Source organism: Pleuronectes platessa, chromosome 13, assembly GCF_947347685.1.
Source record: "Pleuronectes platessa chromosome 13, fPlePla1.1, whole genome shotgun sequence".
Taxonomy (NCBI): domain Eukaryota; kingdom Metazoa; phylum Chordata; class Actinopteri; order Pleuronectiformes; family Pleuronectidae; genus Pleuronectes; species Pleuronectes platessa.
Genome location: NC_070638.1, coordinates 6,558,314 through 6,665,211, shown reverse-complemented (window position 1 = coordinate 6,665,211; position 106,898 = coordinate 6,558,314). Strand labels below are relative to the sequence as shown.

General features: G+C 40.5%; 6 protein-coding genes across 7 annotated transcripts; 4 read left to right on the top strand and 2 right to left on the bottom strand.

The window, feature by feature from the left end:
* Positions 1 to 10,805: 10,805 nt before the first annotated feature.
* Positions 10,806 to 22,194, bottom strand: LOC128454168 (macrophage mannose receptor 1). Its single transcript, XM_053437446.1, has 31 exons — positions 22,003 to 22,194; positions 21,251 to 21,607; positions 20,698 to 20,868; positions 20,312 to 20,467; positions 19,849 to 19,959; positions 19,561 to 19,698; positions 19,262 to 19,438; positions 18,957 to 19,108; positions 18,615 to 18,728; positions 18,223 to 18,338; positions 17,992 to 18,140; positions 17,697 to 17,896; positions 17,445 to 17,560; positions 17,230 to 17,302; positions 16,963 to 17,116; positions 16,421 to 16,459; positions 15,887 to 16,050; positions 15,719 to 15,780; positions 15,413 to 15,513; positions 15,124 to 15,266; positions 14,898 to 15,000; positions 14,520 to 14,647; positions 14,196 to 14,240; positions 13,999 to 14,101; positions 13,470 to 13,702; positions 12,985 to 13,150; positions 12,574 to 12,735; positions 12,348 to 12,464; positions 11,945 to 12,100; positions 11,543 to 11,572; positions 10,806 to 11,438 (listed from the first exon to the last, which is right to left on the bottom strand). Exons 1-31 carry the CDS (start codon positions 22,103 to 22,105, stop codon positions 11,191 to 11,193), a joined length of 4,287 nt encoding a protein of 1,428 aa, XP_053293421.1. The 5' UTR covers positions 22,106 to 22,194; the 3' UTR covers positions 10,806 to 11,190.
* Positions 22,195 to 22,307: 113 nt separating this feature from the next.
* On the top strand, positions 22,308 to 27,090 carry LOC128454516 (apical endosomal glycoprotein). The gene is made up of 8 exons (XM_053437928.1): positions 22,308 to 22,395; positions 24,680 to 24,808; positions 25,389 to 25,508; positions 25,648 to 25,735; positions 25,835 to 26,000; positions 26,331 to 26,544; positions 26,825 to 26,953; positions 27,077 to 27,090. Coding segments are annotated over exons 1-8 (861 nt in total). The 5' UTR covers positions 22,308 to 22,394.
* A 1,148-nt stretch (positions 27,091 to 28,238) lies between these two features.
* On the top strand, positions 28,239 to 47,543 carry si:ch211-106h4.4 (MAM and LDL-receptor class A domain-containing protein 1). The gene is made up of 42 exons (XM_053437927.1): positions 28,239 to 28,494; positions 28,794 to 28,884; positions 28,984 to 29,124; positions 29,444 to 29,572; positions 30,060 to 30,193; positions 30,310 to 30,478; positions 31,048 to 31,167; positions 31,338 to 31,492; positions 31,593 to 31,688; positions 32,124 to 32,214; positions 32,302 to 32,421; positions 33,100 to 33,202; positions 33,298 to 33,448; positions 33,564 to 33,783; positions 34,266 to 34,389; positions 34,874 to 35,003; positions 35,093 to 35,171; positions 35,270 to 35,425; positions 35,924 to 36,049; positions 36,167 to 36,382; positions 36,471 to 36,590; positions 39,326 to 39,487; positions 39,605 to 39,696; positions 40,181 to 40,348; positions 40,637 to 40,834; positions 40,941 to 41,049; positions 41,773 to 41,895; positions 42,063 to 42,162; positions 42,320 to 42,479; positions 42,892 to 43,006; positions 43,137 to 43,280; positions 43,409 to 43,596; positions 43,886 to 44,051; positions 44,487 to 44,705; positions 44,906 to 45,084; positions 45,602 to 45,839; positions 45,999 to 46,158; positions 46,245 to 46,359; positions 46,601 to 46,721; positions 47,014 to 47,110; positions 47,193 to 47,235; positions 47,314 to 47,543. The coding sequence occupies exons 1-42, from the start codon at positions 28,279 to 28,281 to the stop codon at positions 47,398 to 47,400; spliced, it is 5,871 nt and encodes a 1,956-aa protein (XP_053293902.1). The 5' UTR covers positions 28,239 to 28,278; the 3' UTR covers positions 47,401 to 47,543.
* A 1,098-nt stretch (positions 47,544 to 48,641) lies between these two features.
* On the top strand, positions 48,642 to 51,477 carry LOC128454920 (peptidyl-prolyl cis-trans isomerase FKBP1A). Its single transcript, XM_053438517.1, has 4 exons — positions 48,642 to 48,760; positions 48,851 to 48,898; positions 49,965 to 50,077; positions 50,532 to 51,477. The coding sequence occupies exons 1-4, from the start codon at positions 48,724 to 48,726 to the stop codon at positions 50,661 to 50,663; spliced, it is 330 nt and encodes a 109-aa protein (XP_053294492.1). The 5' UTR covers positions 48,642 to 48,723; the 3' UTR covers positions 50,664 to 51,477.
* An 898-nt stretch (positions 51,478 to 52,375) lies between these two features.
* On the top strand, positions 52,376 to 59,690 carry LOC128454981 (plexin domain-containing protein 2). The gene is made up of 14 exons (XM_053438601.1): positions 52,376 to 52,472; positions 54,571 to 54,791; positions 55,167 to 55,310; positions 55,593 to 55,662; positions 56,056 to 56,178; positions 56,272 to 56,387; positions 56,468 to 56,567; positions 56,676 to 56,771; positions 56,964 to 57,045; positions 57,521 to 57,581; positions 57,687 to 57,921; positions 58,567 to 58,602; positions 59,154 to 59,311; positions 59,475 to 59,690. Exons 1-14 carry the CDS (start codon positions 52,376 to 52,378, stop codon positions 59,688 to 59,690), a joined length of 1,755 nt encoding a protein of 584 aa, XP_053294576.1.
* LOC128454980 (rab effector MyRIP) lies at positions 58,595 to 83,477 on the bottom strand. 2 transcript variants are annotated; one of them, XM_053438599.1, is made up of 16 exons: positions 83,182 to 83,477; positions 81,572 to 81,744; positions 75,538 to 75,759; positions 73,014 to 73,150; positions 69,886 to 69,966; positions 69,006 to 69,103; positions 67,610 to 67,690; positions 67,157 to 67,303; positions 66,676 to 66,811; positions 65,706 to 66,271; positions 63,250 to 65,160; positions 62,061 to 62,240; positions 61,751 to 61,912; positions 61,068 to 61,166; positions 60,912 to 60,972; positions 58,595 to 60,825 (listed from the first exon to the last, which is right to left on the bottom strand). In XM_053438599.1, exons 2-16 carry the CDS (start codon positions 81,679 to 81,681, stop codon positions 60,809 to 60,811), a joined length of 4,008 nt encoding a protein of 1,335 aa, XP_053294574.1. In that variant the 5' UTR covers positions 81,682 to 81,744; positions 83,182 to 83,477; the 3' UTR covers positions 58,595 to 60,808. The 2 variants fall into 2 exon arrangements, with proteins under 2 accessions (XP_053294574.1, XP_053294575.1); XM_053438600.1 differs by lacking the exons at positions 58,595 to 60,825; positions 60,912 to 60,972; positions 61,068 to 61,166; positions 61,751 to 61,912; positions 62,061 to 62,240 and adding an exon at positions 62,825 to 63,061.
* Positions 83,478 to 106,898: the final 23,421 nt, after the last annotated feature.

Here is a 106,898-nt window from a genome sequence, read left to right as displayed (position 1 = left end):
AAGTATTTATTAAAAAGGGGAAATAAAGTTAATGTTATTCAATGATTCATCATTTTAACAAGCTCCGATATTTCAAAGATAAACACAGCAGCAGCACAATTCAGACAATACATGTAAAACCGGCGTTCTACCTATGTATGTCTGTCTCGGTGTGTGTCTGTGTCAAAGTGTCTCTCTGTGTGTGTGTGTCTATGTGTATGCATGTGAAATAAAGTTAGTGTTATTTAATGATTCATCATTTTAACAAACTCCCATATTTCAAAGATAACAACAGCAGCAGCACTTATCACAATTCAGAAAATACATGTAAAACCGGCGGTCTACCTATGTATGTCTGTCTATGTGTATGTGTGTGTGTCTGTGTCAAAGTGTCTCTCTGTGTGTGTGTGTGTGTGAGAGAGAGCGAGAGAAAGAGAGAAAAGAAAGGGGCGTGGCGATGACGCAGTCACTTGGTGACGTCACATCTAAGATGGCGGCCGATCATGATTCGTGGAATCAAGGCCTAAAAACTCTCAAAATGGCGGATTGACTACAAAACAAGATGGCGGAGCCGTTATGAATTTAGAGCCAGAATGGGAGGAGAGGGAGAGAGGAGGCGTGGCAATAATAGACTCAAAATGGTGGGTTTAACTTGCGTTATTCAAAATGGAGTCTATGTTAATGACACCATGTGGCCGGAGCTCACACTGGTGGTCGTCACATGAATTACACCAAGGGATTTTCAGACAAAGAGAATTCTTTGTCTCTGCTTCGGCGTTCGGCCGCATGGCTTCCAGATGTGTCCAGCCTCTCTGAATATAGATTTAACTATGTTACATGAACTGTATTCTAAATACAGATCGGATGTATGTATAGGTCGGTTTAGAAGGAGAGAGAGAGAGAGAGAGAGAGAGAGAGAGCATACAAGGAGAGAGCAAAGCTCTTAAAAGCACCGTCAGAGACAAGTTACATTTACTTTAACACTCAGCACCCAAGTGGCGTTGTGTGCTGAGGTTTGACCGGTAAAGTCTCTTTAAAGTTGTTCAAACGGTCACAATGAGCTGGAGACGCTGCTCACGGCGCTTAAAAACTGTGGCACAAGGCCGTAACCGGAAACCGGAAGTGGCGAGTCGCCGCTAAACATTAGAGACTCGGCGGTCTCATACAAAACAAATACGTTCAAGTATTAAAACAATACGCTACGTATTAGATTAACATCTGCCCAGACAATAAAGCCTCTTACTGTACCACCCTCGCGGTGTGCGTGCGCGTCGGGCCAGTGAATCACGTGGTCTCTCAAGCGGTCTTCGGCCGCTGGACCGGACAAACAGCGGATTTGCTCGTGCTGCTTCGATGGGATGAACGTCGTCCTTCTTCTTCAGGGATGTGGAGCTCGTGCTCCTCAGCGGAATGAATCTCGCGCTTCTGCAGGGGATGAACAGCGGTAACGCCGCTGTGGATTTTGGAAAGAAAGTCTGTGATGCTCGACCGGCGAGCGAGTTCCTGTGCGCGGCCTCTTCAAGTTAAAATAACAAAAGTCCTTTTGAAAATAAAAACGTCGACTGAATAAAGAAATAAAAGAAATGAAAATAAAATAACTCTGGTTGATAAACTAAAGTTAAGGTTGCCCCCGTTAGCAACTGAATCAGCTGAGAGGCCCCGAAGGGGGCCTGGTGTTGTCTTCAGAGCAGGGTAAAAATGGCAGCGATTATTGGGGTCTCAGTGGTTTTGTTCTACCTGAGAGGTCCTCCTCCTTGAGGAGTTGGTCATAGGATGATGCTGGCTTTAAGCCAATTGAGTGTCAGAAATGGATCTGAGTGGGCGGGGCTTGGAACTGAGCGGGGGTTTCTGGGAAAACCCCAGGACATTTCTCCACCACCAGGGGGAGATTCTTGAGCCTGCAGGAGGATGTTTCCCGCCCAAAGTTTAACAACCCTTTGTTCCTCTCGGCTTCAGTGTCTGGTGGCCCCCCGCTGGGCTCTGGCCCAACAGTCCCCCTTTTGGTCTGGAGAGTGGGCTGTGACCCCGGTCTCCAGGGCAAACTATGGTCGAGAGTCCAGTGATAATCCATGAGAGGTAATCCTTGAGTGGAGTTGAAGCAGTGAAAGTTAGTTCATTATGAGGCAGAGGCATAAATGTCTTCGAGGCATGAGTCTAAACAGAGAGAGGTAATTGTCTGGGCAGACAGGCTAAATAACATATATTCTAAAACACGGCACACACTTTCAATTTCACATAATGCTTATCGGCAGTTATTGTTAAAATACCAATGAATTTCGGTGAAGAGTGAAATGTAAGAAAAGTGGAAACACGAACAGAAGAAAATGTTTGAGTAGGTGCTGGTGTTTTGAGGTAAACATGTGTGTTATCCTGTAAAACCAAAACATTAAGAACGGCGAGTCACGTTCTGTTGTTCGCTAATCTGTGAATTTATGATAAATCCTATTTCTAGGTTTTCCGATCTACAGATATTGGAATTTCACTGCCAAGACTGAATTGCCAAGTGTACCCGTGAGGGCTGCACAACCGTAGTGGCAACGACTTCAAAATCCTCAACGAGGTCTAAGGAGGTTCACTACCTGAACTACGTTATACAATTTACTGACAGATGGTCTAAAGCATGCAGCTATTGATGGAGTGAGTGGTTTGAGCGTTTTTTTTTGTTTTAAAGTTGGGATTTCTTCCCCCCCTTTTCAGATGTGGAGGTGAGAGGGGGTTTCTGGCAGCGCCTTGGTCCTTCCCCGTCATTGAAGTCATCTTTGGGAGTGGAGAAGGAGGGCGTCTGCTCCTAGTTTCGCCAACGGGGTTAAGTGTCTGGTCTCTCAGTGGAGCCTGGAGGAACACGTGGCACAATGTCTCTCATTGCTTCATCCACACATTTCCGTATTTACTCCTCTGTCCCAGGATGCATCCCATGTGTTGGATTTCGGTCACCACATCTATACTCCTGGTACTGATAGGGTTTCCGTCTGTTCCAGCCCCTACTCCTCTGTTGAGAGGGATTCAGGTGCTGAGGTCGAAACTGTTTGTGGGGCTGGTTGAAATCCTCACCCCCTTGGTTTTGTGGGGCGCCCTGTTGGAAGGGTCGCTGTTCCTGGTTCTCTTTGCTGGGGTTCATCTTGGCGTGGGGAAAGTTGTCATCTTTCAGCGCCGGGTCCACATTTAGTTGGATTTGAACTGCCAGAACCACGTTGTCGTCTTCGTTGAACCCTCGGTTGTCTGGGTCGAAGCGATAAATGTCTTTTTTAAGGGGCTCTAGCTGCCGGGTGCAGATTTCCTCTCTTTGAGGGGGTGCTGAGTCATCAGGGTCTTCTGAATTGTGTGTGCCACAGTATTCATCTTTGTGGCCACCATCTCTTGCACCGGGAGTGGAGGACCATCCAGGACGCGACCGTGAGTCATGGTGCGCCCCTGCCTGAGTGGCAGACTGGGAAATCTCCTTCAGCCCTCCAGGACGGATTCCTTCCGTCGTTGTGGTGTGGATCAGCATGGCTCCGTGCAGGATGTGTTCCTTCTGGCTGGAGTGGATGCTGTGTGTCCGCTGGAAAGGCATTTGGAGTGCCTCATAGCGGTCCCAGGTCACTGCACGTCTAGGGGTTGAGTCCGGCCCCCCCTTTGGTGTTGAGGGGGTTGGAGCGGTCGACTGCTGGGTGTGTCTGGCTCTCCAGAGCAAAGCTTCCTCTGCAAGAGGGTTGCGTAGCTGTGCTCGCAGCTTTTCTCCCAGTGTCTCTGTTCCGCTGGCTTCACCGGGAATGACGTCAGCTCCTGGCCGTCGTCAGGGATATCAGCTCGAGGGGGGGCAGCTCTGTTTGACTGTACCCCCCCTTTCTGCTGACCTTTGACCTTCCGTGCAGAGCTTCGTGCTCCTGCACCGCCTGGTCCTGTTCTGTGCGGGTCTCGATGATATGCCGCAGGTGGGAGTTTTTCTCCTGCTCCGCTCGACATGCTGCTGGCATGGCCTGGAGCTCCTTCGCATGTTCTTGGGCTTGCAGCTCGGCTCTCTGCTGGTAGAGGAGTGTCAGTTGACCCAGAGCATGGGGTATTTTTGGATGCGGGCCAGTGGGGTTGATCAGGTGAATGGACAGTTCTTTAATCTTACGATCGCAGGTACTTAAATCATACTCACTCAACTCACTCACTTCATCACTAGAAAAATTGATCAGACTGGCGACTGTCTCTGACAGGTCGTCTGGTCTTGAGGGAGCCCTGCCCCAGTGTGGTCCATGCTACTCATCTTCTGAGTGCGCAAACACCTGGTGGGCTGCTCAAGCTTGCTTAGATAAAAGCGGACAAAAACTCAATTATAGCATTTCTATAAAAATTGCTCAGACTGGCGACTGTCTCTGACAGGTCGTCTGGCCTTGAGGGAGCCCTTGCCCCAGGATGGTCCATGCTACTCATCTTCTGAGTGCGAAAAGAGCCTGGTGGGCCGCTCAAGCTTGCTTAGGTTAAAAGCGGATAAAAATTTAATAAACACTACACAAGATGCACAGGTGAGCTTCACTCTGTGTCTATATAGTAGCGCTATGTAGGATAGCTCGATGGCTCAATCCTTAAGACCTAGTTGGTTAACAAACAAGTCTCAACAAAACTAGTCTCTCAAATCTAGTTTGTTTCCTTAAAATTAAAAAGCATGCAGAAAATCTCCTATAAAAATATTACTAACCTACTGAAACGTAGTCAGCAACCAACCATAGCTATACACAACGCCTGCTTAGCAAAGGGAATTAAGAATAAAGAAAATTCAAAAAGAGAAATAAATTTCCAAAATTATTTTTCTCTTAAGAAAATTAATTATAATTATTGTGCATGGAGATGACACAACCACTAATATGCAATAAGAATCCAACCACGGATACACAAGGCAATAGTATACCTGTTTGGCACAGGTGCAAAGGGATTACAAATAAAAAATTCAAAGAGAAATAAATTTCCAAAATTATTTTTCTCTTTAAGAAATTAATCATAAATATTGTGCATCGCGAATACACAACCACCGATTGCACTCTGCAGCCAACCACAGATACGCAAGGCACGAGTATACCTGTGTTGCAAAGGTGCAGGGGAATTTAGAAATTAAAAAAAAAATTATTTGCAGAGAAATAACTTTCAAAATTATTTCTGGATCATTGTACACAGTATTATGATACAGCTGGAGTTAGATAGTCTCACGCAGGGGCACCATTTATGTTGCATGCGTGAAGCGTTCCGCCCTCACACGGGGATCCATTTATGTTGTGAGGGATAAAAAAAAAGTTTTGGAAGGAAAAAAAAAATTAATTATCTTTTTCTTCAAAAATTAATTTCTGGGGGAAAATGAATCTGGATTATTGTACAGTATTATGATACAGCTGGAGTTAGAATCCCTCACACGGGGCACCATTTATGTTGTGCAATAGTAGGAGTAGAATTGACGTTGGCTAATTATTAATAATCATGAAATATGATTATTAAAATAACAATTATTTCTTAAAAATAATCAAAAATGATAAAGCTATTAATTAAGAAATGTAACACATTTAATTAGAAATGATACGGTTATCCATTAATAATAGTTAAAATAATTAATGAAAACAATAAAATTATCAATTAAGAATAATACAAATCTGTAATCATTGCTTATTGTCGCGGGGCACCACCCTGGTTACAGGGACCAACGATACAATCTATAAATATCAGTCTCATAATGATAAATGTCAAATCAATAATCTCAATATTTAATATTAATAATTATTTAATTAACAGTGAAGGCTACTAAGTTCGAGCACAGGCAATCATAATCCAGCTGTATTCACATACACATGTACAAATAATCACAGAAATACAAATACTTTAATTACAAAAGTATTTATTAAAAAGGGGAAATAAAGTTAATGTTATTCAATGATTCATCATTTTAACAAGCTCCGATATTTCAAAGATAAACACAGCAGCAGCACAATTCAGACAATACATGTAAAACCGGCGTTCTACCTATGTATGTCTGTCTCGGTGTGTGTCTGTGTCAAAGTGTCTCTCTGTGTGTGTGTGTCTATGTGTATGCATGTGAAATAAAGTTAGTGTTATTTAATGATTCATCATTTTAACAAACTCCCATATTTCAAAGATAACAACAGCAGCAGCACTTATCACAATTCAGAAAATACATGTAAAACCGGCGGTCTACCTATGTATGTCTGTCTATGTGTATGTGTGTGTGTCTGTGTCAAAGTGTCTCTCTGTGTGTGTGTGTGTGTGAGAGAGAGCGAGAGAAAGAGAGAAAAGAAAGGGGCGTGGCGATGACGCAGTCACTTGGTGACGTCACATCTAAGATGGCGGCCGATCATGATTCGTGGAATCAAGGCCTAAAAACTCTCAAAATGGCGGATTGACTACAAAACAAGATGGCGGAGCCGTTATGAATTTAGAGCCAGAATGGGAGGAGAGGGAGAGAGGAGGCGTGGCAATAATAGACTCAAAATGGTGGGTTTAACTTGCGTTATTCAAAATGGAGTCTATGTTAATGACACCATGTGGCCGGAGCTCACACTGGTGGTCGTCACATGAATTACACCAAGGGATTTTCAGACAAAGAGAATTCTTTGTCTCTGCTTCGGCGTTCGGCCGCATGGCTTCCAGATGTGTCCAGCCTCTCTGAATATAGATTTAACTATGTTACATGAACTGTATTCTAAATACAGATCGGATGTATGTATAGGTCGGTTTAGAAGGAGAGAGAGAGAGAGAGAGAGAGAGAGAGCATACAAGGAGAGAGCAAAGCTCTTAAAAGCACCGTCAGAGACAAGTTACATTTACTTTAACACTCAGCACCCAAGTGGCGTTGTGTGCTGAGGTTTGACCGGTAAAGTCTCTTTAAAGTTGTTCAAACGGTCACAATGAGCTGGAGACGCTGCTCACGGCGCTTAAAAACTGTGGCACAAGGCCGTAACCGGAAACCGGAAGTGGCGAGTCGCCGCTAAACATTAGAGACTCGGCGGTCTCATACAAAACAAATACGTTCAAGTATTAAAACAATACGCTACGTATTAGATTAACATCTGCCCAGACAATAAAGCCTCTTACTGTACCACCCTCGCGGTGTGCGTGCGCGTCGGGCCAGTGAATCACGTGGTCTCTCAAGCGGTCTTCGGCCGCTGGACCGGACAAACAGCGGATTTGCTCGTGCTGCTTCGATGGGATGAACGTCGTCCTTCTTCTTCAGGGATGTGGAGCTCGTGCTCCTCAGCGGAATGAATCTCGCGCTTCTGCAGGGGATGAACAGCGGTAACGCCGCTGTGGATTTTGGAAAGAAAGTCTGTGATGCTCGACCGGCGAGCGAGTTCCTGTGCGCGGCCTCTTCAAGTTAAAATAACAAAAGTCCTTTTGAAAATAAAAACGTCGACTGAATAAAGAAATAAAAGAAATGAAAATAAAATAACTCTGGTTGATAAACTAAAGTTAAGGTTGCCCCCGTTAGCAACTGAATCAGCTGAGAGGCCCCGAAGGGGGCCTGGTGTTGTCTTCAGAGCAGGGTAAAAATGGCAGCGATTATTGGGGTCTCAGTGGTTTTGTTCTACCTGAGAGGTCCTCCTCCTTGAGGAGTTGGTCATAGGATGATGCTGGCTTTAAGCCAATTGAGTGTCAGAAATGGATCTGAGTGGGCGGGGCTTGGAACTGAGCGGGGGTTTCTGGGAAAACCCCAGGACATTTCTCCACCACCAGGGGGAGATTCTTGAGCCTGCAGGAGGATGTTTCCCGCCCAAAGTTTAACAACCCTTTGTTCCTCTCGGCTTCAGTGTCTGGTGGCCCCCCGCTGGGCTCTGGCCCAACATATAGTAATACTATTGTAGTGAATGTGACTTACATAATTCACCCTGGTTCTTAGTCTGGTTCTATACACTGTTGTTTCATGCAGTTATTTAATTAATGTGTTAGGCATAAGTATGACTGTGCCGGGATCGTGGTCCCTTTAAATATCCTATGTGTGTGATGACGTTGAGCCAAATGATTGCTGGGTAACGTGAGGACGTTGAGCCCAAGGCTTGCTGGGTAACGGGACAGCGCCAATTTGTTTTCAGTGTTTTGATATGTTAAAATAAATGGGACACAGACTTGTGTGCCCAACTTGATGAATTGCCTTTTGTGTTTAAATGCGATTTCCACACTGGTGACCCCGACGTTTGTTTGCTTGACGTATTCACAAACACGACTCGACCATGACCGCGAACGCTGTTACCCTCAATCTCCCCGAATTCTGGGAATCATCAGCGTCGGCATGGTTTGCCCAGACTGAAGCGCAGTTCGCATTGCGGGAGATAACCGCTGATACAACACGGTACTACTACGCTGTGTCAGCTCTCGGAAACTCAACAGCGTCCCGAGTGGTGAGTCTCCTTAAACACCCTCCAGCTACGGAGAAGTATGCAGCGCTCAAAGCCAACCTGTTAAAGACTTTTGAACTGTCCGAAGCTGAGAGAGCCAGCAGGCTTGTCTCCCTCTAAGGACTGGGTGATAGCAAACCGTCTGAGCTCATGGACCATATGCTGGATCTCCTGGGCGAGCACCGACCCGGTTTTCTTTTCATCCAATTTTTCCTGCGTCAGCTGCCTTCCGAAGTCAGAGCTGCGTTGGCCAACACCGCAATCACTGACTGTCGACAACTGGCTGAAGAGGCTGATAAATTACTATAATAATAAAAATGATTGCCTCAAATAGATTTTTTTTCGAGCACAAATGCTAAAGATTATAAAGTGTTTTAACTTTGTTTTAGGACTGTTGGTCCCACAAATCATGCAATGTGTACCGTTTCCGAATTTTTTGACATTTTCTATCATTTATATTATTATTATTAGTTTCAGCCCAGAAAAGGTCATCAATTAATTAAATCACATGACAAAGTTAAATCATTCAGTCTGTTCTTGGCTTCCGTACATTGATTTTATGATTTTTCTCTCTAGAAAGTCACATATGTGTGATCAACTTACGTGTGTATTTATTACCAGATGCATATCTTCAGAAGTGAATTGTTTATGTTAAACATTGGTACTGAAAGTCCAACTATTTTTCTACTTGATTCCAAAGGGAAGTCATTCTTTGCTTCGTACTTTTTAAATCATATTTATTGACTTGCATTTGCTCTGTCTGGAAGCATGAATAATCTTTTGGGGACACTGACTTGTGTTATATGCTGATTCCTCTATGCATCTAATTGTGATAAATTGTGATAAATAAAGTGCTTCAATTCAATCTCTATGCATTTGTACATACTTCATTATTGCCTTGTTAGGTAAATATAGGGAGAAGCAGAGAGCTGGCTGCACTGTCTGGTCTCAACTTGAGTTCATTTCAGTACAATGTTTTTGTTCTGTTTGTTTGTTTGTGTGTTTTGTACGGCATTCAGACCTTGATTTTGACAAATATGCATTCTGTTGGTGCAAATCATTAAATATGTTAAACGAAGAATGTGTTAAAGGGGACATATTATGAAAAATCCACTTTTGTATTGCTTGTACACGTTAATGTGAGTATCTGGCATGTCTACCGTCCCAAAAACTCTGGAAAAAAACAATTCCCGCGATTTGTTGTGGTTCCTCTATGTAAGAAAGAATAGAGTGTGTCGAATGGGAATACGACCAGAATTGACGTCACAGTCGGTCTACATGGCATATGTAGTGTGTGTGTGTGTGTGTGTGTGTGTGCGTGTGTGTGTGTGTCGGGGGCGGGGCAGTGAGAAGGGGGATGGGTTGTTGGTGAGAGGGGGGGCGGGGCGGTGAGAGGGGGGGGGCGGGCAGGGCACTCAAAACAGGTCAATCTGAGGAAGGCTGTTTTAGACAGGGTAAAAAGGGTGCTGTTTTAAATGATCCTTGTGGTTTTTTGACCAAAAAATGTTACAGACATTTCATTAAGACCCCAAGGAGCCATATCAACTGTGGTGAAATGGGCATAATATGTCCCCTTTAAGTTTTATTTTATTTTAAGATAAAAGCACCTGCAACAGTATACTCAGACCACACATTTTGATAAATAATAATAATAATAGGTTGGATTTACATCGCACCTGCCAACAAACCCACGCCTGCTTGGCAGAGTTAGAAAAATAAATAAGTATTAAAAGACAATGTGTTTAATGACATTTATTTGAAGATAATTGCACCTATTTCATTTATTATTCAGACCATAATGACATTTACTTGACGATAACAGCACCTACCTTGATTTATACTATTCACACCACAAATTTTGCAGTATAATAATAATCATAAAACAAACCAAGGACGGAAAACAATATTACTGCCCTTTCATGTAAACGGGTGACACAGCGCCCCCATGGTAATAAGTGCCCACAGCCAGCCTTTGTGGACAAAAACGGTACTGCACCTTTACCAACGACTGTCGATGGCCGAAGGAAACGCAGGTGACCTAAACCTAAACCTAAACCTAAACCTAGACCTAAACTTAAACTCTAAACTCTTCGATGGCCTCACAACAACGTTTAGAAAGTTAACAACTCACATTGGGCTAAATTACCGGATGAGTTAACATTAACTTAGCTCGCTGTGATGCTAATGATGGAGTCTGGTAGGAGATTTGTCAACAACACAGCTTGAATTACACCAGGAGCTTTTATGACAGGGAGGCCAAATGGAGGAAGGAAAGGATAGACTTTGACTTTAAATAACGTGAGTCAGATTTGGTTAATGGTTAATGTCTTTGAGTTGTATCTGTACACCTGAGCTAGCGGAGGTTTTATTGAAATGCTAGTAACTACCAGTCAGTAACCATTAGCCAAAGTGAATTCATTGGTTACCTGATAAGAAATGAGTAAGAAATAATGCAACAAGTGAAGATTTATTGTTTTTTGCCAAGTTTAATGTTAATTTTAACAGTGACAGGTCTAGAGATTTCAAATTAAAAGCAATGACCAGCATCTAGTGGGCATAAGCATAACGTGACATTCCTTTACATTCAGTCATACATCAAAAAAGAAAAAGTAAAATACTAATTATTCCCATTGAGACATCCTAGAGCCTAAATTCTGTTCCATGAGGTTAGACATCGCCAACTCAGCTGAAACTCACATTTAGTGACAAACTGTTAAATAACTGAATATAGACCGTATATAGTAAAAAAAAAGAAATTATAGCAAAACATAAAAGAAGCATCAATGTGTAATACATCAGTCGGGGATATACAGTACAGTGTATGTCCCACTAGATTATGCTACTTGATAAATCACAGAGCTATAATAGGCTCAGGGGTTTCCTCCTCTGCTTTCTCTATCAGTTTATTGGTGTCCACCACATCGGGCTGAGATCGTTCCCGGTTGAAGTACAGTGGATTGTCAAAGGTGGGTAACGAACCGGGGGACTTCTTGTAGATGAAAAATCCAACGGCCATCAGTGAAGACGCGATGGCAATGATCAGCACCACAATCAAGCTTGTGTGGACACGGCTGCGAGGATCTGGACCTTCATGTGGTTCTGCACAGATTCAGTCCAAAGTGATCAGTCCGAACATTCCAAGACAAAATTTTACTTTGAATTGATCTCACTACACAAATTAAGGGGAAACATGTGTAACTTACCAGGTTTTGTGCCTGGATCAGTGGGCATCACTGACGGGGAAGAGGATAGGAATGGTTACATAATGAATCTCTCACGGAATATTTGTAATTTTAATCTATTCCACCCCTACATCCAGGTCGATTTTTTCCATTAAGATGGGCAAAGCAGTGAGGCTCTGCACCTATAAATGCCGGGGTAACCTTGACACATCCCCTGTGCTCAGAAAGCAATATCTTCCAATATCGGCTAAAAACCAAATATCTCCTAAAAACTAAAATATGTTTTTTATTAGCTTTTTGCTAGTGTTTTCTATTGTTATTAGTATTGTTGAGTACTTAATGCTTCATGTACTAATTTCTAGAATAAGGTAATGTCATTATTAAAATATATTCTTTTAAACTGTGTGGGTGTGATGATCATACCTTTAGGAGTTTTACAGATGTATGGTCGATCATGCCATCTGCGACCTGATCGCCAAGTCCCATCTGAGGTTCCGATACTTCCAAAGTCCGAATCGGGCTCAGCTTCAGCCCAGTTGGTGTAGTCCATGATGGTTTTATCCAACCACATCCATGTCCCTGTGCGCAACACAAACATATCCATATCATTAAGCAACTGTATCTGCTAGCTACACAAGGCAACACAAGTAAAAGAGGTAAATTACGTTTTAGAAAATATTGTATTTGAGCTACAATTCAGTCAATTTGGTTTCTTCCTAGTTTAGCTCGCTTTGATCAGCAGAACGTTTTTCATGATTGGTTTGTCTAATTCATTTTTTCTAAACTAATTTTAGTTAGTAGAATCGTTTGAAATTATCTTTAATACCTTTATGAGTTTTATACAGGCCGGTCCAGAACGAGCTGTGGCTGTCTACAAATATTTCCACGTTGCTTTTGAGGAACTGTTGCTCAGAGGGATCTTCAATGCTAGCCAGGACTCCACCTTCACACAAAAAAGAGACAGATTCAAGCAATTAATGGGCAAATATTGCAGCTTTTTCTCAGTCTATACTAGTGAGAGTGACATTCTCTCTGAACTGAGTGTCTCTTACCATGCCGTACACAACTGCTGGCTGCATTTGCCCATTCACTCTCCTCTGTGACAAACAAATAACAGTAGCCCCTGAATGGCAGCCAGGAAAAGCTCTGGTGGTACTGTACACTCTCTTCCGGGCAAACTCCGGGGAATTTGGTTGATTCTGTTGGTGCCACATCTGTGAGGAACAGAGATGGTGATGACATTCGATAAAGAACTTCACATAGTGGAACTCTTGATCATTGTTATACAACAACATGTCTACAGTACCTCATGACAGTCACAGTTAATGGATAGGAGAAACAAGCAAACATCATTCTTACCTGTACAGTTTGTAAATCAAAATTTACAATGTAATCCTGCACAGTTTGAGTCTTCGAATGAATGATGGACTGTATCAATTAATGTTTGTCTGGTCAACACGTACCTGTAGACTGAATACACACACTATTCATGGTCCGATTGCAAAAAGCAGTCCTCCATTTTCCATCCAAGTCCAAGTACACACAAGGTTGGTCCCTTCTTGGTTCCTCGTCAGCCCAGTTGGCGAAGTTCAAGTGCCAGCCATCAATATACCTAAAATACCCCCCCGTCTGAAAGCAAGTGTGGATCACATTATTAAGAATGCTGCTAACATTCAACAACATTTGTATTGCTGTTTGAAATACACTTCTATAAGGCACTAGCAACAGGTTAAACAAATGTACAGTTTTATATTATTGTTGTAGCAGAATAGTCATATGTCTTGTGGAGGTTTTATGCCGACTGTCATGAAGCCAAAAATCTTGCTTAATCAAATCTGCAATGTAGCTCAAGTTATATTACTAGAAGATGTTTTTAAGGTATGATTTCACTGGAACTGAGAGTTTTTGTGCAATAGTACAGACATTTTAGACATTTGCAGCATTTTACCTGCTGCTTGTTCAGTCCAATCCAAAGAGGAGCTTTGAGATTCATAGCCAGCAGTTCAACATAGGCCTGTGTCCATTCATTTCGCAGGTTAACCAGGTTGGCTTTATCATCTTCACAATGTCTCTGAGCATCGTCCCAGGTCAGATTTTGAGTCACAGCCTTGATGCTGTCGTTTCCCAGAGCTACGTAGATGCTAGGAACCACTGGTTCTGGTTTAGACGGGCTATTTGGGTCTGTAGAGAGCAAGACAGAAATTAAGCGATTAGCTTATTCTTTCACATAAGAACTTTGCCAATTATTTACAAAACTTGTCTTTATATTACTGCTAACAATTTCCAAAACAATGTTTCTAAATCTTACTCTTAATACATGGGCTGCAACTAAAGTAAACCTTGACTTTTGGGGACGAAAGGGTCTGTATAGCATTTGCACTTGGGGCCTCAATGTAATATACTATTCTAAAACAAAATGTTGCATGATCAGCTTTTAGGACATAGTCACTTTCAAAACACAGACTGGATGAACTCACCAAGATTTCGATGACAGACAAAACGATTGGAGTCATTGCAAGATTTAATCAACCATTTCCCTGTGCCAATGGAAGGATTGTTGTTCATCACAACGCAGTTTTCCTGGTAGAGTACAGATGAGTTTTAAAAATGTCAATTTTATTTCACTCCAACATGAACATTTTAAGTTAGTGTTTTTTGGTACTTGAAATGTTACCTCATTCCATCTTTGATAAAAGGTCCCAGGACGACGTAGATGTTTCTACAGGAGAATTTTTTTTAAATTAATACATTAGCATGCTGTTAAAAACACTTAATTTGTCAAGTACATCAATACTAAACTTCAATCCCATCTCTGTTTAAAAATGGGCTTCTTGTTTCAATTGTTCACATTAAACACACAAAACTGTAAAGATGCAGTGACAAACCCTCAAGCCCATTTCTTCATCATTGCAGCAACATGAGAAGTTAAGCCACTGTAGTTAAGAGAGACATAGGATTTATAGCTGGTAATGTACATGACAGTTTTACATATACTTACAGCATATCCCCAGTTGGTGTATCGCCTTGGCTTTCCATCCGTCCAGTAAAATCCCTCCTGTCTTTTACTATTCAAACCTATCCACAGATCTGCAGATGCTATTGTAGCCATTGTAGTGATTAGAAATGCTGAAAGAAGAAAGATAGAAGTTAGGTAAGGTTTCTGTTTTCCAGTCAGAGTTAGATGCCAGGTTAGGGTTAGCTGACAATTGGGTAGGGTTAGCACTCCTAATAGAAGGGTACAATAAATTTTTTTTGCTGGAATATGATTAATTAACAGTACAAGTCAAGATCCTTTTTCTAGCATAGACTTGCTATTGTACACTTAATTGTATATGATTGTGATCATCACAAATACATAAACAGAAATTAACCAAACCTTGCACTCGTCTCGTAGGAATAGAGACCAAATTTCCTCCAATGGTTATGCAGTGTTTTCTTGCTTCTTCCCAGTTGATGCTCCGGCTATTGATGCTATAACACTGCAGACAACAAATGAAGACATTTTTGTCCCTCGACAACCAAGCGCTATGATTTTTTTGATTAAGCGTCTGCATTTTTTTTTCCACAATCAAACTCTATTAAGGCTGACAGTGATTTCTAACCTTCGAGTCAAATTTAATCCACCTAATGGGGCAGCCGCCTACAGGAGGAACCGTGGGGGCCACGGTAGTGTTGGCAGGCGCTGAGCCTCCTCGTTTACAAATGGACATGTGCTCTTGGCCACAATTGATGGAACGCCAGAAACCTGTGAGCACAGCAGAGATACAATGAGACACATTTCACCAGTAACATTTTACTCGTCATTTATTTATTTCATTCATATACTATGACACCTTAAATTTGACTTCCTTTTATTTGTTATTTGCTCTGAAGCTGTTTTGGTATACTCACCCGTATAATAAGTCATAGATACACAGTTCTCATCAAAGGCATCAGCAGTAGGTTGATTTTCATCCCATTGTTGCACTGACAGGGAAGTGCCATCCATCCACCTTTAAGCACACACAAAAATGTATTCTGTACTCATGTAAACAATCACCTGACACCAGATCTTTTTTAATCCATAAACCCCATTTATGTAAATATCACGTTACCTCACTGAAGCTAAGGATGCACATGCTTTAATGTTACTGTGACTTTAATCCTTGAAAATTACATGGAGGCCCAAGATTTTTGTCTTGGTTCATTAATACTCACCAAAATGACCCGTCAAGATCCACAGACATACCAATATAAAATTGCAAATAGCCTCTGGATATCTGTGAAAGCAAACACAGAAATACATGGAAGCTTTAATAAAAGAAAAAAATCTTGTTATTAAATGCCAAATTTGAGTGCTGTTTACCAAACAGACAAAATACTGACCTGTTTCCATAAGAAGATGTTTTCCTCTCTAGTGCTGATAGATACCAAGTCGCCATGCCTCTGCTTACAGTAGTGACGAGCCTCTTCCATGGGCATTGACAATTTGTTGAGGAAATACTGACTCCCTCTCCACAAAAGCCATCCATCTGAAGTGGTGTTGTAATCTGCAAGAAACATTGAACCTTTTTTTTTTGGCCTCCTCACTCTATAACAAATAATTAACCTTCCTACTGTATGTACACAACATAAAAATGCATATTTCTAATGTTATTAAAAACTAGAGACAGAATTTTTTTTCTGTCCAGCATCTAAATCGCCTGCTATTAACAGGAAACATTGCAGCAATTCAAAATGCAAGCCACGTACAGTATCGCTTTAAGTAATCTATATCTAAAAAGGTTTTATGAAAGAATACTTAGACCAGACTAACACCTACAGTCAACTGTAGGAATTGCTGTGCTACTAGCCAGAATTACTTAAAAAGTGTTCATGTGACATGTTTTGTGGATCTGTGGCTTTACGATGTCAACTTACCCACTGTGGTGGCGTTCGGAGGGGGTTTTGGAGTCACTCCTGCACAGACACAAACAGCTGTCAATGTCAATCACAATAAAGCTAAAACAAAGCTAACAAAGCAAACATTCCTACTACTAACAGCACTTATTAATATTCAATATGACACTTGCTGTGCGATCTCGCACTGTGGGGGAATGGAGCTCATGACAGCAGCATTAGCAGAAATTGGGGATTGGATTGTCACTTTGGTTCCCCATGGTTTGATCTGGTTTAGTATAGCAATAGTAAAAAATGTCTACATTCCAAACAGCTCTGCCATAAATTCTTTTTTTTACAAATATAATAATGTTTACTTTTGAACAACACTTGCCAGAGAGGTATTAGGTTAATTGTATGTTTATTTTTGGGGTTGTTGATTCCTTTCTTTAACATGTTTGAGTTCATGAAATATGTAGCATGGGGGAAGCTTATAGAATGGGCGAAGGCAAAAGTTTACGATTAATTTCTCTTCAGAAGAGACGAAGTATAAGCATTTAGTTCATATTCTTTCTCTACTGTACCTGCGCGGATCTGGCACAGCCAGTCATTGTAACTCTCACAGTTCACATCATTCCAGGACCCGGACTCATCCCAGTGTTGAATTACGAATTCAGCACATGATTCTGCATTATTAAAGTTGTTAGGCTCTCCTTCTTGCCAGTGCTGGAAGTTTAACTGTGAACAAAACAAAACAAAAAATAATATACTCATAGTAAATAAGAATAAAATACATGTACAGAAAAAATGCTGAGATATGTTTGAGTTATGAAATTAGTTGTAAAACTAACCGGAGATCCATCGCTCCATGTATAACCGGTGCTTGTGTCAGGAACATGAAGCCCAATCCAGGCCTTTCCATGGCTACAGTACGATTGAAAAAACACACATCAATAATCTGACCATCTAACATTTCACAAAGGCTGACATTCACTGCTGAAATAATGCTTTGGATATCAGGGTTGTGTTCATCATCGGGTTCGAATTGTATTTAGTCGACTCATACCGTGCCACTAGTAGCTCCGCTGTGCTGTGGATGCTGAGCAGATCTCCTCCAATGGCCCGACAGTAATCCTTGGCCTCAAACCATGTCTTCTCAAGTGCCCGGGGCCCTGTAAAAAACTTCAAGACAAGAGGTGTAGGTTTGAAATTAAGTCGGCCAGATAAGGACAGTAATATCGTGGAGGATTTGTAATTGTTGGATCCTCATTTGACTTCTCTAACGTAGCCTGAATTTTGTATTTGGCTGTTGATGTACCTTAGCGCAGACGTTTCTTGTGCCCACTCGTGTCCAACCTTCAGCACACTGAAGAGCAGTTTGAGTGGGAGGTGGGGCGGTTACAACTGCCCCCTCGGCCAGGTGTTTGCAGATGTATTTTTCCTGGTTGGTGCAGGGCAGCAGATCCCAGAGTCCAGCCAAAATCCCAGTTGTCATTGCAACACAACCCTGTCGGTAACCTTGAGTGTTTGATTGAAACATGATCTAATTATAAAATTATGGCGTTTGCCGCTCTTCTCTACTGACTTAAGATGGGTTTCATATTTGTTCATACCTGGCATCTCGGCGTTCCAGTGTGTAAACAACACAGAGTCTCTGTTGGTCCACACAAACTCATCAAGGTCCTTCTGGTTCGAGAGCCCAAGCCAGAAGTATTTCTCTGGTCTCAACCCCACCAAGCTCACAAGGAAGGCATTATCCACCCTGGAAATATTTACACGTTTATTGAATTGTTTGAAGCAAAAACACTTGATTGCACTAGCATCACATGAAGAAAATGTCCTACCCATTTGAAACATCAGCTAAGTAGGAGTCTGAGCTCTTGCAGCCATCTTTGGCTTCATCAAAGGTCTTGGTCTCAGCTCCGACAAAGTAGCAGTAGGAACCATGTCTTTTCCAACCCTGTTGGAAATCGAGCTTGGATCAAACTGTGTTCAAGGGCTGTATATCAATTCTGTTGTTAAAGACATTGATCTGCAGTCCAGGTGTTTTAATACATTCTTAAGTTGTTCAAAGGTTACTTTATTTTAATCGGCTATATTATCTGTAAATCTGTAAATTCTGCATACATATATATATATATATATATATAGATACTTTTTACATTTCAGTTTGAGTCTTAAACACACACCCTCTTTAGCCACATGCTTTTTCATGTAGCATGTAAACTTCACTCACCGCTTTGCAGCCTATGTCCAGATCTAGTTCTTTTCCAGTGGGCTCAGTTTCACTCTGCTTCATACAGATGAAGCCGTGTTTCTCATCACACGAGCGATCGGCCCAGTTCCCATTCTGAAAGAAGAAAGCACCACTAAAACATAAATACTTTTTAGATTTACTGGGTAGATAATATCCAAACGTTTAAGCCTCATACATAAATGTTTAGATTTTTTGGGTGCAAACCGGATAAGTAGAAATTATGATTTGAGCTGACACGTCCCCCATGTATGATGTGTTCATGAACACATTTATGAATACAAGGATTTATATGCAGCATTATACCCACATAATGCTTTTTACCTCCCCCTTGATGAGAACACAGTCCTCTGTCTCAGTAGACATCGGTTTCCCATACTCCCAGCTGGTAAAGCTGACTGCAGAGTGGTCGCTCCAGTCAAACAGCCCCTCTGTCGTCCTGTCATTCAGTCCAATCCAAAGCTCGTCGTCGGATGCTATAGACATGGACATCAAAGAGTTGTATATGCTTTTTACATCGTATTTGATTATTATTTGTTTAAATCATCCCACAGCAAAAAATAGACTCGCACAATCTTGATTGTTTGAGAACATTGGACTGTCTTCATACCCGTGGCCTCCTCACTTACCAAATCCAAGTTGAGAGATGACAAAGCTTTGGTCCTCCACGTTGCGGATGCTGACCAAGTCTCCTCGCTCTTTGCGGCACTCTCTCTGTGCATCTGACCACGTTTGTAAAGAGCGCTGAAGGAGGAAGCAGTGACCACTGTAGGGAATCCATGGGCTTGCACAAAATCCTTGCTCAACTGATGATAAAAAAGAACATAGATAGAATACAAATATGAGGGATTGAATGACTGATCTTGTACAGTGAGCTTGTCACAACAAAATGCCAGTAGCCAGAGGAGGGATGAATATTCTTGTGTACTTTGGGGGGGAGTGGGTGGGACCATGTCTTTGTAGCAGACATAGCCCAGTCTCTTCACACAGGATGAACTTTGCCACAAGTGCTGCCCGACAGTTTCAAGAAATCCACAGTTGTGTCCTGGATTATGAAGTGGGTTTCCTTCAGAAGGAAAAAAAGAGATGATGGTTTAACTTGAGGTTGCTTCTGCAGAGTAGTGGACATTCAGATACATTATATCAAATCACTGATGCTTTGCTTGTATCCTCACTGAAATATGTTATTAGATAACTGATTTCCTGCAAGACTTACCTTCACTCCATCTCAAGTAGCGGAAAGGCTTCCCATTGGACCACTGCCAGCCGTGCTCTGGGTCCAGAACCACCCCGATCCAGAGTTTATATTTCCCAGATCCTACCAGTGCTGTGTGTGGTAGAGAGGAACGACGGAAAGGAAATAGACAGGGTAAAGAAATTGTTCCTCTTTTTCACACGGTTCCTTTTTTTGTTGCGTAATAAAAAATTCACAAAAAGACAGAAATCAAACTCAAACCATCACAGGCCTGCGAACCGTGTCTCTTTTATCCGGTTGAATAATATCATTTTATTTGTTTCAGGCTTTAGAAATAAGTATTTCCAACACAATGTAATGATCAAGGGTTCTTTAATTTAACAGACATTTCTATTTACACCAGAATATGTGGTTTGCGTGTAAGCAGACAAACCCCTTAGTATCTGTTTCAGTAACAGTAAAAATCCACCAAGTGGCACCTTACCTGAGATAAAAGCCTGTTCATTGGGATCTGAGACACTGACCAGGGTGGCGCCCTGTTGTTTGCAGCTGACCTGAGCCTGCGGCCATGTTAGAGCTGACTGAGTGTTGAGCTGGTAATATGATCCTGTTACCAGGTTTTTCGCCCAGTTGTCCTTGACTGAGGATTGATACAGAAATATGGCAAACGACAAGCTATAGTTAGTCTAACATTTAAATGAATCATCCAAAAGCAACCAAAACATTTATGTAGAATTGGGTTAGGGGTCTAACAAAGTGGTGAGTTAAGAATAGTCTTCCTAAAGATGCATATAATGCTTACATATACAAGACTCATTCATTCCTTCCTACTCACTGTCGCAAGATTTGGGTCCTGAAAACAGTACTCACCGGAAGTCGGGCAGTATCCCCACTGCTCATGTTCATATTTAGTTTCAACTGAACACCAAAGTCGCTTTGTTGAGGAGTCGTACGTGGTGCAATCCCCAAACCACCGGTCCTTGTACAGGAAGGGAAACATGCAGACTTTGCCAAACGCATTTCCTTCAAGTGTATAAAGTTCTAAAAGAGAAAATTTGAGTTTTGGTCAAATAACATCTGCTTCAATTGCACAAATGTTTCAGCATGGGTGTATTGTTAAGCCATTATTTGAGGACATACTTAATTAATATGCTTGTTGCATTCACTGTTGATTTACTCCAGACATCCACAGACAAAGTTTAATGTCAAGGATCTTGATAAATTGTTGTGCTTGATTAAATCTAAACAGTTCTGTATGAATCAATACGTGTTGTGATTAGTTATTTGATAAGTCCAGTAATAATCTGCCCATGGGGGCCTATTGCAGCCAAACAGAATCATATGAGCAAATTTAAACCGTTGTCTTCACTGTCATGGCTATACAATACTAGTTCCCTCCAAAGCAGTGGTTTCCATACTATACCTCTGTATGTTCTTGAGCAGGCACCACTGGATGTCCCCTGGATTGTGAAGAGGTTATTAGGCCCAACCGTTTTGGAGAGAGCAATGGATTCGTCGGCTTTGACTTCAATGTAGAGCTCTTTGCCTTTCAGGGCGATCAGTGTGTTATTCTTGCATTCCCACTTCTGGAGGTCGGTTTTGTCGTCACAGTCGTAGAGGCTCACTTCGCTCCCCACACTTTTACCCTGCGCTCCCAGGCACTTTTTGGTCGTGGGAGCGAAAAGCCGATTACCGGTCGTCCAGCGGACATCAAGGCAACGGGTAAATTTTTTCAACAGGCAAAACCCAGTGGCCTTGTTGGTGAGGGCGAATGGGGCATCTGTGGAGAGTATACACTTATAAAGTTGAATAAAATCAGTTAAAATTATGCTCCACACCATCATATTTGGACCAGCATGCATCACATGCATAGGTTTATATGTTTTTTGTATTTCAAACTTGCCTTGTAATAAATCTAAAAGAATTTCTGAACACAGAAAGATAGATATTGAAGCTTCTCTCTTTAAAAACATGCTTCCTGTTAAACTTTGACAGACTACAGTTGTATTCACAGCCTCCTTGAAACAAACCAGTCTGTCACTGCAGTTTTAGCATCCTAAATACAAATTAAAACAAAGGTCTCATAGAAGATATCAATTTATCATCAACCCGATTTTGTTCTTGAATGTTTCCAACCAAAAATGCAGAATAATCAATATCGAGTTCATACTGTACCGTTTGTTGATGAACAGTGGGATGTTAGAACGAAGAGCACGAAGGCTCCTAGCGTTATCCTTGGGGTGAGCATTCTTCTGGTAAGTCTCACAGCAGCAGACATCGTCCACGCGTTGCAAGCAGAGGACTAATGAGGTTGACCATGAAAAGGAGGGAATCTTAATAGCACACCCTTTTCATTGAGTAAGTGTCATGTTTCTGATTGGCACATTTCAACATTTTGCTACTAGTGAAAAAAAAGGGGTGGAGGGTTGGGAGGGAAGTAGGGGCAACGTACACACATTCACTTGTTTTTTTCTCGCACAGATGTCACACTCCAGAAAGGACAACAAGTGGCCCCATTCACTTCCTGTCCAGTGGAGAAGGAAGAAAGACGTTTTGAAGAGATCCGTAGTAAGAATTGGCTTTAAGTGATACATGTCTGTACAGACTTTTATAACTTAAAGCTTTCGGCGAATACTACAACTGCATTGAATTGTTTCTCTTGGTCGTCTTGTCTCTTTGAATCTATCGTTGCATGATTATGAGCTCTAACCACAGTTGAGCCACACAGTCCGTGGAAATACACGTTTTCTACTCCTCGAAATTTATGCTGTAAAAGTAGGACAATCGAGAAATATCTGCAGAAGAAGACACAGTAGATGGCGGTAATGCACCTTGACGTTGGTGAACCTGCCTACAAACCGAACAAAGAAGAAGAATTTATTTTGTCAAGATCTCTTTTCTACTTTGTATTTTTGATTTTCATCACAAAACCCCTTTATTGCAAAGAACACATTTTCAGTTTTTGTTACCCTGTGTGCGTTTGTGTCCAGAATTCAATTATATTTCAAAACATGAATGAAACTGTCATACAAATGTGTTATTGAGGAGGAACTACAATCACATAAAGAGACAAAAAGTGTGAGTGATAACATATAAATGTTCTATTGTCGGTGTAAGCATTCACTGGTTAGTTGTGGGATTATGAGACTAGGTTAGTAGAGTGATATTTCATTGTTGCTGATTAGGAACATTTTGTCCATCCTGAGTGTAGCAACACAATATCCTGTTTTGGGGCAGAGGCTTTCAGATGTTGAGGTTTGTTCTCCAACTCTTCCTTAACATCTATCATAGCATTTTGTATTCTCACTTCCTCTTTGGTTATTCTCCTTTTTGCTTAAGAGGTCTGTGCCGAAATATAAAAATTAGCGACTGCAAAGACGGCTCTTATACAGGAAGAGAATACACTAGTACATAATAATAAAGCATTGTTGGTGTTGGTTTGCACTGTTGTCATGTTTGTGTGTGCTTGTGTTTGTGCGCGCATGTCTATCTGTAGTTATGAAGGCCAATTTTGGTTCAACACCAGTATTGTGAGGATATTTTGACTTTGTGAGAACATTTTGCAGAGTCCTCACAGATGCAATGGATTGTTTGAGGGTTAAGACTTAGTTTTATGGTCAGGGTTAGAATTGGGTTCAGTTTAGAGTTAGGGCCAAGCATTTTATTGTGATGGTTAAGGTTAGGGTGAGGGGTTAGGGATCGCTTTAAGCTAATGAGTGGCATCACAATTACAGAATCCAACGACGAGCTTTGGATTGGACTGAATGACAGGACGACAGAGGGGCTGCTTGACTGGAGCGACCACTCTGCAGTCAGCTTCACCAGCTGGGAGTATGGGAAGCCGATGTCTACTGAGGGGGGATGTAAAAAGTATTATGTGGGTATAATGGTGCATATAAATACTTCTATTCATAAATGTGCACATCCTCCATCTAGAGGACAGGTGGTGGATAGGATTGGTTATCCTTTATAATGAATGAGAGGTGAGATTGCTCTATTGCTCTGTTACACATAAAACACCGGCATGATTAGTTCAAAGTTTAAGTACCAACCTTTTGAACCCTGTGCCTGGAAAACATTTACACCACGAGCTGAGACTATGAAAATGGAATCTGAATTTTCCTGGTGCTTTTATACTGGAGCTGGAATGTCAGATAAGATGCAGTTAAGTGTGTATATGTGATACACAGACAGCTTTTGCACCTTTCATATTTCTGATGGACACACACCTAAATTACAATCTAAACTAACTCCCCCCTGTAAACCTCATTTCTCACTTAACCATCTCCCCACAGTTTTTACGTGCTTCTATTTACAACAGGAGACAATAAATTCTGGATTAGCTGAGTTTTTTTTTTACATTAGGTCATTCTTGTAATCTTAAGCGGTGCTTCGTTCAAGTAAAGCCATAAAGACAAGCAGCGGAAATGTGATGCAGTTCACACTGGACTTTAAGCTGATCTCTACCGATAATGACTCCTGGCTGTAGCTCAAATGTTGAAAGACTTTCACTCTCAATTACTGGGACAGAAACTGTTGATATAGGAGGGTAACCGGGATTAACGGTAATGCATTAAGGATTGCAGTTTTTCTTTGGACTTTGAATATGAAGCAGCTGTTTATTCTGTCAGGTAAGAGTCTTCAAATCTAAACAGCACACACATTTCTGTATCACTTTGTGTCTTATATCTAGTGTTCATCCTTTCATGTCCAGACTGGTCAAATGTTGTAACGGTGAGGAAGAAGTCACCAGAGCTTTTACTCATATAAACTATTATGTACAATGAAGATTATTGTCACATTCCTTCCCCAGGTTCTCTTCTTTTAATCTAAAGAAAAACTCTCTTCACAGTGTTCTTGGTCTCTGTGTCTTCTTGTCCTGATGGGGACTTCGACTGCACATCAGGAGAATGTCTTCCTCCGGAACTTGTCTGTGATTTTAAGGAGGATTGTAAAGACGGCTCTGATGAGGAATTTTGTGGTATGAAGTCTCAACTTTTCCTAAGCTTATGTTACCAAACCACACACATTCTGTTTTAAGAATACCAACATTTGATTTTGGTTCATCTGAGCAAAGTCTTTTAGCTATCACATTATGTATTTGTTTCCAGAACAGAACTCTAAATCCATTAAAAAAAAAGCATTAAGCTTCACAATCATATTAATCTAATTCTTCTGAGTTCAGTTACTTTAAAAATACAAAAGAATCATCTGTTCTATCTAAATCACTTTGGAAAACATTATGAGTTCAGGTTACTAGGGGCCAGGGGAGATGTCAGCTCCTAATGACTCTAGTTGTCTAGACTCTTGTTTTCCTCTAAATTTGTATTGTCTATGGACAAATATAAGACGCTGAGCCTATTCACCAATTGACAGCAGAATGGTTTATAGGAAGGTTTTTAATGTAATTAAAGAACGGAAAATACAAACACAATGCATTTATCAAATAACTACTGGGAAGCTCTCAGACTCACATTATCTTTGAATTTGAATACTCGTTGGCTCTAACAATCATAAAAACACTAAGAATTGTTTTCTCTGCTGCCCTCCTTTACCTTAAGGTTCGTGTGACTTTGAGCGTCACACCTGTGGCTGGAATGACACCTCCCAACATTGGAGATGGCAGATTGCAAACATGACTTCAATACCTGGACTGGACCACACCACAGGAACCCCTCTTGGTGATTATTAACTTCCTGTCAGGATCCATTTGTCCCATTACTTTGTGAATCAGTGCAGTGGCTAAGTGCTAATTGAAGTCACACAAGGTAGAAGTGCTTTATTGGTTTAAGAGATATAACCTTTGTCTGATAATTGCAGGACACGTCATGCATGCATGTACAGATTTTTTGATGGTGAGTTTGGAGTTTGCTGTTGTCAACGGGGCAGCCCTAGGATGCCAGATCAGGTACTGACAATAAATAAATATCCGTGATGTGGAAGTTGTCGTATACCCTCATTGCAGCAGTGGACTGATTTGTGCGATTGTTCTGTACATATTTTTCAGTTTCTGGTTCTACATTGTTAATGGCAAGCCTTCATCATCATCAGGCTTAAAAGTAAAAATGGTCCGAGGCGAAGCTGAGGTGGAGCTGCTGGAGCCTCCTATAAGGCAAACAGTCAGCTGGGAGAAGGCCACAGCTTTCATTGGTAATCAGCCAGGGGGATACAAGGTTAGTAAAACATCCTGTAGGATTTCAGGTTGTCAACAGACATAGTAATTTTAACACAATTTAAGGTCAGGCTAAACTATTTAAACTCATTTTAATACTTAAACAATTTATTTCCATTTATGATTTTTAGATTTATGGTGTTGTTCTTATGTTTTTATACCTCTGCGCTGGAGATAGCCAGTGGCTGCACGGAGCCATGATGTTTTCGGGGTTTTCTGTCCATAAGTTAAATGTCATTGCAAACCGTTATTCTCAAGAAAAAGTTTAGTGTTAAAAAAAACTAAATCCTTTTCAGAACAAATGGAGAGTAAAACACTTTTGTTTCTACAGCTGCTCTTTTCCTTCAAAGCGTCCATTATTGGGCCCAATGAAATTATGCTGGACGATGTCAGATTTGAAAACTGTGGCGAGGCCGATGTCCCCACTGGATCAGACCAGCTCTCATGTGATTTTGAAAATGACAGCTGCTCATGGTACCATGACAAGACTGCAAGCATTTCTTGGGAAAGGAAGAACAAGTTCTGGCTAGACCTTAATAGGGAGGGTGAGTGTTTCTAATTCTAGGAATTCAGTTTTTACTTTGTGGAAACAGTTATATTGGGGTAAGCATAATAAAAACAAATAAGAATAAAGGCTTTAAAACTCTATTTTAATTCTTAGTCACTCTATAAGACTCACAGTTATGTGGGTTCAGGGCAGTTACCAGTTGCAGCCCCTGCAGCATTTGCTGTGCATAATAAATAATCACCCATATTAGGATTCTGTGTTTATTCTTATTCCGTTAGCTTCTGCCTTAGTAGTTTCTTTTTATTTGTCTTCCACAGGCTACTACATGCTCATAAAAGCCAAATACAATCTAAACATCTCCTCAGCAGCCAGACTCGTCAGCCTCCCTCAACCTGCAGGTCAAATATGTGTGAGCTTCTGGTACCACATATTTGGCAACAGCATAGGTACGTGCCCTCATTGTCCATACAGCCCTTCCAGATCAAATTAAATGTACATGCAAAAAAAAAGCAAAAACAATATTTACTGCATTTTCTAAGATACGTATTTAATAGGTCTGTTTTTCTCAGCCTATTCCCCTTAATGGACAAGTTCTGTTTGTGTGTTCCTATTTTCAGGTACACTGAAGTTTATTGTTAAGCATCCTGGTGAACCAGAGACTCTTGTGTGGATGAGGAGTGGCACACAGGGAAACAAATGGCGATTTGCTGATCTTACCTTCAACAGTAACAAGACAATACAGGTCTTCTTATTGTTCTTTTTTTCTGTGTGTATGTCTTCTCCTGACAAGATTATTTTTACGAATGTTTTAAGAGCACCACTGAGAAGATAAAACATTTTATTTCCTGTGAAGAACAGGTACATTTAGATTTTTCAGAAGATAGGCAAGACCTCTGGTATCCTCATGTCAGAGTTTCTACACTTCCAACCACAAACACCGATCTTATTTCTGTGTCACTCTTGTTGTATATCCACAGTTCATATCACCGTAATCTTTTTCCTGTGTAACCATGTTTTAGCTTTAAGCATGTTCGAAAAAGTTGCGTCTTGGTGCCCTGTTCAGCTGTTTGACTTTGTAATCAAATAAATACTAATATTTAACTCTTATTCTCTTGAGCTCTGCTCTAAAATTGATTCAAAATGTTCTCCAGTTTATTATAGAGGCTGTGGTCGGTGGTACTCAGGGGAGCATAGCCTTCGATGACATAGCGGTGTCCCGCACGAATGGTTCCTGTCCGCCTGAGAGAGAGTGCACCTTCCAGGGTTCCCTCTGTGGTCTACGGCCTCAATCGTCTGCACCCTTCGAATGGAACCGGATCAGGGGGACGTCCCAACCACTTAATTCTTCAGGCCCTTCTGTAGATCACACTCTGGGGACAGAACAAGGTTTGCAGCTCCTTGAGAGTCTCACCTGGCTAATAGTACTGAAAAAAATAAATCAGAAAAAGCTATTTTATTTATCTTTTATTGCATTCAATGTTTTCACATTTGTAAACATTTTAATTCTTTGCAACAATTCATCTAGGGTGCGTCTGAAAACTGAATCTAATTTTCACAAATGTGCTTGTTGTTTGTGGTTAGCCTGATATGTTCCTTACCGGTATATGGTTTGAGTCATCATATATCATTTTGTGTGATCCTATGCTGAATAAAGCCACTTTTCTACAAACACTGTCAAGTAAAAAATAATAATAATAATAACCCCACCTTTCATGCAGGTTATTACCTGAGTGCCCAGTTGTGGAGTCACCCTGTGGGGTCCAGAGTAGCAATGATGACTGCTACGATGGAGCCCACCCCGCCAGATGGGGAATGTCTAATGTTCTGGTACTACATGGAGGGAAGTGGAGTGGGGAACCTCAGTGTGCACCTCCAGAGCCCTGACGGCCACAGGATATTAGAGAAGCTCTGGGACAGAAGTGGAGATCAGGGGAAGCACTGGAGACATGGGAGAGTGACGCTTTTCAGCCCAGATTCCAAGTATGAAGTAGGTTTACACAAACCAGGAGCACATTGATCAGATGAGTAGATTACATCAGAATCAGTTCACAAAACATGGCACTCTTGACTGCAAATATGTATAGTGCAGATGTAGATATTAGGTAATACTTCTCAATAGGGGAGGGGATCAGGGGACACTCATGCTTTTTTTATCATGTTTTAAAGTATATGTTGAGAAATTTCTGTAACTTCATACTTGTAAATGAAATATGTGGCAATAACTCCACTCATCTCATATGTAAAATTTTAATAAAAGTAATTTGTAATCGTATTTCTGAGTGACAGGTGATTTTTGAGGCGATAGCTGGGGACGGACCAAGGAGAGATATCGCTATTGACGACCTCATCGTCTTGAATGGTGCCTGTCCCCCGGCAGGTTAGTGACCAAGGAAATAGTGGGGGTGGGATGGGGGTGTTTGAGCAGGTTTATATGACTGCATGCTGTGTGTGTCTGTGCATCTCTTATTCCTTTCAGGTTTCTGTGACTTTGAGATGGACTTGTGCGGCTGGGTGAACAGCCCTCCAACAGAGTTCGGAGTGGACTGGGACTGGCTCTCGGGCAAAAGTGATGGTCGAATGATCCCAAGTAGGGACCACACCACAGATTCTTCTTTTGGTGAGTCACCACAAACACACAAAAACCAGCACCATATTCAGAGTTGTGTTTTTCAGTTTAAAAGAAATTGGTAGCCCAACAAGGATCCTCTGCTTGAGAAAAAAGTAAGACACTGCATACTTTATCTTCGAAGACTGGCAGAGTATATATCAGTGGATAATGTCACTTAATTGAGATTCTCCTTTTTATTCAGGGGGGTTTTATTTTTATTTTTCATGCAGCCATTATTAGAATTTGTAACTATGCATTTCCGTGCATGCACAGGTCACTGTTGGAAAACGACTCACCTTCATATTATGTCTTTTTTTTCTCTCTATAGGCCACTTTGCGTTCTTCCTGTTCCCTGATTCGAAAGTACAAGAAGTTGCTCGACTGGAGAGCGAGTCGATGGCAGCTGTGGACCGAGCTTGCCTGGAGCTCTGGCACTTCTCAACTGGGTGGTCATCAGGTACTGAGTACAATCTACAGTCTTATCTCTATCTTTTAAAATGAATTTATTTTGGGTCCTGGTCGCGATGTCACAACTGAATAGAATATAAGATGTAGATTATGACATTATAAACCAATTCAGAGTGATTATATGAAATAATGATATTATACTGTGTGTCATGATGATAATAATGTATTAAATATATTACTAAAATCTTAAAACACATAATAAGATTGATGATAAAGAGTATTTTACTCAATGTAAACACTACATAGCTTCAATAGAGTTTGACATGATGATAATTCTCCTATTGAGCTGCTTTGCAGGAAAATTATTCAGACATGTAAAGTTTCCATTTTTCACAGAAAAATGGAAATAAAAAAAGATGAAAAAGACAGCATGAGGTCTTACCAGTGAAAGAGCTTTTCTCATTGGTGCATTCAGATCTAATTTTCCTTCACAAATTATCAATGACATCTTTATATCCCATTTTTTCATCATCCAGGACTCTCGAAGATTACCCTGACAGTATTTGTGAAAGAGACAGCAGGAGTGCGCCCTGTGTGGAATACAAATGGATACTTGAATGAACCATGGATCCTGGACAGGGTGGATTACAATGCATCAGAGCCTCACCAGGTAGGGGTAACATTTAGAATTTGATGATCTACACTGAGGTAATTACTTGAGAAAATACTGTCGCTATAAATAAGAAATTAGAGCAAACTTTTAATCACCTTGAACCTTTATCACAGATTATTTTACAAGCCAGTTGTAACACATCGGATGTAAGCTTTGCCCTGGACGATGTCCACATCATCAGGGACAAGTCATGTGATGAGATGATCCCTACCACCACTTCGGCCCCTGCCACCATGACCACCCCTGCTCCTGCCTCTCCCATGGACTGCACCTTTGAACAAGGTGATGCTGGAAAAATTTGAGTTTCAGTAAAGTGTGTGATTAGTTAAAAAAATGCTTGAGTACAATCACAAAATGAAACCTCCACCAACCTGTTGAAGTGAATCAGTCAATTGCAGGCATGATTACTGTAAATGGCTCCTTGATAAACGTATAAGATCACGAAGACTCTTGCTAAAGACGCATACGATTTATTTTAAATAATCAAATAACTGACAGCGATGTTTGACTTTACAGATATTTAATCGATTTAAAGGCTCATACTAAACCACTGTTTTGTTTTGTGACCATCTGTGTGTTTGAAGTATCATAAATATACAGTTGCGTAATTTATACAACCGTCAAGATCAACATTTCAAAGCTTCAGAATTAATTCAGCAAAGACTCTTTTTTACTACAGTAGCATAATGTAGACACCATAACTGACTTAGAACTTAATTACATCCATAAATATTTGACTTTTGCTTGTGTGCAGATATAAAGAATTTGTATGCTGAATATTCAGGAGTTGTCCTATTACCTATATAACAAAAACCTTATTCTAAGATTTCTAAAATGATCTTGTATAACAGGTCTGTGTGATTGGGTCCAAGAGACCAGTGGTGATTTTAACTGGACTGTCAGCAGTGGACTTCAAGTGGGACAACCCTGGGATGGACCTCAGTATGATCATACTGTTGGAAATAATCAAGGTACAAAACCATTGACAGTCACAAATGTGCATCCACGGTGAGGCTGTGGTGACCATCAGACCTCTTTGTAACCACTGTATACAGTCATGAACATAGTTAGACATAGAATTCAGAATGGCATACAGAATGATTTTCATGTCATTATGAAAACCACTATTTCGTTTATCAAGGTTCCTTTTTGCTGTTGAATGGATCCAGTACCAAGAATGGAGAGAGAGCAGCCGTCTCTGTTCCTGTCGTCAGTCCTTCACCACATATCTGTGTTGGTTTCTGGTATTACATGCTTGGACCTTCTGTGTCCACCCTGGATCTGCTCGTTCGAAATGTATGTAGCCCAGTTAGTTCTTCAGCAAACCTTCTGCAGCAGGTTTCGCTTGCAGCGTCTTTACCAGAGAACTACAATGACAATAACTGGTTTGTTCTAGAAATCCTCTGAGCTGTTAGTCTGGACTCGCAGAGGGACCCAGAATCCAGAGTGGATGAGCGCACAAGTAACCATCAACCAGAACGACACAACACAGGTATATTGTATCCAGTTTGCACAGCCTGACCAAACACAGATTTTTTTTTAATCCTTGTGATAGTGATATTTTTATTTTCCAAATTCGATAAATGTATTTCTGTCTACATTTGTATACATATAATGAACCCTTATATCTGTTTTTAAATCAACCGTGACAGTATTTTTATGAAGCAGATCAGTTTTCTATTCTCTTGTATGGACACTGTCATTTTGGCCTCTCTGCTCTGCAATTTCTTGTTACTTATTTGCCTTTATATATATATGTTTAGTAATACACTGTACTTTGGCAAATATATCCATTATGCTATTATCAGCATCAAATTTGTTTTGATTTCATGTATTTTATTATTTGCATCCTATTAGTTTAGCATTTAAAAATAGATGCTAACTTAATACAGTCTTCACAGAGTCACAAAATATCCTTTGTCCACAGATGGTGTTTACTGGTCATAGAAACACAAGCAGCCGAGGCTTCATTGCTGTTGACGACGTCACAGTGAGGGAGGGGGCCTGCACCAATCAGAGTGTGTAACGCAGACCCAGCACTGTCTGATGTTAACAGGAAGTGACAACATACCTCAAACTTATTTAACTTTTCTTTTAAATTCTAGAAATGTGTGGGTTTGACGCCAACTTGTGTGGCTTTGAGGAAGATTTCAGTCATAATGGGCGATGGGTTCGCAAAAGGGGAACACAACATCACGTGGATCACACCTATGGAACTGAAAATGGTGAGCGGAAAAACTGTGGCACCAAGCAACACACTGCAAACATGTGACTCAAAGCATCACAGTCTCACCACAACAAGATGGAGGCTTTAATGAATTGTGTTGAGCACTGGTTCCCGACTTGGTAACCTGTGACTCCACAATAACAAGGGTCGTGTTGCAATATACGGTAAATCAGAGATTAGTCTTTGAATGTTCTATCAACTCATGACTTTGTGACATACTGATGTTGCTTCACTTCTGAGTGTCACAAGCACTTGGTTGGGAATCGCTCTTTTAGAGTATGTAGTGTAAACTGAAAGCTTTTAATCAAAAGTTAGCACTGCCAGTGACATCGCTCATCACCACTTTGGTCCAGACTGAATACTGAATTGTTTCCACAGTTTGAATCTTACTGACTTTGGTGATCATCTGTTTTTTTACCATGAGATATAACATTTATCTTTCCCAGTATTTTGGTTTATGACCATATACCTGGAAATCTAAAGACTTTCCCATGAGCCTCAGCTGTACTTTTATGTTCAGTGCTGTCTAGTATATGTGAGCAACAGCCTCATTAAAATCGTGAACCCAGTAAAGATATATGTACTGAATATCAGCCTGTTTATCTTTACGATATTTGCATTTAGCTCAACACGATGCTAACCTCAGAGACGAAGCATGACTGTAACTCTTTGCCAGGTTTCTATGTGACTGTGATGGAAACAAATGCCACACAACCTGAAGTTGCCCAGCTGCTCACACCCGAGTTCTCTTCAGCTACAGAGATGTGTGTGCGCTTCTGGTAGGTCTATTGCTGTCGCAGCACACATTTAGCACATCACACTTGTCATCTGATGATCTGATTTTAATGTTTGCGCATTTACTGTGTGTCCTCAGGTACTGGTTACCCACTGGTTCCTCCAACAGCCTGGCTGTGCATGTGGTGCAGAGCGGGCAGCTGAGTGATGCCCTTTGGCAACGGTCTGGAGAGACCTCTACAGGCTGGGAGGTGGCAGAGGTCACCGTGTCCTTCCCGGGGAAATACCGTGTATGCTGTCTTTACCTTTTTGCTCTCTGACAATCAAACCATGAACAAACTGCATTCTGTATTTATCTGTCATTCCTGTGAGATGCCACCTAAAACAGTTCATGTACCTCACCAGGTGGGGTTCAGGGCTTTCCGACAGTCAGACACTGTGTCTGCGCCAAAACTAGATGATATTTATGTGAGGGATGGAGCCTGCAGTCCTCCAGGCAGCTGTGACTTTGAGTCCGGGCAGTGCAGCTGGATCAACATCCCTAAAGAAGATGGACATGATTGGGTGATGGCCAATGGGGGCTTCCATGGTCCACCGACAGACCACACCACTCAGAGCCCACAGGGTATGACCTCAGATGTACTCCCGCCAAACGTATTATGTTTCTTTATCACCGCAGTGAGAAATAATATGCCTTTTATTTAAAATGTAGTCAGTGATTTTGGTTATTTTGGATTCATTCTGAGATTACATTTGTAAGTTTATTTAAGTGCAAGTTCTAACCTTGAAATGATCAACGTTATCAGCTGCTCATAGTCACAGTCTGTTACTCATTAAGTTCTTTTTTTAGCAATGACTTATTTCCTTTTAGTGAAATTACCTCCTCCTTTCTCAAGTAAAGATTTGTTACCTCCTTTCTCGAGAAAAAACTTGTTACCGAGAAATGTATTTGGAATTTCCTTTTCAACAGTGTAACCAGAAGAGGCATGTTTTTGTTCTTAAAATGAGACATGAGTTGATCCATCATCAAATATTTAACTTGTAGACCAATTAAAATACAATAATCTAGTGCTGCAAGAAGTTGTGTTTGTTTTCTTTTGCATGTAGGTTGGTTTTTGTTGAGCTCATCACTTCACCTAAACCACAGCAGTCGTGCACAGGTAGTGTCCGAATGGATCCAAGTGAGGGAAACTACCTCCTGTCTCACCTTATGGTACTATATGGAAAACAGGTGAGCAAATACAAAACATCCAAGATCCACCACCATTCTCCCATGCTACAGTATGTGACAATGCAGAGGATGCACTTCATCCTGTTTACTCTGTTTAGTTTCCTCATTGACTTCCTGAGGAAGTGTGGACAAATGCCATTTAGACATGAATCATCTGCTCCACTTTGTGCAAGAGTACGAATATTCTGTGGCAGAGTTCAGTCTTAAGACAAACCTAATAATCGTTTCAACCCAAAGACAGCCAAAAAATGTGTCAGCGTAAAAAAACAAATGTGTAATTGTGAACAGATGAAAACCTGCAGAAGAGAAATTGATCAAATGAGTTTAGCTTTTTGCAGTATTATAGAAGTGGAACTTCTCCGAGGATCAGGGACCAGAGTTAATTGTTTTTTTGAGTTTTATGAAGTGAACAATGGCTTTATTTTAGTTAAACAAACATAACTAAAGCAGCTTTCACATATGAAATATGTCTGTTGTCTGTCAGTGACTCAGGGACCCTGCGGGTGTACAAGCGATCCGGGCCATTAGAGGAGGACCTGATGTTCCACAGTAACAGCAGTGGCAGGAGATGGAGCAGGTTTTCCCAATCTGTAGAGAAGACCAAACCCTTCCAGGTACTCACACATACAACAGTAAAATAATGAAGAGAACAGTTGTTATTATCAATGAGATTCACCTACTCCCTCAACTACACCACACTCAGCTGTGGATTGAAGCAGAGGCTCACAATAGAGGATTCATTGCCATTGACGACATCACTTTAACATCAGGGCCTTGTCAAGGTACTGATTCCGTTTGTTCCTGTAGTTTTTTACCGAAATATGTGTAATGCTATTTGAATAGATGATTAATATGAATGTAACTTTTCTTTTTATTGTAGTGAATGAAACAGGTTGGGGATTTGTGGGTTGCTCATTTGAAAATGGCACATGCGATTGGGTGGACACCAGCATGGGCCAGTTTCAGTGGGTGAGAGGAAGGAATGCTACAGGAAACATTGGACCCACTGTGGACAACACACTGGGCACTGAACAGGGTAGGACCACACTCTAACCCAATCTTAAATTTGTTTTACTCTGACTTGGGTTTATACTTCTTATATTCCAATTAACAACTTAACTATAATGTTAAATCAATTGCTTTCACTCAAAACATTTAGTGCATTTATTAGTCCCAATTCAAATGAACTGGGTTCTAGAAAGGGAAAGCATCAATCCATGGTGCCTTCCCATAGATACAGTGAACGAATGAATAAATGCACTAGAAAATAAAAGAGCATCAATAAACATCTTATCATTGTCTGCATTGAATATTGCATATTTCCCACAGTTTTTCATCTTTGAAATGCAGAGCTGTTTGAGGAAGTCCTCTATCATCCCCATTCTCCCGTCACCCTGCTACAACCTCTTTTCACAACTTTCCACCCCATGTCAACTTGATGAATCAGCTCTGGCTCCGTATTTTCTGCAGTATTCTGCTGACTATGGATTGAAAAAAAAAACTGTTCTCCCTGGTTCTTATCTGACCCGTTCAGGTTGGTACATGGCGGTGGATTCGGACAGAGGCGACAAGATAAGCCCTGCTGCCCTGCAGAGTCCCACCATGAAACAGGCCAGTGCCACCTGCACGCTCCACTTCTACTACAACCTTTATGGAGAGGGTATGTTTGGCAGATGCACATCGTTCGTGTATAGCCATTCAAAAATCAATACAAATCATGCATGTCCTTTAAATCTCTATTTGCGCATGCAGCCTGGTGTTCTGTGCCCTGTTTCAGATGTAGAACGGCTGAACGTGTCACTGCTGGAGGGCCCCAGGCCCACGACGCTGTGGTGGTTATCAGGCAGCCATGGAAATCTGTGGCAACGTGGGGAGGTGACGGTTGGTAGAATCCCTCAGGACTTCACCATCCTGTTTCAAGCCTCCAGAACCTTCAACAGGCCCGGACATATTGCCATTGATGACATACACTTCACAAACTGCACCCTGCCTGGTAAACTTAAAACCTTTTGGTTATTTATTTACACCTAGCATTTTCTAATGCTGATTTTACATTCAATCAATATTGTTTTTCTTCGTAGAGCCCCAGCCCATGTGTCCGGAGAGCAAATTTCTCTGCAACAACAGTGTGTGTGTTGACAACAACCAAGTGTGTGACTTCAGCGATGACTGTGGGGACCGGTCTGATGAAAGCAACTGTGGTGAGATATCATCATGATGTGAATGGTAGATTGTGCACTCTTACCTTATATATGAGTATTCATATATAGTGTTTGTATATTATATTCAGTGGCGGACTCAGGGGGGGGGCAGGGGGGGCGACCGCCCCCCCTCGTGCCTCCTTGGTTGAAAAAGCGCGCTAAAGTGCCGTAAAGAGTGGCGAATTACGAGAGAAAATCCGATAACGTGCTCAATGAGTGCCCTTCTAATGCCCTTACAGTGCCTACATGGTTGAAAAATTGCTCTCTAGAGTGGTGAATATGAGAGAAAGTGCCTTATTGGCTGCCCTTTACATAGGAAAACAATTGTTGAGTGCCCTCTATGGTAACCCTTCATACAATGAATTATGATGATGTGCCCTCTAGAGCAAGAAAATCCGATCTAGAACAAGAAACTCCGATAACGTGCTCAATGAGTGCCCTTCTAATGTCCTTATAGTGCCTACATGGTTGTAAAAATGCCCTCTAGAGTGGTGAATACGAGAGAAAGTGCCTTATTGGCTGCCCTTTACATAGGACAAAAAGTATTGGGTGCCCTCTATGGTGCCCCTTCATACAATTAATTATGATGATGTGCCCTCTAGAGCAAGAATATGGCAAAACGAAAAAACATGTTGTGGTAAGATAATGAGGTGCAGACGTTCCACTCTTTGGTAGCTGACGAAAGGGGAATGAGAAAGAGGCGTTACTTTCATGTGGCGTGCGTCGCTATAACGAACTGTAACATCGAGTGGTCCTGAAATCTGCATTGGATAACAAGTTTGCGATGTGACGGGAACAACAGGAAAGGAATTGGAGAATGTTGTAATGACACTCCTTGAGGAGAATGGACTGAAGTTGGAAGATGTCAGGGGCCAAGGCTACGATGGAGCTGCAAATATGAGTGGAAGCTACAAGGGTCTGCAGTCACGAATTCAGAGCCATAATGACAAAGCTTTATACGTGCACTGCCATGCCCACTGTCTGAACCTGGTCTTGGTTGAGAGTGCCAAATCAAACCAGCATTTTGTTAGGTTTTTCAACTTAGTGGAAAGTCTATACACATTTTTTGCCGGATCTACAAAACGCCATGCTGCGCTTGTTAAAATGCAACAGTCCATGTACCCTGACCAAAGGGTCTCCGAATTGAAAAGGCTGTCTGACACAAGGTGGGCATGCAGAGAAGACGCTCTGAGGTCCCTGAAGAAGGTTCTTTCTGCCGTCGTTAAGCTGCTTCGGAACATGGCTGACAGTGATCCACCAGACGCTGCAGCAGGTGATGCCCGGATGCTCCTGCGTAGCATAGATTTTGAGTTCATTCTATGCATGGAGATTACCACACCCATTTTCAATGAGACTGCCATCGCATCTGCTTCACTGCAGAAGAAAGACCTTGACTTGACAACATCATACACCATTGTGGAGGGAGTTATACAGAGAGTAAAAGCAATGAGGAAGGATGAGGAGTTCAAGGTCCTTTTTTCAAAGGCAAAAGGGAACTCAGAGGCAGCAGGAATTGAGGTTCCAGATGAAATTCCTGGACAAGCGAGACGCAGAAAGGTACCCCAAAAGTACAAATACAGCACCAAATCTGCTACGGAGGACTACCAAGCCCAAGACCTGGAGGAGCACTACCGGGGAAAGGTTTTCTTTACCTTCCTTGATACACTCTCCCAGGAGCTACACCGGAGGTTCAAGGGGAAGGATGAGACACCAACTGGGTTAATTCTTTCAGGCCTTCACTGCCTTACCATCCCAAGTCACTGGAAAGGCATGACAAATGACAGAGTTGCTCGATCTGTCAAAGATGTATGCAGATTTTATGATGTGGAGGAAGAAAATGTTGTCACCGAGCTCAAGGTGTTCCACTCATCATATGCTCTTCCCCCCAGCAACGTGAAAGCTGTGTTAAAGTGCCTGAAAGACAATGATGTGCAATCAGTTTTCCCTGGTCTGACTTTGCTACTAAAAACATATGCAACAATCCCGGTGACAACTGCTTCAGTAGAGCGATCATTCTCTAAACTGAAGCTAATAAAAACCCAGCTCAGAAACCGATGTGGGGAAAGTAGGCTCTCGGATCTTCTGCTGCTTTCCATCGAAAGGGATATTCCAATTGACTATAACGAGGTCATTGACATCTACAAACACATGGCCAAAAGAAGAATTCTCCTATGACTCCACCACCCACCATCTCCGTCCCCTGACAACTAAGCTCCCAAATCATAGCTTTCATTGTCATTATCACATCTGTTTGTGAAATACATGTTTATAGTTCCCTCTGTGTTTTGCTGTGTTTGTTGAATAAATATTGTAAATGTTTTATAGTTTCCTGTGTGGTTTTATCATAGAGGTGTAGTTATAATTGTAATTGTCAGTACCACATCATTAATTACTTTTATCTAGATCTCCTTATAATTTAATGCTTATCTTAATCAAGGATGAGGACTATTTCATCATACATGATGCATCATAGCTTTTGCACGCTGGTGGGGGCCCGTGTTGGGCAGAATGTGCCCTTTTAATTTTTTCGCCCCTGCCCTTCAAACAGTCTGAGTCCGCCACTGATTATATTACATACAATATATACCGTAGAGGGGCTGTAAAATATGTGGTGCCATTCTTGACTTGCAATATGTGGATATGACAACGTATGTACAGTATTATGTGTTCACTGGTTCTTGAATACCAGTTTATAGTTTGTCTTCCTTTCACCCCCCCTTTATATGATGATGTAGAAGAACAGGGTTTGATGGAGCGCTGCAGCTTCGAACAGGGCTTGTGTTCCTGGGCAGAGAGTGACGTGGACACCCCTGGAGAGGAGTGGCTGCTTCGGAAAGGACAGGACGCCTGGCCCGACCATGGGCCTCACAGGGATCACACCCAAAACTCTGATGCAGGTATTAGACTCCCTGAGACTCCTGGCAAAGGGGTGACTCATATTAATATAGTATATTTAATCATTCTTGTATCAATTCATCTCTACTCATGGTTTCCGTTTTGTTGTTATCATACAGGCCACTATGTGATACCTGGGACTTACCTCAAGACAAAGGGACAGACATCAGAGATTCTTTCCAAAACGTTACTACCTGTCTCGAACTGTACTGTGAGTTTACCTTATGTCGATCAAATGGATTGTTTATGCCCTTGAGATGAACCAGTTTCTTTTTCAAAGGGTCCTCGCAAGTCATCTTAATTAATTTCTCATTATTGGGGAGTGTAACCAGAAACCAAAACAGGAAAGCAGTAAATAGCCCCACTATAAAAAGTTAAATAGAAAAAACTAAATAAATCTTCATAAACTATTCATATCATAAAGGAGAAAGGTTTTGGAACTTTCGAGAATGTCCAGGCCTTGTTTAACTGCTTTAAAGTGTGTTAGATGTGTGTATTGAATGTCCGTCAACACACATTTTCTCCTGTACTTACCAAGCACAGCTCTAATAACCTTTGAATGCATCTGATACTATTAGAGTAATACCTTGCTGCTTATGTGTGAATATTTTATGAGCTTTTATTATCCATCTCATGCTCCTTCTTTTCTATGTTCCTCTCACCTCATTGTTGCAATAACTTCCTTTTCAATGTAGATGAGGTTCTTCTACTTCAGCCTTGACAATTCTACAGCCACACTGACAGCCCAGTCCAGGACACGAGGGTCCGGTAGTGGCGACAGACTGTTGTGGCTCAGGGAAAACTCACAGAGCTACAGCTGGCAGAGAGCAGAGGTCACGTTCTCCTCATCAGCCAGCAGCAAGGTCAGCGAGCACACAATTCGATTGACAGCTGAACGCTTAAGACAACTGAAGCCTCATTTCCAACCGTGTTCACAGATTGTTGATCCTGTCCCATGAGCAAGAAATAAAAGTTGCAGCAATTAGCTTGAAATGTTTTTTAAACGTGTAGAACAATCAGACTTGAGAATGTGCAGGCCCTCAGGTAAAGTATCTGTAGATGAAAGCACTCTACTGATAGTTAACTGCGCAATACTTGGGAATAGTGGGAATAATACAAAGAAGTTGAGAGTATTTGATTTTATATCTCAGATCGTCTTCAGATATGAGCACGGTGATGGTCGCAGAGGGAAGGTTGCACTAGATGACGTATCTTTTTCCAAAGAGTGTGAATTTGACCCCGACAACAACGAGCTCCCTGACACGTCGCCCACCTCCCCCCCATCTCCAACCTTTAACACACCCACATCTCAAGGCTCAACCTCAACAGGATCAATCAGCCCCTGTCCGGTAGGCAACTTGACACATCGACAGTCAATTCTCTGAAGATTTAAAATATTCCATACAACAGGTCCTCTAACGTCATGATTTGTGTTCCCTGTCTTTGGTGCTGCAGGATAATACATTTTTCTGTTGGAGGTCGGCTGGAAAAGTTTGTGTTCCGTCCACCTCACTGTGTGACTATCAACTAGACTGTCCCCAGGGGGAGGACGAGGACGGCTGTGGTGAGAGCTGCATTTTGCATGGATCTTTAACAGGCCCGAGAGACCTGCAGTAAAATTGACAAGTGGTCATTAGTCAGCGACTTTCTCAATATTTTCAACTGAGGGAAAAAGACAAGTTAATAATAATAATAATTGTATTTTATATGTCACTGGTCATTAAAGAACAAAACGACATACGTTTCAGCAAGATTGGGTGCAGGTAAGTTGTAAAAGCAGGAACTGATTGGCCAAATCAACCAGTGTTTAAAAGCCTCCATGTGGAGACAGCTGACACAGCAGGGGATTGGAGGGAAATTCTTCAAAAGGGACAAACAATCACAAAGGTCAAAGCTAAAGAATCCATGCTAATTAACACAGAAATTAATTTAAAGGCAAAAGTAGTGAGGGCTTTTGTTGCAATATGATGCTTGAAAAAGAGACGTAAGTAATATGTCCCTGCATGCTGATACAACTTGTGGATATTGTGTCATTTAATTTGTTTCAACATCAGCCAGTGAGACATCAGCCTGCCGGACAACATGACCAAGTTCTTTCATAATTTACGATCAATTCAAGTATATGGACAACACACATGACCTTTATCATTGGACAAAAATAAATGTTCTCGGAAGCAAAATGTGTCACAAAACCAAATGAAATAAAAAAACGGTGAAACATTAACCAATGTTCTCCCCCCTCTTTTCCCAGCAGTATTACTCATGCTTTTTGTTATCGTCAATGTAGGTCCATGCTCATTTGAGAGGGATCAATGCAAATGGACTGACTCCAGTGAAGGACAGAGCCCGTGGCAGAGACAGAAAGCCAGCAACTCCACCGAGCCGCCCACTGATCACACCACAGACACAGGTGACTCTAGTGGATAAGTTACTGATTCATTGGTTGATTTTGTGGATCCACAGGAAGAGAAATCAATTGATAACATGCCTAATCTCTGAACTGATCCCAGTGCAGCAATTGAATCAACCTGTTAGGAGTAAATGTTGTCGATTCAGGATGTGCTCCCTTGTTCTCAGGCTTCTACATGAGGGTGAATTTCAGTCAGGGGTCAACACAGAACGAATCCCGGCTTCAGAGTCCCTCACTCCCCCTGTCATCCCACTACTGTCAGGTTCAGTGAGTGACAACCGCGGCATCGATCGTCACATTTGTTTTTGATTCAAAGTCGTATATGAATTGCTCAATGCTCCACACCTCCCCCATCGTTCTACCACTCAACTGTCTTCCCATTCCAACGCTCTCCCCTCCTTCCTTCCTTCTTTCCTCAACCCAGGTTTCACTTCCACATCAGTTCTGTGAGTGCTGGGTCACTCAGAGTGCTTATGCAGCAAGCTGAGGGGAGTGAAGCAATCCTGTGGTCACGTAGTCACAACACTGTCTCCCATTGGACTGCAGAGACTCTGCTTCTCGGCCTGCAACAGCAGCCTTATAAGGTGTACGCTCATGTAGTCTTTGAATCTTTATGCAGGGGACACGGGAATGTGCAGTTTTATTAACCTGAATAAACGAAGGGAGAAACAAATAAAAAATCCTGTCACCAAGTCTCTACCCAGATGAACATTTTATTTAGGGAGATTTTACATGAATCTGTAGAATCCCAAAACCTTAAAAGTGTTTAATTTGTTATTTGTCTCAAATAAACCACCCATCGTTATATTTTTAATGCATTGGATCTGATAACTATTTGTGCAAATGATCAAGTAATGTATCAGAATGTGGTTAACAAAAAACAAGTCATGTGCAATTGTATTATCACATATGTATTTGTATGTACTAGTCTTCTAAATATGTTTGCAAATGTGCCCAAATATGCAGTATTTCTCATATGCAAATGTCTATTTTCAGGTTTTGTTCAGTGGTATGAATACAGTCACTCAGGAGGCCAAAGCCGCTGGAGGTTGTATTTTAGCTGTGGATGACATCTCTTTTTTAAACTGTGATAAATCCTACAGACCACCAGGTAAATGTGATTTCAACATGTGAGTTTATTTATAATATGTAGTTGTGGTATTGGGTGTTATGTGATTCTACATCCATACCTCTACCATGTTTAAATGGACATCTAACGTTATTGTGTCTTTCCTCCTCAGCTCTGTCTGCTTATAGCTGCCCTTTTGAAGATGGCCTGTGTCTTTGGGTGCAGGGAGCTGAGGATGAGCTTGACTGGCTCAGCACATCCGGCGCCACCGAAACCCCCAACACGGGACCTGCAGGAGACCACACTACGGGCAAAGGTCACAACCATTACAAAATAGTTTTTGAAAACATACAGTATTACACGTAGGATCAAAAGATTATCATTGACTTTGTCGTTCACACTCGCACCTCCGGATAATTTAAAGTCGTCTATGTTCCTTATTAGGGAATTACCTTTATATTAAGAGTTCAACACCAAGTGTGAAGGGGAACATGGCTCAGATGAAGTCTGCACTGCTGCCACCTGCTGGAGAAAAGGGATACTGTCTCACATTTTGGTACCACATGTTTGGAGCTACCGTGGGATCTCTGAAGCTGTTTCTACACTCAGCTGATCCCTTGAAGAAAACACTGGTAAAACATAAATAAATAATAATAGTTTTCGTACTTTGTGGGGTTTTTTTTATTAAAGTTGCTGCGTGAAAAATATGTGAGGGTTTTTGCTGTGAAGCTGATTGAGAAATATTTGCTTCCACCTCATTTTCTCTCCGTTTTTATACTTTTCACCTAATTGTGAAATTCTGATTGCAAAATAACATCAATTCATGGTATATGGAGTGCAAGTTGCACAGTTTGCATAGTGCGGTGTTGCAAAACCATCCCCACATCCTCATTGTAAGTGAATCACCCTCCGTCCTTGTAGGTGTGGCAGAAATCGAGAAATCAAGGGGATGAGTGGCTGCTGGTGCAGACCCACGTGATGCTGCAGAAAGTCCACCAAGTGATTCTGGAGGCTACAGTGGGAGGAGAGGCGGGAGATATCGCCATTGATGACATCGCCCTCCTCAGTGGACCGTGTCCTGCCTCGGGTAATTGGGCTAAAGCTGCAGAACACTTATTTTTAACATGTGGATTTATTTGATGGATGTTAGATGTTTTCTCCATCGAGATCCATGAATCTCTACCTGAGAAATCCTGGAAAATGTCAAAAACGCACGATCTTTCAAAGTTAAAGAAAATAAATTGTGGATCCTTTACAAAAGTTAATTGGTCTTCCAATAAAAAAATGATCAATAAAATACAAACATTTACTTGAATGTTCAGTTAGACTCACAGATTAACTGATTTCAATGTTAAAGGTCAAAGGTCATGTTGAACTCATATGTGTCTTGAAGAAATGCATGTAGATTGAAACTGCACTGGTTGACAGAGGCATACAATATTTGTATGCCTCTGTATTTCCCGTATTTCTAGTTTTATAATGCATTCCAAAATATTATTATTTATATATTATTATCTTGTAGATTTGTGTGACTTTGAGGAGGGGAGTTGTAACTGGCAGCAGGAGACCACTGATGACTTTGATTGGGTCAGAGACTCGGGCTCCACTACCAACCCCAACACAGGACCAGACACCGACCACACCACCAGCACACCCATGGGCCACTACTACTACCTACCCTCCTCTGCTGCCGACAGCACCGACCAGAAAGCTGCAATGTCTTCACCCCTGTACCCTGCAGGTCAGAGTCACAATGACCAGACAGATCTGCTTATCAATTCAATTTTGCTCTTTAAGAAAACACTAATAACTTGACTTTGAAGTATTCTAAATTTTTACAAAGGTAAAAGACGAAGACGATATTGAGCTGCTGTTGATATTCAGTGTAATATCTCTGATGAAATGAATTTTATTGAGGTTTTCCTTCCTATGGCCGCTCAGGAAAAGGAGCTTGTGTGCAGCTGTGGTACCACATGTATGGAAAAGGCGTGGGGACGCTGAATGTTTACCAGCAGGGTGAAGACGGGAAGGAAGCTCTGATCTTCTCTCAGACAGGAGACCAGGGCCGGCTGTGGAGGTTCGCTCAGGCTTCACTTCTGCCTCGTGTTCAGCCTTACAGGGTGAGTCACAAAGACCAACCCACAACCGGTGGTGACACACAGTCACTGTGGGAAAGAGATAGACACTGGTGAGAGGTTACTAACTAAACTTACTAAGGTTCTGCATTTTCGTACAATTACCGTAGTGCCTTACTTGACTATTTCCAATGAATATTGCCCCTCACTATATTTACTTTGCAGCTGTAGTTGCTTTTGAATTTACAGATTAGGCTCATGTACTATGCATTGTTGAATTACTGAGATACTTCTACTCTCAAAAGTATTTTAAAGTGGACTGATTCTCTGCACTGACATTTGGGCTTTTACAGATATTTACCACTTAATTGGATGAGGAAGTTAAAACCAAATACTTTTTCATCTCAAATGTAATTATTGACAAATCATATAATATACAATAAACTGATGGCGTCTGAAAATTGAACCACAATGTTATCTAAAAAGAGTGAGATGACATCTAAAACTTGTCTCATATATAGTTTATCCAGCAGCTTCCATCATCACACGCTGTGTGTTTCAGATTGTGGTGGAAGGTGTGAAGTCTGGCTCCACTCAGGAGGGAGACATGGCTTTTGATGACGTACATCTGACGGAGGCTCAGTGTCCTTCTCATGGATTCTGTGACTTTGAGATCAACATGTGCAGCTGGAGCAACCTGGGTGGAGACGTTGACCAGGGGAACTGGCTCCGCGGCAAAGGGGACTCTCCGAACCCCAACACCGGACCCAGTTTGGATCACACCACCAACTCAACACATGGTGATGATTTAAATAATATACAGATCTTATTCTAGGTATCTATAAAACACAAAGTCTGACTGGGCTGTTATCTGTATATCATGGTTAGACCATCTGCACATTCATGTCTGCAAAAAGAATATAAGAGCTGATCCCGTCATTCCTAACGGTTTCCCACAGGTTATTATCTGTATGTGGATAGCTTAGTGGGAGAGTGGGGAGACAGGTCCTTCCTGATCAGTGATGTGTTCCAGCCGTCCAGTAGAGGGCACTGTCTCATCTTCTGGTACCACATGCATGGCAGCCATGTTGGGACTCTCAGAGTTTTCATAAATGACAGGTAACTAACTGTTCATGTCGAAAGAGAAGAAACATGAATGTCTTAATTAACTTTTTAAATAAAATGAGTGTTTTCCTGTCCTGTAGAAAAATGCAATCAGGTGGAAGTGAAGAAGGGAATCTGAAGTGGATTGAGTCGGGCGACAGGGGAGATGAGTGGCAGATGGCTCAAGTGCCTATTCAACATGAAGATGCATTCTGGGTAACTATTGGATTATGGTGGTTTTTATCAGAGATAATTCAGTCAGGTGGTCATAAATTTATAATAATAAATTTAAAAATACAGCTGAAATGCTTGGTCAAGATCAAAACGTGTCATCTGATCAGGAAGCCGGGAAAAACTGAACAGATTAACCAGTGAAATGATTTGTACGCTTCAGAGTTTTCTGATGAATATGAAGAATATGTCCAGATTCTGACTAACTTTGTATTTTACGCCACAGTTCGTGTTTGTGTATCAGAGGGGGGAGAATAAAGGTGGGGACGTCGCTCTCGATGACATCACCATCTTCCCCGGCAGCTGTTACACAGACCCCCCCATCGACCCTCCTGATGAACACTCTGGTAACTGGAACTCCTCCTCAACTAATTCAACGGAGCATCTTTCGTATTATCTCAGATGCAATGAGTATATATCGAGATGCATTTACCTTATAATTTGATAAGATAAGAACCAATAAATCGCCTTCACTTAAAAAGCACTTGCATAAAGTTTTTGGGACAAATGTGCTTTTAACCCAAACTTAAATGAATTTAAAGTTTTATTCCAAGAGGTAAATGGATTGTTCACAGAAACACATGCAGGGAATGTGCTGATTTGAAATGCTGAGCTCTTGTGATGTTTCTTCGTCTGCAGATATGTTGTCCCTGGGCCTCTCAGTGGGTCTGACTCTGTTGGCTGGAGTGGTCCTCACCGCCTTCCTCTTCAGGATGAACAAGAGACGCTGCACAATGTCAATACATCATAATGAACATAATGTCACTGAGGAATAGTCATGTGTGTTGTTGGCTGACTTTTCTGTTTGTGTGTCTTAGGAACCAGAATTCAATGTTTGACCTCTTTGACTGCAAAACAGGTGTAAGTACTCAGTGTCTGACAGCGAAGCATCTTGTCTTGACTCAACTCAGATGATAAAACATGTTTTTTTCTTTTCAGGACACACAACATGGAGCTGAATCGGACCTTTCCTTTGACAACAGGCTGTACGAAATCGACGCCAGTGTTGGTTCATCTGACACTTAGACCAGATTCATGATTATAATAAAACAAATCCATCATAAAGTATGTAAATTATTCCCGTGAACTTCTGATTCCACTAAAACCATGTACAAGATGAAACCGTCACGTGGTATTGTGCTGAGAAAAATAAACGACTGTTCAACTGGGGTTGTTTTCAATATTTGCAAATACTGCCAATCATATAACAACTCAATTGAGGAATAATTTGAAAAGCATATATGATTTGTACGAAATGCAACGTCTTGTGATAACTTGTCTTAAATTGCTTGTGTTATCTTCGCTGTAGAGCAAGTGGAAACATGAACACTCAAGAAATCTTGTTGAGGTTGTTACCCCCGAAGAAACTGAACATTACAAAGAGATGAGATCACATCTGCTCTGCCAAACGTGTTGTGGCAGAGCTGAAATTACATTGTAATGTACAGATGGGTGCACTTTAACTTCCAACATTGTGCAACATAACATAAGTAAATACTTCTACAAGCTGCGGGAAACATTAGAATGTTTCTGGACCTGCTGAACAGGCTTTAAAGATTTACACTATACAACTCATTTGGACTGTGAGTGGCTGGCTCCACTGCTGACGTTGATCCTCCTACATGAGCATGTTATATAACAGTGTAATACAACACCCACCCACACATATGAATGCATCGAAATCGACAGGGAACAGGTTTTAAGGTTGTTGCTGGTTTAGATGTGGGTGTGTTGATAGTTTCCTGTTAAGCAAGCAAACATTTTTTTACAATAACTAATCATATGTTTTGTTGTACAATCTGAATCTGTTAAATAACCAGTACTTATTGGTTTTAGTGGAGAAATTGGACAGTTAACATTTTTTGAGCATAAGAGCTTTAGTGCTTACAGTTGGAGTTGAATAAACCGTGTGTGTGTGTGTGTGTGTGTGTGTGTGTGTGTGTGTGCGCGTGTGTGTGTGTGTGTGTGTGTTTCTTGGTTATATTAGTGATGTCAAAATATAACATTCAAACAGGGAAAAGGTCTGAAATTGAAACAACTGGACGAGGCACAGCAGATAAATCACAGACCGTGGGAACCTAGCATTTAATAAATCCCTCTACCATATCATAATAATTATATTTGGTTTATTATTATGAATTCTTTATTCATAAATTTTGACCTCGCGTGAATAGGAATCCATTGTTTTATTGTAATAATCGACAGTGAGGCGGAAAATGGGACTCGTTCCAAACTGTGTGTCTCTCTGTGAACCACGCGGGTCACGTGACAGCTCCGTCCTGCAGCGAGCGCTCATAAGCTGTGGAAGAGTCCAGCTGCTCGGTCACATCCACATCACCGAGGAGAACAATGGGAGTCGACGTCGAGACACTGAGACATGGCGACGGTGAGGATCTGTTTACAACTGTTCAATGAATCGATATGTTTCTTATCATTATGGATCTGACCGTTCTAACCCCACGCTGTGTGCCTGTAGGGAGGACTTTCCCGCAGAGAGGACACCGGGTTGAAGTGCACTACGTCGGTAAGACACGATCCGGGGCTCCTCACTTCTTTTTTTTATATTTATATATTTATATATAAACATGTTCAGGTCGAGTCTGACACTTGTGCGTTTGTGTTTTTTAATTATCCTGTGGGCTGAGGCGAGGCGAGGATATATATATAGATGGGTGGGTGGGTGTGGGTGTAGCTTCGGGTTAGCTAACGTTAGCTTAGCACGGACGCCGGAAACGAAGGGTGGTGGTGGTTTTATTTATTTAAATTCAGCTAGCCGACTTCCGTGAAGCTCACTGGGTCACACGACGCGTTTCTTTTGCGGTTGAATCGGAGCAGATCGTCGGATGGAGCCGAGTTAGCAGCTCGCCCACATTCCACACCTTGCACTCGGCTACGGCGATGCTAACGGTCCTAGCTTCTGCGATGCTAACGGTCCTAGCTTCTGCGATGCTAGCGGTCCTCATGTCTCTATTATTCACTAATGCGGTAAAGATGTTCAATCTTCGCCTCGTCGGATCGATAACTAGTAATCGAAACTTGAGATCTGAAGCGAAGCCGCTCAGCTACAACAGTAAATCCAACCAAGCTGCATCAAACCTCACAGACTGAGATATTAGGCCCCTATTTTTTTATTATGGAATATGGGACAAGATGGTGAATGTCCCTTGCATGTTAGATGGTTTTGTGCCAACCAGCAGCAGATGTTGTGGACCTTAGTGTCCTCAGGTTTTTCTGCCTATGGATCACAAGGCACCTTCTTCTAAGACAGGCCCACCACAGGTTGATCAGACCAGGGTGCATGTCCCTGGCAGCCTCGGGCCCACCTGGGATCCTTCCCTCTTTTTTTAGATCGAGATCCATAAATGATTTACTGTTGATGGTGAAATAAGTTTGAGAAAGGGAATACAAATCCTGATACGCATCGCAAACTAAATGAGTTCTTCCCTCAGTTTCTCCATACAACATCCTCTGCTGATCCATGCAGTCATGTTTTTTTTTGGTCTTTGTATCCCTTAACTGTGGTTTACTATCTATGCATTTAAATGTTTTTATTTTCATTTCCTAATCACAAAACACTTGTCGTTTCACAGGCACGCTGACCAACGGAAAGCAGTTCGACTCCTCCAGGGATCGGGGAAAGCCCTTTGTTTTCAAACTGGGAATGGGAGAAGTCATTCGTGCTTGGGATGAAGGTGTAGCTAGGGTAATGAGATGAACTTTAAAAATTACATTTCACTAAATTGTTGACTTTTCCACACCAAGATTAGTTGTCAGTGGGATTACTTCTCCGCCTATGCAATTGCACTGGGTGACCTGAAATGATGGTTGAAGCAATGTACTTCCTGTGCAGGACTTGAGCGAGATACCTGGACGCCCTCTCATAGTTATTGATATTAGAAAAGAATAAGATGCATAAAGCTTTGCTCTGTGCAACACAGGCTTTAAATCAGTCTCTTAGCTCCTTTCTTAGGTGCAGGACCAAAATTCTGTTATTGCATGACGGAATATATTGAACCTTGTGTTTCTGGGCTGGTGTTTTAGTCGGTGCATCGCCTTCTCCATCTCTGCTGCAGTTATTTTGATTTAATTTTAAATGTGTATTATAGGTTTATAACTTGCAGTTTCCTTTTGTAACTTTTTCTTGGCCTCCTCCACAGATGAGTATTGGTGAAATGGCGAGGTTGACCTGCTCGCCGGACTACGCGTATGGCAGCGGTGGATATCCTCCCGTTATCCCACCAAATTCTCCTCTCATCTTCGAAGTGGAGCTTCTGAGTTGTGGATTTTAAATGTTTAAGATGGTGGTTTGATCTCAGTTTGTTTTATTGTTGTTTTTGCATTCCACCCACATCTGAGACAAATAACTGTTTAATTAAAGGTGCTGTAAGTCGCATTTACATTCATGGATAAATCATGTCAAAAGTAATTTTCATATCATTGATAATTGAGACAATGTCTGGACAAATGATCATGCTAATGGTTATGTTGAGATTAAAGGAATAATCTATTATGGGAGACATTCTTCTTTACATTCGTTCAGTGAGGTAATGAGAGGTGGCGGTGGTGCACCTTGCCATTGGTTGCCACTTGCTTATAAAACAAATGAAGTGATGTGAACAGATAATCGTTTTCAATATCATTTCTGAAGCACAATCATGAACATATATCTGGCTTAAAGCATCTGAAAACCAAAGTGGTCTTAAGGGAAGTTTTGTGACTCACCAAACAGACATTAGTACCATTAGTCATCTCCTGTGATCTCTGACAGGAAGATGTCTCCCACAATGTTGACTTATTCCTGTAAAACGTCCAATGTTTTTAAACCGGCAGGATTGATTTGGCCTTCATTCTTGTATTTCCTGTAGAATCTTTCACTTTGTCCTTTAGGTGTCACATAGCACAAATGTACTTGAGAGCAAAAAATTAGATGAGCTTCAGAATCAGTGATCCAGTGACACTTAACACGCGTTGGCAGATTCCTGTCTTCTTAGCGAGCATCTTATCTGCTCCTAAGTATTTATTACAAAGTCTTAAAAATTGTAATGATTTGTAATGTCACAATGCTAATGTCACGCCTTTTAATAAAAAGCTTATTTGATTTTACCTGCAAGAATTTTTTTCTTTGAGTGATTAATTGCTTTTGAGACCTAGGAGCTCGACGGAACGGAACAAGACATTCATTCTCACTGAAAACAGTGAAAACTTTTGTCTACAATAATACGATTTTAAGAGCAGAAGAGTTAACAATTGAATAAAATGAAACATGACTTAAATTGTGTTTATATATACCATCTGCTAACGAGGGGGAGGCAGACCTCAGTGTGTCTCCATTGTGCTCTGGTGGCTGGCTGTGTTGTCGGTCCAAAATCCCACATCCATGTTAGTGGATGGAACATGGACCAAACTTTCTTTTTTCTATAGTCTTCTATTATCGTTTTATTCTTCATTTCTTTTATCTTTACTATTTCTTTCTCTTTTCTTTCCCCCATCTTTCCTACCTCTTTCATTCTTTGTCCTGACTATAATTTCTTTCTTTCTGTTATTGATTCATTCTTTCTTTTCTCTGATCACTTTTTTCTTTACTATTTCTTTCTTTTTGTGTTTTCTCCATCTTCCCTTCCTCTTTCATTCTTTCTCTTCCTGACTATAATTGATTATTTCTTTATTTTTCTTTCTTTCTTTCTTAAAGAAAGATCGCCATAAAAAGAAAATATGAAAGAATACGAAAGAAATAATGAAAATAGAAAGAAAGGATGGAAAAATATGGAAAGAAAGGTTGCTGTCGTGATGTGCAGTAATCCGATACTGTGAATTCCCACGCCCAGTGAACGCCTCCTCCCTGTGGCCGCAGACTCGTCTTTCTGCAGAAACTGAAGAGTCGCACAGATGAGCTGCGAACATTTGAAAACTTTAACATGGACGTTAACGTGAGGAGAAAATTCACGTCAGGACACAAACGCTGTTGTGCTTTTATTTAACTTCTTTATAAGTGAGAGGGAGGATGATGATGAGCGTGAAGAAGACTCTTCATCTCATCACAGGGCTCATCCTCGTCTTCCAGTTTCAGTTCAGCTTCAATAAGATCAAATCTGCCACTGGTAAGTTATTTAATCTCTATCTCTCTCTATATATATATATATTTATGTAGAAACATGTAAATATGTGTGTATGGTTTGTTTGACTAACGCTGGAAAATATATCCAAGTGTTATCTAAGAAAAATATATTTAAAGCCACGTTTTTTATTCATCACTTTAAATAATTCAAATGAAATGTGTTGATCATTATCAATGCACCAACTACAACCTACTAAAGCAGCAAAAAATACATTACAAACATTAATTCAAGTAATGTTGATGATTTGGATAAAATTACTGTTTATTATAAAATTATACATTATGATGTTATACAAGTATACTTGCTTTAAGGAATCGCAAAAATATCCTGATTATGTAAATGTTCAGTACAGTGTTGTCACTTTATTCTTGGCTGAGTGACACAATGGGAAATAGCGGTGAAATAAATAAATAATCCCTTTAACTTATGACACCAGGGAAATAAATCATAAAATTGGCTGTTTAGGAATCTAATGCTCTTCTGTTTGTGCTGGGACAGGGATCCCTCACTCTGAAGTTACTTTACCTGCTAAAAGCTTTTTTAGTTTGGTAGTTTTTCTTCGCTCCAGTTCAGGGTTTAGGGAAGAGGATCCTGACAATTTAGATTTGTGAATACAGGCTTTACAAGTACAGCTCGATTGATTGATTGGAATCATCTGTCTCCAGAGAGAAAACTTGACTCCTTCACCAGGTCTTTTTCATTCTTTACTTTTTGACATTCTCTGTTTCAATTTTTTGCTAATTTCTTTCTTTATTATTTCCCCCCATCTTTCCGTCCTGTTATTCTTTTTCATGACAATCATTTTTATTTCTATTAACGACTCATTCTTTTTTTTATTCTTTCTGATTAATTGATTGATTGGCATCCTCTGCTCTATCTTCTCCACCTCTGCACTAATAAGACCTTTTGTAGCCAGGCTTGTCGTGAGGCCCCTGGAGCCACAGGGCCGTGCACGCTGAGCCAGTCAGCACAGACACAACAGCCCCTGACTGCTGCCCTGCCCGGCCTCACATGCCTGCTCCTGGAGCTGCTGGTGTGAAGAATGTGAAGCATGCTTTCACCCTCCGCTGTGAAGAGGGAGGTCAGGATGCTCTGTTGTCACTGGCGGGGGCAGGATGACAGGACGCCCGCATGTTTGTCCACATGGCCCCCGCTCTGGAGTTGTTTATGTCCTGCTGCGTGTGTCAATAAGACGCAGGAATCCAGTTTACTGATGATCGGGGACACATTCTGTCTGCACAGCTGATATTCCCTCACACGGGTTGACCTGTTATAGCCCCTAAGTAGATTAAAGATTAAAATAGTGTTAATATCACAGAATAATAAATATATGTGCCAGGCTTTTCAGGCATTGCACAGCAGAAAGTGTTTGCATTCTCTATCATTTTATTTCCTTCCAAGGAGATTGTGTTATTACCTCTGTCAGTTTGTTTGTTGGTTTGATTGTAAGATTACACATAAAACTACTGGAAAGGTTAGCTTACACAAAGGTTGAAGGATGTGGTATGTGTCTGGAGAGAAGCCAGTCCTCTTTGTGTAGATCCGGATCAGAGGGTGGATCCAGCAATTATTCTTATTTTTTCACTTTCTTTAACATTGCGCAACTTTCACAACATTTATATGTATTTCTTAGAGAATCACTCATGGATCTTGATGTAAAAATGTCTAGTGGACTGAAATATATGAATTTGTGCAATTTGGTGCAGATTAAAATAAAAATTGGTATCTAGCGAATTTATATGTTGTTTCATGAGGGGACAGTTATGCACTGTACTGAGTTCCAGTGTAGTTGCCTAACAAATCTCTTAAATTATGTTTTTGTTGTAAGATTTGCTGTTTTCTGTAATTGGAAAAGCTGCAGTCATGAGAATTGTATGAATTGTCTTGTGGTTTTAATGGTGCAGGATTTGTGAATTTTTTGTGAAAAATTGTGTTGAACCTGTAATGTTACAAATAATGTATTAATGTATCTGGTATTTGAATTTTATTGTTAATTTATTTGTATTGGTTCTAAGAAACACGCAGTAAGACAATAATATGATCCCAGTGCTAATTTATCTCCCCCTCCTTCGTCTGTAAGGGGTCTACCGCAGTGACACGCAGGGGCTGCCTGCTCCAGAGGGACGGCTGCATGTGAACATCGGGAGTCACAGGGAGAGGAAGTGGGCGTCCAGGCCCCGGTCGGGGGCCCCTCGCTGGGCTGCAGACAAGAGGGGCCACTACAGAGACCAGCACCAAGCAGAGGAGTCAGATCTCGACCTGATGATGGAGGAGAGGCACGAGAACTCGACACAGATTGTGGTACAGTTACTATCCAGCCAAGACACGTAGAAATCAGATGGTGAAAATCTATTCAGGACATCATTTGGGGAACAGTTTGAAAAAGACAGTTTAACTGTAATAGAGGGGAAATTAATGCATGATGGGAGTTTTGATGGAGCATTTGTGTTTTATGTCTTGTTTAAAGAGATTAAAAGGGGATTTTAATCGTTAAATTCACCCCAAAATGTATCCTGGATTGTACGATTATATAGTGAAATATCATTTTTTACTTAGGCTTGTTTTTGAAAGGTAATGAGAACAGATGGAAAATCGACTGTGCTCCAGGCTTCGCACACAAGGTAAATAAGAAAGACAGATTGGATGTAATGATTTATAACTCAGTTTCCTCCACAGGACACTGATCACGCCTACTACACGTCGAAAATCTACGGCCCTGGAGACACGGCAGGTAAAGAGCTGTGGGTGAACATCGATGAGATGGAGGATGACGAGTGGAAGGTCCATGGTTTCCTGTCCAACAACCACAGACAGACAGAGGTAAAAATGAAAATCTCTCTGCGTGGTTGAACAGGAGAAATCCGTGTTTTGTCAAAATGAAAGAGGAGCTGTAGAAACATTAGATGAAAACCTCGACTTGTTGGATCAGAATTTACCCTCAGTCGTTCAAGTCAGGATGGACGAACTGTAATGAATGTAATGAATAATGGAACAAAAATTAATGAATTCTCATTTAGCTGCAGTAAAGTTGTATTTTGAATGTTCCATGGCTGATGTGTGTCCAGTGTTTCTTGTGATGCCTTCACTTTGTTTTGCTGCCAGAGAGTGAATCTTTCCTTCGACTTCCCTTTCTACGGACAAATACTCAAAGAAATCACCGTGACCACTGGAGGTGAGTCACATGATGTCTTTCCTCACTGTTACAAGACGAGCTCTGAGTATATTGTTGTACTGATAAATTATACAAATTTAGATTTTTGTATTGTCTTCCTTTCAAAGTAAAGTTGCATTGATGATTGTCTTTTGAATCAGCTCATATACAACCACTCTATCTCCAGCATGAAGAAAATCCTGAAGTTCAGGATGTGTTTGAAAACTGCAGCAGAAATGAACCTGCACAAATAAAGACAGAAAAACTAAAACGACAGTCAAAAGAGCACAAACCTTCACTGAGGCCCAATTGTCCCAATCTCTGAGCCACACTTCCTCCTCCTCACCAGTGAACCATGTCTGAATGAAAACAGATGAACATTTGATGCAACCTCTGCATGTCCGGTTCTTCCAGGTTTCATTTACACAGGAGATCTAATCCACCGGATGCTCACAGCGACTCAGTACATCGCTCCCCTGATGGCCAACTTCGACCCAAGTCTTTCCAAAAACTCCTCCGTCTGTTACTTTGATAACGGTGAGAACGCCAGAACCGTCCTAGTTGTCCTGTTGTGGATCTGCTGCAGATGTTTGACTGTGTTGTGCATGTGGGTTCATGTCGACTCTTCAGGAACTGCTCTGGTGGTTCAGTGGAACCGGATTCAGCTCCATGACTTGGCTCTGGGGACGTTCACCTTCCAGGCCGCTCTGCACAGTGACGGGCGGATTGTCTTCGTGTACAAAGAGGTGACTTTCCTTCTCTTCTTCTTCGTGCTCTTCCTTTAATGCAGATTAAGTTTTATACGTTCGTTATTTTTCTTTCATAGATTCCTGTTGACATCAGCGACATCAGCACCGGGAATCATCCTGTGAAAGTGGGATTGTCAGATGCTTTTGTGGTGCTTCATGAAATAGAGCATATTCCCAGTGAGTGGCACATTTGTTACTAAAATCCTTTTTTTTTTCGACTTATCAAACAAAATGTCAGATATCAACAGGAATTAATGACATAATGTCCTTTCTGACACGTTCCAGATGTCCGCCGGAGAACCATCTTCGAGTATCACAAGGTCGATATCCTCAAGTCCAAAATCTGCAACTCTACATCAGTGGAGATGGTGCCGCTCCCGAGTAAGTTTCTAGAGAAGATCCATTCATTTTTATGTTTATTCTAGAGTTTTTTTGATTTTACAAAACTGGAAACAGAAACTGAAAAGACAGTTTAGCTCTACACTGCAAAACCTTCAGTGAAAACACATTCAGGTTTAATTTTCAGGCATTAAAACTGTGTTTCTTCATCTTCACTGTTCTCCTTATTGCCAGCGTGTCTCCAGTTCTCCAGCTGTGCTCCATGCGTCACTTCTCAGATTGGCTTTAACTGCAGCTGGTGCAGTCGGCTGCAAAGGTAAACTGGAAAAGCTCACAGAGCACATACCAGTGAGAGGGCCGCGCATTCCTCAAAATGTCATTTCACGAAGCACAAATCTGCAACCGTTGAAATACGAGGATGAATAAATCATGGCTGAAGCTATGAAGAATATTTGGCCATTGTACATGTTGTCAAAAACTATATTGAATTATTTACATTAAAAACTAAAAATACCCCCCAAAAATGTCTTTTTACTACATGCTTTCTTCTTGTATTGGAGCATAATTGTATTAACAGTATAAATGATTACTGTATGATCATGATTATTAGGATTATTAAGATGATATGTTTATAATGAGAAGCTTTCCTCTTAATAATTTATGTAAAATCCTTTGAGGCTTAATTCAAACTCATAAATGTTTATATTGTGATACTATATTTGGATCCAGCACTGTGACAGTACAGTACTTTGTTTACCTCTTTGTTAATAATTATTTGCTTTCTTCCTCAGATGCTCCAGTGGTTTCGATCGGAACCGGCAGGACTGGGTCGACCTCGGCTGCCCAGAGGAGGTTCTCCTTGTGTTTACATTTAAAAAACACTTTATTTACATTATGACTTTATCACATTTCTCTTTGGTTCTGCACAAATGACCTCACTGATGCTTCTCCTTCCAGAGGCGAGATCCCCGGTGTCTCCGGATAGCAGACGTCACAAACGTCACATCTCCCCCCCTGACGCACACGACCACCCCGGTCCCAGCGACCGCGGTGGAGCACAGGACGTCCGGCGTGACCTCCGACCCCCTCAGCAGGACGCCCTCCCTCACCAGCCCCTCAACGCGCCGTAGCAGCAGCACCAGCAGAAGAATAATGTCCACACCACAGCCTCCCACCAGCAAACCTGCAGACGGTAAACTTGATCACCTCTGAAAATGTTGTTTATCTGATTTTAGATGGATCCCAGGTCATGGATGAATGTTTGTTGTCGTCGCACAGCTTCCACGCCCACTGTGTTCTGTAAGCTCCGACAGTGTGAGGGTCAAGTGGTCAGCTATTTCCCAGGCCTCTGCTAGATCATAGCCGAGCGTATATACAGCGCCATGTTAAATACTGCATAGTGTCCTCAGCTACGGGAGGATGACTCAGTATGTGTGCATCACTCTGTGCTCTGGTTGGGTCACAGTATAAGGGGGGGGGGGGGGGGGTGTTTTATTTGACTGTAGTGATTAATGATTGTATCGGAAGCGGCAATGTCCAACTCCAACTAAAGTCTATTCCCTTATTTCACTTTGGAAGAAGGAAGAGTAAAGTAAAAGTACTATTGTATTTATTTATTAGAATTTATAACAAAGTTCTTTAAAAATGTATTGATCTAGTAATTAACCATCTACAAATGTAGTCTCTTACATTCCTTATGTCTTCAGATTGACTCTTGTTTTACTGTAACAGTGACATTCTAGTGTCATAGTGAGATTTTATTTCTCTACAGAGATTCTAAGATTCCCTACAAACAAACTAATATACTAAATGTCATGATGTGTTTCTGTTTCTATAGATGACACAAAGATCTCGTTACACATCAGTGAAGCTCGTAAGTCATTTAATTTATTGCACTTTCACAAAACTTGGTGAGAAGATCACTTTGGAAAAACAAATTGTTCCAACATTTTACTGCAAACTGCATTTTAAAATAGAGGTAAAGTTTATATGCATCCTATAGGACTATAGACCTAAAGCTTATAGAAGTGAATCAATAAAAGTATGATTGTTTAGAATGAGAAAGACACAATCTGCAGTGTATTTAAACAATTGTTCTTTATCACATTGTATCAATGACGTCATTATGAAATGGGAAAATGTGGGACTGAATCCACTGCTTTTCAAATATTTTAAAAACAACCATATTTAGAAATGATGATTGCATGACTTACAGTGTTTTGCACTTATCTGTGTGCACACCAACATTTTTTGCATCACACCAAGTTATGGATAAAAACTCAACATTGATTTTTAACTTGTTACTCATTTGCAACTTGCAGTATTTTTGTATTTACTTGTATTTTCCTGAGTGTAAAACATTTGCGTCAGAATCCATGTGATTGTGACTCAGTGAGTCCCCCCCCCCTAACCTCTGTGCAGCAGCAGACGAGGAGGAGGACACGGGAGAGGGAGACGAGCGGCTGCAGGTCGGCCTCCTGGCGGGCATCGTCCTGATGATGGTCTTCATGGCAGCAGCCGTCCTCCTGTCGCTGTACGTGTACAGTCATCCCACTTCCAGTGCCAGCCTCTTCTTCATGGAGGTGTTTATCTCTTTATTGTAACGGTGGTAATGGCTTGTTCAAGTGTACCTGACAAAGTCTGTGAAGGAGCAGTACCAGCTTTCCCAAATTCAACCAAAATCAATAATTTCTATTGATTTGAGACCAGATTCTTGAATTATCCGTTGTCCTCTCCTTCACACAGCGGCGGCCGACCCGCTGGCCCATCATGAAGTTCAGACGAGGGTCTGGTCACCCGTCCTACGCCGAGATGGAGGCGCCCGGTCAGGACAAAGAGGGCTCGGTGGTCATCGACCCCAAGCAGTCGTTTGTGATGTCGGACAGAAGAGAGAGCGAACAGAAGGAAGGATTCATAGTCCCTGATCAGAGGGAGTGCTTCCTGGTCTCAGAGAGCTCCTGACCAACACTACACGTCCCACAAGGCTCTAGGGAAAGAGCTGGTTCTCTATGGGAGTTAGCGCTACGTGCTCCAATGCTGAAATGTTTCATCACTATAGCTGCTGCTCAAGTTCACCTTAAGGACAGAACTCGAGCCCAGAGAGGAAAAGTTAACTTCAGATGTTTTAATGTAACACTTTGGCTTTCGTGTTTACTTGTTGAGCCAGCGAAAGTTTTTATTTCATGAAGGAAACTGGATAAAACTTGTTTTTACTTTACTCAGGTCACGCACTCATGTTTACTGCTATGTTAGTTTGGAGTTCCTTTCCCGTTCCCACACCTACTTCAGACGCAGGAATGTCGTATTAAGGTGTCAAGTCCTCACCTTTACACCCCCCCCCCCCTCCTCCTCCTCCAACGGGGAGCCACTTTTCAATTTTTTTTGTATTTTCTGTTCTTAAGAATAAAGGCAGTAAACAAGTTACTGATTGTTTTTCTGTACAAATACATACACAACAAGACGGAAAATACAGGTTTATGTCATCCATAATATCACTGTTAGACAGTCCTTCAACATTTGTCTAACAAGCTGTAATTGTTCTCGTGTGAACTGTGTATTCATGACACAGTAAAATGCTGATGCTGTGTCTTTTCTGTCACTACACATCATTTGTAAAACTTCAATTGATTAGAAAGTTAAATGTCCAACTCATGGCCTTTGTTTTTTATCACTGACTGTGTAACAGAATCATTTCACAGGACTTATCTACTTATTTTTTTTTTATCCAAAAAGTCAAAGCCCAAATGTGTGTGATTGTCTTGTTCTGATTTCAGCTGCACTGCCTCTTACATTTGGATCAATATGCACATTTAAAAAACTTATTGGTGTCAAATCCGAAAATAAATTCATTTCATCCACTGTACATTTCTAAAGACGACACCAGAATCAATGATTTCCTGCACATCCACACACAATCTACGTCGAGCACTAGTGTCCCATATTAACTGAGGTATGTTTAAGATCAAATTAAGGCAAAAATAAAACCCGACTGGATCATTTAAGACTGGCTTGTAGGCTGCAGGGTCAAAGGTCAAGGCACTGCTGTGTTGGAGGTACTGCAACGGTCCTGGGTCCGTGATTTAGTTTTCTTTGTCCTCTAGTGGAATAAAAAAACATTCAGTGAATATTTGAATTTATATTTAAAAACCACTTGAAATGTTCAAAACGAAAAGCCACTCGAACCTTTCACTGGTGGAGCAGGTAGTCGCCTCCTCAGTTGTCTGGTTGAGTCGAGGGTGACCGGCTGTGAGGATTCATGTAGAATGTGTTTGACATAAAGTTCGGACAGTAACGCTGTTCACTCTTCTGATAAATTATCAATATCAACAGGTATTTTACCATAACTGGAATGGATCTGGCCTTAGTGAAGCGTGACTGTGTGTCCACGTTGAGGCCGGCGCTCTTCAACGCAGCGATTCTCGTAGAGATGTCGCCGATCTGCAGCAGCAGGGACACAAACAGCTTATGCAGTACATGTTTGTACCAACAGGGGGCAGGACAGCTTGGAGTGAACAACAATCAGAGTCATATTGTGGTCGTTACATCACTTTTAAACTGCTTGAACCGTCTGTTATAATCGTAGACTGTGTAAAGATTGATGTATACTCCAGAGTGCTGAAGGGCCTGAAACCTGCATTCTCTATAATGACCAGAAGAGGGCGACTCCACTGGTTGCAAAAAAGATGTTTGCTTCTATAGAAGTCTACGAAACAAGTGAATCTACTTTTCACTTGATTTATAACATCAGTGAACATTTAAAGGAGTTCATGGTTTCAATCTCTAGTTTCATGTCTTTTTCAATACAACATGATGTTCATCTTGTACATTAGGGTCCAATTTAGAGTGAAATAGTTGGGGAGGTTGACACTGTGTGATGGGCAGCTAGTACCATCTAATGCTTCATAACTCCAACTCACAAACCAACGGGTGAAACTCCCCGAGGTATTCAAAATGAGCAGTAGAAATTAGGATCTGTGAACAGTCCCCTTACGTCTCTGACCATTGGTGCAGTTTCCACCCACCTGTAGTTCCGACTGTTGGACCTTGGCAGCAGCTGACGCCACCTGCTCCTCCAGGAAGGACAGCTCCATGTCGGAGGTGGAGCTGCGGATTCCCCTGGCACACTCCTCCAGGTCACTCAGCTCCGCCTCCAGACCGAACACTGAACCAGCCGCCACATACACCTGCAGCACGCACCACAACAACACAGGCTTTACTTCACATCCAGGTATTTTATATGCAACCAAGATGAACCCAGATGATTTAACATGAACCTGCTTTCAGGCCGAGAGCTCCTAAACAAACTCTGAATGATAAGAAAGTCAAACTTACGTTCTCCTCCAGTGTGGAGAACTGTTGGTCCAGCTTCTTGGCGTCGGTGTTTGGGGGCAGGGAGGTGGAGGAGGGTCGGGCTTCGTCTCCTCCCTCGACTCCCTGCAGCAGCTCCTCAGTGGCGTTCAGCACCTTCAGCACCTGAGTGGTGATGCGGCACAGGGACGATGCTGAATACCTCTGCAACACACATACGCACGCACACACGCACACACAAATACACACACACACACACACACACACACACACACACACACACACACACACACAAGTTCTTAAAAAAGACTCTTTGTAAAACCTGATGTTTTGCAGTGTGATAAAACAGTACAATTAGATTTTCATTTATTCTGAAGTCATCGCTTTAGTTTTATTCTTTACAGGGTTTTTTGATGCCTGATGAAACTTGAGTTGCACATCTACTACTTTGTCACAGTGTGTACAGGATGTGGACTCAATATAAAATATTGAAAAATCTAATAACTCCAGATATCCAGATGTCAGTGTTGAATTTGGCCAATTTGGACGTGCAATACATCAATATCAATTACTGCAGGTCACTTTTACAGTTTCTGAAAGAAAACCTGTAACCAGCGTCACCACAGGTTGAGCAAACAGACTCTGGGTTTAAAACCAGCTCAGCACTGGTTCCAATAAAAATGAAAAACTCTAAAACACATCACTGCTTTAAACAGAGTCGAAACACAAACATTGAAATGGTTATTTTGTGGAGAAGGATTCTCTTTATATCCCCAGTGGATAACTGGATGTTATTTAACAGATTAATAGAAGAGCATCAACAGCGTATAGAAAAATAAACTTTGGTTAAAAAAGTTGCATGAGAAGAATTTGTGAGGAGAAGAAGTGCAAATGAAGTTGAGCTGCAAATTAATTGTTAAAATAATTTTTTTCTCGAGCTTCCTACAGCAAAACTGGTTTGTCCTCACCTGCTGCAGAAGAGTTGACATTAACTGTATAGTGTTGTAAAGCTCGGCGTCACTACCCTGCACGGCACAGAGAAAAGACAGAGAAGAAGAAACAGCACAGACATGGAGGCGGTAGTTAGCCGAGAGGTTAGTGAGGCTGTCAGTAGCAGTGCAGAGAATATTTGAGTGGTGTCAGTTGCTCCGACAGAGACGAGGTGTTATTGTTAAGTTTGTGAATGAAGAGGAAACAGAGCAGCGGTGCTTACATGTTGAATCTCCTCTGGTGACAGAAAACCCTCTTCATCCCTCTTTTCCTGAGTTTCCTCCAGTTTCTCATCCTTTTCTTTACTTTCGCACTCGGCAGCAGCTTCCTCCATCATTTTCCGCTCCATCGCTATTTCTCCACCTCCTTCCTCTTGCTCCTCATCATCCTCTTCTTTTTCCCCACACGTCTGTTGGGCCTCGTTTGTCTCGTGATCCAAACATATTCCTTCTCGTGGATCTGCATCTTTTTCTTCCTGCTCGTTTGTTTCATTTACATTTTCTACCTTCTCCACACTTCCTGTCTCCTCTGAATCGTATCCACCTTGTGCCTCAGCGACCTTTTCTGTGACACCACTCTCCTCCTTTATCTTAATGCTTCCATCTCCCTCTGTGGCCGGCGGCTCTTTATTTACTCTCCTGTTCTCTGCAGCTGTTTCCGCCTGCATGTCCTCTAAAGTCATCATCAACATGCTGCTGATGATTCTGTCAAACTCTGCTTCGTCCTCCTCACTGTCCGCTGACGCTTCCCAACTCTCCTGAGCCTCTTCGCTTTCTTTTAACTTCTCGTTTTTGCTGTTGTCCAGTGTCCATGCCTCTGGCTGATTGTCTTTTTCCACTCGTGTCTCATTTGAGTCGATCGTCTCTTCTGTTTTCTCAGCTTCAACCACTGATTTCCTCTCGTCTCCCCCTCCTGTCTCTTTTAAGGTTTCAGCCTCGTCCTCACGTACATGCGTTGCTACGGCTGTTATCTCATCCTCAACCCTCTCTCTTATCTCGATCTGGCTTGTTTCAGGATTTTCTCTCTCTCTCTCATCGTCCAAAACATCCTCATCCGTTGCTTTCTCCTCCTCACTCTTCGTTTCCTCACTTTCATCCCTCAAATCAAACATGTTCACATCCAGATCTTCGAATGATTCTCTCCTGTTGTCCTCTGCTCCTCCCCAAACCTCCTCTGTCTCGAAGCTGCTCTCCATCTCTCCTTCCTTCACCTCCTGCTCTCTCTCCCCCTCGTCCTGTTCGACTCTATCCAGCTCGTCCTCGGTGGATGAAAACTGCGAGGCGCTGACCAGACTGGCCAGATCTCGAAGCTGAGCGGCCTGAACTGCCTTCTCAGCCTGTAACGTCCACAGCGTCTCCTCGTCCATCCCTTGCTCCCCGTCTCCGTCTCCGCCCGCTCGGTCCAGCTCGTCCTCCTCTGTGGAGGAACACTGGACGGCCTGGACTTGGTTTGCTAATCTGCACACTTTCACAGCCAGCTCCTCGTGGCTCCCACTCTCCTCCTCTGTCTTCCTCTCGTTAACGCCAAGTCTGTCCAGCTCGTCTTCTGTGGAGGAGAACTGCGTCGCTCGCACTTCTCTCTCCAGTCGACAGAGTTTGAAAGTGAGTCCCTCCGTCTTCTCCTCCTCTTCCTCGTTATTGTCTTCATCCCATTCTCCCTCACTAGGGCCGACTCTGTCCAACTCATCATCGGTAGAGGAAAAGTAAGTGAGTCTGGACTGAGCCACGAGTCTGTACAATCTGTGCTTCATCTCTTCGTCATCTACTTCATAATCTCTCTCATCCTCCGGCCTCTCATTCTCCATTCTTCCTTCATCCAAGTCGACTTCCATCTTCCACAACCTCTCCTCCTCGTCATCTCCATCCTCACTTCCTTCTCTCCTTTCCTCTCTCTGTCCATCATCATCAGATATTCTGTCTTCCTCGAGCACCTTCTCTCGATTGGAAGCTGCTGAAACTCGGCCAGCACGCTGTTGTAATTCTAATTCAAGCTCCTCCTCCGTCTGATTCGCTGCATGTCCAGTGGGGTCGCTCTCGAGGTCAAAGGGTTCAGGGGTCGTGGCTTCACAGGTCAACGTGTCGGACGTCAGGGCATCAGAATTAGGATGGGACTCATTGTCTCTCTTGTTTAAATCCTGAGGATACGAGAAGACAGAGTTAAATGTTTTAACAGAGCTGGTTATGTTGCAGCTGGAGTTCACAATGCTGCTGAAGTTCATAGGCATTTTTTATATTTTCTAACAAATTCCAACTTTACCAAGGACACAGGTGGTTTAACAGTAAGTTCATGGGGAATTTAGGAATTATTATATAATTTCATTTTGATCAAATAATCGTTTGATCAACTAAATATTTTTTTTAATGGGAAAAATGTCTGTAACAAGTTTTGAAAGTCCCAAACACTACTACACTTGTCTATCTCATCCAAGTAACTAATTAATCAATCAACTCATGATTCAGATTTTTCCAGTTCTGCCTTTATAAAGTGGATCGTGACTTTTAACTTCAAAATCCAGACTTTACCTTCATGAGCCCCAACAGGAAATTGAACATGTGACAATACCAAAGGCTACCTGACCTTATATCACTATTCCTCATTAAATGATCTCCTACTCTTAATATTTGCCATTGAATGTCTCAAATCTCATCAGTTTGTAAATTAATATGAGATATTTCTTACCGACACAGAAGAAGAAGCAGCTACTTTTTTACTCTTCCTTTTCCTCCGCGATCTCCTGGCTTTCCCCCCCTCTGGCTCAGCCTCCACACCACTCCTCTCCTCCTCTTCCTCCGTCGCTCCTTCTACATTGAAGTTCACATCAATGATACTCGTCCTTCGTAATGCTGAAGGTCGCCTGATCTCCGCAGGCACCTTCCTCTTAAACAGAGCGACCAGAGGTTTATGAGGTTTCCTGTTCCCCTCAGAGTCTGAAAACAGAGCGTCTCTGCTGCCTCTGCGGCTCGTCAGCGGGGACGCCACACTGTCCTGAGCGTCCTGCAGGTTCAGGTTGCAGTCCGTCATCTTCCTGTGGATCTGCTGGAGGGCAGCGCCCCAGGAGCTGTCGGGCTCAGGCTTGTCCTCGTCGTCAGAGTCCATGCCTTCGTAGGCGGACACCACCCCGGACTCCCTCTCCAAGGCACTGTAGACCTGGCTCTTCCTTCGGGTCAGCAGGGTGGGGCGAGACAGCTGGGTGCTCTGCAGGGCGATCCAGTTCCCGTCTGGGCTCTTCAGGACTGAAGATACACCTTTGCGTGCAAGCACAGATATCATGTAGACGGGCAGAAGAAGAGGACATATGTCAAATACACAAATAAACCGAAATCATAGAGCAACAAAACAGAGAGGGGGTAATTATTAGCTGACAGACTTGAGCCTGTGTCCACGTCACACCTCTTTTCTTTTTAATTGTTATCCCCTTTTGGAAAAATCTTTACTGAATCTATACAACATTAATACTATATTCTAGAACAAAAATCCGGAACCACTATTATTTGGGAAGCAATATTCAACATCAGAAAACTAGAAAAAAAATGTTGGGAGATTTCAGCTCGAATTTGAAATAAGTTGTCTTTGGGTTTGATAATTCTGGGCGTGACTCCGCTCTCAGAGGTCACAGCTGAGGTTACAGAGGTCACAGTAATGCGCGTACCGGCGTTGTCGAGGAGGTCCACACTCTTCCAGGCAGAGATGGTCGAGCCGCTGCCTTCCTTCTTCAACGTTTGCAGAGATTCTTGTATCAGCCCTGGAGCGTCGGTGGACAACAGGGAGAAGGCAGAGTGTGACCTCTGAGGAGAGAGAGAGGACACATTTAAAAGGGTCTTAAAAGATGTTTATAAAAATCTCACCCGTGTGTTTAACAGTTTTACCAGCAGAGGTCAGCATTTATCACCACACCCACACACCACTGGCACATTTTGGCCAACCCACTTTTTCAAAGGGCTGTATGATGGTTAGGAGGATTCGGGTCGGGCATTTAGTTGTGATACTTATTGTTGAGGGGGCTGAGGAATATATTTTTGGCAGCGAGTGTCCTCACTAGTACAAGAATTTGTGTGGGTCCCTCCATGACCCTGCAGGTGTGTTTGTGTGTGTGTGTGTGTGTGTGTGTGTGTGTGTGTGTGATCTGTTACCCAGAGGCCTGGTTGGTGTGTGAGCGAGCAGGAGGTTTCATCACAGGTTGACTGATGATGATGATGAGGGTCGCTGGTTTGTCCGAGGGGCCAGTCCTGGTCGTACTCTGTCCTCATCTCAGCCAAAGTCTTCTTCCTGTTAATGATCTTCAATACACAGACACGTTATCAATACTTCATGCAACTCTGATACCAGATCAGAACACACAATATACAGTATATTCTTCATCCAATGCACATTAATGGTTTGTTGTTCTGGTTGCAGGAGGAATATGTTTGCAGCAGAACAGCTGTGAAAGCTTCACCCGCTGACTGACATTGGACTGTTGCGTAACCGATTCCCACACAGTGAATCAGCCTAATTACAAACTATAAAACATCTGTCTGTGCAAAGTGACTCTGCAGCAGCTCACACATGCAACATTGAAACCCGTTGTTTGTTTTTCTTCTCACTTTTTGCACAATAGTTTTAGCCAGTTCGTCTATGAGCTCTCCTCTGTGCTCCCGCAGATAGTGGGCCTCATCCTGCTTCTCCTGGTAAACAAACAAACAAACACACACACACACAAATAAGAAAGCTTTTAAGCACCACACACACACACACACACACACACATTATAAGCTGATTACTTCTCTAAGTATACACTCTGAATATACATATTTGATGTACTCTGTTGAAAAGCTTTGGGGTACTTTAACAGATTAATAAATCTCTTCGAACGTACACTAGTAGTTCTCAGTGTCCGCTGCTGTATTTCAGATTTATCTTACAGTTTAAGTTTCTGGTGTCATAAAATGATTAAGGAATTTAAGTTATGGATGCCCATTGAAAACATTATGAGATATGAGCCAATAACCTGAGAGTACCTGATATTAATGTACATGTCTAATGAAGGATGAAGTGTTGGAAAACTGAAATATTATAGTCAAACAAGGAATAGATTATTAGACCCGGGGCCCAGGGCCATGGACAAGGATGTTTAAAAGACAAACTCTTCTTCTACATGAAAGAGATTTAAAGACTTAAGTTGTATTGTCGCTCGGCCATTTTTTTAATCTTTTTCTAGTTGTTTTGCATTTCTTGTTTTACTGCGTCTCTCTCTGGTCCATCTGTGTCTCTGTAGTTGTAGTTCAGATTTTCTTTGTAGTTGTTCTGCATCTCTGTCATCCTGTTGTGTCACTTGGTTGTTCAGGCTCATTTATGCTGCATGTGTCAATGGCGACAGACAGAGTCTTCTGTCTGTATTCTGTATTCTGTGACCATGTCCATCATTTTGTTACGAAACAGACAGAACAGAACAGGACCGCCAGGAATCATGTAGCTAACGGTTCCAGCAGACGACCAGTGGACTCAAGGAAGAAACTCCAACAGCGTCGGAAATTCTGAGTTTCGGGGTTGAGACTCTTGATTCTGCACTGCCCTCTAGTGGATGTATTGCATAACACCCATGCCAAGTATGACAATGATTCACATCATTTTAAACATTGTGTGTCTCTTTGTAGACAAAAGGTTTGTGCACTTGTGACATAGAACCACATGTTCCGAAAAATCACTACTATGTGTTAAGTATTATCGGCCTATGATTTATGTAATTTTATTCCATATTCTATATTACGTTATGTATCATATTGTCGTATTAAAGTGTCATGAATACAGATGAATAAATATTACAGAGTGAAACATAAACATGACAGTACTGAGTATGGTCTGAAAATCCACTCTGGTGCATTGCTGTTTATAGAGAAACAACTTCTAAGATCTGTTTTTGTGTAAGTGAAAGACAGCAATTTACCAGAAAATGTCTATTTATAATAACACTATTGATAAGAAATGAGTAACATCAATAACCTGACTGGCAGTGTCGTACTCCGCCTCGGAAATGGCCTCGTCTATGGCTTCCTCTGCCACCCGCAAGGCCACAGTGAGCGTCTCCGCCATGCTGTGCTCTGCAGGCAGACAAATACCAGAGTCACAGTTTGGTCAAAAACGTCAGTCACTCAGTGTAATTGCATTGTTTTCAGCATTGCATTACTGATGTGTCCCAGCCTCAGCCATGTTTCTGAGCCACAGCAGACTGAGGCGAGACCATCGGGCTGCTGCAGCTTTTCATTCATGTTTTCAGTCACTCATCCTGTTGGTGCAGTGAACTGAGATGTGAGACTTCAGTGGGACATCAGACCAACACATGTATTTTAATGCAACCAGCTCCAAAGTAATCAAACTATTCATTCTCCACTGTGTTATGGGCTGTGAGGTACAAGGAGGGTGTCAGCACAGTCGGTGTTGAATATCTGAGCTTATGGCTTCCTGAGTGGATTGATCATTTAACCTTGAAGTGGATAACAGGGCCTCAGAAGGTCAGTTTGTGATCCATTTCTTATGGAAATGAAATTCAGTGCTCACTGCAGGAAGCTGGATTAACAGTCAGGCAACTGCCCCGAGTCCCCGAAGGTGCCAGGTTCACTGCGAGGTAAATAGTGTGAACTGATTCAATCAACTGAGTTAATAGAAAACTGACAAGGAAAGAGTTTCAAAGTGTCTCCAACATTTTTATCTAATTATCACTTCCATCTTGGGGGCCCGTTGCAAAATCTAGTCTCCATTGAATATTGTGGGGAAATGTGTATATTAGACCCTTGGGCCTTTTTATCTGCCCATTTGATATGAGGATGGAGGAAGCAGCTTAGGATAAACAATGTTTTTATGAATAAATCAAATATGTCTGTACCTTCACTTTGTCTGTAGAAGGTTGAGTCGCTCCCACAGACGCTGCCCTCATTGCAGACGCTCTCCTCGTAGGCGCTGCCCTCTGTACACACACACACACACACACACACACACACACACACACAGATGTGGACATGGATATACAAATACATAACATCAAAGTGATTATTTAAAGACAAAATAAAGACAATTTAAAATAACTGGTTGATCATATCCACATTGTAAACATAAATAATTCTGAAACCTATTGAGCCGATAGCATCACTCTTTTAATATGAAGTTTGACATTTTAAAGTTCATTAAACCTGTCATTATGTCCATAGTGCCCCCCCTCTAATGCTGAGCCTTGAGTCCTTGTCACGTTATGTAAATATTCATGCAACAATGCAGCCATTGGAGGTTATGTAAGTGCATTAGCGTGGACTCGTGTGTGGCATTACCAGGCAACCTGATCTGCACCGCAGGCGCTGGTTGAGAAGTAGAGAACTCAGGGTCACTTCCAATCATTTTACTAAACTGCAGATTATTTTTAAAAGGCAGAGAGCACTCTACTCGTATTCTTGGAGACTAAAAACTATGGGCAGGGCACAAGTTCACTGGTGTGAGACGTCCATTAACTCAGGATATTTATTTGTATTTCAGAGGCTGGAGTTTGTTCCTATGACCCTCTGGTGACTGTGCTGCAGAGACTCAGGACACATTTAGCCTCGGAACAGGGAATAGAGTCTTTCACAGCAGATTAAGGCCACAGTTTCCCTGAAGGCACCGTGTGAACATGATGAACTGACAGTAACATACATGAGTATATGTGTCACCACAGTGATCAGTATTACCATGAATGTACAGTGAATGACAGCAGGTTATCTCACAGTAGTTAAACTCATTCGCAATCCCGTCAAATCAGTTTTAACCAAAGATTGTTAAAAAAACATTGACATGTGGGTTGTTAATTGGACAATTAAACTAGTATTAAACCTATGATTTTCAAGTCAAAAATTAAAAAGTGTTGTTTTGTTTTGTTAAGTGTAAATTTATGGTTTCCTATATCTTTTAAATCTGTTTGAGATCAGAAAAGGAGTTCATGTTTTCGTCCGTCCGTCCATTAGCAGTATTTTGCTAAATTCTCTGGATGGATTATAATGAAACGTGGTGGAAGGGTCCAGAAATAACCTATAAAATGTTTGGTTCAGATCTAAATCAGGGGGGCGGACATGGATCTTAATGTAAAAAAAGAAGCATAATTAGATGATTTATTCAAAATGTGCGGATTGGTGCAGATCCAAGTAAAAACCTGCATCTTGTCAATTTAAATGTGATTTCAAAATGCCTGTTTGTTGAAAACTATGACGTTTTGACTTATGACGCATAAGAAGATCCGATTTATACTACGTTCGTTCTCTCACCCACTCCCTCCGCTCCCCGGGGTCACTTTTCTCTTTTTGCGTTACTCTTTACAGGAGGATATCTGTGAGCGCTGTTGAGTCACCGGGCTGTGGTGGAAAATGCTCCACTGCCAAATAAAGCTCACACACGATGATGCCTCTACCCCACAGCTCTCAGCTCCCAAATGTCAGCTCCATTATTTCTGGTGCTTTTCATGCAGCATCCCATTTGTCTCATGCAAGGCAACATTAGTATGAGTCAGACTATGCTGATGGGATTTGGCAGCTGAATTCATACGGCTGAAGCGAAGCGGGTCTGTCATGAACAAATTAAAATGCATGATATGTTGTGTGCCAAGTGTAAAATGCAAAAAAAGAGCTTCCTGAATCAGAATGAGACGCAGAGCAGCGTCCTGATGCCGGCCCACATCAGGCCTCCTCCCACCAGGGTCACAGCGCTGCATCATCTGCAGCCAGCGACCTCCACAAAACACCATCCTCTAAAGCCCCTCTCCTGTTCAATCACAGCTAGAAGCTTTGAACCCATGACCTGGAGATTAACTCCTCCTCCTCTTGTTATGTGTGCATGGAGGAGCATGTGCTGCTCAGTCATAGCAGAGCAAATACATCTTCCTTACCCTGTTTGTGCCACAAGATTCACATTAAGCTCTGGAGCTGCGTAAAGAAATATGCTACTGACCCAGTGGAGAGGGAATAAGACTGAGACAGCTCTCTTCTTAATAAGGAGTTTGCCCCATGTGGTCGAATGGAGGAAACCAAATCAATTCAATTGTAAACCTTGTAAGGAGAAACCCCTGAAAAGAAACATTATATTCACAATCTGCTTTTATCAATGATCAGGAATGAATTGTCACTTAAATTTAAAAAACTTTAAATTAAAATGAATGATTGGTGAAACTGAGAAAAGTTTGTGTCTTCTGTCAGCAAGTGGCCCTCAGGTCAGATCCCATTGTGACATTTAAAAATGTTTGTGCAACATCACAAAATCAAAAGTTATTAAGTTTACTATTACATGGAAACATAATTTAACTCAATGACTACTTACATTTAATAAACAAAAAACAAAAAAAATAATCTTTGATTATCAGTCAATCAACTATTTGATCAAGAAACTAAACATTTCAGCTCCATTCGAGTTATAATAAATCGGTTTTTATAACAACAACTGTGCAGTTTATACAAAAGCTTTTATAAACTGAGACCCAGAAGGTCGGATCCCTTGTGTCTCTTCTGACGCAGAGGAAGCACACACACAGTTTGGAGTCTGGCAGCGGTCACATTAATCTGCTGAAGTTATGTGAGATGAAAGCCAAGCAAGAGATTAATCCTGTTCCAGCCTGAGGTCCAGTTCTCAACTGGTTTGACATGTGGAACCTCAGAACTCCGACAAATTCAAAAATCAGGTGGACACAGTTTCACACACATGAGAGTAATGTCTCCGTACAGAGATGTGTTTAGAGCATTCAATGAAGGAATAGGTTTATGATAAAGGTCTGAACTGCTCAGATAGAGGATTGAACCTTTTCAGTAATCGGAGGGTCAATTATTGTGTTGTTCGTTTTCATTTCCTTTTTTTTTAACGGTTAACTCTAAATTCTAACTGAGCCTTTAACTGAAATAATACATTTCCTGACAACACATAATGGACAGAGTAGATGTTGGTTCTCTCTGAGGTTTCTATGTTTTTCTCTAGACACAAATAAAAAGGGATTGATTGATAGATTACCAGTCAGCTCTGAGAGCGCACTGTGCTGAGCCAAGTGCTTCCTGTAGAGAGTCTTCAGCACTTTGGCGCTGCCAAATCTCTTGAAGCGCCTCTTCACATCAGTGTAGAACCATTCCAGTGACTGAGTCTTCAACAGCCTGAGAAAGACACAAAAAACTGACATTTAAGTTTTTTATTTTTGTATCTTATCGTAAATATATGGAAATACAGCTATTAACCTTCATATCAACTGCAGAAAAAGGTATATTAGCATTTTTCAGTCACGTGACACAATAAAAAAGTAATCAACAGTAAGTCACAATAAAAAGTAGAACAGACAGAGGTTCATAGTGAAACAGGATAAAAGGAAACATAGACGTAATAAGAAGTGCAATTAAAACAGCATTAACAGCCAGTTTTGTAAACAGAAGAGGTGAAAAATCTCCCCATTGCATTGACTTTACATATATAAAAACAAACTTTGCATCTTACACTGTGACTAATCAGACAAATCCACCACATATTTAGCTTTGAGGAGACAAGAAGCCTCTAGCAACACATAGAGTTACAGAAGATAATCGGTGACAGGTAAAGGCGACACGCATCCAAAAATGTATTTTGGTCCAGATTTGTTTTCTCTTCTGCCAACTGCACCTTTACAAAGTGGATGTCGTGTGTACAGTTTGTCTCACCGGCCGGATGAACCCATCCACTCCACCCTGCAGCTTCACTGCAGCTGCAGGGTGAAGCCTGTTAACAGGAGACTCAGGTAGCCTGAGGAGCGGCTCCGAGAAACATGTGTGACCTTGTTCATCTGTTTGCGTGTGTGTGAGTGTTTGTGCATAAATTCGAACAACTTTGAACTCAAAGGTTAAACAGCAGAACAAGAGTTTGAGAGTCGGGTCATTTATGTCCATGATAGAGTTGGAAAATGCAGTTAGGCAGCGTTTCTGTTTTTACTGTTTTACCAAATGACAAGTACATCCAGAATAAAGCCATTTGATTTGCATATAGAAAGTATCAAACAAATGGAGGTACCACCCACTAACCGTTGTATGGCCATTTACACAAACGACAACTGTGTGCAAGTGTAACAGAGGAAGATGACAAATAACAACACAAAGGGAGAATGAAACATTTGTGAAAAGGTCATTGGGTAGTTCGATTTTCCTTCATCAAGAACATTGCCACGTATTATCAATTATAAAAACACAGTCACCGTAAGAGTGGACTTTGATTCCTGTCTAAACTTCCTATGATACAATTACTATATAATATAATAACGGTTTTCACTCCTCACCTTCATGTCTCCTGTTTGAGACGCAAATGAACTTGGATTGAATTGAATGTCGAGGAGTGGCAGCTGAGGGACGCAGCAGAGGAACTCGTGTCAGCATGTTTAATGAGTTACCATCTGCTCACATGTCACTGAGCTCCATGTGACGGGCTGTGAGTGGGAGCGGGTGCAGTCGGTGTGTTGACAAGGGGCTGGGGGGGGGGGGGCTGAAAGTAACACAGAAAGTCTCCCAAGTGTCAAAGTGTCACTCGTCTCCAGGAAACTTCTGCACTCGGCAGGATGGTGCTAACCCTAACCCGAAATATTGAATGAATCTGCAAAACCCCAGATTATGATCAATAAAATTCTTTGTCCCTGCTCTGTGTTTACTACAGTGTGATGAAAATATTAAGCTTTGCACTCTGATATGTTGTCGAGCAGTTATGCTCTCGGTGACTAACGTCCCTTCCAGCTCCTCGCCTCCAGCAGAGATGAGCAGGTCTGGTGAGCTCACTTCTTTTGGAACAAATACCCTCGAGGAAATTCTGCTCTTCAGCCCGAATCAAAGCTGACGCAAGTGATGTCACTCAAGGCAATTTATCAGACTTCACACAGCTCAGCCAGGAACAACAACCTCTGCACAGCTGCTTAACATAGAAAGACAGTGTTTTGTGCATTGATGAAAATAAATGTTCATCAATCAAATGTTCTTTCAGGAAAAAAACGTATATTTAAACTGTGAATTGAATACATGGCATCCACTGCAGGACCTAAGGATAAGTCAAGACATGGACCTCAGCTGCATTCTGGCGTTACTGTGTTTTAATAGCTGAACTGTTAAGCAGCGCATGTAACGCACATATTAATTTACTCCACCACTCATACAAATATCCCGAAAGGTTTTGTAATGAAAGCTAGAAAATATTCTAAATTCAACTATCCCTGAAATACAGTGAATAGAACTTGCAATTAAAACTTTCACACTCTTTATAGAAGAAATGGAGACTCCAGCCCCACAAACAGGTGAGTCCTGTTCCCTCTGTCATGGTGCGTTGTCAGGATGCGTAAAAACATTCCAGCCAGTGGTCGACTTCATGTTTTGCGAATTATGTTCTAAATCCATCTCTCCAGCAGCAGCAGCAGCAGAGTAAGACCTTATCAACCTTTGACGTCAGCGTCAGACTCTCATCCTGAACTTGACCTCCTTGCAGGAGGCACATGCACACACACACTTAGTAACTGATGCACCAGCACCACTGCTGACCTTACCTGCTCTTCTGGCAGGCGGAGCAGAGCCAGGCTTTGTCCTGCTTGACGTAGACCCTGCAGGCCTTGCAGACGTTGTAGCGGCAGTCGCGGCACTGGCGTTTGGGGTTGAACAGGAAGGTGAAGGGCAAGCAGCAGCGGATGCAGCAGCGCTGGTTGAAGCAACTCTGCCGTGACAGCAGGAGGCAGCGACTGCCCTCCTCCTCCAGCTCCTGCTTCAGTTCACTGTGGGGAGGAGAGGGAGGGAGGGAGGGATGAGAGGATGGTTAGAGGGAGAACATACTGGAATCAGGAATGTGTCTGTGTAAGAGAGAGAGAGACTTATGATGAATCTATTAAAATAATGCATATTAAGTCAGAATGTGTGTGTGGGTGTGGGTGTGGGGGATCTGTGTGTGGAATGAGATTGGGAAGCAGTTCATCTCTGTTGAGGGTTTATTGTGTCAAATAGAATGATTATCACAATGACAATCACACACACAGACACACACACGCATGCACATACACACCTAAATCCTCTGCCTCCCTTTAATAAAGATGATTCCGAAATTAAAGTGGTTTCAAAACATTTCATCATTTAATCATTTTCTAAATGATTAAAAAAAGGAGTGGCACAGTAACTAATTCTAATGTACCATTTTAATTCCAAGTGACAAGAGAAAAAAATCATCCAACAACATCTGAATATTTAATCAGCACATTGCATCTTTCTTTATTCATAATAACTGTTGTCTGCCGAGCCCTTGTAAAGGTTAAAGGAGGCAGCAGAGCTGAATACTTCATTAGTGAGTTCCCTCGACAGCAGCAGGAGCTTTTCTGTCTGTACGGCTCCGGATGCTCAAGGAAAATAAACAGTATTGTTTGAGAAAGCAACCTCACAATTAAGTTCTTAGCTTTAGAGGTTTGGAGCTTTTATGTCATATAACATGTACGTGGGAGTTTCCCAAGTTGAGTGTATGGAAATGAAAATGGAAATGTAGATGCTTTAATAACTTTTACACTTTATATTTATATTAAACTTTCAACGTCGGATTTTCTCACCACTTTAGGTAAAACGAAAGAAAGCTGAGAACAAAACAAACATTTGAATTGATATGATGAGAAAACCGTTGTCTAATTATACAGCAAACCATTATAGAGTGACAATATCATAACTTTGACCCATGCTTCAGTCCAATATTCACTGTTTTTAGCTTTGTTTTTAGCTCCACCACCTGTTGAGAGAAGTATCTGTCTTCTGAGCTTCTAAATGCACCACTGTGTTTAACTGCTCGTTTCTAACTTTATGATATTAAAAGGTTTTTAGGGTCTTTTCCTTTTGAAAACAGCCGCCTTATAAAAACATGCAGAGAACCGGGTTTTTATTATATTTTACAGCTGCATAGTTGTGAGCTGTGAAACCAGTTCCATGTTAGAGGAAAGGAAATCTCTCATCCTTTAAAATATCTCATACAGTTTATTTAATACACTGATCCACACACATCAGCACATGAATAGTTAATCACACAATATTATAAAACATGTGCACACCAGGCGAAAGCAAAGGGATAGTAAATTACACTAGGAAAACAAAATTGATAAATGGGTGAGTGATTGAGGCAGAGAACAAGAAAGTGGTGTACGTCTGGGTAAAAAAGAAAAACATCCCTTATTTTGGGCTGCACCGGCATCAGCCAGGACTGAATGATTTATGGGTGATTGTTGCTGGAGACTGATGGAGTCTGACATCATGAGGAGAGAGGCAGGGACACACACACTCTGAGCCTCCAGGTCGGTTTCATTCAGGTTTAAATGAATCAAGTTCAAAATGTGAAGGAAAGAAAATGTGGAGCTTTTGTGTAGATTGTATATACACGCGTGTGTTTGTTTGTGTTGTGTTGTGGTGTGGTGGACGGACGATACCTTGACCTGAGAGGAACCCAGCAAACCTGGTGCAGATGCAGATTAAGCTGAGGATACATTTTTTACTTTTAAATTGCTTCTTAAAGAATAAGAATAAATGTTTGACTTTGTCCAAATGTGGTTTAAATTCTACAAATATTTAGTCCAATAAAGTAAAGGAAGAAATCAGCATTTGAGAAAGTAGAATCTCCCGTTAAGATGGATCAATAACCAAAAGATTTCCATCATGATTCAGCTCTATTATACACCCCATACAACTTGGAAATTCTCTTATAAAAGCCACATGTCCTTGAACATTAACGCAGGTGATTCGAGCAGCCCTAACCTCCAGGTCACATTTTCTCCCGACTCTCAAACTATAAAAATGTACCAGTGTCCCTAACGTGCCCGTCTGACAGAGAGAGACGGCTGCTCTCTCACCGCAGCAGCATACAACATTACTCAGACTCAAAGGACGGTATAAATAACTAGGAAACATAGCACACACACACACACACACACACACACACACACAGACACACACAAAATAGTGAAGTAACATGCAGAGTTACAAAATGAACAACAACCACAATGGTGACAGAGCAAACACGAGCAGCAGCAGCAGCAGCAACAGTCATTTCTCTTTCATCTCAAAGCGTGTGAGGACACATGAAACCGTCCAGGTTCAGCAGCTCTGTCCTCACACTCCCTCGTCTAAAGGAGCTTTCTAGCTTCGGGCGGAAACACAGAACAAACAGGTTTCGAGCTGCGTCAGACACAATAATCCTCACAAAAAGTCTGGTTCTTGGTGATAAGCCTCTGTGACATCTGCTAATGTGTACTCACATTATTTATTTTGTGGTGTAGATGGGGCTCAGTTCTATTTCTGTTTAGGAAGATACAATCCAGTTGTTTATTATGAGAAATGTGGAATACACCAGGGGTCCTTCTCTTCAGTGGCGTGAGACTGTGGGTGGCCACCAACCTGCCTCATTTGTGGGCTTAACCAGAAAGTTAATAATAACAACAAAAAAGTAGGTATCATGGGCTAAAGTTACGTTAGGTGTAGTAGTAGTAGTAGTAGTAACAGTAGTGGCAAAATGTATTTTATGCCACATTTTATTTGGCTTTTGAATCAATTAAAACTCACAGTCCAGCACATTCCTCCATCAAGGCCCAACAGTCTCTTTAAATCCAATCAAGCTGCACCCAATGTCTCACACACATAGATATCAGCTGTCAAAAAAAGCCCTATCCAAAACATGTTCCCTTATCCAGATGCACAGCAACAATGAATGGGCCCTTTCCTGACCCAGACTGCCTTATGGGAATCCATCCAGTAGTTTTTCTTTAAACTTGCTTACAAACAAACAAACCATCAAACAAACAAACAAACAGACTCCACGATTTGATTCTGTAAAAATATGTATTACTATTATTTGTGCACCATCTGTCTCCCAGTCTATTTAAGATATATTTGAATGTAAATATATAGATGGATACTTTATTAATCCCGTGGGAAATTCAGATCATCCAGTAGCTTGTACACTTAACACATCAAGTGTATACAGAATAGTACACAAAGAAATACAAAGCATGACATTTTATTTGCTTGGATTTTCATTGTGCGTCTGGAGAAACTGGTGTTTGTGCATGTGTGTGTTAACAAAATCAGTGTAACATTGCTTTACATGAAACTACTAAACTCTGCCTAATTTCAGAGAATATCAGAACTTTGAGTATTAAATTAAACAGTAAGTACCCAAAATATATAATCAAGCTTATATATTTCGATTAGTTGAACCTGGCTGTTTAAATAACCTGAATAATCTGTTAAAATATACTGTTTACTGCAGGATTTTAAAACCTTTTTACTGCTCGACCCAAACAGAAATCCTGCTAATCTCATCCCTAGTTATTTTCCTTTGTCGAGAGTGAGACTGAAGCGGAAGAACAAGGCAGGACCAACTTAAATTGAAACATGGGGGGCCCATCTTGTGCAAAAGCAAAATTCACAAGCTCGTCTATATTCCTTCCCTGACTTCAGCTGTAGACACTGATTGCTTTCCTATACGCTCCCGTCTATCAGTCACTGGTGTTTGTCATTCTGTGAGGCTGCTGACTTCCATCCCAGGGGGAGTCGCTGCAGAAAGCGAGAAGCGAGATTCATAAAGTCGGAGCCCACTTAACAACTCGAGGGAGCACAGCCTGCGTGACACCAGGGATTTACCTGATAGATGTGATATTAGAAAACCGTACATGTTCCTATAGTGTCTATATACCTCTGCTTATAAAGACACATGGTGTGAATGTGTTCCATTCACAGCTTTTAGTTATTGTAGCTGTTGAGACAAACATTATCAGAGAAAAATAGATCCAAGCTCTGAGGAATTATCTTCTTGGCTTCTCCCAAAACCGAAACAGGTTGGAAGCATCAGAGAAATGTCAGCGTGTGTCACCTCATACCTCGTAAACAGATTAGCTGTTCATAAGCACCTTACTTGTTGAAATGAGAGAAAATGGCAACACTCGCCACTTAATCCCTCTCGGTCGTATCACAGGAAAAACCTTGTGGTTGTGCAATGATTCCGATAGAATAACTTCAGTCATGGTTTCATTGGTGTCTGTCAGCTGAGGGTTAGGGATCTTAGTCCAAGTTGTTTTCAAGGTCCCCCCATCAAGATGCACACACGGTCATCAACTTAATGTGTTGTGAAATTAGTTTACATTAGCTCTTGCATGTTGTGTGAGGCTGCAGGATTTTAGCCCTCTACTCAGAGGCGTTGCAACAGGGTAGGTAACTGAGAGAAGAACCCTGAGAACTGCAAGTCCCCAAAATCAATGCAGGACCCCCCAGGTCCCTTTTTCCAAGGGGCCCCCAAAGTCCCTTGAAACTCCCCTGAAAATACAGCTGATCAAGGCTAATACCACATGATGCAGGATTTTTTTTTCGAGGAAAATAAAATGAACAGGCAGAAATACTGGTTGATAATCACTTACTGCAGATACACTCAGGTGGTAGTTTATTACGTACAACAAACTAATAGACTAACAACTGAGTGAACTGAAATAAACAATCAGCTTGGTCATTATACTGTCCTCTCATTAGTAGAACTGAGGGGATTTGGAAAATATTATTTGTACACTAGAGTGCACCATTTTTAACAGTGAAGAAACACAAACAGTATTGTGAAAATACCATAATATTATTTCTCCTCACTTTCTATCTACTTTTCTTTACATTGGTCTTCCACAAGATCGACTAAAACACTCAAACGGCCGACTGAAATTATTCTACGTATAGACATATTAATAAAATTCAATTTTAATTTGTCTGCAGCCAAATTACACTCTACATCATCTCGAGACACTTCACAGAGTGAGGTCAGGAACTTACTGAGAAACCCAACAGTTCCCGCACAGGCAGCTAAATGACTCCATTATGAGATTAAACTGGTGTCTGTGTTCATGATCTACTGCTGGAAATACAGAACACAGACAGGCATACTTATATTATATTATATTATATTATATTATATTATATTATATTATCATAATGAAAAACTCAAGGGATGAACCTGCTCTGTCAAGATTGGTATAAATAAAGTTCCCAGAGTTGTCCCGTGGCTCAAAATACAGACAATGGGGCTGAAGACAGATTTCCACATTAAAGCCCGGTGCATTAGAAGCTGCAGGAAATTACAGCAGATTATTTGATCTTGAATATTTGACCTTAGAACAGCAACTTATCATTTGACTAAATGGTCTGATCGATGAAAGCATTTGGGGAGGATTAACGTTGAAGGCTCCTCCGGGAGGAAATGAGCTAACTGTGTTATTCTTAATATCTGAAAACAAATCCTTTCCGTCTATTATGCACCCCTCACTCTCTGCCCGGACTCGAACCCACGTCATTAGCATCTCCCTCTTGTATTTCTGTTCATGTGTATTGTGTTTGGGCTCCAAAGGCATGATTGGTTCTGAGGAAGCTGGTGTGAGTACAACAGGAAAGGGCCGTTCCCTTCCTGCCCAGTGTTTAGAGGACAGTCCTCAGAGGGTTAAATTGTAAGGATCATTAAGAGTGAGTGTAAAAAAGCCAGCCAGCTCATCTGGGTCTCAACCCTGTGACACGTTCACCACGGTGGTCTGAACCCACCTGAGTCGCTTCTCCTCCTTCTTGCGTAACGTCATGTCCCTCTGCACCACCTGCAGCACGTGCTCCGCCTCGTTGTCCGTCAGACCCGACAAATCCAACTTCCGACCCATTGCTGGCAAACGTCTGGCTGTCACTCAGGCCCTGTGACCAATCAGTGAGCTCGCTGTTGTCATCTGATGAACAGAAAATTACACAGTTTACCAAGAAAAACCACACAGAACTAAGATTATTGTGACAAATATTCACATAGTATTATTTGTAATACCTATACTTGGCGTGACTATTTCCTTTTATGCTTCTTGATACTTTAGTTCGACCACATTTCAGAGAAAAATATCTTTACTCCATTAAATTGCATTTATCTAGCAGATATAATTACTTTAAGGATATTTAAAAATATGATCAGGTTATATAATACAACATAACATGAAATGTTAAGGACTTAGATATTACTGTGCAGGAGTATTCAGTTTCTGGACATAGTTTTATTGATACTTTAACCTCTTAAAAGCATCCGATGATGTGATATATGACACAGTGCACTAACAGTCAGGGATCATCGCATAAGGTTTGTATAGACTGACGGGTGTAGGTGCCTGATGTGCTCTGATAAAGCATTTTAAGACAGAAATAAAATACAACATAAATGAACTTATCATTCACCTGCACTAACTCATTTAATAACCAGTATAACATTGTTTTGAAATGAGATCTAAATAAGATTAAAAAACAAATAGCATCATAAAATAAAACATGAAAAGGTCACGGGTGTGCCACTGCTGTGTTCCTCTCTGTGGACGTTTGGGTGCATATTCCTGGAATAATAAACCAACTATGTTCAAGAAATATCAATATCCAAGACATAGCATGTTAAGGCTCCAGAGAAATACAGTGAATCTACGACAGGACACATGCGTCAGCCCTGATTCCACCGTGCAGCTCAGATTCAAAACCCAGTCCTGAACTGTGTGAGCTCTGCAAACTCAAGCCCCTTACACAAGTAGAGCAGGGGAATTAACAGCAGGCAGGATTTGGGATTTCTGTAATAGCATTCCTGAGCAGGAACTCAGTCTTTCTCTGCCGGACTCTAAGTTGAATCCAACTTTAAAAACAAAACATTTGAGAAGACAGTTTATCAGTGATAATCGATGCGGTGCTGGAAACAGAGTGAGAATATGGATCAGAGGTTTTAAAAGTGCAATAAGTTTTTATGCATCAGTTGTTTTAAGTACTTTTACTGGGATGTTAAATAAGGATCAAACTCTATCATGACGAGAACAAAAATCTTAAAAAGATTTGGTATTATACACACAAACACACACAAAAACACACACACAAAAACACACACAAACAAACACACACACACACATATGCATCCATCCATTCATTTGGGATAACCTAACTCTGACCATGACCAACTTCATGCATAACCTTAACCCGGCTTTGGTTATAGTCTGGGAGTTTACACTGGAAAAGTTCCTCAAGAGGCAAAAATAACGAGCACACGCACACACACAAGAACGATATGCAAAATCACACCAGACTGCAGAAGCCTCCATCTGAGTATTTTCTTTTAAAGTAGTTTTATATAAGATTGTAGTAAAACTCACTGATCTCTGCCTCCGTTGCTCCTGCGGGTTTAAAACATGATCCCCGCTCCACCTTCACCGAGGAGGAGAAACACGTTAAATCCTTGAGAAGATTGTGAGTGACTCTCTGCCCAATAACCCAGATGTGATGTTAGGATCCTCTCCAGCAGAATGTGTGTGTGTGTGTTTGTGTGTGTCAGCAGCCGCTTATCATCCTGAGAGTATACCATGATGAAGCTGGATCCTGATTAACTTCACTGTTTCTCCGCTGGACACATCCCAGAACCGTGAGGTCCGTGGTTTGTGAAAACACGGTCACCAGCCGCATGGATGCGCGTCTATTTCATTTCTTACGGTAAATGTCAGAGCCGCAGACAAACGTTTAAAGCTTAATGACACTTATTATGGACGATTTATTTAATTTCCACACAAGAAATTAACAAGTATCATGAAATGCAATATAACGAATATGTTTTTTACGCAAATTAAAGGCCATAACTGGCTCATATTAGATATAAATTAAAAAAACATTCATATTTACCAAATATATTTCACGTCATTGTTCTTCTTAATGACTTTCATTGTCTGCATGTCAAGTTTCAGAAGATTGTACCCTAGAATTAAAAAACTTAAATGAGCAAGTTTTGAGCCCAAATAATAAAGTAGCCAACTTTGCCTTTTATCTTCTGAAACTTTACATGCAGAGAGCGGAGGTCACCATGAAGGAGAGATTGGTGAGATATCTGTGTCACCTTTCAAGGATTTGACCAAAATGATATTTAATGTGAGTAAGCTTAGAGGGCCATGATGAAGAAATTGCCAACTTTGTCTTTGTTCTACAATAAAATCTTCTGAAACTTGACATGCAGACATGAACAAGAGGGAGATGACATGTCTACGTCCCGGCCTCACAAGTGTTACTCAATAACAGTTGCAGTGTCAGTGAGTAATCGAGTAATCAGTTTGTGGTCATTGTTTGTGTCTCTTGTAGCCGTTCTTTGTCATTTTTAGTGTTGTGCTACTGGCCGTCAGTTTTATCTTCAGTCGATGAAAAGAAGCTATCAGGCTCTTTCCTTTCTATCACGACCGATACTAACACTCTGCACATATAACACCCAACGCTAAATGCCACAATATACTAAATACCAATATGCAATCATTGCATGTAAAGACGTATGAAGTAATCATGATATTAACCGAACTGGGAGCTGCTCAGTTCAGAACTGGAAACCCTCCACACATGAAATATATTCTTTCATTTTACCTATTTTAATATAGGGATGAATGAAATACACAGAGGATTGCACAGCAATTATCTGATGCAATGAATCAGTGAATTTGTAGCATTTATTAATTTCCACTGTTCATCCCTGGAAGGAGATCTATTTAATATTTATCATTTCATTTGCATTTAAAGCATTTAAAGCAACACAATTTTTTTTTTAATCAATTACTGGATATAATTAATCACTCATTAAATGTGCTGCTTAATTTGATCTGTGAAATGTCATCAATTCTATGTCAAGTTGCATTTCCGTGCTTTAGATATTTTAATTTAACATATTTTTTTGCGTTATATGATTGTGAAAGTTTAGATTAATAAATTGTGCAATCATGCTGATGAAACAATGTTGTGTTATTGCGTTGCTGGTTCCTCTTTGTTCACATGGAAGTCGTTGTTGGGCAGTGACTATAAAGAGTGTGTGTGATTCCCAGCTGCATCAGACACTTCAGTTTATCAGTCATGGACAAAAAGTTACTGCTGGCCGTGTTGTGTCTGCAGGTTTTCCTGCTCATCACGACCTTCACTTCCTCTGATGCAGCTGATCTGGAGACAGCTGATCTCAGACAGCCGCCTCCTCCTCAGGTAAGATGATGGACGAGGAGCTTCTCTAGGTTTATAAGAAGGTCCATGATTCATATGGTGTTTTCTCATCAGACTGTTAGAGTGCAGAGAGAGAGAGAGAGCTGCAAGAGCAAAACTTTTGATCCTGTATGAAAACAATTTTAAACGTCACTCAGCAGAACACACAACTCTTCCAAAGCCAAGCAATCCTAGATGTTTGTTCACCCCTCAAGAAATTTAAATTGCATGCAAAAAATGTGGCTCAGTTAAAGGAGATGACTTTCTGTGAATAGTAATACTCTTTTTCTTTCTGCTTATTGTTACAGAGAAGACCGGGAAGATATCGAAGGGGAAATAAAAACAAGAAACCCAGGAAACCTAGGGGATGTCTTCGCTTTGCTGGAGCATGTGGCATTGCGCCAGGGGTAAACTAGTTTTACATTTGTTTTTTTCCATCTCTTGTTTTTTGTGTAATATATTAAGAAACTACCATTTGATGAGAATATTATAATAACTGATGCAGTGGTTTGTTGTTTGATAAATAATTGTGCATATCTTTCTCTCCTGCTGTTTAGCTCCACCTTCCTTGCGATCCATGTCCTGCAGAGAAACACCAGTGATCAGTGTGATGGAAACCAGTAGTACCACTGGAGCTGTCCATCAAACAAGCTTTGCAGTAACTGCGATGCTGTGAAATCGAGATAACCAATCGTCTGCCTCACAGAACAAATACTTTTCTTTTCTGTTAATGAAAAATAAAATAAGTTTAATCAGATATTGATATGTGTGGTTTTCTGTTTGACACACACTCATTAGAGGGTAAATAATTTCTGCTTCTTCTAACAAGTGTTTTCTAAATGGAGAATTTGACAAATTCAAACTCACTTTAAAAAAGTTAAACATTAACCAACAGAGGGAGCTGTTCTATAGGAAACTGAACTATATCCTACATTTCACACTACACACGTGTAAATGAAACGTATGGAACTTTGTTCTATTCCTGACTGACTTGTTTCGAAATCAATAATTAAAACAGTTTGATATCATCTAATTAAAACTTAACATTTTAGTCTTCAGAGATACAGCTGCTGTTGTAGTTCATGAAAAGAATCTTATTCTCTGTTTCGTAATGTGTGTGTGTGTGTGTGTTGTGTGTGTGTGTGTGTGTGTGTGTGTGTGTGTGTGTGTGTGTGTGTGTGTGTGTGTGTGTGTGTGCGTGTGTTTGTGTGTGTGTGTGTGTGTGAGTGTGTATGTGTCAGCAGCAGCTTCTAGTCCTGAGAGAAAACCATGATGAAGCTGGTTCCTCATTAACTTCACTGTTTCTCCGCTGGACACATCCCAGAACCGTGAGGTCCGTGGTTTCTGAAAACACGGTCACCAAACGCACTTTGAAATTTGATGTGCGTCTACTTCATGTCTTACGGTACATTTCATGACCGCAGACAAACGTTTAAAGCTTAATGACACTTATTATGGACGATTAATTGAATTTCCACAAGAGACATTAACAAGTATCATGAAATGGAATATCACGGATATGTTTTTTATGAAAATGAAAAGGCCGTAACTGGCTCATATTAGATATAATTAAAAAAAACATTCATATTTGCTAAATATATTTCAGGTCATTGTTCTTCGTGGTGACTTTCACTGTCTGCATGTCAAGTTTCAGAAGATTTTACCCTAGAATTAAAAAACAAAATTGAATATGAGCAAGTTTTGAGCGCTAATGATAAAGTAGCAAACTTTGCCTTTTATCTTCTGAAACTTGACATGCAGACATGAACAAGACGGAGATGACATGTCTATGTCCCGGCCTCACAAGTGTTACTCACTAACTGTTGCAGTGTTAGTGAGTAATCAAGTAATCAGTTTGTGGTCATTGTTTGTGTCTCTTGTAGCCGTTCTTCATCATTTTTAGTGTTGTGCTACTGGCCGTCAGTTTTTCCTTCAGTAGATGAAAAGAAGCTATCAGGCTCTTTCCTTTCTATCACGACCGACACTAACACTCTGCACATATAACACCCAACGCTAAATGCCACAATATACTAAATACCAATATGCAATCATTGCATGTAAGACGTATGAAGTAATCCATCCATGATATTAACTGAACTGGGAGCTGCTCAGTTCAAAACTGGAAACCCTCCACACATGAAATATATTCTTTCATTTTACCTTCAACCCTGGAAGGAGATCTTTTTAATATTAATTATTTCATTTGCATTTAAAGCATTTACACAAAAAGTTTTTAAATCAATTACTGGATATAAATAATAACTCATTAAATGTGCTGCTTAATGTGATCTGTTAAATGTCATCAAGTTAAGTTGCATTTCCGTGCTTTTAGACATTTTAATTTAACATATTTGTGCGTAGTATGATTGTTAAAGTTTAGATTAATAAATTGTGTAATATTGCTGATGAAATAATGTTGTGTTATTGCGTTGCTGGTTCCTCTTTGTTCACATGGAAGTCGTTGCTGCAGTGACTATAAAGAGTGTGTTTGATTCCCAGCTGCATCAGACGCTTCAGTTTATCAGTCATGGACAAAAAGTTACTGCTGGCCGTGTTGTGTCTGCAGGTTTTCCTGCTCATCACAACCTTCACTTCCTCTGATGCATCTGATCTGGAGACAGCTGATCTCAGCCAGCCTCCTTCTCCTCAGGTAAGATGATGGAAGAGGAGCTTCTCTAGTTTTGTAAGAAGGTCCATGATTTATATGGTGTTTTCTCATCAGACTGTTAGAGTGTAGACAGAGCCTCAAAAATGTCGCTCAGTTAAAGGAGATGATTTACTGTGAATAATAATGCTCTGTTACTTTTCGCTTTTTTTTTTACAGAGAAGACCGGGAAGATATCGAAAGGGGAAATATATCAAGATAATATTAGAACCTAGAGGATGTCGTCGCTTACCTGGAGCATGTGGCCCTGGGCTAATGGTAAACTTGTTTTATGTTTGTTTTTTCCATCTCTTGTGTTTTGTGCAATATATTAAGAAATTACCTTTTAATCAGAAGATTTTAACAACTGATGCAATGGTTTGTTGTTTGATAAATAATTATTGATCTCTCCTGATATTTAGGGCCCAACCCTTTGAAGAATATTGAAACGATCATACGTCCTGCAGAGAAACCTCAATGATCAGTGTGATGGAAACCAGAAGTAACACTGGAGCTGTCCATCAAACAAGCTTTGCAGTAACTGCCATGCTATTAAATCCCAATTTTTTTCAATCGTCTGTCTCACAGAACCAACACTTTGTTTCCCTATTAATGCAAAATAAAAAAATTTAATCAGATATTGACATGTGTTGTCTTCTGTTTGTCACACACTCATTTGAGGTTAAAATAATGTCTGCTTCTTCTAACAAGTGTTTTCTAAATGGAGAATTTAAATAATCCAAACTCACTTTAAAAGTACAAGTTAAACATTAACCAACAGAGGGAGCTGTCCTGTAGGATACTAAACTGTATCCTACCTTTCACACTATACACATGTAAATGAAACGTAGGGAACTTTTTTCTATTCCTGACTGATTTGTTTCCAAATCAATAATTAGACAGTTTGATATCACCTAATTAAAACTCAACATTTTAGTCTTTAGAGATACAGCTGCTGCTGCAGTTCATGAAAAGAATCTCATTCTCTGTTTCGTAATGTGTGTGTGTGTGTGTGTGTGTGTGTGTGTGTGTGTGTGTGTGTGTGTGTGTGTGTCAGCAGTATCTTATCATCCTGAGAGAAAACCATGATGAAGCTGGTTCCTGATTAACCCAGAAATGTCTTACGGTACATGTCATGGCCGCAGACAAACTTTTAAAGCCTAATGACACTTATTACAGACGATTAATTGAATTTCCACATGAGAAATTAACACGTATCATTAAATGGAATATCACAGATATGTTTTTTATGAAAATGAAAGGCCGTAACTGGCTCATATTAGATATAAATTAAAAAAACATTCATATTTCCCAATATATTTCACGTCATTGTTCTTCGTGGTGACTTTCACTATCTGCATGTCAAGTTTCAGAAGATTTCACCCTAGAATTAGAAAACAAAATGGAATATGAGCAAGTTTTGAGCGCTAATGATAAAGTAGCAAACTTTGCCTTATATCTTCTGAAACTTGACATGCAGAGAGCGGAGGTCACCATGAGCGAGAGATTGGTGAAATATCTCTGTCACCTTTCAAGGTTTTGAACAAAATAATATTTAATGTGAGTAAGCTTTGAGGGCCATGATGAAGAAATTGCCAACTTTGTCTTTGTTCTACAATAAAATCTTCTGAAACTTGACTTGCGACATGAACAAGAGGGAGATAACATGTCTACGTCCCGGCCTCGCCAGGCCCCAGTAGGGAATAGTGTTTTCAACCTCTTCAAATTAAAACAACAGCTTCACAATTAGTTTGATTGATCTATGACTTGGAACAGGGAGATTACTGCTGCATTAACCGCATCAGGCAACTATCCTGCTATAAAACCTTTGATAAGACTGAGTAACATTACTAATGATTAATTTATGGCTGCAGAGGGCGCTGTTGCTTGGTAAGAGTTGTATGCCGTTGCCCTAACATGACCTTTCCTCTGCTCGTTCACCTTTTTCGTGACATGAAAATGTACGTTGTTGATGAAAAGCGGCCTGATCACTTTAGTAAAGGCAATAAAAGGGCAAATCCAGAGTGCTCAAACAAGACAATATAAAGTATTTAATAATTAGGAAGTTTGATGCATTAACAGCCTGAAACCCAAAGAACATGTGGTTTTTACAGTGCAGGGGTTTCTACTCACACATTTACAAAAAAAATCAAATACACTCATAATCCAGATGCTCCCAAAAGGTTTTACTTTAGTTTTGCTTGAGGCCTAAAGACCTAAAATCACGTGTAATTTCTCTTTTCTACTCAACATCCAAATGTGTGTGGTTCCTTTCCTCAGACTGCAGTGTAGGAAGTGTTGCTCTGCCTCCACCTCTTGTTGATGACAGGACCAGACAGGATCTGTCCCAATGCCCACAGTTGCAGTGTTAGTGAGTAATCGAGTGCCTACTTGTATGACGTGTTTCTGTTGAAGACCACACACTGACGTCACATCACGCAAATACAAATACTCTGCAACTTGTCTCTTTGGGGTCTTTTTTCATCAGTTTGTGGTCTTTGTTTGTGTCTACGAGTTCGGTTGTTTCTCTTTGTCATTGTTTGCGTGTCTTGTTGCCGTTCTGTCATTTTTAGTGTTGTGCTACTGGCCGTCAGTTTTTCCTTCAGTAGATGAAAAGAAGCTATCAGGCTCTTTCCTTTCTATCACGACAGATACTAACACTCTGCACATATAACACCCAACGCTAAATGCCACAATATACTAAATACCAATATGTGATCATTGCATGTAAGACGTATGAAGTAAGTTAGTTAAGGGGGAGAGGGGGACAGTTTCTCAGAAATGTTATCATTTAGTAAGACAGATGAAGTAAGACAGATTGCCACATCTATTTTTGAATTACAATCAAATTTCTGGTTAACTGATTTTAAACCATTATCTGTGTGTGAGTTTTTTATTCAACAATTTAACTTGATATTAACCTAACTTATTTTAATATAGAGACAAATGAAATACACAGAGGATTGCACAACAATTATCTGATGCAACAAATCACTGAATTTGTAGCATCTATTAATTTCCAATGTTCAACCCTGGAAGGAGATCTATTTAATATTTAAACTATTTACACAAAAGTTTTTTTTATTAATTACTGGATATAATTAATCACTCGTTAAATGTGCTGCTTAATGTGATCTGTTAAATGTCATCACTTCTAAGTTAAGTTGCATTTCCGTGCTTTAAGACATTTTTATTTAACATATTTTTTTAAATCAAGGTAATTTAGGCAATATCTTGTTTTTCTACTATGCAGGTGTGGTGTTATATTATTGTGAAACTTAGGATTTATAATTTGTGTAATCTTGCTGAGGACGTAATGTTGTGTTATTCCGTTGCTGGTTACTCTTTGTTCACATGGAAGTTGTTGTTGGGAAGTGACTATAAAGAGTGTGTGTGATTCCCAGCTGCATCAGACGCTTCAGTTTATCAGTCATGGACAAAAAGTTACTGCTGGCCGTGTTGTGTCTGCAGGTTTTCCTGCTCATCACGACCTTCACTTCCTCTGATGCAGCTGATCTGGAGACAGCTGATCTCAGACAGCCTCCTCCTCGTCAGGTAAGATGATGGACGAGGAGCTTCTCTAGGTTTATAAGAAGGTCCATGATTCTATGGTGTTTTCTCATCCCACTGTTAGAGTGCAGAGAGAGAGAGAGAGAGAGAGAGAGAGAGAGAGAGAGAGAGAGAGAGAGAGAGAGAGAGCTGCAAGAGCAAAACTTTTGATCATGTTTGAAATTTTAGTGTTTTTTTTTTTTTTTTAAACCTCACTCAGCAGAACACACAACTCTTCCAAAGCCAAGCAATCCTACATGTTTGTTATCCAAAAATGTAGCTCAGTTGTTAAAGGAGATGATTTTCTGTGAATAATAATGCTCTATTACTTTTCTCTTTTTGTTACAGAGAAGACCGGGAAGAAATGGAAAGGGAAGTAATATCAAGGAAATATTGAAACCTAGAGGATGTCTTCGCTTTGCTGGAGCATGTGGCATTGGGATAAAGGTAAACTTGTTCTATGTTTGTTTTTTCCGTTTCCTGTGTTTTGTGCAATATCTTCAGAAACTACCTTTTGATGAGAAGATTAATAACAACTGACGCAGTGGTTTGTTGTTTGATCAATAATTGTTCATCTCTTTCTCTCCTGCTGTTTAGCGCCACAAACCTTCGAAGAAGCTTGAAACGATCCGACGTCCTGCAGAGAAACCTCAGTGATCAGTGTGATGGAAACCAGTAGTACCACTTGAGCTGTCCATCAAACAAGCTTTGCAGTAACTGCCATGCTATGAAATCTATATAACCAATCGTCTGTCTCACAGAACAAATACTTTTTTCTGCCATTAATGCTAAATAAAAAAACGTAATCAGATATTATTGACATGTGTGGTTTTCGGTTTGACACACACTCATTTGAGGTTAGAATAGTTTCTGCTTCTTCTAACAAGTGTTTTCTAAATTGAGAATTAGAATAATCAAAACTCACTTAAAAAAAAAACAATAATTAAACATTAACCAACAGAGGGAGCTGTGCTGTAGGATACTAAACTGCATCCTACATGTCACACTATACACATGTAAATGAAACGTAGTGAACTATTTGCTATTCCTGACTGACTTGTTTCAGGTTGCTACATCTATTTTTGAATTACAATCAATTTTCTGGTTAACTGATTTTAAACCATAGTCTGTGTGTGAGTTTTTTATTCATCAATTTATCTTGATATTAACCGAACTGGGAGCTGCTCAGTTCAAAACTGGAAACCCTCCACAGAGGATTTTTGTATTCTTTCATTTTACCTATTTTAATATAGGGACGAATACAAAATATGGAAAATTGCACATCAATTATCTGATGCAACAAATTACTGAATTTGTAGCATCTATTAATTTCCAATATTCATCCCTGGAAGGATATCTATTTCATATTAATTATTACATTCAAACCATTTACACAAAAGGTTTTTAAATCAATTACTGGATATAATTCATCACTCATTAAATGTGCTGCTTAATGTGATATTTTAAATGTCATCACTTCTAAGTTAAGTTGCATTATCGTGCTTTAGATATTTTAATTTAACATATTTTTGCGTAATATGATTGTGAAAGTTCAGCTTATATATAGTGAAATCTTGCTGATGAAATAATGTTGTGTTATTGCGTTGCTGGTTCCTCTTTATTCACATAGAAGTTGTTGTTAAGCAGTCACTATAAAGAGTGTGTTTGATTCCCAGCTGCATCAGACGCTTCAGTTTATCAGTCATGGACAAAAAGTTACTGCTGGCCGTGTTGTGTCTGCAGGTTTTCCTGCTCATCACGACCTTCACTTCCTCTGATGCAGCCGCTCTGAAGACAGCTGATCTGGAGACAGCTGATCTCAGACAGCCTCCTCCTCCTCAGGTAAGATGATGGACTAGGAGCTTCACTAATTTTGTAAGAAGGTCCAAAAATGTAGCTCAGTTAAGGAAGATGATTTTCTGTGAATAATAATGCTCTACTACTTCTCTCTTGTTGTTACAGAGAAGACCGGAAAGAAATGAAAAGGATGAAAAACAGAAACATTTTTGTCTTCGCTTTCCTCGAGTATGTAACGTTTTGCCAAAGGTAAACTTGTATTATGTCTGTTTTTTTCCATCTCCTGTTTTTTGTGCAATATCTTCAGAAATTACCTTTTGATGAGAAGATTAATAACAACTGACGCAGTGGTTTGTTGTTTAATAAATAATTTTGCATCTCTTTCTCTCCTGCTGTTTAGCACTCCTATCCTCAGGAGAATATTGGAACGATCCTACGTCCTGCAGGGAAATCTCAGTGATCAGTGTGATGGAAACCAGGAGTACCACTTGATCTGTCCATCAAATAAGCTTTGCAGTAACTGTCATGCGATGACATCTATATAACCAATCGTCTGTCTCACAGAACCAATACCTTTTTCTTTCCTTTAATGCAAAATAAAAAAAAGGTAATCAGATATTGACATGTGTGGTTTTCTGTTTGTCACACAGTCAGTTGAGATTAAAATAATTTCTGCTTCTTCTAACAAGTGTTTTCTAAATGGAGAATTTGAATAATCAAAACTCACTTAAAAAAAAACAATAATTAAACATTATCCAACAGAGGGAGATGTCCTGTTGGATACTGAACTGCATCCTAAATGTCACACTATACATACGCAATTGAGACGTAGGGAACTTTTTACTATTCCTGACTGACTTGTTTCAGTCGAGAATAGTCAGTCGGTTTTTCCTTCAGTAGATGAAAAGAAGCTATCAGGCTCTTTCCTTTCTATCACAACAGATACTAACACTCTGCACATATAGCACCCAACGCTAAATGCCACAATATACTAAATACCAATATGCAATCATTGCATGTAAGACGTATGAAGTAATCCATCCATGTATAATGTTTTGCAAGTTAAGGGGCAGAGTGGACCAGTTTCTCAGAAATTGTATCATTAAGTAAGACAGATGGAGTAAAACAGATTGCTACATCTATTTTGGAATTACAATCAAATTTCTGGTTAACTGATTTAAACCATAGTTTGTGTGTGAGTTTTTAATTCAACAATTTAACTTGATATTAACTGAACTGGGAGCTGCTCAGTTCAAAACTGGAAACCCTCAACAAATGATATGTGTTCTTTCATTTTACCTATTTTAATATAGGGACGAATAAAATATATAGAAAATTGCACAGCAATTATCTGATGCAACGAATCACTGAAATTGTAGCATCTGTTAATTTCCAATGTTCATCCCAGGAAGGAGATCTATTTAATAAAACATTTGCATTAAAACCATTTACACAAAAGGTTGAACAACTACAAAATATGTTTATTGTAAATCAATTACTGGATATAACTAATCACTCATTTAATTTGCTGCTTAATGTGAGTGATTTCTGTGCTTTTAAAGATTTTAATTTAACATATTTTTTTAAATCAAGGTAATTTAGGCAATATCTTGTTTTTCTACTATGCAGGTGTGGTGTTATATGATTGTGAAACTTAGGATTTATAATTTGTGTAATTTTACTGATGAAATAATGTTGTGTTACTGTGTTGCTGGTTCCTCTTTGTTCACATGGAAGTTGTTGTTGGGCAGTGACTATAAAGAGTGTGTTTGATTCCCAGCTGCATCAGACGCTTCAGTTTATCAGTCATGGACAAAAAGTTACTGCTGGCCGTGTTGTGTCTGCAGGTTTTCCTGCTCATCACAACCTTCACTTCCTCTGATGCAGCCGCTCTGAAGACAGCTGATCTGGAGACAGCTGATCTCAGACAGCCTCCTCCTCGTCCTCAGGTAAGATGATGGACGAGCAGCTTCTCTAGTTTTGTAAGAAGGTCCATGATTTATATCGTGTTTTCTCATCAGACTGTTAGAGTGCAGACAGAGAGAGAGAGAGAGAGAGAGAGAGAGAGAGAGAGAGAGAGAGAGAGAGAGAGATAGAGAGAGAGAGAGAGATAGAGAGAGAGAGAGAGAGAGAGAGCTGCAAGAGCAAAACTTTTGATCCTGTTTGACATTTTTGTGATTTTTTTTTTTTAAACATCTCTCAGCAGAACACACAACTCTTCCAAAGCCAAGCAATCCTACATGTTTGTTATCCAAAAATGTAGCTCAGTCAAAGGAGATGATTGTTTATATGATTTTTTAATACTAATGATAATAATGCTCTGTTTCTTTTCTATTTTTGTAACAGAGAAGACCGGGAAGAAATGGAAAGAATGGGAAATGGAAACCTATATGTTTTCGCTTTCCTCGACTATGTAGCATTTTGCCAGTGGTAAACTTGTTTTATGTTTTCGCTTTTTCCATCTCCTGTGTTTTGTGCAATATCTTCAGAAACTACCTTTTGATGAGAAGATTAATAACAACTGACGCAGTGGTTTGTTGTTTGATAAATGATTTTGCATCTCTTTCTCTCCTGCTGTTTAGCGCCCTGATCCTCAGGAGAATATTGGAACGATCCTACGTCGTGCAGGGAAATCTCAATGATCAGTCTGATGGTACCAGTAGTACCACTTGATCTGTCCATCAAACAAGCTTTGCAGTAACTGCCATGCGATGAAATCTATATTACTAATCGTCTGTCTCACAGAACAAATACTTTTTTTTCCCTATTAATGCCAAATAAAAAAACGTAATCAGATATTATTGCCATGTGTGGTTTTCTGTTTGACACACACTCATTTGAGGTTAAATAATTTCTGCTTCTTCTAACAAGTGTTTTCTTAATTGAGAATAAGAATAACCCCAACTCACTTTAAAGAAAACAATGAGTTAAACATTAACCAACAGAGGGAGCTGTCCTGTGGAAACCTAAACTACATCCTAAATTTCACACTATACACATCTAAATGAAATGTAGTGAACTTTTACTATTCCTGACTGACTTGATTCAGGTTGCTACATCTATTTTTGAATTACAATACATTTTCTGGTTAACTGATTTTAAACCATAGTCTGTGTGTGAGTTTTTTATTCATCAATTTATCTTGATATTAACCTAACTGGGAGTTGCTCAGTTCAAACCTGGAAACCTCCACAAAAGATATATGTTCTTTCGTTTTACCTATTTTAATATAGGGAAGAATGAAATACATAGAGGATTGCACAGCAATTATCTGATGCAACGAATCACTGAATTTGTAGCATCTGTTAATTTCCAATGTTCATCCCTGGAGGGAGATCTATTTCATAAAAGATTTGCATTAAAACCAGATACACAAAAGGTTGAACAACTACATAATATGTATATTTTAAATAAATTACTGGATATAACTAATCACTCATTCAATTTGCTGCTTAATGTGAGTGATTTCTGTGCTTTTAAACATTTTAATTTAACATATTTTTTTAAATCAAGGTAATTTAGGCAATATCTTGTTTTTCTACTATGCAGGTGTGGTGTTATATGATTGTGAAACTAAGGATTTATAATTTGTGTAATTTTGCTGATGACATAATGTTGTGTTACTGTGTTGCTGGTTCCTCTTTTTTCACATGGAAGTTGTTGTTGGGCAGTGACTATAAAGAGTGTGTGTGATTCCCAGCTGCATCAGACGCTTCAGTTTATCAGTCATGGACAAAAAGTTACTGCTGGCCGTGTTGTGTCTGCAGGGTTTCCTGCTCATCACGACCTTCACTTCCTCTGATGCAGCCGCTCTGAAGACAGCTGATCTGGAGACAGCTGATCTCAGACAGCCTCCTCATCGTCAGGTAAGTTGATGGACGAGGAGCTTCTCTAGTTTTGTAAGAAGGTCCATGATTTGTATGGTGTTTTGTCATCACATTGTTAGAGTGCAGAGAGAGAGAGAGAGAGAGCGAGAGAGAGAGAGAGAGAGAGCTGCAAGAGCAAAACTTTTGATCCAGTCGTTTAGTTTTTTTTTAAACGTCACTCAGCAGAGAACACAACTCTTCCAAGGCCAAGCAATCCTACATGTTTGATAAGCAAAAGTTTAGCTCAGTTGAAGGAGATGGTTTTCTGTGAATAATGATGCTCTATTACTTTTCTCTTTTTGTTACAGAGAAGACCGGGAAGATATCGAAAGGGAAAAAATAGCAAGAAAAAATGGAAAGGCAGAAGATGTCTTCCCTTTCGTGGAGCATGTGGCATTGGGACAGGGGTAAACTTGTTTTATTTTAGTTTTTTCCATCTCATGTATTTGTGCAATATCTTCAGAAACTACCTTTTGATGAGAAGATTATAACAACTGACGCAGTGGTTTGTTGTTTGATAAAAAATTGTGCATCTCTTTCTCTCCTGCTGTTTAGTTCCGCCTACCTTCTAAGAATATTGGAACGATCCTTCGTCGTGCACAGAAACCTCAGTGATCAGTGTGATGGAAACCAGTAGTACCACTGGAGCTGTCCGTCACACAAGCTTTGCAGTAACTGCCATGCTATGAAATCAATATTGCCAATTGTCTGTCTCACAGAACAAATACTTTTTGTTTTTAATGCAAAATAAAAAAATGTAATCATGTATTGACATGTTTGGTTTTCTGTTTGTCACACACTCATTTGAGGTTAAAATAATTTCTGCTTCTTCTAACAAGTGTTTTCTAAATGGAGAATTTGAATAATCCAAACTCACTTTAAAAAATACAAGTTAAACATTAACCAACATAGGGAGCTGTCCTGTAGGATACTAAACTACATCCTAAATTTCACACTATACACATGTAAATGACAAGTGGTGAACTTTGACTATTTCTGACTCACTTGTTTCAGTCAGGAATAGTCGTTTTTTTCCTTCAGTGGATGAAAAGAAGCTATCAGGCTCTTTCCTTTCTATCATGACAGATACTAACACTCTGCACAACACCCAACGCTAAATGCCACAATGTATGAAATACCAATATGCAATCATTGCATGTAAGACGTATGAAGTAATCCATCCATGTATAATGTTCTGCACGTTAAGGGGCAGAGTGGACCAGTTTCTCAGAAATTGTATCATTAAGTAAGACAGATGAAGTAAGACAGATTGCTACATCTATTTTTGAATTACAATCAAATTTCTGGTTAACTGATTTTAAACCATAGTCTGTGTGTGAGTTTTTTATTCATAATTTTTTCTTGATATTGACCTAACTGGAAGCTGCTCAGTTCAAAACTGGAAACCCTCCACAAATGATATGTGTTCTTTCATTTTACCTATTTTAATATAGAGAAGAATGAAATACATAGAGGATCGCACAACAATTATCTGATGCAACGAATCACTGAATTTGCAGCATCTATTAATTTCCAATGTTCATCCCTGGAAGGATATCTATTTCATATTAATTATTACATTCAAACCATTTACACAAAAGGTTTTTAAATCAATTACTGGATGAAATTCATCACTCATTAAATGTGCTGCTTAATGTGATCTGTTAAATGTCATCACTTCTAAGTTAAGTTGTATTTCCTTGCTTTTAGACATTTTAATTTAACATATTTTTTGCATAATATGATTGTGAAAGTTCAGCTTAATAAATAGTGAAATCTTGCTGATGAAATAATGTTGTGTTATTGCGTTATAGGTTCCTCTTTGTTCACATGGAAGTCGTTGTTAGGCAGTGACTATAAAGAGTGTGTTTGATTCCCAGCTGCATCAGACGCTTCAGTTTATCAGTCATGGACAAAAAGTTACTGCTGGCCGTTTTCCTGCTCATCACGACCTTCACTTCCTCTGATGCAGCTGATCGGGAGACAGCTGATCTGGAGACAGCTGATCTCAGACAGCCTCCTCATCCTGATCAGGTACGATGATGGACGAGGAGCTTCTCTAGTTATGTAAGAAGGTCAATGATTCGTATGGTGTTTTGTCATCACATTGTTAGAGTGCAGAGAGAGAGAGAGAGAGAGAGAGAGAGAGAGAGAGAGAGAGAGAGAGAGAGAGAGAGCTGCAAGAGCAAAACTTTTGATCCTGTTTGAAATTTTAGTCGTTTAGTTTTTTTTTAAACGTCACTCAGCAGAGAACACAACTCTTCCAAGGCCAAGCAATCCTACATGTTTGATAAGCAAAACTGTAGCTCAGTTGAAGGAGATGGTTTTCTGTGAATAATGATGCTCTATTACTTTTCTCTTTTTGTTACAGAGAAGACCGGGAAGAAATGGAAGGGAAAATAAATACGAGAAAATAAAGAAACCTAAAGGATGTCTTGGCCGTCCTGGAGCATGTGGCCCTGGGCTAACTGGGCTACCGGTAAACTTGTTTTATTTTAGTTTTTTTCCATCTCCTTTGTTTGTGCAATATCTTCAGAAACTACCTTTTGATGAGAAGATTAATAACAACTGACGCAGTGGTTTGTTGTTTGATAAAAAATTGTGCATCTCTTTCTCTCCTGCTGTTTAGTTCCGCCTACCTTCTAAGAATATTGGAACGATCCTTCGTCGTGCACAGAAACCTCAGTGATCAGTGTGATGGAAACCAGTAGTACCACTGGAGCTGTCCATCAAAAAAAACTTTGCAGAAACTGCCATGCTATGAAATCTATAATACCAATTGTCTGTCTCACAAAACAAATACTTTTTTGTCTTTTAATGAAAAATAAAAAAATTTAATCAGATATTGACATGTGTGGTTTTCTGTTTGTCACACACTCATTTGAGGTTAAAATAACTTCTGCTTCTTCTAACAAGTGTTTTCTAAATGGAGAATTTGAATAATCAAAACTCACTTTAAAGAAAACAATGAGTTAAACATTAACCAACAGAGGGAGCTGTCCTGTGGAAATCTAAACTACATCCTAAATTTCACACCATACACAGAGTGATACTAACACTCTGCACATATAACACCCAACGCTAAATGCCACAATATACTAAATACCAATATGTGATCATTGAGGTATGAAGTAATCCATACATGATATTAACCTAACTGCTCAGTTCAAAACTGGAAACCCTCCACAGATGATATATATTCTTTAATTTTATCTATTTTAATACAGGGACGAATGAAATACATAGAGAATTGCACAGCAAGTATCTGATGCAATGAATCACTGAATTGGTAGACTTTATTAATTTCCAATGTTCATCCCTGGAAGGAGATCTATTTAATATGTATTATTACATTTGCATTTCAACCATTTAAACAAAAGGTTGAACAATTCAAAAATATGTATATTTTAAATCAATTACTGGATATAACTAATCACTCATTCAAGTGATTTCTGTGCTTTTAAACATTTTAATTTAACATATTTTTTTAAATCAAGGTTAACTAGGCAATATCTTGTTTTTCTACTATGCAGGTGTGGTGTTATATGATTGTGAAACTTCGGATTCATAAATTGTGTAATCTTGCTGATGACATAATGTTGTGTTATTCCGTTGCTGGTTTCTCTTTGTTCACATGGAAGTCGTTGTTGGGCAGTGACTATAAAGAGTGTGTGAGATTCCCAGCTGCATCAGACGCTTCAGTTTATCAGTCATGGACAAAAAGTTACTGCTGGCCGTGTTGTGTCTGCAGGTTTTCCTGCTCATCACGACCTTCACTTCCTCTGATGCAGCCGCTCTGAAGACAGCTGATCTGGAGACAGCTGATCTCAGACAGCCTCCTCCTCTTCAGGTAAGATGATGGACGAGGAGCTTCTCTAGTTTTGTAAGAAGGTCCATGATTCGTATGGTGTTTTCTCATCAGTCTGTTAGAGTGCAGAGAGAGAGAGAGATCCTACATGTTTGTTATGCAAAAATGTAGCTCAGTTAAAGGACATGATTGTATAAATTATGTATAATAATAATGATAATGATAATAACGCTCTCTTTCTTTTTCATTTTTGTTGCAGAAAGGACCGGTAGGAAATGGAAAGGATGGGAAATGGAAACATATATGTCTTCGCTTTCCTCGAGTATGTAGCCCTTTGCCAGAGGTAAACTTGTTTTATGTTTGTTTTTTTCCGTCTCCTGTGTTTTGTGCAATATCTTTAGAAACTACCTTTTGATGAGAAGATGAATAACAACTGACGCAGTGGTTTGTTGTTTGATAAATAATTGTGCATCTCTTTCTCTCCTGCTGTTTAGCCTCCAAAGCCTACGGAGGACCTTGTAACGATCATACGTCATGAAGAGAATCCAGTAGTACCACTTGAGCTGGAGACAGCTGATCTGGAGACAGCTGATCTCAGACAGCCTCCTCCTCGTCAGGTAAGATGATAGACGAGGAGCTTCTCTAGTTTTGTAAGAAGGTCAATGATTCGTATGGTGTTTTCTCATCAGTCTGTTAGAGTGCAGAGAGAGAGAGATCCTACTTGTTTGTTATGCAAAAATGTAGCTCAGTTAAAGGACATGATTGTATAAATTATGTATAATAATAATGATAATGATAATAACGCTCTCTTTCTTTTTCATTTTTGTTGCAGAAAGGACCGGTAGGAAATGGAAAGGGTGGAAAATGGAAACCTATATGTCTTCGCTTTCCTCGAGCATGTGGCTTTTTTCCAAAGGTAAACTTGTTTTATGTTTTTTTTTTTCCGTCTCCTGTGTTTTGTGCAATATCTTTAGAAACTACCTTTTGATGAGAAGATTAATAACAACTGACGCAGTGGTTTGTTGTTTGATAAATAATTGTGCATCTCTTTCTCTCCTGCTGTTTAGCCAAAGCCAAAGCCTACGGAGGACCTCCTACGTCATGAAGAGTAAACCAGTAGTACCACTTGAGCTGTCCATCAAACAAGCTTTGCAGTAACTGCCCTGCTATGACATCTATATTACCAATCGTCTGTCTCACAGAACTATTTTTTTTTTTGTATTAATACAAAATAAAAAAAACGCTATCAGATATTGACTTGTGTGGTTTTCTGTTTGTCACACACTCATTTGAGGTTAAAATAATTTCTGCTTCTTCTAACAAGTGTTTTCTAAATGGAGAATTTGAATAATCAAAACTCACTTTAAAGAAAACAATGAGTTAAACATTAACCAACAGAGGGAGCTGTGCTGTAGGATACTAAACTACATCCTAAATTCCACACTATACATATGTAAATGAAATGTAGGGAACTTTTTTCTATTCCTGACTGACTTGTTTCCAAATCAATAATTAAAACAGTTTGACGTCATCTAATTAAAACGAAACATTTGAGCCTTCAGAGATACAGGCTGCTGCTGTGTGTGTGCGTGTGTGTGTGTGTGTGTGTGTGTGTGTGTGTAATGGAATGGGTTATCACTGATATGTTTTCTATGAAAATATGAAAATTAAAGGCCATAACTGGCTCATATTAGATATAATTTAAAAAAAACATTCATATTAACTAAATATATTTCACGTTATTGTTGTTGACTTGCGACATGAACAAGAAGGAGATGACATGTCTATGTCCCGGCCTCGTCAGGCCCCAGTAGGGAATAGTGTTTTTGACCTTTTCAATTTAAAACAACATCTTCACAATTGGTTTGATGGTTCTGTGACTTGGAACAGGGAGATTACTGCTGCATCAACAGCATCAGGCAACTATCCTATTATAAAACCTTTGATAAGACTGAGTAACATTACTCATGATTAATTTATGGCTGCAGAGGGCGCTGTTGCTTGGTAAGAGTTGAATGCTGTTGCTCTACCATGACCTTTCCTCTGCTCTATCACCTTTTTCGTGAAATGAAATGTACGTTGTTGATGAAAAGAGGCCTGATCACTTTAGTAAAGGCAATAAAAGGGCAAATCCAGAGTGCTCAAACAAGACGATATAAACTCTTCAATAATCAGGAAGTTTGATGCATTAACATCCTGAAACCCAAAGAACATTTGTATTTTACAGTGAAGAAGTTTCTACTCACACATTTACAAAAAAATCAAATATAATCATAATCCAGATGCTCCCAAAAGGTTTTACTTTATTTTTGCTTGAGGCCCAAAGACTTAAAACCACGAGTAATTTCTCTTTTTTAGTCCACATCCAAATGTGTGTGGTTCCTTTCCTCAGACTGCAGTGTAGGAAGTGTTGCTCTGCCTCCACCTCTTGTTGATGACAGGACCAGACAGGATCTGTCCCAATGCCCACAGTTGCAGTGTTAGTGAGTAATCGAGTGCCTACTTGTATGACGTGTTTCTGTTGGAGACCACACACTGACGTCACATCACGCAAATACAAATAATCTGCAACTTGTCTCTTTGGGGTCTTTTTTCATCAGCTTGTGGTCTTTGTTTGTGTCTCCGGGTCGGTTGTTTCTCTTTTACAGCTACAAACCCCTCCCCCGCCCCGCTTTTGGGAAGTCGGATCACGCTTCCATTATGCTCATCCCAACTTACAGACAACACCTAAAACAGGAAAAATCGGTTTTTCGGGCAGTTCAACGCTGGAGTGCTGAATCCATTAGCACTCTCCAGGACTGCTTTGAAAGATTGGATTGGCAGATGTTCTGTGTTGCAGCTAATGGGGACATTAACTAATACACAGACACTGTCTCTTCATATATCTCCAAATGCATCGATGATGTCGTCCCTAGGGTCAGAGTCAGGACTTTCCCAAACCAAAAGCCCTGGGTAAATGGCAATGTCCGTGCCAAGCTCAGAGCACGGTCCTCTGCCTATAAATCTGGTGACCCAGAGGCTTTGAGAAAGTCCAGATGTGACCTACGGAGGGCCGTCAGAGATGGAAAAAGAGAATTCAGGGACAAGCTGGAATCCAACTACCTCAGCTCTGACCCCCGACGCTTGCGGAGGTCTTCAACTCCGCTAGCTGGTCGGCTCGATGCAACGAATCACTGAATTTGTAGCATCTATTCATTTCAATTTTCATCCCTGGAAGGAGATCTATTTATTATTACATTTGCATTTAAAGCATTTACACAAAAGGTTTTTAAATCAATTACTGGATATAATTAACACTCATTAAATGTGCTGCTTAATGAGATCTGTTAAATGTCATCAATTCTAAGTTAGGTTGCATTTCCGTGCTTTTAGACATTTTAATTTAACATATTTTTTTGCGTAATATGATTGTGAAGGTTCAGCTTAATAAATAGTGAAATCTTGCTGATGACATAATGTTGTGTTATTGCGTTGCTGGTTCCTCTTTGTTCACATGGAAGTCATTGTGTGGTAGTGACTATAAAGAATGTGTGTGATTCCCAGCTGCATCAGACGCTTCAGTTTATCAGTCATGGAAAAAAAGTTACTGCTGGCCGTGTTGTGTCTGCAGGTTTTCCTGCTCATCACGACCTTCACTTCCTCTGATGCAGCTGATCTGGAGACAGCTGATCTCAGACAGCCTCCTTCTCCTCAGGTTAGATGATGGACGAGGAGCTTTTCTAGTTTTGTAAGAAGGTCCATGATTCATATGGTGTTTTCTCATCAGACTGTTAGAGTGCAGACAGAGAGAGAGAGAGCTGCAAGAGCAAAACTTTTGATCCTGTTTGACATTTTTGTGATTTTTTTTTTTTTAAACATCTCTCAGCAGAACACACAACTCTTCCAAAGCCAAGCAATCCTACATGTTTGTTTTCCAAAAATGTAGCTCAGTCAAAGGAGATGATTGTTTATATGATTTTTTAATACTAAGGATAATAATGCTCTGTTTCTTTTCTATTTTTGTAACAGAGAAGACCGGGAAGAAATGGAAAGAATGGGAAATGGAAACCTATATGTCTTCGCTTTCCTCGAGTATGTAGCGTTTTGCCAGAGGTAAACTTGTTTTATGTTTTCGCTTTTTCCATCTCCTGTGTTTTGTGCAATATCTTCAGAAACTACCTTTTGATGAGAAGATTAATAACAACTGACCCAGTGGTTTGTTGTCTGATAAATAATTGAGCATCTCTTTCTCTCCTGCGGTTTAGATCCACCTTCCTTCGAAGAATATTGAAACGACCCTACTACATGCAGAGAAACATCAGTGATCAGTGTGATGGAAACCAGTCTTACCACTTGATCTGTCCATCAAACAAGCTTTGCAGTAACTACCATGCCAAGAAATCTATATTACCAATCGTCTGTCTCACAGAACCAACCCTTTCTTTTCTGTTAATGTAAAATAAAAAAAGGTAATCAGATATTGACATGTGTGGTTTTCTGTTTGACACACATTCATTTTAGGTTAAAATAATTTCTGCTTCTTCTAACAAGTGTTTTCTTAATGGAGAATTTGAAAAATCCAAACTCACTTTAAAAACAACAAGTTAAACATTAACCAACAGAGGGAGATGTCCTGTTAGATACTAAACTACATCCTACATGTCACACTATACATACGTAATTGAGACGTAGAGAACTTTTTACTATTCCTGACTGACTTGTTTCAGTCAGGAATAGTCAGTCGGTTAGGGTTAGGGTCAGTTGGTTTTTCCTTCAGTAGATGAAAAGAAGCTATCAGGCTCTTTCCTTTCTATCACGACAGATACTAACACTCTGCACATATAACACCCAACGCTAAATGCCACAATATACTAAATACCAATATGCAATTATTGCATGTAAGACGTATGAAGTAATCCATCCATGATATTAACTGAACTGGGAGCTGCTCAGTTCAAACCTGGAAACCTCCACAAATTATATGTATTCTTTAATTTTACCCATTTTAATATAGAGACGAATAAAATACATAGAGGATTGCACAACAATTATCTGATGCAACGCATCACTGAATTTGTGGCATCTAATAATTTCAAATGTTCAACCCTGGAAGGAGATCTATTTAATATATTTATTATTACAATTGCATTTAAATCATTTACATAAAAGGTTGAACAACACAAAAATTTGTATAATTGAAATAAATTACTGGATTTAACTAATCATTCATTCAATTTGCTGCTTAATGTGAGTGATTTCTGTGCTTTTAAACATTTTAATTCAACATATTTTTTTTAATCAAGTTAAACTAGGTAATATCTTGTTTTTCTACTATGCAGGTGTGGTGTTATATGATTGTGCAACTTCGCAATTATAAATTGTGTAATCTTGCTGATGACATAATGTTGTGTTATTCCGTTGCTGGTTCCTCTTTGTTCACATGGAAGTTGTTGTTGGGCAGTGACTATAAAGAGTGTGTGAGATTCCCAGCTGCATCAGACGCTTCAGTTTATCAGTCATGGACAAAAAGTTACTGCTGGCCGTGTTGTGTCTGCAGGTTTTCCTGCTCATCACGACCTTCACTTCCTCTGATGCAGCCGCTCTGAAGACAGCTGATCTGGAGACAGCTGATCTCGGACAGCCTCCTCTTCAGGTAAGATGATGGACGAGCAGCTTCTCTAGTTTCTCATCAGTCTGTTAGAGTGCAGAGAGAGAGAGAGAGATCCTACTTGTTTGTTATGCAAAAATGTAGCTCAGTTAAAGGACATGATTGTATAAATTATGTATAATAATAATGATAATGATAATAACGCTCTCTTCCTTTTTCATTTTTGTTGCAGAAAGGACCGGTAGGAAATGGAAAGGATGGGAAATGGAAACCTATATGTCTTCGCTTTCCTCGAGCATGTGGCTTTTTTCCAAAGGTAAACTTGTTTTATGTTTGTTTTTTTCCGTCTCCTGCGTTTTGTGCAATATCTTTAGAAACTACCTTTTGATGAGAAGATGAATAACAACTGACGCAGTGGTTTGTTGTTTGATAAATAATTGTGCATCTCTTTCTCTCCTGCTGTTTAGCCTCCAAAGCCTACGGAGGACCTTGTAACGATCATACGTCATGAAGAGAATCCAGTAGTACCACTTGAGCTGGAGACAGCTGATCTGGAGACAGCTGATCTCAGACAGCCTCCTCCTCGTCAGGTAAGATGATGGACGAGGAGCTTCTCTAGTTTT

Excerpts from the sequence above, each read along its gene's own strand:
- LOC128454980 (XM_053438599.1), bottom strand. The coding sequence starts at position 81,681 with ATGGGTCGGAAGTTGGATTTGTCGGGTCTGACGGACAACGAGGCGGAG. Across the intron at positions 69,104-69,885 it reads CTTCTACAGACAAAGTGAAG|AGCACAGCATGGCGGAGACG; the intron begins GTACAGACATAT and ends GTCTGCCTGCAG. Across the intron at positions 66,812-67,156 it reads CACACCAACCAGGCCTCTGG|AGGTCACACTCTGCCTTCTC; the intron begins GTAACAGATCAC and ends CTCTCTCCTCAG.
- LOC128454516 (XM_053437928.1), top strand. Across the intron at positions 25,736-25,834 it reads GCCCTAGGATGCCAGATCAG|TTTCTGGTTCTACATTGTTA; the intron begins GTACTGACAATA and ends CATATTTTTCAG. Across the intron at positions 26,545-26,824 it reads GCTAGACCTTAATAGGGAGG|GCTACTACATGCTCATAAAA; the intron begins GTGAGTGTTTCT and ends TGTCTTCCACAG.
- LOC128454981 (XM_053438601.1), top strand. The coding sequence starts at position 52,376 with ATGATGATGAGCGTGAAGAAGACTCTTCATCTCATCACAGGGCTCATC. Across the intron at positions 56,568-56,675 it reads TGAAATAGAGCATATTCCCA|ATGTCCGCCGGAGAACCATC; the intron begins GTGAGTGGCACA and ends GACACGTTCCAG. Across the intron at positions 57,582-57,686 it reads ACCTCGGCTGCCCAGAGGAG|AGGCGAGATCCCCGGTGTCT; the intron begins GTTCTCCTTGTG and ends TTCTCCTTCCAG.
- LOC128454920 (XM_053438517.1), top strand. The coding sequence starts at position 48,724 with ATGGGAGTCGACGTCGAGACACTGAGACATGGCGACG. Across the intron at positions 48,761-48,850 it reads GACACTGAGACATGGCGACG|GGAGGACTTTCCCGCAGAGA; the intron begins GTGAGGATCTGT and ends GTGTGCCTGTAG. Across the intron at positions 48,899-49,964 it reads GGTTGAAGTGCACTACGTCG|GCACGCTGACCAACGGAAAG; the intron begins GTAAGACACGAT and ends GTCGTTTCACAG.
- LOC128454168 (XM_053437446.1), bottom strand. The coding sequence starts at position 22,105 with ATGTCTGCTGCTGTGAGACTTACCAGAAGAATGCTCACCCCAAGGATA. Across the intron at positions 21,608-22,002 it reads CCACTGTTCATCAACAAACG|ATGCCCCATTCGCCCTCACC; the intron begins GTACAGTATGAA and ends TACTCTCCACAG. Across the intron at positions 14,102-14,195 it reads TTTATCAAAGATGGAATGAG|GAAAACTGCGTTGTGATGAA; the intron begins GTAACATTTCAA and ends GTACTCTACCAG.
- si:ch211-106h4.4 (XM_053437927.1), top strand. The coding sequence starts at position 28,279 with ATGATGACTGCTACGATGGAGCCCACCCCGCCAGATGGGGAATGTCTA. Across the intron at positions 28,495-28,793 it reads GCCCAGATTCCAAGTATGAA|GTGATTTTTGAGGCGATAGC; the intron begins GTAGGTTTACAC and ends TCTGAGTGACAG. Across the intron at positions 35,426-35,923 it reads CACACTGGGCACTGAACAGG|GTTGGTACATGGCGGTGGAT; the intron begins GTAGGACCACAC and ends TGACCCGTTCAG.